This window comes from Acanthopagrus latus, chromosome 8, assembly GCF_904848185.1.
Source record: "Acanthopagrus latus isolate v.2019 chromosome 8, fAcaLat1.1, whole genome shotgun sequence".
Lineage (NCBI taxonomy): Eukaryota > Metazoa > Chordata > Actinopteri > Spariformes > Sparidae > Acanthopagrus > Acanthopagrus latus.
The window spans coordinates 29561764-29705942 of record NC_051046.1 but is presented as its reverse complement, the minus strand read 5'-3'; the positions used below and the strand labels follow the sequence as shown (position 1 = coordinate 29705942).

General features: G+C 41.1%; 1 protein-coding gene and 1 long non-coding RNA gene across 5 annotated transcripts; one reads left to right on the top strand and one right to left on the bottom strand.

Moving 5' to 3' along the window:
* Window positions 1-24892: 24892 nt before the first annotated feature.
* On the top strand, window positions 24893-126868 carry lrp5 (low density lipoprotein receptor-related protein 5). Of its 2 annotated transcripts, XM_037106972.1 has the most exons (29): window positions 24893-25153; window positions 51950-52150; window positions 52257-52473; window positions 56982-57050; window positions 57213-57341; window positions 63307-63503; window positions 63855-63986; window positions 76253-76341; window positions 76427-76645; window positions 77460-77548; window positions 78035-78206; window positions 98377-98593; window positions 98704-98857; window positions 100919-101054; window positions 101294-101538; window positions 102425-102609; window positions 106751-106899; window positions 107001-107178; window positions 109294-109490; window positions 111291-111496; window positions 111697-111887; window positions 115584-115793; window positions 115901-116026; window positions 117357-117593; window positions 119989-120099; window positions 120195-120434; window positions 120526-120668; window positions 120789-120886; window positions 123430-126868. In XM_037106972.1, the coding sequence occupies exons 1-29, from the start codon at window positions 25069-25071 to the stop codon at window positions 123752-123754; spliced, it is 4947 nt and encodes a 1648-aa protein (XP_036962867.1). In that variant the 5' UTR covers window positions 24893-25068; the 3' UTR covers window positions 123755-126868. The 2 variants fall into 2 exon arrangements, with proteins under 2 accessions (XP_036962867.1, XP_036962868.1); XM_037106973.1 differs by lacking the exons at window positions 24893-25153; window positions 51950-52150; window positions 52257-52473 and adding an exon at window positions 56797-56880.
* A 2596-nt stretch (window positions 126869-129464) lies between these two features.
* LOC119024558 lies at window positions 129465-136579 on the bottom strand. Of its 3 annotated transcripts, none has more exons than XR_005076500.1 (5): window positions 136002-136579; window positions 134994-135135; window positions 134686-134790; window positions 133853-134098; window positions 129465-131289 (listed from the first exon to the last, which is right to left on the bottom strand). It is a non-coding gene; the product is annotated as an uncharacterized LOC119024558 (long non-coding RNA). The 3 variants fall into 3 exon arrangements; XR_005076501.1 differs by lacking the exon at window positions 136002-136579 and adding an exon at window positions 135280-135785 and having other exon boundaries at window positions 134646-134790; XR_005076499.1 differs by lacking the exon at window positions 136002-136579 and adding an exon at window positions 135280-135785.
* Window positions 136580-144179: the final 7600 nt, after the last annotated feature.

Below are 144179 nucleotides of genomic sequence, written 5' to 3'. Positions count from 1 at the left end.
TTGTCAGTGCATATGCACCAAACGGCAGTTCAGAGTATGCAGCCTTCTTGGAGGTCCTGCCTGGTGCCCTGCAAGGGGCCCCAGTGGACTCCGTGGTCTTACTGTGGGACTTCAACCCGCATGTCGGTAATGACAGAGATACCTGAAGGAGCATGATTGGGAGGAACGGCCTCCCTGATCTGAACCCAAGTGGTGTTCTATTATTAGACCTCTGTGCTTCTGTGTCTGAGAAGCCTTCAACTCCCACCTCCGAAGGAGCTTCTTTAGCATCCCGGTGGTGGCTGGGGATATCGAGCCTGAATAGACAATGTTAAAAGCTTCTGTTGTTGGAGCTGCAGCTGTGTCCTGTGGCCATAGGGTCTTAGATGCCTCAAGGGGCGGCAAGCCTTGAACACCGTGGTGGACACCGGTGGTCAGGGAAGCCGTCTGACTGAAGAAGGAGTCCTCCTGAGGCAGTCTTGGGGTACCGATGGGCCCGAAGGGTAGCAGACGCAGCTGTGGCAGAGGCAAAGCAGCGGGTGTGGGAGGAGTTTGGTGAGGCCATGGAGAAGAACTTTCGGGCGGTGCCAAAGTGCTTTTGGAAAACCGTCCGCCACCTCAGGAGGGGGAAACGGGGAACCATCCAAGCTGTGTACAGCAAGGATGGGACCGTGTTGACTTCAACTGAGGAGGTAATAGGGCAGTGGAAGGAGAACTTTGGTGACCTCCTGAATCCACCTCAGCCATCCTCTGTAATGGAGACAGAGCTGGAGGATGATGGGGTATCATCACTGATTTCCCTGGATGAAGTCACTGTGGTAGTCAAACAACTCCACAGTGGCAAAGCCCCAGGGATCGATTAGATACCACCAGAAATGCTGAAGGCTCTGTGTGTTGAGGGGCTGTCTTGGTTGACCAGCCTCTTCAACATTGCGTGGGGGTCGGGGTCGGTGCTGAAGAAATGGCAAATGGGTGTGGTGGTCCCTGTCTTTAAGAAGGGGGACCAGAGGGTGTGTGCCAATTACAGAGGTATCACACTACTCAGCCTGCCTGGGAAAGTCTACTTCAAGGTGCTGGAAAGGATGGTCCGGCCGAATGTCGAACCTTGGATTGAAGAGGAACAATACGGATTCCATCCTGGCCGTGGAACAACGGACCAGCTCTTTACTCTGGCAGGGGTCTTGGAGAGGGCCTAAGAGTACAATCTCCCAGTCCACATGTGTTTTGTGGATCTGGTGAAATGGGTTAGGTCCGGGTCCCCCAGGATGTTCTGTGGGAGGTGCTGCAGGAGTATGGGGTGAGGGGGTCTCTTCTTAGGGCCATCCAATCCCTATATTCTCAAAGCGAGAGCAGTATTGTGGTGTGGAGGGGTTACAGGTCGGTGACCTGATGATGGCATCACTGCTTTTTGCAGATGATGTGGTCTTGATGGCATCATCGACCGTAGATCTACAGCACTCACTGGAACAGTTCACGGCTGAGTGTGAAGCGGCAGGGATGAGGATCAGCACCTCTAAATGTGAGGCCATGGTTCTCAGTAGTAAAGTGGTGGATTACCTACTCCAGGTGGGGAATGTGTTCTTGCCCCAAATGAAGGAGTTCAAGTACCTCTGGGTTTTGTTCACAAGTGAGGGGATGATGGGGCGTGAGATTGACCAGAGAGTTGGAGCAGCGGGTGTGGCGTTGCATGTGCTTCACCACATGGTTGTGACAAAAAAGGAGCTGAGCCGGAAGGTAAAGCTCTCGATCTACCCGTCAGTCCTCGTCCCTACCCTCACCTATGGTCATGAGCAATGGGTCATAAACAAAAGAATGAGATCGCGGGTACAAGCGGCCGAAATGGGATTTCTCCGCAGGGTGGCTAGGGTCTTCCTCAGAGATAGGGTAAGAAGCTCAGCCATCTGTGAGGGACTCGGAGTAGAGCCGCTGCTCCTCTGCGTGGAAAAGAGCCAGTTGAGGTGGTTTGGGCATCTAATGAGGATGCCACCAGGGCGCCTTCCTATGGAGGTGTTCCTGGCACGTCCTACCGGGAGGAGACCTAGGTGTAGACCCAGGACCAGGTGGAGGGATTATATCTCTTCTCTGACCTGGGAGCGCCTGGGAATTCCCCAGGCAGAGTTAGCCAATGTGGCTGGGGAAAGGGAAGTCTGGCGCTCACTACTGAAGCTGCTGCCCCCGTGACCCGATTTTGAATAAGCGGTTGAGAATGGATGGAGTGGGAGCCCATTGGACTGCAGTGCATTTCCTGAAAAATCAAGTTTGCCTCTGTGGCTGAAGTAACCACTTTAGCCAGGTGTTTGCATTTTTGTCCTGTCTTCTCAACATTTTAGTCTTAATACAACACAACAAATGTACTTATTGTAATTGGTGGTAGATTGTTACCAGCTCAGGTAACAAAGAAACAGCCGGAGAGACTTTGCATCAGATTCGTGTCTATTGTTTTAATTTGGTCCAACAAACATAACGATTTCAGAATAATCTCAACATCAAACAGAACAAAAAGACAAAGCAAAGTTTCCGCCACTTCTCTAAAAGGCCAGGTCCCTTTCATGTCCTCGGCTGGGAGACGCCCCGCGTGCGGGCACGTCCTCATTCAGGAACAGATGGGATCAGGCCTACAAGACACAAGAACAGAGACAAATAGATAGATCCATTCAATACTTACCCTTGAGCACATATGTTGACACTCTTCTTTTGATCATATACCTCTGGTGCTTTGTGAGGCCCTCTGGAAGTATACCATGGACTTTGTAGTCCATAATCTCTTTCCAGATTGTCTGATCCATGAATTTTTATTTTTTACTTTTATTTTTTACCACACTCGGTGATCTCCCTACTTCCAACACAGATGCCATATCTGCATAGCCTTATACATGTTTTTTCCCCAATTGGTTGCTAATGAGATGATTAGAACATGCTTGGACTGATGTATCCAGATTACTCTTTGCCATGAGGCATATTCTGGGGACCTGTAAAGCCATACTAATACCCATGTCATTTTGATGGGTTTCTCAGCAATCCCATATGGATGAAATATTTTGGTGTTCATATATCTGGTCATATATTGTATGTTTTAAGGAACTGATCATTTTTAAACTTGTTTTACACTTTTTTTCAGATTTTATATCCTCTTCCTTTGTTAAACGTTTGTAGTTTTTTATGAGTCATCTTGAGCTAAGTCTCCTCATGTATGGGCTTTCTTGGTAGTAATCTTCCATTTTGTGTATATATATTCTATATCCTATAGGTGGTATAGGGTGCTATTTAATTTAAATGCATCACTATTTTTATATTGAAGACAAAAAAGCTTGGATGATGGAAAAATAACTAGGGCTATTTTCATTGATTTTGGTATTGTCCAGCTGTTGCATCCTTTGGGCAGCACTTGGCTCGCTGATACTGTTGTCATTCCGACACATTTAAAGTGGCCTATAACATTATATTACAGACACCAACATAAATTGATTAAATTTGGGGGGAAAATGTTTCGAACAGCAGCTTATTTGTGTAACCATCACAGTACAGACACAATGAACAACACTGCGGTCACAAGTTGATCTGGCTACCTTTGCATCCAAAAGGTGGCTGTGTGTATGCTGTGAAGAGTGAAATAGGCTATACTGTCCTAGCACATTGTGGTTCCATTGGTCTAATGAGTTAATTGCTGCGTTGCATTTTTTTCCCCTCTCTGAGTATGAGTTCCAGTCCCTTACTTTGTACATTTCATAAAGGTTATGTTTATTTGTGTTATAAAACCATCACAGTACAGGCACAGTGAACAGACACTGCGGTCACAAATTGATGTGGCCTCCTTGTGCGTCCAAGAGATGGCTGTGTGTATGCTGTGAGGAGTGTAATAGTTTATACCACAAATACCCTTTGCGACTTAATTGGCGTGATCAGATGATTATCATGCTGCCATTTTTTCCTTCAATGAATGTGAATTCAAGTCCCGTAATTCCTTTTTCTTTTTCATGTTTAAAAAGGTTCCATTGTTCCTCTATGTGATGCATGTTTACCCAAACAGGAAGCAAAGATGGGTAGGAGTATTTAATAAAGATTTATTAGAGATAAACATTCACAGGAAGAGTAACTTTCCCTTTTCCTCAACATCTTCCATAACAACCAGCAACATATACCAGCAACAATCCAGCTACTCAGGGTCAGACACTTTCACTCAAACAGGAGCCCAAACACGTATCAGGTCAGGGCATGTGAGCAGAGTGTGCAAAATATGGTCGGAGCGCATAGCGGGTTTTAATCCAAAGGCCAGAGCAATGGTTCCATTTCGCTCCAGTTCCGTTCCAATACCGCTGGCAGTACAAGGCCATCCACTGGCTCAAACAGACAGAACACAGAAAGAGGACGAGGTGACAGCCCAAAACAATCTACTGTTCTTTACAAACTGAAAAGGTTTCAATCGACAGGCTCTCTCCAGCAACAAAGCCACTGCCCATCAGTTTAGGTCACATCGAGCAGTGTAATTTGGTGGAAAACATCAGGAATTGCTCCCTCTTTTAAATTTGAGCGAGCGTAGAGCTGAATGAAATTTTAGGTGACTGGAGAGCGGTCTTTGAGCAGAGCTGTCTGGTATAACTTTGAGCGATGGAGCAAAAGCAGCGAACACCCACGTAAGCAGGGAGCTGAAATTCTTGCCGTTTAGCTCTGCTCACATGCTCTGTATCAGGTATGTTCTGCACAGAGAAAAACCTGAACAAAGAGACATATCAGAGGACAGCTACGTCTTCTCTTCCCGTTTTCAACATCTGTTGTAGCTACGGCGACCACAGACGCATTTGGCTGATGGTCGCCAGTTAACACGTGCCCGTCGACTGTGTTAATCCAAAACACAGGTCATCGCTGCTGCGCCATCCCTACGGCAACACGAACAATACACTACTGTAAACACAGAAAAACACAATTGTGCGCAAGTGGGCTTATGGATCCTGCCGTCTGTTGGGGTCTGGCCACAGGATCTCATCAACATCACAAGCAATGTCTTCTCTTGCTAAGCATTGGGGAAAATATCCCCTTGTTTGCCGAATCCATCCCTGGATTGACCTTACCTCAGTGTCTCAGGCCTGTTCCATTGCCTGCAGAAGAGGCATACGGGCATGTGGTTGGTGGCCATATAAGCACCATCTCCAAGCGGAAAAAAATTCCTCTATAGGATTTAGAAATGGCGAGTAAGGGGGCAAGTACACAACTTTGGATTGATCATGGTTGGTGAACCAGTTCTAGACCAGAGCAGCCCGATGGATACTAACATTATCCCAGACAACAACAAACCTGGGCTGCTCTGGTCTATCCTGTACAACTGCATCATGAAGTGCATCTAGAAATGTGTTTATGTGTTGCACATTATAGGGACCCAGTTTGGCATGATGGTGCAGTTACCCTCGAAGACTTATGGCAGCACACAATGTGATATCTCCCCCGCGCTGCCCCGGGACGTGCACAATTGCCCTTTAGCCAATTATATTACGTGCCCGTCGACTGTTTTTGCTAAGGTTGAATCCAGCCTCGTCAATGTAAATACATTCATGAGGCTGGGCATCTCCATCCATGTCCAAGATTCTCTGTAACAAAAAATACATATTGTGGATGGCTTTACTCAAAGCACACAACTACACTACTACACAAACAGAACCGACCCACCCCACCACACAGGTAGTAGCTTTCTGAATGGATCTATGTGGCACTGATCCAGTGGTACATATTCAGCTGTTAGTGGACTGCACCCATTCTGTATTGTGAATGGAAAGGACTGTAATACTTACCTGTACATATTCATGTCGAAGTTCCTTGACCCTGACACTGTTCCTCTCAAATGGGACCCTGTACAATTGCTCCATGGTCATGTTGTGCTTTACCAAGATGCATCTGATAGTAGTAATGCTTTTTTGATTTATGTTGTTGAGTACTTGCCTATCTGCAAGTATTTGTTGCTGTAGCTGGTGGAGACGGATTGCATTGTTTGCTCTTACTAGGTTCACTATGGCAAGTTCCTGCTGTTGGGTGAACAGGCATTGGCGTCCACCCCCAGCAGGTCTTCTAGCCATTCTGTATAAAAATGAAACCACAAATTGTTATTGTTTGCTACTTTTTACAGTACTGTATATACTGTAATTTACTGTATTTACCATACACAGCACTGAAACATCTCAACACCTTATCACAGTATGTTTCGCAAAACTATTACTTTTGTTTGAAAAGGAGCATTAGCCACCCTGCAATACAGTACATGTGATATGGTAATGTGATATGGTACAGTACTGTTAATACTCTAGATACAATGGAGTGAGTGAGTAGAGTAGAGAGTTGAAGACATACCTGTTTTCCAGTCAGAATGTCCTCATTATGGATGAAACTGTGAAACGGCTTAGATTAGGGTGGACTCTCTGCCCAGCTTCCCTCATAGTCAGGCCATGGTTTATGACATGGTCCACCAAAGTTGCTCTTATGTCATCCGAAATAATGGTCCGTGCATGGCCTCTTCTCTCTCTCTGTCTCTGTCTTCCTCTTCCTCTGCCTCTAGCCCTCCCTGCCTCCATGCTTGCAAAGTTCTCAAAATGGCTGAACTGAGGCCTTTTTGTAGCTGGCTGATTGGTGTTCAGTTTTGTAAGTAAGTATTTTCAGGTGTTTGTCTAAGTTTTTCCAATTAACCAATGTGTGTTGTGTTTTGAATAGATGTGTTTTCCCAATGGTACCCTGAGATTTCATTTTTGAACTAAGTGTCATATATATGAAATAGTGTGCAGTGTGCAGGAGCAAGTGTGTTGCAGAAAGGAGCAAGTGTGTTACAGAATTGCAACTAAAGTGCAAAGCAGCGCTTTTGTTTAAGGTATGCTTACACTTTGTTTAAGGTATGGTAATTTTGATTGGCCCAAAGCTAATGTAAGCGTGAGTAATTGGATCAGTGTTTTTGTTTTATTGGTGCAGTGGTTCCCATGTGTACTTACGTACGTATTTTTATACTTACGTATCTTGAGTCAGTCACAGAAACAGCATAGTGCCTCTGGTCAATATTCAAAATAAATCACCCTGTGGAGAAATCCAATCATCACTATATCAACACTATGCCATACATATTTTCCCTTAAAATAACTGGAATGCAACCATTCTGGTAATAATCTTTGTAAAAGTTTGGTTTTAAAAGCAATAGGTTGGTAATACACCACATATCTTGTTTGTTTGTTTCAAAATGAAGTGCATAAAGTCGAAAACAAACCAAAGCAGTTGCCATTTGGCCAATGGTGCTGGTATGTACACTACACATGAATAACTCAGTGCATGCACACCCACATACACTCCAACACATGACCAGTACACCCACGCTGACAGTTAAACCACACACAAACATTCACACAGCAGGAGGGCTTTTCAGGTTAAGGGAAAACAAAAGTTTTAAGAGGAAAACATTGGAGCCATTAACTGTGAAAACTTTCTGGTTTCAAAGGTCTGTTTCAGGTTGCCTCCTCCAGGCCCAGCTTGTGAAATAGGTAACACTGAGTAATGATTAATGCACATCATTTGCAAAGAACTGGGGGGGATTTTCAGTTGATTGGATGATTTGGTCCCAGCAAGTATGAGTATCCAATCAACAATTCTTCACCAGAGCAGGTGCCAAAATCAGTTTGTCTTATCTCTTTAGTTTGAAAACATCTCTTCAAACAAGCACTACACTGCACCACTTAAATCCCTGTACCCTTTGCATCTCTGTACCCTAGTTTTGACAGATAGGACATTCTCTGGGAAGGGATGCTAAGGATGGTCAGCCTCCCTGTCTCCAGGTGGCAGACGCTTTTTGTAACTTTGCAAAAGCATCAGTCCAACATTCACACCTACATTATGTGGTTATTGGTCAGCTTTGAGGAGGTGAGGTATGCTATCTTTTTGAATTTTTACACAAATTCTCCTGTCATTCTTCACAGGAACAAGTGCGACACTATAAATAGCTACCAGCAGAAATTGAAAATGAGGAACATACCCAATAATGCTATAATCACCTTTTATTTGTGACATGGTTGGACAACATATCATATGAACTAGTTCTTTTGAAGTATGACCTAGCCTATTAAGGACTATGATGTTGGTTGCTTGGTCAGTCGATCCACCAATGGTCACGCTAAAGTGCCCTCTTCATTGGCAAAACACACTAAACTGCCCCCCTGGCTGGTTAAAACATGTTAACTGCCCTCTTGGGAGCCAAAACGCACACTACAGTGCCCTCTTGGGAGCCAAAAAGCACGCCAAAGTGCCCTTATTTTCGCCCCTGCCCTACAAAAAGTCTGCGCATGCCACTGGTCCAGGAACTGTGGATTTTTTTGTGTTTTTTTGTGCCTCAGTCGACGGGGACGTTTTTTTGTGCGCTCAATTTTTCACTCCCCCCTGACCCACTGGAATAGCACTGTGGTCTGGGAACCAGTTGCAGAGTGTGGGCATAAAGTTTTCCAATCAGTTTTATTTTTTTTTTTTTTAGTTTTTTAGTGAGACTACTGAATGTGGAGCTGAGGTAAGCAATCTCCAATGCAACACAGGACATAAATGTAGGAGATGCTGCTGGTCCTGCAGAAAACTGACGAAGGAAAAAAAACATGCAATGATAGAAATAATAAATGCTTTTAAAAGACTTTGAAGTTTTAGATTTGAACCCTGCCTTTGTTTTTCTGAATTCACAGTTTAGTAAACATCAATTCAAGACATTAATTACTTGTAAACACAAAACTGACAAAATTGGGACATTTTGGAATTGGGGCACACTGTCAGAACAACATTTAACCACATGCAGACTCATGGCTGTGGCCTGTATGACCTCTGTACAGAGAACAGTGCTTATTTGAGACCAGCTGACAGATGAGACATTGACCCAGTACTCAGGAAGAGTCTCATAGCCTTTAACTAGAAAACCGCAGACTTCATCCAAGTACTCATTAGTAGGTTCTCTCAAAAGTTGACTAGCCCAGATGGTTCAGGCTGATTGATTATTGGTTCTAAATTTAGATTAGAGAACAACATGTAACCCTGCCAGCACCCTGTGAGAGTGGCCCAGTACCAAATGTGCTTGTTTGTTTTTCTTATCCCCATTCTGTCTTAACCCTGATCCAACCAAGCTGTTGACAAAAACACAAGGGGACAACCACACAAGATTTAAGATTTTGATGTTCTGTTGGTGGACGTGAGTGGCTATGTTGTACCTCACATCCCACAAGGAGATAGAAGTGTTAGACAGAGTGAACAACATTCTGAGGATTGAGGTATTATCTTCTCTTGGAGCAGACAACAGGGTCATTAAAGCTAGGGTCTGAAATGTTGATCAGAAACACATTTTGTTATACTGGGTGAAATGGTCCTGCTATCCTGAGAGTAGTCAATACATGACGTATTCAGAAGAAGGAATGAAAATAATCAGACCTCTGTGGCAGCTGCAGGACTGAGAAAAAGCTGACCAATCTGTGCTATTCGGGCCGAATAGCATGGATTGGTCAGATGCCTTCATGTCTCGTTCTGCCTGCGCCCCCCTGTGTACCTCCCTCCTCTGTGTGTGCACACGTCACGTTTCACTGATGCCCGGAAATATTCAGCACACCGCTCTGCAGAAATACAGAGTTGCAGGAGAAGACATTCATTTGGTTACAATAGCAGAGAAAATGCAGCCAGCATTACTTGTAACAGCTCACCTCGCTAAAAAGGCAAGGAAAAGAAAGCCTGAGGCAGAAAAGGCTGCGATGAAAAAGGCTCTGGAAGAGCCCACATAGTCAACCTAGTCATAGTCAACATAGGTGCGGCGTTTGAGCGGTGGAGACAACTTAGGCATGTGAAGGGCCTGAAAAGTGATGCAGAGGTTGCTCTCTTTCTGTTGGACAGGTAATGATTTGTTTTGTTTCGGGGGGATTTGTTATTTCATGAAATATGTAAGGTTTGCCAACTTGGCTACATTTTTAGCTCGTATCAGCCCAATGCTAACGTTAGCTTCTTTGTGTGTTGTTTTTAGTCATGAGAATGGCTAATGAGTTGGCCCAGTTTCCACTATGGTCTGCTGTGTTGCGGCTCCGATCCGGTTTTGCTCCGCCTTTCAGCAAACCCCACTGGCTGCGGTTTGAGTCTGCCATGGCGCAGTACAGTAGACAGCTGACCTTATGAGGCTGAGGAGTTCCCGCGATAATTGCATAATCACTCGTGACCACAGTTATAGGTCTGTGTTATTAAAAACAACAACACAAAGTGTTCCTGGAAGGATCTCTCTTTTTGAGATTTGTGTTCTGGTGTCAACATGGAGTGTTTTATTTCATCAGGCATATTGACATAATACTTTTCAGCCTTTTTATATCAAATTACACTCTCGGACTGATTTCTTATGCTATACAAAGGGTCTGTTTAACAGGAAGTTCATTTTATATGCACATGACACCATACTATTAATTTTCCTTGAACCTTGAACACCTGACTCCCTTCGGGGTTGGCCCGCCATTTGACTACTGTGATGACTTTTTCTTTTTTTCTTACATTCACTTTACTGACTTTAGACTGCTTTATATGTAGAGAAAACCTGTCAGTGTGATTAAAACAAGTAATTCTTTCCATATATTAAAGACACTCTGTGGAATTTTTTGTTGTGGTGGAAGCCAGTCATTAGTTTATGTTGGCAGATTCCAGTTGTAAACTAACTTAAGCTACTGTTGTTCTCTTGTTGCTGAGCGGAAAGATGAGCACTGAAGAGAGTCCATAAAGTCACATGTTTTGGACTGTCTGACACAAGTCCTTCACATGGAGATTAACAGTCCAGCAGCATTAAACAACTTCAACAAACTGTCCACAGGATTGTACAGACAACTGAGCAAGATAGGGACAGTCTCATTTTCCTGTCATGTTATGAAAAAGTGACAAATATTCGTAAATTGCTACAAATGGTTACATAAAGCCCCTTTAATATATCTGATGAATTTGCTACGAAGTACTTGAAAGTTCTCCATTATGTTAGCACCCAGTGTCAGGTTAGGAATCCTGGCTGGTAAAAGGTTAAGTCTTATATGTGATGGGTTTCCCTGAATTGCTTGACTTTCAGCTCACTTTAGAGAAAACACAGGTGTTTATTTGTGTCCCTGAAAGTCTTGTTCATGAATTGAAAGACTGGATTGCTGAGTTAAGTCCAAATGTATGACTCACATTTATGAGCAGGCAATGATTCACATCTGTCTGTTGCTGTGTTTGTTTTGCCCGGACTATGACTTAACTCCATCATAAGCACCATTTTTCTTAAAACTGAGAGGGATATGAGGATATGATCTTTCATGCTTTCTGTGGTTGGCGCCAAAAGCAGCAACTATTGTTGCAACTATATTTTAACCTGCCTTAACAGAAAATCCTCTTTCCATTCTCACAGTGCTGCTCTGCAAATTATACAGCTGGACCTGACCATATGTTTAAGTTTTTTACGGATCAAATGACAGTGAAATGTGATGTAATGTGAAAGGTGTCGTTCATAGTGTCCTACAGAGAATGATCATCAGCTCTGCAGTTCACCTCAGTTTTTAGTCTTTTTCTGCTCATTGGCTTGCTCTCCGGCTTGCAAACTCAGCTCTGAATCTCATTTCCAGCAAAATCTCGTAGCTGAATAAAAACATTGTAAATTGCCTGTCCAGCACCACAGCACAGCACAGCTGCTGAACATAGTCAAAATATTTTTTTCAGGAGTTGGTGGCAACCAAAACAGTGTCAAAAAGAAGGTGAACACTGGACTATCATTTATCTGTTGAACAAAACTCAAAATAGGGCTTCTTGTAACTTCGATGTGTGAATATGCAAATATAGTGGCTTGTAAAAGTGGCTTGCAAAAGTTCAAGGGAGGTGAATACCCCCCTTGAACTTTTTTCACATTTCATCATGTTACAACCACAAATGTAAATGTATTTTAATGGGATTTTATGTGATAGACCAACACAAGGTGGTGCATAATTGTGAAGTGGAAGGAAAATTATAACATCAAAAAAAAAAACAGAAATGAAAAAAACAGAAAAGTGTGGTGTGCAAAAGTATTCACCCCCCTGAGTCAATACTTTGTAGAACCACCTTTTGCTGCAATGACAGCTGCAAGTCTTTCGTGGTAAGTCTTTACCAGTAATGCACATATAAAGACTGAAATATTTGCCCATTCTTCCTTGCAAAATAGCTCAAGCTTAGTCTGATTGGATGGAGAATGTCTGTGAACAGCAATTTTCAAGTCTTGCCAGAGATTCTCAATTAGATTTAGGTCTGGACTTTGACTGGGCCATTTTAACACATGAATATGCTTTAATCTAAATCATTTCATTGTAGCTCTGGCTGTATGTTTAAGGTTGTTGTGCTGCTGGATGGTGAAACTCCACCCCAGTCTCAAGTCTTTTGCAGACTCCAACAGGTTTTCTTCCAAGATTGCCTGTGATTGTGCTTCTGTCTGTGGCATGTCCTTCCAGAGCTCTGTCTGTTTCCAGTCTCCCTGTAGTATGTGTTCTTTGGGTTTGATTCATGCATTTTTGCATTTCTGATTTGAACTTTCGTTTTTGGTTGTACTTTGTCTTGCTGTTTTCTTTTGCTACTTTGTTTTATGGTCCCTGTACTGATTTTCCTTTCATGCTCCTTGGTTTTTTGTTGCATTCAGTTTTTGTTAAATAAAAGCTCACTTTTTGTTCCCCCTCAATCCTGCCTCCTGTCATGTGAGTATTGCATTTGGGTCCACCTGCTAGACCTGTGCTTTCCCCTTTCAACCCCCCATGACAGAATGAACGTACCAGAAATGGACCCAGCACACTACAGCCTACAGCTTTTGGACACTGGGGACAAATTGTGGGATGATTTGGATGACGAGGCCGATGTGGGGGAGAAGCTAAAGGCCAAAGCAGTTTTTGGCAGGGGACTGTTTTTTAGGCCTTGATTGAAGGCGATCCCACGTGCCACACATTTTATTGCAGAGGTGGCTAACCTCAGAAAGGCTTTGATTGCCAACCTCTATAGCTTGGACTCTCAGGTGGTGGCTAGCCACCAGCCTGTTAGTCTTCAGTCTGCCCCAGAGCCTGCCAATTCTAAAATGTCCCCTTTCTCTGGAACCCGCCTTGCGTACAACATGCCCCCACCAAGAAAGCGACAAGCCCGTCTGTGTTCTGGCTTCCTGAATTCAGGCTATGGAGCCCCAGCCCATGTCTCGGCCCCTGCCTCAGCCACAGCACAGCTACCAGCCCAAGTCCATGCCTCAGCCCCAGCTCCTTTGTTGGCGTCCCAGTCAACACCCACCAGTGGTCCTCAGTCGGAGGCCCGGCCAAGTCCAGTCCCTGCTCCTTGATCAGAGGCCCGGTGGAGTTCTGCCTCAGCCCCTCAGTCAGAGATCCGGCCGAGTCCAGTCCCTGCTCCTCAATCGGAGGCCCGGCCGAGTTCTGTCCCAGCCCCTTGGTTGGAGATCCGGCCAAGTCCGGTCCCTGCTCCTCGGTCAGAGGCCCAGCCAACAGCTGCCACTGATCCTTCTTCAATTCCTAGGCCGTCAGCTCTCTCTGAGCCTCCTTTGGCTCCCAGGCTGACGTTCCTCTGACAAGGTCCAGAGGGGTTGTCCAGTTGGCAGTTCGGCTTCCAGAGGATCTCAGCCTTCGTCTTCGCCAGCGGCCTCCTGAAGGTGTCAGCCTTCGTTTTCGCCACCAGCTTCCTGATGGCCCTCGTCTTCGCTGCCAGCCTCCTGAAGGACTCAGAGTTCGTCTTCACCCCTGACCTCCAGAGAGCCTTCGCCACTGGCCTCCAGATACCGTCAGCCAGTGCCTACGCCTTCCCTGCAGGTTTCCATTGGGTCCAAGCCCGCACTTCTTCTGCCTGCTTCTAGAGGATCCCTGCCTTCTCGCCAGCTTCCAGTGGGTCCCAGCCCATGCTGCATACACCGGCCTGCAGAGGGTCTCAGCCTTCGCCCCCGCCGTCAACCCCCTGAGGGTCTCGGCCCTCACCTCCGCCCCGAGCTTCATTTGGACCTCTCTCTCTGTGGTATGTGTTCTTTGGATTCGATTCTTGCATTTTTTCATTTATGATTTGAAATTTGCTTTTTGGTTGTACTTTGTCTTGCTGTTTTGTTGCTACTTTGTTTTCTGGTCCCTATACTGATTGTCCTGCCTCCTGTCCTGTGAGTACTGCATTTTGGTCCACCTCCTATCCCCGTGCTTTCCCCTTTAAATCCCCCATGACACGAGTCAGTGTGTATGTGAGGGTCAGTGGACAGTTTTGTCAGCACAGTCAACGTCACAACCATGCAAGACACAGTGTGTAGCTGCGATCAAAATGAAGACCAAGTCTCAAGATGGGTGTCGTCTCCTGTAATCGCAGCATGTGTGATCCCATTGCAAGATGGTCTCTGGTTTTAATTAGCAAAATATCTGATTAATGGTTAAAGAACGTGGGAACCTTAGCCCACACAATGAAAAACACTCAGTCTGCCAGGCTACAAATTATGCATGCCAGCCTGTATGTTCTTAGATTAACAAAAACACACACATACGGTCTACACAACAGACCATGGCAATGATGGCACCTACTATACTGCACTCTGAGTTGCGCTTACAGAGGAAAAGAAAAGTTGTAGTCTTTTATTCAACAGTTCTTAAAAAGATGACAATTGGACTGAAATCTACATACCCAAATATCAATGCCAAGTATTTCTGATTAAAACCTCCCGCATGAAACAGTGGCCTCACTTTGGCCTTAAACACTTGGGAGCCTCACCTGTTCCTTGTTATGCATGGAGAAAAAGAGAGGTATTTGTTACACACGGCTTTATTATTCCTAATCCCCAGTCTTTATAACGTGAAGAATGAAAGACCAATGCAGAGACCATTTTGATGTTTGTCGAGAGCAGTGCGTGGATCAAAGCTAGGCTGTGGGTTGCAGGTGACTAAGGAGATAAAATATGTTTCATTACAGCATTCCAGAGCCAGGCTGGGAGTATAGAAGCAGAATGAATAGAAGGGATATGGTATGGCCTGTTAAGGTAGATCAAAAAAGTAATCCAACTGAAACATAAATTTAATGATTAAATCAAATGGGAATGTAGCAGCAGCAGAGAATATCATAAAGAAATGACTAAAAATTATGAACTAAATAAGAAGAACATTATAATATTGATTCAAATGCAAACATAAAGATAGACATAAACAATAAACTTACAGACAGTTGTAATCAAAGGTTTACATACACTTGTAAAGAACATGTACTATGTGTATCGATTACACAATATGTGGTGAAAACTTAAATAAGAAAATTAATATTAACTTATGGAAAAATACGTATCCTATACCTATCCTTTAACTGTGATGACTATATGATTTTTCACACTGAAGTCAGTGAAACCTTGATCCTATTACTATCTAGGTCCAGCAGATTTTATTTGATATTTCATTAAACTTGAGTGAATTTTACTGGCTTTGGCCAAGGTATGTGCTCTACTGAACACTATTTTAATTACTGCTATGTTACACACAGTCTATCAGAAGACCTCTGTCAGATCCTTGATGCAAGATTGTAAAAGCAAGAGAATGATATGTGTGTAGAACGTTGACTGTGGCTTTTGATGCCCATCTCTTACGAAGGGTCTCTTAATGACCAGTATGAACAGGAGAAAAAATATCTGCAAGCATCTTCTTCAGTGTTCATTTGTAGATGAATATTCAGTATGGGAACCTGACTATTGTTAGTAAGGGAGACTTTAACAATTTATATTCATCTGTGATGGTGTAAATGTCATAAATGTCAGGAGGCATTTCTTCATGATGTGTACTTATACTTTTGATATGTGCACATGCCACTGATAATACTTCTAAATATTAGAGGTGGGACTTAATTCTAGGAGGACTTCATAGGAGTTTTTGCACTGTGGGTTTTCTACTTTTAAATAATCTGAAAACTTCTAATAATGAAAAGTGCTGCTACAACTACCACAGTTGCCAAACAGTGACCTGCAATACCATGTCTGTACTACATATTCTATGGTTTGGTATTGCTGTGCTGCATTTCTTACATGTAGATGGAGAGGCAGAGGAGGTGAACATGTGCTTTGAGTTTACAGAGCCTTTAGAGTGGAAGCCAGTTGGAGCAGAGAAAGAAGGCATCCAGAAAGGAGAGGAGTAATGCCAGGATTGGCTTGCATTTAGGTGTGTGTGAAGGCAGAGATCTAGGACGTTTCATCTCTGTTTCCATCCGTGTGCTGGCAGTGGTGTGTGTGTGTGTCCATCTTTTGTCTTCAAGACATAAAGTCCTTCCAATCATCTGACCACTGCAGAGTCCAGTGTAAAACATAGACCAAATCATTAATCCTCATTATTCAAGACGTTCTGCTGTGGAATTGTCAATTCATGGAAAACGTACTACTTGTTGCCATTGTTATGTACTGCCGGAAAGAACATTGCAACCCACATGTGCAGTCAAGCAATCAAGATGTTTTTATGGCCAATGTGAACAGATGACAAAACAATACATGAAGCTCAGGCTCTTTCTGTTACAAAATATAATTCAAAACTGTTTCCTTCACAAACGGGGCACACATGAACAGTTGGGATGTTGTAAATGAAATAGAATGCAACTAGAGACCATCTCGCAATGGGATCACATCATCTGCAACACCCATCAACATGTTAATGTTTTGACCCATACCCATTTTCAAACATCTGGCAAAGTACTAGCAACAGCTTTGTGATTGTATCTACTACAATATATGTCCAGGACCACGAATTCCCTGCCCCTACTTTGGGCACCCTTGCTGGGACCATACCCTTTAAACTCCACCTTCATTTTGAATTCAACTACATGCCTGTAAAGTTTTGTGACTGAATCTTACAGGGTTGTGATGCTATCAAGTTCATAAAATCTGTCTAAAATATCATTCCGTACAAAGAAACACTAAGTGGAAGGGAATGACATGCAAGGGTCAACATCTGAACTTCGCTGAACTATTCCTTAAATTGGAACTAAGGGTCCAAGCCAGAGGCCTGAAAGATGGTCTTTTCATATATTAATGAATTTGTGAATGCATTTTAAAGGGACATAGTGTTCACTTGTTTTTAATTGACATAATGATGAAAAGCTTTTAATGAAATGTTCACTTTTTCCAGAAAATATCCTCTCTTACAACAACCCTATTGCCAGGATAAATGTTGGTTATATTCTATTTTTTTGCAAACCACAGATATGTCAAAACTTTAATTTTCTTTATGTGCAAGTTTACGTTTCTTTAGGTTAAATTTCAAATGTTATGTTGTGACAATGTGCTAGTGCTAATTAGATTTAGGCACAAAAAACATTTGGTTAGGATTTGGGAAAAATCGTGTTTGGCTTAAAATACTTGTTTTAGTAACCACAAACATGGCTTCCCATCAAAAATATTTCTTTTTCTCTTCCCAAGAATGACTGGAAATTGTTCCAAGGTCTTCCTGAAAATATTAGCTGGTGTCACGCTTACAAATATGGCTGTGACAGACTTTGCAGCCATCTTGCTTAACTAATATTTTATTTTATTACTAGTAGTATTTAAAATCACAGTCTTTTCCTAACCTTAATAGTAAGTGTTGAACACCATCTAGTCTCACCAACTTCCTCACCTTTGTGCCTTCATCACTGGATAAACATTGATACTGAATGTAATACTGGGACAAGGATGTTTCTTGCAAAAACAACTACAGTATATTGAAAGTTACAGCAATCCCTAGAGGACAATGTGGCAACATAACAACAAGGCCACAGATTTGCAAAAGACACCATAGCATGTTAAACTCTTTTATCTGGTAATTTATAAACCCAAAAAGAAAAGTGACCACATAATTTGAGCTGGTTGTTATGTTGTTCCAGTTAATACTAAATGCATTCAAAACAATACAAAGTTCAAATACCTACAGGTGGTTCAAATAAAGACGAGCTTGAGAATCAAAGCTTTGATCTTTTCTCTGGAATCATCTGACAGACTGACACTGATACTGTTTGGCAGAGTGTGTTATAACATCTGAACTCTCTAAAATAAATATGTCCAAAAATTTGAAATATAACGCATCACTTGTATGAAGGGTGGCTGTTTCAACTGAGGAGCAACAGTTTTGGCAACAGTTATGGGAGCTTAAGTTGCAGTATGATGGTATGTTATGGGAATGTCTGTATGTCATTTGGAGACTGTCTCTCCTTCTTTTGATAGTTGTGGTCCAATAGTGTCACACATCATACATCTCAGTAAGGAGCATTTATTCTGCTTCAGTTCACTGATGAAAGCAGACTTTACACCTGGATGCTCCTTTATGGAGATGATCGCAAAGGCTGCCATACAAGAGGTGAAAATCCACCTGCTCATCAGGAGAAACTTGGGGTTCAGTATCTTGCTCAAGAATGCTTCGGTGTCTAGCTGGGGGAGCCAGGGAATCAAACCAACAACCTTATGATTATTAGGTGACCCACTCTCTGTCCTGAGCCACAACCGCCCATGTTGACAGTCAACACAAGTCATGTGAAAGTCTGGCAGTCATGTTCAACCAACAGTACAGCTCCTCATAGTAAAAGCATATAACCAGATACCCCTAGTAATACCTTTTCGTATAGTCGATAACCCCTGTAGTTTCAACTGGGAGATGTATGCTCTACATGCCATTTTCACCAACTGCTTATGTCCAACTCTGTCTCTCCTCTGCCACTTCATGCTTCTCCTGTCCCCATCCGCTGAGTCTTTGCATCACGGGAGTCATAGTCCTGTTCAGGGCAGCGGCAAATCACCTCCATTCTATATTCCCTGTCTTCAAACTGTCCTCCAATGGTCTCAGAGGCTGTGTTTAGTCCCACTCTGGTGTCCAGCTGTGCTCACTTGGAGATGACTAAGCCGTTTTTGACCTAAGCCCCATTTGCCATTGTCACACAGAGGTGAGGTCTTGTCTTGTTTTGTTTTTTTGTCTCGTGAACTTCCTGTTTTATTTCGAAAATCTAACCTCCCTATCATTTCAGGTTTCACTTGCCCTTCCTCATGTGTCCCTGGTCTGACGTCATCCCTGATTCCTTGTTTCCACCTGTTCCCGTCTCCCTCATGGGTTAAATAGTCTGTGTCTTCGTTTGTCTTGTGCCAGTGTGTCTCGTTCCTGCATGCACCCCAGCCCTTCATCACAGTCTTGTCTTGATAAGTATCAGAGTTCATGTTGATTTTTTTTTTTTTTTTTTTTTTGTTATCCTTGTGCCTCGAGAAGAGTGAATTTTGTTTGTAATTTTTTGATAGTAATTTTCAGTTCTCTTTTTCAGATTTAGCCTTTTGTTTTCTTCCAATTTGGAGCAATTTTGTTTTCTTGTGAAGCACAGAGTAGATAGCCTCTGTTTTCCTCCCTTTTGGAGTGTCCTTATTTCCCTAGTTTCTTAGATCAGTTTTATTTTTACCTAGTCTTAGTTTTCCTCCCTTTGTGGAGCGTTATTTGATTTCCTTGTTGTTTCTGTTTTCCTTGTTTGCCAATAGTGTAGTCAGGTTAGGTTTTTATAGCCTATTCATTTGTCCCTCTGTCTTGAATGCCCAACAGTTTCAGAATAAATGTCTGTTGAATTTTGATTTCAACCTGCATCTGAGTCCTCCTTTTAGTCCAGACCTGACAGTCATTAGCTGAGGTCGTAGTCCAGACAGACTGTAGTCGGGGGCCACATGAGTTACTTGCAAACAGCAGCTAAAGAAAGCTATAGCAAAGAGTATAGTGAGCCGAGTTATTTTTTTATTTGGGTGATATTTGTAACATATTAGAAGAATATTTACAAATTATTATTAGCTATCCATTTTGGAGTTGGTCTTAGTATGCCACATTCTAGTACGGATGTAAGCATACTACCACTTTAAAATTACACAACTGTGTTTTGTTCTTTGTTCTTTCTTTGTTCTTTCTTCTTTATTTTTTGACAATTCGAGCTGTGATCTAATGCAATTTCCGTTAACACGTAATTTTCTATAATGACTTTTCTTCATCTTTTTAAAGCTCTTCATACAGTTCTCTTTGCCAACACTTCAACAAATTGTAGTACGTTCTACATTAACATGGTACAGTGAAGTCTTGTGCCTTAATTTTCCAAAGTTTGACTGTATATCGCAATGCATCCTGGGTACAAAATAATTAGGGCTGTAGTGAACAGCTATTTTCTACACTGTTGAAGTTGTGTTCTGAGTGTAGATAATGTGAATTACGGTTATATACCTACGGTTATATACTAATCTGTCATTGGATTGCATGACACATGGCAGTGGGGAAAAGGTGCTTGAAGCAGAGGAGGAACATCTATCTCCTTCCACTACATAATAGGTAGGTTGAATATGGCTTACAAAAGTAAAAATGTGTTGACCTAAGTTGTTAGCTTTAACATTAATGCTAGCCATATGCAATTGCACTGTTGCAGCTGGGCTTAGAATCCTTAGACTTGAATATAATTTACAGAATCTAAGGTTCACTGTTGTAAGGTTAGGCATAAAGCAGACTGCAGACCATCTCAGTGTACCACCATCAACAAAGTCAGGCCATGAAGTCAGGTTTTTGGCCTATTTGAGTGATTAACTTGCTTTACATCATGGTCTGCGGGAATACTCGATTCTGATTGGAGGATGGCGACTGTAACACACAAACTGCAGAAAGTACACTTCCCCTCTAAATTTACTGATACCTGTTCGCTGTTCAACTCTCTACCTCAGGCTGTGGTCACAATTATGGTACACACAGTCGATCATTTGTTGGTGAAAATCTGGATATCGATTTGGGGACAATGGCATGACTGGTCAGCTAGCTAGTCTTGTTTTTAAACATACTGTCAAATTATATTTACTGTTTGTCAATCGTACGCAATGTTATTGACTTTGAATCTTGTTAGCATAGCGTTAGCTTTCTGGCTCATCGCTGAATGGACTAGAATATCTCCCATTGCCAAGTGGTATCTAAGATCCGTCCTATTTACTGGAGGAGTGAACAATGTTTCCGTTGCATAAGAACCTTACGTGAGAGTGATGATTGTTCCAGGTATTAGTCAAACCCTCAGGCGTTACCAGGGAAACTAAGTCATGGCTTGTCAAAAACTTTGTTTTGATTATAAAATGGATGAAAATATAAATTAATGGTCTTAATTTCTTTTCTTTGGCAAGTGACCATGGTATAAGTAGGATAATGCCCTTTGAGGTGTCCATAATCAGGAATTAATGGACTTTGCGGACGCAGCAACAACAACAACATTTCTGTTGCATAAGACAGGAGGGTAATGATTGTTCCAGGTATTAGTCAAACCCTCAGGCATTACCAGGGAAACTTAGATATGGCTTGTGAATAACTTTATATTTTGATTTTAAAACTCATGAAAATATAAATGAATGGTCTAAATTTCTTTACTTTGGCAAGTGAACATGGTATAAGTGGGATAATGCCCTTTGAGGTGTCCATAATCAGGAATTAATGGACTTCATCTCGTCCATGAATTTGTGATTATGGACACCTTGTTGGGCATTATCCCTTACATAGTTATTTATTTTAACTGTGTTTTTGAATAAGATATATTTGAATCTCTGCATGACAGTTTGCATAATTATTTAGAAAGCTTTAGCTAACTTAAGACAACTAATTGCTAAATGCATTAGCCGTGTGGCCTGGAGGACAGGGTGCTGTGCATTGTACAAAAGCCCATTATTAAGACCTGTTGGAACAAATGTATATATTGGAATGCACGTCATTTCAAAAACAAATGCCAACTGCTCTTTGGGTTTCTCTTCTGATAATACAAACTCGAGAGTCAGAGTTTAGTGACTTCCAACCCAACTAATTTTCCACATTTTAAACAGATAATGTTACAGAAACATATGAATCTTAACATATATATATCTTAACATATATATTTTGATGACTCAAAAAGAAAAACAAACTCACTTTGGCCGATACTTAACAGTAAAAGGCCCTCTGTGAAGCTGAATAAGCTAAAGTAGGTATAATTGTCTCAGGTATTGTATCCATCACATGCTTTCGGTTTTGCTTTACATCAGATTTTAAATAATATACACATGGAGACCATTAGGTTAGTTTAACATATGGCTTCTGTCTGTGTGGAAGGGTCATGTGGTAATTGCAGCATTTACTTTTAACCTATTACAACTTTAATCCGGTGTACCAGGAGCAAGCATTTTGCATGCTTAAATTCATTCAAAGGTAATTCTGTCATTCTCATTCATCTTCTAATGTGTTTTAACTTAAAGTCAAACTCCAGCCAGTGTTTCTTGCAGTAAATGTTCTCTCTCAAACAGAGAATGGGGGAGTGGTTAATAGTCATATGCAATACATTACCACTGCAACCAGACTGCAGTTTTAGCAAGGTCAAACATATTTTTTTCTTGTGTATTGAGGAGAAGTTTATTTATGGTCAAAATGTAACCTGCACTATATATTTACTTCACAGCTAACCTTTCCCTCTGATCTCCCCTGTTGCTCCCTCGCTCTCTCAACCACACAGACACACCAGTACCCACTGCTGTATACCTTAAAGGAGCTACACAAATGTTTTACCCCATAGAAAAGCTCAGAGGATTGATTTTGACCCTGATCTTCTACATTCATCATTGTTCCATTTTAGCAACAGTTTTTAACTTTGAGCACCCAATTATGTTAGTTATCAAACAATATTCAGCAAAGAGTGTGGTTTGTTAACATTGTCAAGAAAACGCCCCCCTGAAAACACTTCAGTTTAAGGAACTAGCAAAATGATTTGGCTTGACTTTTAACCATCATTAATCTTACAACACGAATTAGCCTTGGACAATCCTCAGTAAGTGGCTGACATCAGGGAATATATGACACAGTTTTAAATATCCAAGTTCCTCAAACTCTAACAGTGTTTATTTCATATATATATATATATATATATATATATATATATATATATATATATATATATATATATGAAATAAACACACATATATATATATATATATATATATATATAGTATAAATAATTCATATATATTATATTATTTTTTGAACAGGTGAATGTATTCTCATGTGATGATGATTCATGTATTATTATTAACCCTAACCCTAACACTCAACAATTATTTACAGAAAGTGCAAAAAACTAAACTTTGCAACAATGTATTGTATTTTGAAGTATTAACAGCTATTTATTGGTAATTATAGTTGCAAAGAATACAAGGTAATGTTGTAAACTAGATTACAATTTAAAAAATTGTTTTTTAAAAAAACTGCCTAACTAAATAACTAACTGGTCTATATAAAGTAGTTAAAGCTGAGCGATATAAAATATGGTGTTTTTTTGTATCTGTAATATTCAAGATGTTTATTTTTATTTTCTTTTATATCTTTTGTTTTCTTTTTTTAAATAACAGTCCAGAGAGGAAGCAAATTTGATAGACAGCATCAGCAACTTACACATATGCAAATAATAAACTTGGAAAATGTAAACCAACTTAAAATTGAAATGCTCATATTGTTACAGTGGGGGTGTATTTCTAGGACCCAAATGCAGAGACCGGAGACAGGAAGTAGTGAGCGAATGATTTATTGTACCAACAGTGATCTCAGGAGGATACAGTGGAGGAGAAGACGTGGTTAGCAGGTAACCAAGCAGGCAGGTAGGGGATGGGTTGGTCTGATTCAGGTGTGCTCTGCTGCTGCTGCTGCACACCTATAGATACACACACAGGGAAGGGGCAGGTGAGGGAGAATGGAGGGGGAAAAGGCAAAACACAGACATGACACATAAGCTATTAAAGATCAGGGATATTAATACATCACTTAAGTTTAATTTTAAATTTCAGTTGCAATTAAGTGGTTGTAAGCTTTTGGCAGTTAGATCAACCTACTTATTATGTAGCCTGTATTAAATAATCACATATTGTGTTACTAAAATGTATAAACATCATATTTAGATACATCACTAAGTGAAGAAGGCATGAGACAAATAATTGTTTCTCTTTCAGCAACTCTGGTTGTCAACTGATGCTTATATAGACATAACATAGATCTTATACACAAGTCATCATTGATTTCTTCAGGCTATGTCAGCTATAAAGGCATCTTCACCATGAGGACAGGATTTTAGAGATAGCCTACTGCATGTAGTCACTTCACCATGATGTCTGTGTTCACGGAACAGCTCCAACAGCTCCTTTAACAAAGTCTATTTTCTGGGCCTACATGTTAAAAACATATCCATACCAGTCAAAAGCTACTAATGTCTTCTCTGTGTAAATATACATGTCTGGTTTTATCATGCTGGAAATGTCCCTATAACTCTGGTGATGGATTACATAGAAAGATAATTTTAATTACAGTGCAAGCGTTCTAACTGTTGATTCTGTCTGGCAGGGGCTTTGTATAGCCAACTGTAGCCTTTAGTTCTGTAAAGTTCAGACTGGACTGATGTATTCGTTGTTTTAGTTTTAGTGCATTAATAAAAAGCAGCAAGTTAGTGGAAACAGGATTTTTAATTCTTTTTGTGAAGTGGCCTTATAATAGAGGCGCAATTATCAGTTTCTTCGCGAATTGTTTGCTAGTGATTTAAAATGTAAGCTAGTTTTCCTGTATATATTTCGGCTTTCTAAAGAATCTGATTCCATTGTGTCTCTCCATTTCTGAGACCGAATCAAAAAAACAAACCAACCAATAACTCAAGTATGTTAATTGGCGATTCACTTTCCCGCAGAGCGTGCAGATTATTTTTTAATAGGGGGTAGCCTTTTGAAAATTTGCCTCAGAATTACGATGTTAACGACAGAAAACAACAGCCGATCATTTCATCTACTACATTAGAACATTTACGCAAACGACTCATAAAAAATGCTGCCTCGTGTCGGATGTCGTCACTTCACGTCCGCCTACCCTTTCTTTCCGTGCGCGAGCTCGACAGTCCAAAGTATAAAGTAGCGCGAGCGCCTTATCTTTGGGGGGGAAGTATAGTCCAAAGAGAGGGACACACAGAGGCGCACACACACTCGTGCATACATTTTGGGCAGCTGAACGGAACACAGGCCCAGTTGTGTACATGTACACACGGAGAGGTGGACATATTTATAACTACATTAAGGAGTAAATACCCGAAAATGGAGTTGGACTTATGGAATTAAAGCGTAGAAGACTTGAAATGGGCCGTCTGCTGCTGCTTTTTCTGCTGCGGAGTTGCCTGCTGTCGGCGGTTGACGGTACGTTGACTTTTTGTTCACAACCTGGATTCTTAGGGAACACGGAGTTACAAGCGTCTGGAACGCAAAATGATAATAAGATGGTAGTTAATATTCTGTGGTCCAGTGGTGTCTGAGCACTTCACTCACCCACATTCAGGCAAACTAGAAGGCTAGCGGTGATTCCTTGTCTTAAAGTTTGGGTTTTCATGTCTCAAGGGCACAACAACACTACTGTTGGAATTAAAGTGCCGAAACTTTGCAATGGTACGTGCGACACACTGGAACGTAAAGCCAGTGTAACTAAGCACCTAAGCAGGTTTTGCTCAGCCGGTGTAGTTTAGGAGTTTGTGTCGGAACTGGAATGAAGTTTGATGGCAGCCTGGGCTATTCTCTCGGGCCTCGGCAGCTCCAGCCATTCCTGCTCGGTGTCGGGTGTCAAGCAGACTTTATGCTTTCTTGGTGAAAAAGAAGCCGGGATGTGTATGCGGGAAAGGCAACGCTGCTGGTCACGTTTAAGATTTTGCTCTCAGTCAGGATCAATGCCTTTGTAAGCCTTACTTTCTCCGCTGACTGATTTGCGGTCTTACTATTTCATGTGAAGCTGCCCAGTCAGAGGCGGAGCTTAGCTTTCTCCCATATGGATGTAAGGCATTAACTTACACCAGGTCTTATGGCCAGCCTGTTTTTGTCTCCTCGCATTCTGAAATTAAAACTTCATATTTTCAATAACCCATGTAGCTGTAACTCACTGCACACGACATCTACAACGAACTCTCTCAGTGGTCCATTAATGTCAAATTCAGCTCTGCTGTTGAGAAGCCTAACATTTTAATAAAAGACAATCTTTGCTTTGCCCTTTACAAGCTATTTCGTAATGTTACTTTTAGTATCAGTCAGACACTAGTTATCTAAGTGGTGCACACATCCTAGGAAAAGGATGGGGAACATTGAATTTATCCTCCACAGACCTGCCCTGTCCACTGTTGATATAATTCATCAAAAAGATTTTGCTGATTCTGCATCCTTATTATTTCTTTGCCAAATCTGTTAAGACATGACTGTATGTTGAGTCCTACGGGACTCGGCACTCAAATCATTAGTAACTAAATTGTTGTAATGTGTACTTGTGACAGTCATTCAAGTAATCTGATGACTGGAATGATTAAAAGTGCGAAAGGGGAAAAAAGCTATGGGGTTGAGTATCTATCTATCTATCTATCTATCTATCTATCTATCTATCTATCTATCTATCTATCTATCTATCTGTTTTACTTGGGTTTTCACTGGATTTTCATTGAGACAAAGCTGGTAGACAAAGTGTTCATAGGGATAAGAATATTATACCAAGATGGGACAAAAGTTGAATTTAAATTTAAATATCAAATGTAATCCGTGATCTAAATCTTGTCTTTTCTTAATTTTTAAATTCCCAGTAGACTAGAAACAGCTAAAACTATTTCTCCATTTGCATTATTAAAACAATATAGTGTATTTGTGTAATGTAATATATTATGTTAATAGCACATTGTCTAATAATATGGTATAGAATCGTGTAATACATAATATAGAATCGTGTAATACATAATAAGTACAATATATAACAACATACATTAAAGTACATGCATCAGCCAACAGTCGGCAGTCAATGGAGAGGGGATGGAGTATGAGAGTCCCTGTGAAAATTTTGTGCCTTTGTGTGAGAGTAATGGCAGTTGACAGTCTCAGTTGTTGTTGTATAGTCTATTAGCAGTGGGTACAGATTAGCACCTAGATGGGATGATCTAGTTGGTTACCATTAATCATCATGGAAAGGGTTAGACAGATGTGACTGGCTCTTTTTGGTCCTGAGAGAAGATTAATGATATCCTAAGTTTGGCACTAAGGTGACCACATGTACACACACTTCACACCTACTAGCCAAAATCACCATAGTAGTGTCAGCACACTGCCAGGCAAACATCACAGTTTTCTGTGTTTGTGTCACTGTGTTATAGACTCAAATCACTCAATAATCTGTGTTTTTCATTGTCTACAAAATTCCAGATGAATACAGGTTGATAGTGACAGTTGTGCTGTGTCATTGGCTGTATTGGCATTTATGAGTAATGATTAATGATCACATTCATTCAATCATAATTTTTTCTGACCATATTTCACCACTATCCTTCTGGTTTAAATGAGGCGTTGGTTCTAAACTCAATTTTAGTAGTTTCAGCAAACTCCCTAGATGTTTTCGTTGCTTGATACAGGCCAAGAATTTCACCCTTCTGAAATAGAGTGACATATCCACAGGATATTCCTGCATGGTTGTTTAAGAAATGAGAAGCTACTCAGTGCATCAGTTAGAGTAAAATAACTTGTTGCCAGCTGAAACATATTAATCACTGCAGCAATTATCCAATGGTAGGCTCTGACCTATTTTCTTAGTTAAACCAAGGAGACTTTTTTTTGGCCAGGCAGTTCCAAAGCTAAATTACTAATTAATCCAAGTGATGACTGTAAACTGTTCAGGAAGCGATCTCAAAATGGATCTGTAGGCTCAGGTGGTAGAGCGAGTTGGCAAATGTTTGGGGGGACCGTGGTTCAAATCCCGCCCTTGCCACATGTGTCATGGTCGTTGTGTCCTTGGGCAAGACACTTCACCCACCTTGCCCACCTTACCTTGTGAATGTGTCTGACTGCTGTATGTTTGATGTGGTGGTTGGAGGGGCCAAAGGCGCTGAATGGCAGCCACACTTCCGTCAGTCTGCCCCAGGGCAGCTGTGGCTACTATCGTAGTTTACCACCACCGGTATGGCTGTGTGTGAATGAATGGAACCTGGAACCCTGTCAGAGCACTTTCAGTGTCTTGAAAAGTGCCATACGAATCCAAACCATCATAACCTATAAGCTGTGTATTTACAGGATATAAAATCATTTCATGTTACACATGCCCTTCAGCATGCAAATTTCGATAATTAATGGGTGAAAAATCTGTTAAAACTCTTGTGGTTTATCCAATTTCATATACTTTGTTAGTTTGTTAATTAGGCCCCATAACGAAAAGCACAGAATAGTCTCTCTCATTTTCCTGTGAAGGGACATTACCCAGGAGCAGCCTCAAATCCAACCTGAATTATCAACAAATTCACCCAAGTTAACATTTTAAAACTTGTCACTTATATTTCAATATTTTAAAATTGTTTTGGATTCAAATCGCTGTCAGCTGAATCGTTATCGAATTGTGAGGCCAGTGAAGAGTCACACCTCTATTACACAAATCAACGTATTTACATTATCAATTATGTTGACACATTGCACCAGCCCTATTACAATAGTTATTTATTTAACATCTTTAACTTTCAAACTCTGAAACAAACTGAACAATTTTGAAACACTGCTTGAGTGCTATGATATTTATCCTAGTTCTCTTTTAGGCTCGGTCCAATTCTTTCTTTTCACACTGCTTTTCTTCATTAGTTTTTTAAATTACTTTTCTTTGACGTTAGCAATGGTTGGGCATTTTTCTGCTCTTTTGCCTTTCCGCCAGTGTTCGCAGTTTGTGATTGAGCATGAACCTATCTGACAAGGTGAGAGCAAGCACTGCGCAGGGGAGGGGTACTGCCTAGTACGCAGTCAGGGTGTTTACATGACTCACAAGAAAACAAAATTATTGCGTTAGTCTGACTATGATCAGATTTATAAGATGCATGTATACACCTTAGTCTGACTAAAATCGGACCGGATCGGATTTCTCCTAGTCGGATTAATACACCTAGATTATTCGATTGATAGTTGCGTTACTCCTGGATGTATATGCTCCATCTGATGGGATCGGATTTTTGCGTTCTGTGCAGGCTCGAGACTTTATTTACTGGGGCCGTGAGCTGGAAGTAGAAGTACGATGTAGCTTCTCCTCGCTCTTCATATGGCATCTTTCTCGAATGTGGAGGCAGCTGATGATGTAAAGAGGTCAGCTGCTGGTGGGTCTGTTACCGCTAATTGAAATAGGTACAGCGCCACCTAGCGTACCGGGCTATGACATGCTTCGGCCAGTAATTCGATTTTCTCACTGCCATGTATACTCAGATAATTGCAGTTGTCTGATTGAGCAACATATTGTTGAACTATAGCTGTAATCTGACTAAGCTGTGCATGTAAACGCACTGACTGTGTGAGGGAGGGGGGCTGCCAGCAGCATATGTACAAGCATGAATGACACTTCTCAGACACTTCCCTCGCTCTGAATGGTCGTGTTGATTTGGAAGTGGTGGATTCTTGCAAACCAAATTATGGCCACTGAGTGGAGCCATAGACAGTGGATTTTTACACAGCTGATCTGTATCTTAGTCTACTGTAATATTTATAATGACAATTTTAGCAAGTATAACAAAAAAATTGTTACAGACTACAATTTTAACTTCAACTCATATCATAGCATTGTGTCTTTAAAAGGAGAATGATATTAGTGTGTTCTCCCAGATGTTACATCAAAGTCGTGGCAGAGGCGATAAATACATGTCACTACTGCCGTTACTGAGTTATTTGACGTGGGAGTAAATCCAGATAATTTACATTTAGATTGCACACAAAAGCCAGATGTGCGGTAGTGGTAGCACTGTCACTTTTTCTTTTGGAAATTAGAATATTAATTTGAAAGTAAGAGGAAAATGACTGGTAATGTGGTAATGTTCAAAATCCAAAACTACTATCTATAAGCGCAACAGACCTTTTTAAGTAGTTTGCCTTGCGATCCAGCAGAGGGTGTGCTAAAACTTCACTATCTACTTGACCTACTGTGTTCCCATTGAGCATTGCCCTAGTGCTGGGCGATATGGCTGAAAAATGCATCACCATATAAGTGTTTCATCAGTCGATATAGATAATTATTTGAAATGAGAATGTGAGGGGGGTCAAGCACTTGAATAAGATTCTTGTATCCAGACTTATCAACTGTTCTGAGTGGTAAGAAAGTCCTTTGCTAAATGATGTTTTGTTGTATGGCACTGCTGCCGAGTACCTCTCCATGATGGTCTGTTGCCACTTGTGTGGTGTTCCATTTGTACCGGCAGATGTCGATGGCTGTGGCTGTTCGACGCTGCTGTACTCCCATGGATGAGAGTGGATTTGTCGTAGTGCCAGACTTGGAGATGTCGACCTTGCGTAGTTTGCAGACAACATCGGTCTGACTCTTGTCGGAGTTAAAATATCTGGTGATGTGACCTTTCCTCTTTTATCCAGAGTTTCCTCTTCCACAATCACATACATTTTCTCCTTTCACTCCACGCCACTCTTAGTAGCAGTTATGAGGCACGATGACGAAACATGAAAGTGCTACTGTGCATGTCACTCAGGTCGAGAGGCTAAAGCCCTTCCTCTGCCTACGTCCTCCAGAATGCCTCCAGGCTGGCCATGTTTTTTTTCTAACTGAGTTCAGTGAAATTATCGACGTTCTATTGAACGTATTTTCTATTGATATTGATCACTTGGCTATTGCAATAGATATTGTTTATCGCCCAGTCCTTCTCTTGACCTACCATTTAAATTCTAATGAGATTATGTGTTTTGCTACAAAAATGAATGTAAGACACTAGTGAGCAAAGTTCACTTGAGTGGACAAGCACAACACCAAAGCATCTGAGAAGTAGTTTGTGGAATTATTTTGGGTTCTGCACCATAGATTGCAAATAGCTAACAAACATAAGGCTGTCTGTCAATCTTGTACAAAGCAGCTGTCTCACTCTACAACGACAACAGATCTACAGACTCACCTGCAATCTTGTCACCCATGTGAAGCAGTGGAGGCCAAGGCACCAAACACCAGTGGAGCTGCCAGAGTATTGTCAAGTGTACAACCTTGTATGACGGCCTACTATTTGGCACACTCAGCTTCAGCAGGCCCCTTGCCAATGGCCAAGCAAACAAACACTGTTTATTAAACTCTGTTAAGCAGAGTAGATATCCAGTGTCAGTGATAGCTGAGACAGCACCACTGAACCAAGATAAGTAAGTTCGGTTCTAATCACACACCATGCACCTTTTATTAAGACACTGCGACAGAAATCACTGAATACAATATGCCAAATGTGTAAAGGGGCGTTCAGACCGCACGCGATGGACGTGAATGGAGCGGCAACTCTACATCAAAAATCAATGTAAATGGCGCGATGACGCACGATTCAGGCGCCGGCGGCGCGAATGGAGCATCTGGCGTGGCACGAATGAAGCGTCGAAGCGTCTGAAGCGTCTGAAGCGTCTGGGGTGTCTGAAGCGTCTGAGGCATCTGGGGCGTCTGGGGCGGCGCGCCTGGAGCGTCTGAAGCGACGCGAATAAAGTTGAAAATATCCAACTTTTCAGGCGGCATCGCGCTGCGACATCCAATCAGCGACAAGTTAAACCGACGACGTCACTTCTCTCATGTACGGTTGTTTACGGTCGCCCAGAGCAACATGGAGGAGAAGCTGATAGTAGCTGTCTGTGGGCACCCGGTGCTGTATGACACCACTGCGATGTTCTACAGGGACAAACTAAAAAAAAAGAGGAGCCGTGGGTGAAAGTCAACGTGGAAAGAGCCTCGTCTTTTTTTTTTTCAAGCCATGCGAATGACGCGAATGACGCGAATGACGCGAATGAAGCGAATAGTCCAAAATGATCAAGCGGCGCGATAGAAGCGTCTTAAGCGATTGTATTCGTGTCTGTCGCGTTCGGTCTGAACACCCCTTAATGCTGCCCTTTCACTTTAAGTCTTGTGTAATATCTCAATAGACATTAGCAATGCATTACACACAACTCTGTGTACCTTATCTTCTGTAAGGACCAATAATCTTAACATGACATCACCTGGCACAAAAAGATGGTTGACTGTGCCTTGATCTGGTCCTGCCAGAAGGCAACATAAAGTCACCTTAATGCCTTTATTTTGTAGGGCTGGTGATCATTTTAAAAGTGTCAAAACTAGAGCCTGAGCTTTGCTAATAATACCTTAACAATACTTTAATTGATATATGACTTTGAAAATGAAAGCTTGTCTTTCTCCAAGCCCATTCTTTTTTTGGCTGGAGGCACAATCAACACTTGACGAAACAGGGCGAGAGCTAAGGCTGACAGAGAACACAACAAGAACAACAACTCCTGATACTTTTCTCCTGATAGTTTGACATTTTGGGAATTGTGACTGAATTTGGAAATATCTGATCTGCTTCAGGTCAGGAGAAGTGATTTTGTGACCGTGCTGAGGAGGAATGGGAGGAAGAGATTGATATCTTTTCCTGTTTGTGTTGCTCTGGTGTGAAATGCAAGGAGGTTCTGTGGTCTCTGGATTACATACGCGTCTGATGATGGGTAGATGGGAAGAGAGGAAAAATGTAGGAAAGAGAGCAAAAAGACAGTGATGAGAAACATCGGTGAGAGACGAGAGAGAAAGGAGAAAAGAGGTCAAAGGGAAAAGTGGGGAGGACACAATGAAAGGAGAAGGGAGTAAGAAAAAGGAGCGAAGCAAAGTTTGGAGAAACAAAGGAAGTCTGTGGCGGTCTACCTTGATTTCTCTTGGGTCTCCTCTCACACACACAGGTGTGCACGCACACACGCATGCACACATGCACGCACTCAAGCACGCACACATGCACACACACAATCCATATAAATATGCACCCCGAACTCATCACACACATTTTTCTTGTCCCAGCTGGGGAGGTGTGAAGAAAATCTTTTCCTTCCTTGTAACCCCTCACACACCCACATCCACACACATACAGAGGGTTCTCCTAAGATGGGTTCTGATTAGAAGTAAAGGGGGGGGGCTGCTAGTTATCTCCAAGCAGAACAAACAAAACAGGAGGACTTAGAAGCAGTGTGTGCATGAGTGTGTGTGCGTAACCGTGCGTATGTGTGTGTGTGCATTGCCTATGTCTCATTTGCACATTCACACTTGTACGGATATATTCAGGAAACAGATAGGAAACAAAAACAACGTAACTTTCTCTGAAGATTATAAATGTCAGCTACTCCTTATATGTTCAGTATACAGGTCGGCAACAAACGGTTATCATGTCTTTATGTGTTTACTGCCAATGTATGTAACACTGTTACTGTGAGGATACATGACAGTTAAACATTGAATGTGTAATAACTAAATCCTGACATGTAACAGTGATTTTTGATAATTTACGTACCAATAATAACAATCATGACAAAAATTTTACAAAGTCTGCCGATAGATAAGAAGCTGCAACTGGCAGTAAGCGGCTCTCTTTTCTGTCAGCAGTGAAGTGATGAACTCCATGACAGAACATTATAAAATATGATAATGTATACAACAGCATTTAATGGTAAAATACAAGTAAAGTTGCTGTAGGCTTCTATCATAATTATGCACCATATATAAAGTTCATTATTATCATCATCATCATCATCATCAATCATTATTATTATTATTATTATTATTATTATTATTATTATTATTATTATTATTATTATCATCATCATCATCATCATTATTACTATACTACTACTATTCTTATGAATATTCTTGACTTTGAATGGGAGCAGCTGGAGGGTGTGGTTATTATAGACACAGATTCAATACTTAAGTGATATTTATCATCACAGTGACAGAGTTACATACCCCCTGCCTCTATTTTTTTTTTTTTTAAACACCACCACATCGATCCCTTGTACTATTGAAAAGCTTGCTACACCCCTGCTGTAGATCTACCCTGGCTCTGAGAGCTTTGGAATTGCTACAACGTTAACCTATTCGGAAAATCGTTTTAACCACATTTTGAGAATCATTCCAAGACCTATCAAATGCGAGTTGGTTCCTAAACAAGACACCACAGTGCGTGTTTAACTCAAATAATGTGGAAAAGTCGTATTAGGTTTATATTTCCGCAGGCAGCCACTCACCTCTGTTTATTTCTGGAAAATCCTTTAGGCTAAGGTGGAGCGGCTTAGATTCCACTATAGCCACAGAAGTGAACACTTTTTTTGTTGCTTTGTTTTGTTTATAAAAAGCAACGATCGAGCAGTGCAGACGTAATGTCGATATTATCTCCATGTGTAGATGTCATGTCCATATTTATGCCTATGTAACAACATAGCAATGGTTGCTTGCATAGCAGCTAGCAGCTTGTTACATATCAACTGCTGCCACTGGAAAAATAGAATAAAAAAAAAATAAAAAAATTCCCTACCTACCCATGACCTCAACTGACAACAAACAGGAACCAATTTTTGTTTTTTGTTTTTTTTTAGGCCCAAGTATGAAAGAATGTATCAGAACTGTGCGAAATAGGTCATTGGCCTTTTGTGATGTGGCAGCCTGTTTTTGAAACATGTCTTTTAATGTCTGCGTTACAGATGTAGTGGCAGTAGCACTCGACTGGCCATCAGACCCTCTCTGTAAATAAAATTAATAAAAAATGTCATTATTAATTATTACTGTCACTGTTACTTAATACTAAGGGTGCAACCAACAGATCACAAAACTCACAATTTAGATCATATCACTTTTGTTAGAAACATGTTGGATCATTTTTTAGATCAAAACAAAAAGGATTATTATTAAATGAATTATGAATACTATGAATTCTACTTTGGCTCTTATTTATATCTAGACACTTGTTATATTCACCATTTTGTATTATTCTTTATATATAGTGTATTCCACAAATAATTCACAAGTATTATATATTTCTGATATTACTATTGGCTGTCTGTCTCTCTTTCTGCCTGCTCGTCTGTTGTCAGTGGACTCGATCAGTCTGATTGGTCAAAAGGCTGCTGAGCCACAGGTCGATGCTGTTCCGGTGAATGGAGCTGAGATGAAAGTCAGTCATCTCGGTCAGTTTGTGTTCACTAACTCAGTCCACCCAGTATGTGTTTTTCTCAAATCCTCCTCACTGCAGCTCTGCATCAATATTTGGGGAATTACAAGGTCGACTTTAAAAAGTGAAATCTACAATTAATGAGCGGTTCAGATAACATGCCAAATCACAGATCAATTTTGTTCAGTTATACCACTATCTGGTCAGTTTGTATTGGTGACAACAGCAAATTAGACAGAGAAAACTCTGCATACACATACATGATGCACCCGAGCTTGAGGTTAACCAAGGTTACCTTGCATTCGCTGAACAGTTGAGGGTGATGGTTGCGCAAATGAGTAAGTAAATTGGAAGTATTACTGCCTATGGCAACAACTTTCTTCTTGCAGCTCCTGCAGTTAGAGCTGCCATCCTCAACCAGCTGTCCCAGAGCATTCTTATAGAAAATGCCCAGACTACAGATTTGTTTCTCTTTGAAGGCGGAAAATTGCCCTGAGGACCGCTACTGTCAAGTCCTCCCTCCGCCATGCCTTCTTCACTACATAACAAACTCACGTCGTACGCTGCACCTGCGTAGTGAGACTTGGATAAAGTATCTCATGAGTTTTCCACACCGTGGTTATCGACTGCAGCCGTTACCATGGCAATTAATTAATATATTATACATGGAATTTTACCATGGTTTACCGTGACACTGGTAACCGTTACATCCCTACATTTGGCACATGTAGAAGTGTAAAAATAGTGAAATTCACATTCCCCACTCCCAAATTGCTCCTGATGTGCAGTTGGCACATTGCATGGCAGCTTCTGCCATCAGTGAAGGCCCTGTGATGAGCAGGTGACTTGTCCAGGGTATACCCTGCCCTCTCCCAGAGACGGCTTGGATTGGCTCCAGGAAAAACCCCATGACCCCATAAAAGGGATTAAGTCGTTACAGACAATGGTTGGATGGATGGATATTCCCCACCAAACCTAACTAAACTACTGTTAATTAGACTAAAGTTTGCAACATTCTACTAAATCAACATACAACAAAAACTTCTTATGTTTTATTCACTCCTGACTAGGATGCATCTACTCCGTAGGGACCTCTAACTTTCCTCATCCAGGTGGAATTTCATGATCACCAGTCACATAATCAGATGTTCCTCTTGGACACTTGGATACACTTGCTCTAAATGATATCATGAATCATAATCACCCTCACTGAAAAGTGGACCCTGTCTGGCTCTCATTCCAGAAGAGGGATTTTAAAAACTCAGGAGGGCTGATTGTCTCAGTGACTTTCCCAAATTAAATTTGGTGATTTTATTTTCTACATAAGGCCACCTGACTCTCACTGTCTGTGACAGATGCTCGAAGTGTGAGAGACAAAACATGAAACATATCTGTGTCTAAGGTAATTGTCTTGAGTGACAAAGTATCACTGATTGGGCGACAAATCAGTGTTCTGGTACAAGAGTTGATTTTAAGATATGTATGATGTGTTTGATTTCATTTGTGCATTTTAAATGTCAGATTAATAGTAGTGAGCTGAACTGGGAGTGTCAGCCAGTTGTGTTTTTCAGACAAAATACACATGCTGGTTTTTCTGCCTGCTGGAGGAATGCTTTTTTGCTGTTACCGGGGCAGTATCGGTCACGTAGCATCCAAAGTTTTGAGAGTTGAGAGATTTGTAACATATAGCGTGTTTGGAGTGTATAGTTAGTTTGTTATATAGTTTTTGTGTTGTGTGTTTAGAGTATAGTGTAGTCGTTTTTTTGGGTTGTGAGTCAAAACAAGGAGGAGACTACTGAATGTGGAACAGGCAGGAATGAGTTGAGGATCCTGGAGCCGGAGGCATTGCCTGCATTTAAATGTAAATAGTTAAATATAACTTTGTAAATTTAAAAAACTTATGCACAAATTTGGCCATCCATCCATCCATCCATTTTTGTCTGCTTATCTGGGGCCGGGTCGTGGGGGCAGCTGCCTGAGCAGGGACACCCAGACTTCCCTCCCCCCGAACACTTCCTCCAGCTCTACCGGGAGGATCCCAAGGCGTTCCCTGGCCAGCTGGGCGACATAGTTGCTCCAGCGTGTGCTGGGTCTTCCTCGGGGTCTCCTCCCGGTGGGACATACCAGGAACACCTCCCGGGGGATCCTGAGCCACCTCAGCTGGCTCCTCTCGATGTAGAGGAGCAGCGACTCTACTCTGAGCTCCTCCCGGGTGACAGAGCTCCTCACTCTATCTCGAAGGGAGCGCCCTGCCACCCTGCGGAGGAAACTCATTTCAGCCACTTGTATCTTGGATCTTTTTCTTTCGGTCATGACCCAAAGTTCATGACCATAGGTGAGGGTAGGAACGTAGATTGACCGGTAAATCAAGAGCTTTGCCTTTCGATTCAGCTCTTTCTTCACCACAACAGACCGATACAATGACCGCATTACTGCGGCCGCTGCACCGATCCGCCTGTCAGTCTCACGCTCCATCCTTCCCTCACCCGTGAACAAGACCCCAAGATACTTAAACTCCTCCACTTGAGGCAGTAACTCTCCCCCAACCTGGAGGGAGCAAGCCAACTTTTTCCGGTCAAGAGCCATGGCCTCGGACTTGGAGGTGCTGATTCTCATCCCAGCCGCTTCGCACTCGGCTGCAAACTGCCCCAGGACATGCTGGAGGTCCTGGCTTGAAGGAGCCAACAAGACCACATCATCCGCAAAATGCAGAGATGAAATCCTGTGGCTCCCGAACCAGACCCACAACAGCCAGAGACTTGAGGTACTCATGGCGGATCTCATCCACCTCTTGTGCTTTGCCACTGAGGAACTTCCGGACTACCTCAGTGACTTCAGCTTGGGTGATGAATGAGTCAACCTCTGAGTCCCCAGCCTCTGCTTCCTCTATTGAAGGCATGCCAGTGGGATTGAGGAGATCCTCAAAGTATTCCTTTCACTGCCCGAAAATGTCCCCAGTCGAGGTCAACAGCTCCTCACCACTATTGTAAACAGTGTTGGTGGAGGACTGCTTCCCCCTCTTGATACGCCGGATGGTTTGCCAGAATTTCTTTGAGGCCGACCGATAGTCCTACTGGGGCGGGCCCACGTCGCTCCTTCAGGTTGTCCCCGGCTGGGTCCTGTGGGCAACGACCCGGTCACCAGGTGCTTGCCTGCGCGCCCCAACCCCAGACCTAGCTCCAGGGTGGGGCCCCGGTGACGCCAATCCGGGCGACGTAAACGTCCTTGGTGCTCTACCTGTCATTAGGGGCTTTTGAACCGATCTTAGTCTGACCCGTCACCTAGGACCTGTTTGCCTTGGGCGACCCTACCAGGGGCATTAAGCCCCAGACAACATAGCTCCTAGGATCATTCAGGTGCTCAAACCCCTCCACCACGATAAGTTGCCAGTTCAACGAGGAGCACAAATTTAGCAAACAACAATTTATATTTGCATTATAACTAATGCAGTTGGTTCATTTAACATATTTGTGGATTTCACAGTAAAAAATCTAACTTTTTCCTACTCTGATTTTATGTCATTTTGTGATTTTAGAGTCCATAGTGTTTATATAGTATGTCAAAATGAAAAAAATAACTGTACAGTCACACGTGTGAGGTTGTGCTGAAAATAATGACACCAAAGAAGGCAAGGCAAATAGTTTTTAAGGTGAAATATAATGTCAAAAGTAGTCAAAAACAGCCAATTATATCCCTGATGTCCCAACCTCATTTAGCCATCCATGAAGAAGCTACTTAACCTCCCACTTTTCTATAGGAATACATGATTCCTACGGGCAATGCACTAGTTCAACCCATAACAATTTCAGACCACAGTTCTGTCATTGTGAAAATGAATCTAGGGTCAGATAATCATCTTAAGTCCTGGAGGCTCAATGCCTCACTGCTAGCAGACACCCATATGAAATAGGAAATACAAACAGCTCTATCCAAATACTTGGCTTTCAGGTTCATTAATATAAAATGATTATGAAATGGGAAATAAAGTTACTAGACTGTTGACTCTATAACTTCAGAAAGCCCAATCTAACCTTGAGTCCCTCAAATTTAACACCTAAAAACTAAACTGACTGAGACCCATCCTAAGGAAATATCAGATGCTTTTACAAAATATTTTGAACAGTTAAAGATCCAGATCAAGAACATAAGAAAGAACAAATTGATGGGTTTTTGAGACTTTACAAAATGACAAATGATGAAGCATCTAAACTGGTTGAGCACATTTGAGAAGACACATTTAAGAAACTATTACTAAACTGAAAAACAATCAATCGGATCACCGGGAATAGATGGGTTTGCAGGGTGATAATACAAAGTTTTTGTGAATGATCTTTTCTCTATTTTATGTAGAGTTTATAATTATATATTACATTCAGTACAACCCCCAAAATCGAGGTGGGATGCTATCATCACTGTCATCACTAAGGAGGGAAAAGACCCTCTACAGTGTACTAGTTATCGGTCCTTAAGTCTTTTATCTAAAAAATATTAACTTTGATTCTAGAAAACCAGAACGCAAAATGAATATACTCAGACAGTGGCGAGGGACAACCAACCGGCTTCTCAGCCTAGACACCCAGAAAGCATTTGATGTAAGTGATTTGTCATTTCTTGAACAAAGAAAGACATGAAAGAAATGGGTTTTGAAGAAAATATTCACCAAGGTAAGATTTAAGCGTCACTTTTCTGAAGTTTGTGTGATTCAGGGCGACACCATGCTTTTTGAGCTTACATTGAACCTTTAGCAGAGCTTTACACCAAAACATACAGATCCAAGGAATAGCAGGTGAAGGAGGGTCAATTCATAGGACAATTCTGTTTGTGGATGATATTTTGCTTTTTTAATAAAACACCCAATTACTTCTGTTCCAGCACAAATGCAGTGTTGACATAAATGGGTCAAAGATGAATAAAGATTTTAAAAATGGAAAAAAATGAAAATGGCTAAAAATACCCACTTTCTATCTTTATTAGAGTGTTTTGTATATAACTCAGCAACAGGAATTTGTTTTAAGAATGCAATAAACATTTTTCAGTGAATTATTTGATTTCTCCCATGGAAAATGTCCTTCCTGGGTAACGTAAATGGTTTTCAGAATTAATAAAGATTTCTATCATTGTTTGCATTTAAAAGTTTTTAGCTAATTATAGTTAGAGTAAGTATAATTAGAATAATTACTTCTCAGAAAACAACATTTTTATCAGAATTAATGTAATATATTTGGGCATTTAGCGTTCCTGTTTGTCACACAATATTTAGTGCCAAAAAGAGAAAAAAGATGGAAAATGTCATTATGCGTAGCCGCTTATGTCTTTTCATGGGGTCGCAGGGTGTTGCTGCTGGAGCCAATCTCAGCCTTGTCTCAGGGAGAGGGCAGGGTACTCCCTGGACAAGTCGCCAGCTCATCGCATGACCCTCACTGATGAGCAATGTGGGGTTCAGTATCTCGCTCAAGGACACTTAGACATGCAGCTCAGCCTTGCCCGGAGCCGGGATTTGAACCAGCAACCTTCCAATCACTAGTCGACCTGCTCTACCTACTGAGCTACAAGCAGCAACAATGTAACCGCAATGTAACTGTAAGAAAACAGGTTCAGTTGTTTGTAACATAAAAACATCAAAACATTCAAAAGAGCTTTTTATTCAACAATGTCAGTGTTAAAGTGACCAAGTCATTTACAATATTAAAATATTAAAATGTTAAAAAACTAGGTGATTTTTCTGAATGTAACGATAAGTTATCACTTAAAATGCAATGGATTTGATTTCACAATAAACTCAACTAAAAGTTCTGGCTTGCTTTGTACATTGTTGCTGATCTGCATTTATTTTTTGTTGTTTTTGTTGCTATTTGTAAGAAGAAAAAAAAAGACTGGGCAGATAGATACTGATAAATACATACAAGATTTATATATCTTATCCATGTAACTGCAATAAGGTAACAAGTATTGGTTTGTACTGGTCTGTCAGAAACATCAATAAAAAATAAAATAAAATAAAAAAAAACTCAACTAAAAACAACAAATCTTTCAACGAATTCAGTAACTGAGTTAAACAAGTACATTTTAGTCTACTACAGTAACTAACTAACTAATGAATGTTCAAGTAACTTTAAACCAAACTTTTTTTTCCATAAACCTGTTAATGAATTACACTTTAAAGCAAAGAATTGAAACTACATTTTTCTCTTGGATATCTTTTCTTCTATCACAGCCTGAGGGAGCGGAGCAGGTGAGGTGAGCTACCAAAAACTTTGGAAGGTTTACCAGTCCTGGGGACATAATTTCGATGAGCGATTCATATCCGGCTCAGGTTCTGACAGGATGGCTTGCATGTCAAATGCATAATAGAAAATCACATCAGGGGTTGTTGGCCAGGCAAATGAATTTTCCCCCATTATCCATTAGGTTCTTGTTAAGGAAAACCAGCATCTCTACCCTGTTAGCAGACAGGCGGTTCCTCTTATCAGTGATGTTTGAGAATGCACTAAAGAGTCTCTCACTGTCCACACTTGTGGAAACTTGGTAGCAACAGCAGCCAGTGAGTGAAATCGTGTGGCATTTGCCCTCCAGTATTATAGTGGATTGTCTGACCTCGGAATAGTTTGCTCCGTGTGGTAAGTCTGCACCTGAACAATGGCTGATTAGAGTCTCACAGACCCTGTCTCCGTCTCCCTCTCTTCCAAGATCTTGTCAAAGACACTGCCCAGACTGCTGCTTGCTGTGTTTTGACATGGTGCCTTTTTCACATCTCCTCTGACACTTCACTGAGGGTCTTCTGAACCTCCATCTTCTCCACCTCTTGAAAGAAAGAGCATCCTTAGCAGGCTTCAGGTTGTCTGTTTTGGTGAAATGCCTGAAAATAGATAAATAATGTTAAGTTTCCAACCATTAACAGAGCTAAATATACATTAAAATAAAAATAAAAAGGATTTGGTTTGAATGCTGTGCTGACTTACATTTGATTCATTATAAAGTATTATCTTTGATTCATTATAAAGGGAAAATGTACATTATGTACATTCTAAATGTACATTACTTGACTTGCCTGTCTTTGTATTTGTGATCCATCAAAGTTGCAATTGAGTAGAGTGTGTCAGTCTCAACCTAGCTGAAGCGTCTATCCACTACCTCTAGAAGAGTGCTTTTCATTGTTTTGACTCACTGGTCATTGGTCTGCTATCGAGAAAGGACACATTTCAGGACTGTTATGGCAGGGACCACATCAGTTGTAATTGCAGTTTCTGCATTCACAACCCTCGTCAACTCTTCAAAGGGAGCTCAAACCTCCACTGTCTTCTCCAATAGTTCCCACTGGTTCGCTGTCAGTGTAGCTGGGAGGTTGTGGTCAGCAGCATAGACACTCAGAGGTTGCCTTGGCTCCAGTAGGCTCTGGATCATGCAGAGAGTGGTGTTCCATCTAACTTGCACATGCTGTAGGTGTTTGACAGGCATCTTCATTGCCCATTGACCCACTGCTTTTCTATTTCCCACGTGTTCAGCTTCTCCTTGATTGCCTGTTTCACATGGTCTGCTGTATGAGATCCACAAAACATGTGAGCATGTAGTACCGTACGTTTTAACTCAAAAGTGGAGTCAATCCTGCATGCAGTGAGGCAAAACAATGACATGGGGCAAAGGTCTCCAAATGTCTGTCGTAAAGCTTGAAGCAGTCACATCTCTTAAATCATCTCGTAGGTAGGTCACAAACTTTGCTGTAAATCTCAGGTAGGGCGGTATGCGAAAGGTAATGCTAAGATGGTATGTCATACCATTGATTCAAAAACTCATGAAGACGGTGAAAACCATGATCCTCACCCATGGAGATGGGCTGATTGTCCAGAGCGATGAATTCAAGTATCTTGGCCATGTCGCTGTCTCAAGGATATTTCTATTTCTTTTTCAAAACATCCCGAGTGTTTGCTACTTTGGGGCCTTTGCCTGTGTTGTTTGAGTGAACTCTGTGTGTTCCTTTTGGTGTTAGTTTTTTATGAGCCGTATCAAATTCCAGTGGCGCTGCTCTGCTGGCAACACAGAGTCAGGTGCTGCTGCCGTTTTTTTAGCGTTTATTGTTTTTACTCCTTTTACTGTGTTTTATTTTATTGATTGTGTGAGTGTGTCTGCGGGTACCATGGAGCACCATGGCGTATCTGCGTGTTTGTGAATCACAGCCCATATTCTCGCCTCCCTTAGTCAAACACACGCCTTTGTTAAACCCCCGCTATTAAAGGAAGCATGCAGCAGAGCGCCTCGCGTTAGCTGTCTCAAGTAACAGACAGTTAACAGGAAGCAGGTCAAATTTGTCTTCAAAATAAGAGCTTTACATTGCGCCCCATTGGAGTTTAGAACTGGGTTCCTAGTGGGGGGCTTTTAATTTGAAAGTAGCAACTGTTAGTAGCTTGCCACTACAACAACAAACTGAGAGACCTAGGAAAGCTAACATCTCCTGGATCTCAGTGGATTCCCAGTTGCTCGTTTTGACATTCGCGGATTAAGTCATTGTCAACTGCAATGTCTATTCTAGCCATCTTCACCATACCATAACACCAGAGCACTACTGTTTACCCTCACCACACCTCACAGTCACACCATGCCTGTTTAGAAGCTCAACACTGAAAAGGGTCCAAATCAAATACAACGGTATGGGGGTATATTAAAAATTCATATCATAACAAAATATACAGCGGTATTCGGTGTGAATCGGTATACCGCCCAGCACTACTCAGCGTATGTACCACTGAGGAGTGGTAATGCGGCCGAGCTGCAGCTCATACTGCAGACTCTGTCCACAATCAACTGCAACTTGGAGATCTTAATCACTATAAACTGGAACTGTCCCTTCCTGGATTTGAACAACATATCAAGTGTGGCACTCGAGACAATAGATTGCTGGACACATGTTATGGTAATGTTAGAAATGCATACAGTGCCAGACCAAAGCCCCCTCTGTCAAACCATAATACAGACCATCTGATACCCACCTATAAGACTGTTTTAAAGAGCAGTAAACCATTAACAAAGACAGTGACTGTATGGTCCAAAGACCACACCCGACGCTATTCTGCCCCTCTGAGGAAGACAAATTGCTACTCAAATTCTTTTATCCCTTCAGTTATGAGGTTGATGAATGCCAATTTTAATGAGTAGGGTTGTGCTTGTCGTTATTTATTTATTTACTTGCAATTGCACAGGTACATTACATCTCTGTTGGGAACCATGAGTTGAACTAATTCACTGAATTAGTGTCAGAGTTGTATGTCTAATGAATGATTGTTGTATGTGATGTGTTTTTTTCTTTTCTAACTTAACTGAACAGGGAGCTGTAAACTGAATTGCCCATATGGGATGAATACTTTTTTTCTGAACTTAACTGAACTGATGAAGCCACTGACACTATTACAGAGTTAAATTCTGTGTAGATTGTGTGGCTACCAAGACGGTTATTACAACCTATACCCTAACAATAAGCCATACATCACCAAAGAGTTAAAGGACTGTATCAACCGGAAAAAAATGACGTGTATGTATGGGGTTAAAATCAGTGCAAAGGGAGCTTAATCGGTCATTAAGGGATGTGAGAAGGAAACATAGATGTCATAGAACAGAATATTGTTTCTATGGACTCTAAAAAGACTCTGGGTCTCCATGAAAGCTGTTACCAACATGACATAACATAGAAAGTGCCTCATAACATGTGATGAGCTGAGTAAAGCAAACAAACTCAATGATTTATTTCTCAGGTTTGATACACAGGACTGTTCTTTGGAATGCAGTAATGTACTACAGTCAATTACAACTGCTGACCCCTGTTCAAGGTTAGTAGTTGATCCCCTTGAAATCCAGTCACCGTATTCATGTATGCAAAAAGAAATCTTCAGGCCCTGATGGCATATCTGCTTTTCTTCTTAAGACCTTTGCAGCAGAGCTAACCCCAGCATGGTGCCCTGTGTTTCAGAGGTCTGCAGATTCTCATCTGGTTTCTGCCCTCTGGAAAAAAATCTACCATTATTCCCATTCCAAAGAAACCCTGTCCCACAGAAAACAATGATTACAGACCGGTGGCTTTAACTTCTGTTGTCATGAAATGCTTTGAAAAATACTTGGTATGTTGAAATCTTAAATCTGAACTAGATCCACTCCAGTTTGCTCATAGGCAGGGGAGGAGTACAGATGATGCAATTAATAGCATCACCCACCTGACTCTTAGCCATCTGGAGGATCCCAAGGCTTATACATGCCTTTTGTACACTGATTTTAGTTCCACTTTCAATACATTACAGCCTCATCTGCTCTTACAGAAAATGACCCAGATGAATGTTGATCCTTTCATTATTAAGTCATTTTATTCTTTTTTAACAGATAGAACCCAGAATGTCTGGATTAATGACTCACTTTTAGAATCCAGAAGCATCAGTACAGGTGCACCTCAGGGCTGTGTTTAAGCTCACTGGTCCCGTTCACCCTTTACACAAACGACTGCACCAATAGTCTCCCGGGCTCCCTAACCCTTTTTTTTTTTTCAATTTTCTGACGACACTGCCACTCTCAGCCTGCTTCACCAGAACTCAGACCCGTCATTGTTCTCCACAGAGTTTAATAAATTTGTTCAGTGGTGTGAAGGGAACTACCTCATCATTAAGATAAAAAAAAAAAAACAAGGAGATGGATCATACGCCACTGTCCATACACAGGGAGGAGATCAAACAGGTCACATCTTACAAGTATCTGGGTATCCACCTAGATAACCTCTTCAGCTGGAGTGATCACGTAGACTGTGTGTGTTCTTGTTTAAATCAAAGGCTTTATTTTCTACACAGACTGAGGGTGTTTGGTGTCAGCCAGAAAGTCATGTTTTTATTTTATCAGGCAGTGATGGAGGTACAGACTGCTGTGAAGGTGAAGGGGAGGACTGACAAGCTCTCCCTTCAGTCCATCTATGAGCAGTCTGTACTCAGGCAGGCGCAGAGGGTATCAGACCTGTCCCAAATCCCTCAAACGGATTACGAGCTCTTGCCTCCTGGCAGAAGGTACAGAATCCCCAAATGCAAATTCAACCATTTTACATACTCTTTCGTACCCACCTCCATCAAAATTTTAGATGAATCTATACACTTATGCCTGGGAAGTGTGCAATAACTTTGTGTTCTGTTCGTTTTATTTTTTATTTGTTTTAATCTTTTATTGGATGTGTCATGAGTGTGTATGTAGACTACGCCAGTATGCCTTTAGCTGTTATATGTATTTTTGTGTGTATTTATTGTTTTTAATGGCAGCTACTACTATGCGCGCACACTTCGAGTCCATGACAAATTCCCCTAGGGGACAATAAAGTGTATTCTATTCTATTGTATTCTATTCAAAATGTATGGTATTAAATGCAGCTGTTTTGTTACCCCCTCGTGAAATGGAAGTATTGCAAATATTACATGTCGCCACTAGGCTGCTTTCGTTTTCTAAATTAAAGTATTTCCACACGGCAGACATTTTATCCAAAGGTGTGCCAGAGTAAGGTCGAGTGTGTGTCTGCTTCCTGCCACAAATTGTGCTGCGTTTAAGACAGCTGATGTAAAAATGATTGGGCTTCGGTCCACGTTCAAAATTGCTGATCCCGATTAATGAAAAAATGTCCATATCAGTCCCGATCCCGATCCTGGAGATCGGATTGGGACATTCTTAATAAAATGTAATTGGTCGGCTTTTCTAGACTCTCCAAATTTTATTGGACCGAACAGCCCAAATTCTGACTGTAAAACTAGTCAGTTCGCAGAGATTTCAAGCCTAATTACCGTTTTACAGATGCGTCATTCACAATGTTAGCTTGTGGGAAAAAGTCCCCAGTGCATCACATGGGGCCAGTTGTTCAAAACATTTAATCTGGATCAAAATGATCCGGATTTGGAAATCCCATTTTTTGCTATCCAGGATCAGGTAATCCATTTTACGTTTATGCCGGTTTTTCAAAGCAACATTGGATTGGATCACCTTGATCCAGATACACAGTTTTCATGATTATGATGCACCTGAGCCTGTTGAAGAACCAGACCAACCTCTGGCGTTCTGTCAGAATGAGGGACTGACTGGATGTGTAGTCAGGGATGCAATTGTTAGAAATTATTTTTGACAGGTTCATCTCTGATGATTGTTTCTTTGAAATTATTAATACAGTGGTGAATGACAGAAAAATTAAAAATATTATTTTTGTTTGTTATTAAAATCTGTTTGGGGGGATTGTTTCATGGGGACAAGATCATTTTTATTTTTACTTTACTATACTGAAAGGCTTAATTGGTAGCCTATGTCTACTTTATCAACTTTATCACTGTAACGGTTAAACAAGTCTAGTGCAAAATATAAGTAAAAGTATTTAAACTAAATGATAAAAATGTATTATTTGATCAATTTGAAAGTTTTACTACATTTTCTTCCCGAGATCCACCTTGAAATCCTACCCCCTGGTGGGATCAGGATAATCCTGTTTTTTTGGAAGTTATCCAAATCCTACTGAAATGTTTTGAACAACACAAACTGAAGGTTTGATCCACACCAAAACTAGGATTGGATTCCGTGATCTAATCCGATTTCAGAATCCTTCTTTCCCTTTTCAACAACCCATTTTCAAGATTTGATCCAATCCGATAACCAAAATCCGATCAGATTACCTTTGAACAACTGGCCCATGAAGATGCAATGGCTTGGCTTCAACAAAAACTGACTTCAAGGCATGCCACTCTTTGTGGGGGCTTGATCTCAATGGTGAGGCCAGCCGTATTCTTTGCAGAAGAAGTTATGATCAAGCCAACTGCATTAAATAGTCCTCCTCCTCGTCTTCGTTGGTTTTACTGGTGGACTAAAAATCACACTGCCATCCACTGTATCGCAGGTATAGAACATCATGTTATTCAATAGACCCATTCACACTGCTGTTTGGATGCGGGGATCCTGCCAGTCCTCCCCATCTATGTGAATGTCTCGGAGGTGGCAAGGGGTGAAATTTTGCTCTGGTGCTGATCCGCCTCTGGAGGTAGTATCAGAGGCATAGTATTAGCAAACCGAACCAGTGTGAATGGTTAAGATAGCTGCGCATATCGAGGGCATGTCAGTCTGACAGTCTGATAACTACACAGGTCCCTCATTAAACTACATAAAGAGAAATGTCCCAATGAGCAATGTAACATGACCAAACAACAGTAACTTAGTAACTGTAACTGTCTTTGGCAGCTTACATTGGAAGAAGTAACTATTTGATCCCTCACTGATTTTTAAGTTCGCCCACTGTCTATAATTTTAATGGTAGGTTCATTTTAACAGTGAGAGACAGAAAATCAAAAAGAAAATCCATAAAATCACATAAAAGATATAAATTATTTTGCAATTCATTGAGTGAAATAAGTATTTGATCCCCTGTCAAACAACTGATAAAATAACTGCAAATGTGAGGTGTGGCAGTCAGTAGCATCAGCGGTGTAAATGTGGATGTGTGAATAATGAGGTGTAAGGTGTTGTGATGCAAAACAAAACAGAAATCAAACAAAAGACAAAAGCCTGCAAGAGCTGGCGCAAATGAGTCCAGGTGAGAGAGAGAGAGAGAGCGCACGGCGCTGGTCGTTGGCCTTTTATCCTATGGGAGCGTTAAGCCCAAGTGCTCTGAATCTGGCTGGCTGCCGCAATCACACTCCTGTGGTTCCCTTGTGGACAAATGGAAAAACACAGTAATTCATAACCATACCTGCCTCAGACTGGTTATGTCAGGCAGGGGCTGTCACAGGCCTCATAAATATTTCTCTCAATGTGGTGAAATTGACCTGTCGCCTTAGCAGAGAATCACCCCCAAAGCATAATGCTTCCACCTCCAAGCTTGACGGTTGGGATGGTGTTTTGGGGTCATAGTCACAATTCCTCTTTCAAACACAGCGAGTCGAATTGATACCAGAGACCTGGATTTTGGTTTCATCTGACTACATCACCTTCTCCCAGTCATTCTCTGAATCATTCAAGTGTTCATTGGCAAACTTCAGAGGGGCCTGTACATGTGCCTTCTTAAGCAGGGGGACCTTACGGGCACTGCATGATTTTAATCCGTTATGGCACAGTGTGTTACCAATGGTTTTCTTGATGACTGTGGTCCCAGCTGCTTTAAGATCATTTACAAGGTCCTCCGGTCCTGTAGTTCTGGGCTGATCCCTCTTCTTTCTCATGATCATTGATACCCCACGAGGTGAGATCTTGCATGGAGCCCCAGACTGAAGGAGATTGACGGCCATTTTGTATTTCTTCCATTTTCGCATAATCGCACCATCAGTTGTCTCCTTCTCACCCAGCTTCTTGCCAATGGCCTTGTAGCCCATTCCAGCCTTGTGCAGGTCTACAATCTTGTCCCTGATTTCTTTAGATAGCTCTATAAGCTCTTTGGTCTTGCCCATGATGGAGAGGTTGGTGTCTGATTGATTGATTATGTGGACAGGTGTCTTTTTATACAGGTAATGAGTTGAGATTAGTACTTTATTAAAGCGAGAGGACTAATCTGTGGGAGCCAGCATTCTTTATGGTTGGTAGGGGATCAAATACTTATTTCACCCAATGAAATGCAAACCAATTTTTGTCTTTTTTTATAAGATTTTCTGGATTTTCTTTTTGATATTCTGTCTCTCACTGTCAAAATCAACCTACCATTAGACCGTTTCTTTGTCAATGGGTAAACTTATAAATCAGTGAGGAATCAAATAATTAATTCCTCCAATATGAGGAAAAAAATACTGCAGATATGTACGTGGAGAAGTGTCCGTACTCTTGTCCTGTCCTCCTGCCTGTCCTCCTGCCTGTCCTACAAACTCTTTGTCACATTTCTGCCCGAAAAACAGCAACTGAGACTCGAGTGACAGAGTCAGACAACATACAGTTTACTGATGATGATTATAAAATTAAGAGTGTAAAACATGACTTTGTCACTTTCCAGGATGTTTGGAAAGTGTGAGAATTGGCGAACCAATTCTCACACAGAGCGACGCATCTCTGCCAAGATGGTCGTGTGAGAATTGGCGAAAGGAGAATTGGTGTGAAAGGGGCTTCTGACGGGTGCGCTGTCTAGAGTGAGTGAGAATGGGACACACAGGTTCCTCGTTTAGTTCCACTCAGATCTGTTCTTAATCTCTGTCTGCAAGCTTTTATTCTTCCCTCTTACTTATTGAAACCACGATTCCTGCTCAGTATGTGTTCAAGTTTTATCTGTTAGGTGCTATTATATAGCTGGCAACATTTTATAAAAACAAACTACAATAACTAACCAAGCACTTCAACTTCCTGGTCCTGGTACTTAGTGAAAAGCAAGAAACAGCAAGTTGTGGTCATATAAGTATGCTAGTGTAGACTTTTAAAAGGACTGTAAGCATGTCCAATATTATAAAATGAAGGACTGAATAATTGTTATTTAGTGTCTTTCATGGACTGTGTGTTGTGTTGAGACAGCGGACACTGACAGAGACCATGTTTCTTAATACTATGGGATTACAGTAGGCACGGTTGTGCCAAACCACAGCGTAGCAGCTCTGCCACCCTGCCAGGCCAAAACCACAAGCTGTCACAGCACTGTGGCAGCTGCTGTGACAGTTACTGCTTCGAACAGTGGGAGGAAAAGGTCTCTGCGTTCCAGATTCCACAACATACACAGCCAGTTTGAGTTCTGGAATCTGGACCCTGATCACAAATATCTCTTTTGCTGCCCTTCTGATAAAGATTTCCTATATGTTGTCCAACTTGTTTTTGTCTTTTCATTTCAGTGTATGAAGCATTCAAGTACAGAGATGTCAGTGTAATACATGTTCATGCAAATAGAAGATGTGTCCCATGCTTGTCTTCTTTCTTTTTGATTGCCTCTGAGAATGGCTGCCACATGGCAACAATATCAGAGGTTTTATGATTTGACAACGCATGGTTTGGCTTTTTGCCAGTGAGTGGCAATCATGCTTTCAGTTACTTAAATTGTCACTGTAACAAATATCTTCTCTGTAAGTTAGCTGCAGTATTGGCAGGCTGTGGCTCAGGGGTAGAGCCAGCATATTGTTATCGAAAGGTTGCTGGTTCAGTTCCCTTGGTCTGCGTGTTGAGGTGTCCTTGGGCAAGATGCTGAACCCCAAACTGCTCCCGATGTGCTGGTCGGCACCTTGCATGGCAGCCACCGCCATCAGTATATGAATGTATGAATTACTGTAAGTTTTTGATATTGCCTAATCATGTTTGGTATTTTGTTGTATTTTGCTGTGAACTTGACTGTGGCATGGTTGGGGTGTAGAAGCAATGATTTGACAGGATATACTAGGCCTTTAAACTATCAGCTTAATGATCAGCATAACAAATATGTGACACTAAACTTCTCTTAGATAGGGTTGGAAGACTGAACAATAATATTTTCGAAGGTCAAAATCACCTTGATGAATCAACAAATTCATATTTCAGTCTGACTTCATACACATTTTTGATATGAACATGATCAAATTAAATGGTTTGCGAATGTGAAAACTTTCCAAAACTTGCTGAGGTGAATCACATCTTTCCTTTAAAAACAAGGAAAGATGTGATTCACCTTTTTGCCGTCACTAAAATAGTTGCAGTTAGTTCAACTGATTGTCATGTCAAATGTTACTGAAGCCAGACCAGTTAAAGTAAGTCATTTCTTTTAGCAGATGAGTTTAGTACAATTTGTTCAATTCATTTTACTGTCACAATCATTTCAACCCTGAACCAATTTATCAGTGCTAGAAATGCAGCACTCAGCTATAATCCATAATCAATTCATTGTCATATTGATGGGATGAGCAAGTAGTTGCCTGGCTGCAGATGGGTTTTCATGCGTCCAGTCAATGACACCATTCAAAAAGTGTGATGTGAGATACACAGTTAAAGTATTTTGGAAATGTATTGCCAGGTATTCTCATTGTGGTAAGAAACTGTACCACTTGGTTTGTAGGTATTAAATGTCATGTTACAAATCTAACTGAGAAAAATTTCTCTTTGTCAGGCACACCTCTCCTCCTCTTTGCTAACCGGCGTGATGTACGATTGGTGGATACAGAGGGCGTTCGGGGTGAGTCAGCCATCGTTGTGAGTGACCTGGAGGATGCAGCAGCGGTGGACTTCCTGTATGCTGAGGGCCTGATATTTTGGACAGATGTCAGTGAGGAGGCCATTAAACAGACGCAATGGAATCAGTCATCCAACTGTAAGATTCCATTCTGTTGCCTGTGTTTTTCTTCTGCGTAGTGAATGATTTATTCAGAAAGACCAGTGACTGTAAGTTTCACACTGTGTGTTTTCACTGGTTGCAGCTCTTAAAGAGGCACTTGGAACTGGTCAGACTGTGGTAGTATCAGGGCTGGACAGTCCTGATGGGCTGGCCTGTGACTGGTTGGGAAGAAAACTCTACTGGACAGACTCAGAGACCAATCGGATTGAAGTGGCCAACCTTGATGGCACCTCTAGGAAAGTCCTGTTTTGGATGGACTTAGACCAGCCCAGGGCTATCGCTCTCAACCCGGCACAATGGTAACAAAACACACACACACAGTGTTTCCCACACATAGACCTTACTTGGGCTGTCCACCCATTTTAGCATTTTATACCAATATACCATACTTTTTTATTTGTCTAAAGAACAATACTGTCTGGGTTTATCCACTAGTGAACAATCAACTGTCACTTTTCCTTTTCCATTTACTGTCAATCACACATGCTCTCCAGACAGAGAGAGAAGCTAATTGCTTCAACATCCCTCCATGGACTGATTGTGATTCGACCCCTCTTATTTAATGTAGGCCTACATATGCTGCTGTTTTGTACAAACTTGTAAGTATACTAGGTTGTTGCCATCTCATTTGATGCAAGCTGATTTTGATCTGCCACATAAGTAACAACAAGCTCTATACATGACCCACCTGCTGTTATGAGAAAAGAATCCGTGGTTGAAAAAAGTATTAAGGAGAAGTATGTTTTCCGTCAACTTTATAAAACCTTCTGCTGACAATGAAAGTGGATTAGGTTGCAAACCAAAAGGAGAGAGAAAGAGAGAGGAGAGAGAAACAGAGAGGCGAAGCAAGCCAGTGTATGTGTATTACAGTTTTTCTCGATTGTTTACACACATTTTCTGAAAGCATGCCTCATACTCTCAGAACTCTACACACAAATCAAAAATCACACACACAATTAGCAAAACCCCTCAATTCTCCTGCAAAATGAAACTTTACATTCAAAACAATGTTATTTCTTCTCAAAATGGTATCTTGTTTTCAAATGGCACACACACCATCAAATGAAAAGACATTTAGAAGAACCAGTTGAACACTGATGTGCTCAATGTAAAACACTATAATGAATGGACAACACTTCTTCTTTGATCATAATGACTTAGGCCTTTTTTTTGTTCAGTGTTACAGCTCATACATGACTGTGTTGTAAAATATTTGAGAATATTGTTTTTATACTCAGGACACACAAATACGTGGTAACAAATATATTTTATCCACCTTGTGTTGGTAATCTTTCAGTTCTGCAATACAAATAGTAAAATACTGTAAATACTGTGTAGGAATACAAAGTAGGAATACATTTCCCAAATACTTGAAACATACTGTATTTTTACGGTCAACAGAACAGTCCACAGGCAATACTGTACTACTGTACTCATTGAGTACTGTATTGATATGCAGTACTGCAATTTTCTAGTGAGAGTAGATTTCTTACCTATTCTCATTACTCTCACTCCTCTGGCTCTGACTCTGCCTCTGTTTCCAATGTTGGCATCCATTGCTCCAAAGCAGAAGAGCTCACCTGTTAGCCTTTTATGTTGGCCTTTTATGCTAAAGCTCTGATTGCTAATTGTAAAACTGTGTGACAGGTGTTTGACCATGTGAGGAGTCAGTGTGCATAGTAGGGCAATTGACTTTAGAATTTTGAATGACAGTGTCTTCCTTGTGAAAACAAGAGATTTTCTCCATGAAAGTTATGCCAAATGCAGAGAATTGTGTGTAGTGTTTTGAAAAAAGTGTGTTTTAGAACTGCAATTTAAGTGTAAAGCAGGAATTGTGCTTGTAGTTTAGCAGAACTGGTTCAGGGGGTTGGTGCATGAGTTACATATTGTGGTCAATGTGTCCCAAGTACCAGTTTTTGTGTGTAAACAATCGAGAAAAACTAATGTTGACAACGCAACTCTATGCAAGCCAGGCGAACTCTTAAAGAGATACAAAGAAAGGTAATTTATTTTTTTGAGTTTCATTCTAAGGTTGTCAGCTGTCAATGTCTGAGTAACAGAAATGCAATGGATAGAAGTATACAGGTACAGCATTGTTTTTATTTAATAATTCTGTGATTGTACTCTCCACTGAAGCTATGTATGCCCACAGTGGAACTGTAGAGCTGATAGTATATCTTTCAGTCAATGTAAATTTAGTTTATGAAAACACAATATAAAAACAGCATCTTCATGAGTGTCCATCAAGTTACTGTGGAATTTGACTGTTCCATACTATTGCATTATTACATTTGTGAAAAGTGCAATGAATCAAAAAGTGTCAGCATCTTTCAGAGCGTTGGTTTCATCACTGATACCGCAAAACAGAGATAGGTATTGTACATCCAAAACTGCATAAATAATACCCCAGCTGGCATGAGAAGAGCTTTACTGAGAGCACGCTCAGCTAAGTCTTTTAAATAAGTACTGAAATAAAAAAGTGTATTATATGTGATGTAGTGTAAATGATGCATGGTTAGCTCACTATTCTTGATCTGAAGGTGTTGTGTGCAATGATGACAATGTTGGTGGAAGAGAGAGCCTGTTATGCACAGTTTCCTCTCTCTGAGATTTGACCTAACATTGATCTCCCTTCCCTCTGACACACAGCCTGTTAGATCAGCAAAGCCTGAACTTCTCAGATGATATATATCATAATAGTTACCACACACCTGAAAACAAACATACAATAACTTTGTTGGCTTTTGTTTGAAATCAAATATTTTTCCTCTATACAATGCTCATACATAAGAACATATTTAGTTACTCTTTAACTTATGAACTTACTCAATCAACATTTTCTACTGGCATTCATCATTCTATGATCGTTCCATTGCGTGTAAGGAAATGCAATGAAACCCCTGTTTTTTATGGGAGAGCACACAGCCTCATAAGAAAAGCTGGGGTTTACTAATCAAGGTATGTGTTTCGATTAACGGGAGGACACTGGGGGAAATACCTTGACATGTACCATCACCCATCTTTAGGATCCGTGGTGCTGGCTTTGTGTGTGAATTATACACTGGTTCGTCTTTATGCCTCAGCTGCTTGGCTCTGTGTGAACAAACAACAGTGGAGAGTTGGTGAACCGTTGCTGCGATGATAATGTGGAGGCTCTAGGGATGTAACGGTATGAAAATTTCACACCGCGGTAATAGTGACCAAAATTATCATGGTTATCGGTATAGCGTGGTATTTTTAAAATGTCTTCAAAATGTTGAAAAAACACTGATACACTGATAAATTGAAATAATTTCACCAAGATTTATATTTGAATACATTTATTAAATAATGATATAGTCCAAATCCAAAACCTTAACAAAACACAGCAAAATCAACATTAAATAAGTATAAAAGAATGTATCAAAACTGTGCAAAATAGGTAATTGGCTTTTTGTGATGAGGCAGCCTGTTTTTGAAACATGTCCTTTCATGTCTGCGTTTCAGAGGTAGAATGAGATGTAGTGGCATTAGCACTCCATTGGCCAGCAGACCCTCTCTGTGAATAAAATGAATAGAAAATGTCATTATTAATTATTACTGTCATTGTTACTTAATATTAAGGGTGCAGCCAACAGATCACAAAACTCACAATTTAGATCATATCACTTTTGTTAGAAACAGGTTGGATAATTTTTTAGATCAAAACAAAAAGGATTATTGTTAATTGAATTATGAGTACGCTATTTTGGCTCTTATCTCTATCTAGACACTTGTTATATTCACGCTATATTCACCATTTTATATTATTCTTTATATATAGTCTATTCTTCAAAAAATCTACAAGTGTTATATATTTCTGATATTACTGGCTGGATATATATTGGCTGTCTGTGTCTCTGTCTGCCTGCTCATCTGTTGTCAGTGGACGCGATCAGTCTGATTCGTCAATTGGCTGCTGAGCCACAGGTAGACGCTGCTCGGACTGAGATGAAAGTCAGTCATCTCAATCAGTTTGCGTTCACTAACTCAGTCCACCCAGTATGTGTTTGTCTCAAATCCTCCTCACTGCATCAATACTTGGGGGATTAGTAGGTCGACTTTACAAGTGAAATCTACAATTAATAAGCGCTTCAGATAACGTGCCAAATCACAGATCAACTTCGTTCAGTTATACCACCATCTGGTCAGTTTACATTAGTGACACCAGCGAATTAGACATGCACATACATCATGCGCACAAGCTTAAGGTTAATTTACCTTGCATGAACAGTTGAGGGTGATGGTCGTAAAGTGAAAGTAAGTAAATTGGATCTGTTGCCGCCCCTCGCAACAACTTTCTTCCAGCAGCTCCTGCAGATAGGGCTGCCATCCTCGACCAGGTGTCCCTCAGCATTCTTATAATAACCAGAATACACCCAGACTTCAGATTTGATTCTCTTTGAAGGCGGAAACCTTCCTTGTGGGCCGCTACTGTCACGTACTCCGTCTTCTTCACTACACAACAAGCGCATGTTGCACGTTGTACGCTGCGCATGCGCCGCAAGTTTTCCACACCGTGGTTATCGACCGTGGCAGTTACCATGGTAATTAAAACTTAAAAGGTAACCTTCACTGTAGGGAATTTTACCGTGGTTTACCGTAACTGTTACATCCCAAGGTGACGCTGTGTGACAAGGGCTACCGACTCATTCGAATGGATCCACAACCTTATTCTCACTGAACAGGTGCTCTGTTTCAGTTATCAGTAAACTCATGCTCACCTCTAAATTGCAAAGTGTCCTTCTGTTTGAATTATTGACACATTCCTTCTCTGTTCTTCCTACAGCTACATGTACTGGACAGACTGGGGAGAGGAGCCTAGGATAGAACGTGCTGGTATGGACGGCAGCAACAGGTGCTATAACTATGTTACACTTAAGTAAACCCAACTTCTGCTTTTAGTAATAACAGTGTCCCCAGTTCATGTAGATGTACAGAAGAATTAACAATTTTACCAGAATAATGAAACAAAACCACCAGTTGCAGTGATCATTTGGTGTGCCTCTGTCTCTAACAGGAAAGTTATAGTGGACGTGGACATATACTGGCCCAATGGTCTTACCATTGACCTGGTGGAACAGAAGTTGTACTGGGCAGATGCCAAACTCAGCTTCATTCACAGAGCTAACCTTGATGGATCAACACGGTATGTAACTTATATGTGTGTATGGAGGCAATATAGTATCATTGTAAACAGTAGTAAGTGTGCAAACGTTTAAATACTATAACAAAAAGCTGCATATTAAATACCTGTAATCTCAAATGCTTTTATATGAGTAGAGTGGTGACTAATTTTAAAGATATATTTCAATCAGCCAACTCTCCTTGGAAAGTTGATTGCATTGATTGCAGCCTCGAAATATAGTTAATATCTGTCTGTTTGGCTCAGATCATCTCTCCCTTCTGCAAAAACTTGAGCAGGTAAAGGAGATGGTGGGAATATAAATATTTTTCCCCAGATGACTAGAATCTGAGTGCAAGTGGGTACTGAAATGGAACTGGCGAAAGCTAAGAAAGCAGCGAAATGATGGTAGCAGATATACTTTCAGAGATGAAAATGACTCTTAACCTGCTTATGTTGGCAGCACACTGTCAACTGCTTCAACTTATCTAACCATTGAACTACAATATCACCAGACTCAGACCTCAGCACCCATACTGTAAATACTATTGAACAAAACTCTATTTCAGGATCCCATATTAAAACTTTCAAGATCAGCATTTCTTTTTCCAACAGAGAAGCGGAGGAGAAAAGAAAAAAAATCTGTTCAGACAGAATGAAAGAAAAATAGAGCGCAAGGGCGAGAGTATGAGAGAGTTGTCCAACACAAACAGAGTTGTGGTATGGAGGCCCCAGTCAGAACACACATAGCTCCAAACACACTCCCAGTGCATCTCTCTCACAGCTTAATCTTTCCCTTTCTCCTTTAGTCTATCTATCAACCTTTTTTCACATCTTACAGTCTTTCTCTGTATCCATACAGCCATTGTCCAGCCTGTATTCATAAATTTCTTGGCACTTACTTACAGTGGTTTTACTTACAATGTTTCCAGACTGATGTCTACTAAACTTTTCAATTTCTGCATGGGTTTAATGTAACTAGCCAAAAAAATCAGAAATATTCAATCGACCTATCAGACCTTTAAAGATTTAAAATGTAGGGGATAAGGGGCCATCCATGACCTGGAACCCAGTTCACATCCAACCATTTTGCTATCTGTCCTCATTTCCTTCCATCTCTCTATAGTTTGATGGTCAAAAAGGCAATAAATGCCTTATCTTATCTAAAAGGTCGGAGACTATAGACCATTTTAGCCCATAACACCAGTTTGCAACACAGTGAGTCAGAATTAATCTTAAAGGCATCTGTTCTCTTGGAAATAATTGCTAGTGTATTGTAATCTGTTATCTGCAGCTATTTTTTATAGTTGTTTCAGTGAGTCAAAGTAGGGACATGTACATGAGCATGTACATGTACAGCTCATTTAGAAGAGGAAGCTTTAATCTGAATGTTCCTGACAGCTTGAGTAATGAAATAATTTGCCTGTTTGCTGATTAATTTTTCACACACAAACATACCCACACAGAGCAGGCCAAACAGAGCTATGAAATCTGGAGTTGGTTAAATTTGTTCTCTCTTTTTTCCTTCACCACTTCTGGCAGGCACCTCTGCTTTTACAACACAATCACACACACACACACACACACACACACACACACACACACACACACACACACACACACACACACACACACACACACACACACAGGACTAGAAATGATGATTGATGAAAGCCAGTTTCTTGTGTGTTGATATTCTAAATACAAGACTCCTTTGATCCTGTGCCTAAGTACATTTTCATGTAAGTGATTCTAAAATGTGTTGTAGAAAGGAACCACTCTTCCTAGATCAAATCTTACACTTCATGCACTCTTCACTAGCCTTCATGCTTTTTGTAATTGTTTTGACTGTTAAGACTGAAGCATAGAGTGAGACAATACTGTTGCCAAAGCTGCACAAGCTTCTAAATATCTTGTTTTAGTAATAAAGTGTACAGAAAATTTTAATCTGTGTTGAGGCACAACGATTGATCACATTGCTGTGGAATGTGCTGTAGGTATTCATGGTCCCGAGAGGAGGATTCCTAATGGTTCTCTGATCTGATCTGATCTCCATTAGGTCAAAATATAACTTGTACACATGAAATCCACAACCTAATGAACAGATTGTAATGAAATGTAATGAGCATATGCATGCTTCCCATAGACCAACTCGCTAACATTTTTAATTCTTTTGTTTACAACACTTGCCTAAGAGGACAAATTATTTTGATTTTAATTACCTTTAAAGGGATATTCCAGTGTAAGTTTAATTCATGTTCTAGCACACAGTGACACAGAGTAGGACCGCCCCTTGAGAGATAAAGTTTGCGGACCGCTAGCTAACGTAGTTTTAGCATCCTCAGAAACGACTGCACGACAACAACACATTGCAGTAAATGGGACCAAGTATAAGCTGCCATCAAAAAGCCTCAAATAATGCTCAGAACAGCACCAAACTTCAGCAACATTACAAATAGGGTCCCAGCACATATTTCGAGGCATCAAACATTTGATATTGTTGACGGATTTGTCGGAAAGGATAAACAAAACTCACCACCCGAGAAGCCTCCTTGGTTGTGGGGAAGCCCTGTGAGTCGATTACCGAGTGAAGTAGAGTCCTGCAGTAATGATCGCCATCGAGCTGCGGAACTCTACTGCACTCGGTAATTGACTGTTCTGAGCATTATGTGTGGCTTTTTTTTTTCTTTTCTTATAGCACTGAACTAGGCTCCTCGAGCTGGAAAAATGTCAATATGCAAACTGCTCCAAAAACGAAAGTGAAAGTTAAATATTTCCCAGCTGTGTATCGTTGGCATGGAGACAAGTCCCGGTATTCACGTGCTGACCCAACCAAAACACATGGTGAAAGAATAACAGTTTGGGGGCCACAAATAGGAGGCCGGCGGGCCAGATGCGGCCTGGGGGCTGCCTATTGAGGACCACTGGAGTGTGCTCCAGTTAACTTTTAATTTCTTTCTCTCCTTTACCTCTTAATTCGACAACCAAAGTGTTATACGGGGCATCCACCTTATCCCTTAACTACTTTTATTGTAAAATGGCATCAAAGAGTGGTAAATCCTTGAGGACGACTCGGCAACTACCATAACAATTTCGGCTATCTCCGCGCTACTTGAACAGCACCATGAGGCACTAGCAGCTGACTTCACAACCTTGTTTAGCCTACTGGAAACCAAATTTGAACAATTCCAGGCCACAGTGGAGGATCACGGCCAACGCCTGGTCTCTCTAGAGCTTGCTTTTGACGACCTGTTCCAACGAGCCAGGGAACTTGAAAACATCTGCTCCAGCCTCAGTGAAAACAACTCCAAGCTAATGTCTAAACTTGGAAGGTCGGAGCGGGTGGCAAAACCGAGTCTGGCAAAATTGGCCGAAGACAGGCTCACTACAGACTTCTTCTCTGCTATCCTGTGTGAGGTTTTTTGAGAGGGCACGCTCGGACTGGACTGTTATCAGGGCTGCTTACTCAGGCAGCAATCCTGTGAGTAGCCACTTGTCTCTGCCTTAACTATTTGCAAAAGAGACTTTTGACAGAGCTTACTTCCCTTTAATGTGACAGTTTATATATTTTCCCCCATTGTACTTTCTGGTGCCGCATGGGAACCACTACAATGAGTTACTTTTCCCCCACTTTATATTGTTGTGTTCCTAATAAAGTTAAATGTTAATATAGGACTGTTGAGCGCTTTTCAATTAACAATAATAATGGTGCTACAGATGTGTTCCACAGGACACGAAGATTGTTATTTTTTGGCATTATGGGTGTTGTGAAGAGCTTGCTGCTATGGTCCTTGGTAGCTGTCTTGTTGTGTGGGTGGGGGGGTGAGATTCTTCAATGCTGGTACTGTCTCAGGAGCCTATGTAAACCCTGGTCATATAAGGTTATTCTCTCATTTGCTTCATGCTTGCTATATCTTCCTACATTCTTAACTAAGGAGTATGGATAGTGTCTTAAGCTTTTTTAAGCTGAAATGTCAAGGGCCTAAATCACCCTATTAAAAAGACGGAAAGTGTTTTCACATATCAAACAATTCAAAACAGCGCTTGCCTTTTTACAAGAAACGCATATTCATGGTTCTGATAATACTCGCCTTGTGGCAAGGTGGGCAGGGCAGCACTTTCATTCTACCTTCCAGGCCAAAGCCTGAGGGGTTTCGATTCTCATCAACCAAAACATTCCCTTCAAACAACACAGTGTCGTGTTGGATACAAACGGATGTTATATCATTGTCTCGGGAAAATTAGCGTGATGCTTGCTAATGTATACGCCCCGAAGGCAGATGATATGTGGTTTTTCAAGCGCTTTTTCTCATCCCTGTGTGATCTGAGCTCATATTCTCTCATACTTGGTGGGGATTTTAACTGCTGGTTGGATCCTGTGTTGGACTAATCTTCTTCAAGCCCTTGCGTGCTGAGCAAATCTGCTTCAATTATTTAGTCCTTTCTATCTAATTATGGTGTCTCTGATATATGGCACTATCTTCATCCAAATGAGAGAGAATACTCCTCGTTCCCACATGTCCACCAAACTTTCTCCAGGATTGACTGTTTTCTTATTGATAATCAACTGATCCTGTCTGTCTGCTCGTGTGACTATAAGAGCACAGTGATCTCAGACCACTCCCCCGTTGCGCTATATGTGACCCTCCCGAGCCCTCCTTGAGTTGAAAGACATTGACATTTCAATTCAAGTGTAAAAGAGATGAGGCCTCACTAATCCATATGTTTTGGACATGCCCTAGCCTGGAAAAATACGGGAGTTACATTTTCCAAACCCTCTCCCAAATTCTTAACTTGGAATTGGAGCCCTGCCCTCTGGTTGCACTTTTTGGTACTACTGGAGAGATAGATGTGCTCCTGACTCCAGTCAAACGTTGCACGTTGTCCTTTGCCTCTCATATGGCCAGACATGCATTGGCCAAGCCTCCCACTGGAATTATACCAGAAGCTCCTGCAGTTGTTACCTTCCTGGCTTTTGCACCTGACAGAATTTTGCTAAAGTATTTTCTAAAAATGCATCTGGGCAGAGGGGATTTCCTCCCTCCTTAAACACAGTGCCTCTCCAATTCACTCTGTCTGTCTGCAGTGGGTAAAAAATTCATTACAGTTTCTGTTAATTTAATGTCATGGTGAAATACTTATGCTCCATTCTCATCAAGTTTTGGGATGAATGAGTCAGGTTTGAGATTCCAGTCCCCCTTTACCCCTGCATCTGAAATGTAACTAAATATCAAAGTTGTTTCTCTTCTAATCTCTTTTTCGACACCTTTGAAACTGTTATTAGCTGCTATTAATGCTGGGTCTTGTGTTAAATTCAAAGAACGACTTACTGGAGGCTCGTTGATTTAATGATTTAAACCAGCCCAAAGCACAAAGTAGCTGCTGATTCTGTAGAGCTCCACTTAGTTGTCTGGATGGATCCATAAATCTGCCTCAAGACTTTTTTAAGCTCTGTCCTGTTAACAGACTCAAGGTTGATGTTTATATTTTTTAGACTAAGCTAAGTCTGAAAGCAGTTCAAAGCCCATCTAGTTTGCCTGCAGTGTTAGCTTCACAGCTGCTCTTCTGTAATTTGTCAAGGTCAGGTGTCAGAGCTTTGTGCTGAGGTATACACACTTCTTTCCTTCCCTTCACTCTCTTCTGACAGCTATTCATAATTTAAATCAAATGTCATTTTGGGAAATATGTTCAAATTTACAGTGCAATATTTGTTATAATCAAAGACATATAACAATGGAACAAGTGTGTGTGTTTACACATTCAGTTGCTCAATCTCCTGAACAGTTCAGAATGGCTGGCTCCAAGAAATAGTGTAAATATTGTAAAATAGTGATGTTAGGTTGGTCAATGTTAGGTTGACAAAATATCACTAACAACAATATCATTAAGATATAATTAAATGCATGCTGTATTTATTGTCTCAAATTTCAGAAATAGAGTTATGCAAACCTTCCTCTGACCCTCAAGTAACTTTTATTTTGTCCTGCAGTGAAACAGTGGTGGAGGGAACCCTGACCCATCCTTTTGCACTAACATTGTCTGAGGAGACCTTATACTGGACTGACTGGCAGACCCGCTCCATCCATGCCTGTAACAAACACAACGGCGACAAAGCCAGGGAGATCCTTAGTGGTATTTACTCTCCTATGGACATCCAGGTCCTCGAGCCCTATCGACAGCCTTACAGTGAGTGAGGACTTTTTTTTACTTATGTGGATGGTATAGTACATATGAGAACAAAAGTAAAGCTGGTGACAAACTCGGCTGGAGTAAGTAGTGTGATTGAGATGATGGATAAATTATTATTAGTACATTTTTTAATCTTTGTAGTAGCATAAATTAGCGCATTTGAAAAGGTAAAGATGTGACACATTCTTCAACAATTATCTTTTATCATTTTCTACTTGGTAAAATGTCACCTTTTCTTTTTCAATAACAAAAACTAAAGGAGTTTGAGAAGCTAATCATATTTTCTCCTTTACCTGTCTGTTCTTCATTCTCTCTGTTTCTCTCATCTTCATGATGTTGTCACTGCAGTCCGGACGCCATGTAGTGACAATAATGGAGGCTGCAGTCACCTCTGCCTACTTTCTCCAGTCCAACCTGCCTACAGCTGCGCCTGCCCCACTGGAGTCCAGCTAAAACCAGATGGAAAGACATGCAAGCCAGGTATGGATTTTATTTACACTATTATGACCACAAACCAAAGAGCCACTGGTAATTGATTGCTTTTTAGAACCAATATAAATAATGCTTTAGTAAGTCACATACAGTAAGTTGGTTATTGCTTTAAAATGAGTTGCTAAAGGCTAACTACACCCTCATCTTGTGATAGAACCTTTCCCCTTAGCATATATAAAATTACAAAAGGAGAGTGACAAAAGCAACTTGTGGCTACACAGTGAGTGATGCGGTGGGTTAGGGGACACTGACTGACTATTACTCATTGGACAGCATGGACAGTGACATAAAGCTTGTAGCCAGCCACAAGGAATTACTTTTAGATCATCTGTTTCAGCACCAGGAAGGGCTGGGATGGTAGTGGTGCTTTAACAATCATGAGAAGCATTTTCATTCATAGTTCAGCTGTAGCTCAGGAGGTAGAGCTGGTCATCTAGTAACGGGAAGGTTGCTGGTTTGAATCCCCCTAGCTGTATGTCAAAGTGTCCTTGGGCAAGATACTAAACCCCACACTGCACAAAAAAGTGCGACTATGACAACCAACACTGCACTACAGAATAAATTCAGTTTCTTCAGTTTTTATCCACAAACTAAAAAAGTGCAATTCAAAAGATTCAAGTGTACAAAATTAACTGTTCTTCTGATTACCTTATCAGAAGGTAAATACTGAAAAACATTGTGCTTTGAAGAAAATTAAGCAGCACTAACTTCAACCTTTTTTGACATCATAGACCTGAGTTTGGAGGAGTTAATGGGATAACTGGGGGGGGGTCTGGTCCTGACAAGAGTCTCAAAGTCTGGAGTTATAGTCGATAAAGCAACTCTGAGGTCATGCTCATTGTCCCATCTGCTCCTGTGTTTTGTCTTCAGCTGAACCAGAGCTGAGAAGCCACATTCACAGAGATAGGTAGTGCTGAATGGTAGGAGAATTACTGCTTGAGTGGCAAGGGAAGGATACTCATCCACAACAGTGCTGCACCAGAAATGAGAGAGGCTTACTTCCGTGAATTTCTGCCTCAGCATGCGGTCATATGACAGCTCCACCAGCTCACTGTCTTCGTTGCCTGGCAACGTGATGCTTTCCATGTCGATTCCAAAGGGGTCACGAATCCAGTCATTATCCCTCTGTTTCTCTGGAAAATAGTCATTAAACCGCTCCAGAAGTTTATTCAGATGTGACGTGATCGTTTTGCTCATTAAATTTTTTCCTACCCTGTCCAGTTGCTGTCCCTCATTACGGGCATTGGGGAACAAGACACGTTGGTTTTTAGAAACATGGCATGCCCACACTGAGAACCTTTTTTTTAAAGCATCAATTTTGTCATATTGTTCAAAAATGGTGTGCCCCCTCCCCTGCATAGACACATTTAATATTTTTAATTTTTCAAACACGTCAGCGAGGTACACAATGTGTGCAAGCCACACACTGTTGCTAAACAGGTCTGCAAGAGGTGAATTGTTCTGGGCAAGATAGCCTGCAATTTCACATTGTAGTTCATAAAAACAGGACAGTACCTTTCCCCTCCAAAGCCAGCGTACCTCGGCGTGATACAACACCTGTACATGCTCACTACCAAGATCGTGGCACAGTTTTTGAAAACATTGGGTGTTCTTTGCACTCTGTTTAATGTAGTTTACCACTTCGACGACATCTTTTAATGTTTCATGAAGCACTGGCACCATATCCTTTGCTGCCAAGGCCTCCCGATGCAAAAAACAATGCTTACAAGTTGCATTCAGAGCTCTGTCAGTCATTCTCTTCATGACCCCCGAGTTTGTGCCTGTCATGGAGTCGACGCCATCAGTTGTGATACCGATGCACATGTCCCCACTTGCCTTAATGCGAGTCATCTGACATGTCTTCAATTCACCTACTAATAGTATCATTTGACAGAGGTATCGTTTTCAGTTTGTTTGCTGCGGATTGATCCAACACCTCTCTGACCATGTGCATGACTGCAGGTAAGATAAGGTCCTCTGCAATGGTGTGAGGCTTCTTTAGCTTAGCAATACGATGTACCACCTGGTAAGATGCACGGAGTACCTGGTCTTGCTTGGAGCATGAATTACTAAGACACTTTTGTGATGTCCTCAGGTCTAGAAGTTGTCTTTGAAAGTACTCAACAGGTTTATGTTTGAGAGAGGTATGTTTGGTTTCCAAATGCCGCTTCAGTTTTGAAGGCTTCATTCTTTCTTGTGCCAACACCTTGCTCCACAAAACACACTGAGGTTTTTGTCCTCTGTTGTCCTCAATGTAGGAGAATCCATATTTCATACATTCAGTGTCGTATTTACGTTTTGCCATGCTCAATTAGCATTTAAAAAACATACTTTATGAGTCTTCTTCTATGCTGTGAAATGGGATGTCAATTAGCATTACAGGGCATTATCGCCACCTACTGCATTTTTTTTGCCTGGGCCCTATCGCAACCCACCAGCTGAGAACCAGTGATTTAAGACACACCGTGCCCATAATGGCTTCCCCTGCACCGTCTATGAATAGACCCTGCTGTGCAGAGCACATTGATTATTCTGATTTGAACTGGTCCTGGGTGGCCTCGATATGGAGAAAGTATTCTCTACACTTAGAGAACCAAGGTTACCGTGTAACCCAATGTTCTCTTTCTTATCATAATATCTCTCCACTACATATAGAATATATGTTATGGGACTCTGTAAGACATACAGCAAGGAGACAGAGCGGGCGCTGCTCCTGTAACAACTCCCTCTGGGATTTTCGAATGAGACCGCCACCAAAAAACAGTGTGTGCAAATCACCCAAGAGCTATATACAAATATACACCCCACACAGGAAGGGGTCAGTGACACCGCCACGACGCAACCTTTGCAAAACCAGCCCTGCAAGACGCAAGGGCTGGGTGTGAGGAAGAGGCCACACATACCTCTGAGAGGTAGGTGCACTGCCATAAGGTCCAGGAAGTCGACACAACCCACGTGGGGTGCGCTCTTACCCCCACTGGCACCGGTTCGCCTGTTTCTCTATAGGCCTGTTGAATAACCTCCACGACCCAATGAGACAGCCTAGCCTTAGACACTGGTTCAGCCAGACACTGGGGCCTGAAACAGATGAACAGCTGATATGTTTTCCTGAATGAGGCTGTGTGCTGAATATAGATCTTCAGTGACCTGACTGGACATAGCGCTGACTCCTCCTGACACTCGCCTGCTGGATTTGGACGCAGGACGACTCCTGTGTTGTCTGGCAGAAACCGACAGCAACTGTCATGTACAGAGAGAGCCTGCGGTTCCCCCACTCTCTAGGCTGATGTTATTGCCAAGAGGAATGCTACTTTGAGTGATATCCAAGGCCCACATATTCCAGGGGCTCAAAGCGCTCCTTCTCCAAGGCAGATAGAACCCGACACAGGTCCCACGTTGGGCTGGCTGGCCTCCTGCTGCGTGGCACAAGCCTCTGCGCACCCTTCAGGGACTGTGATAAAAGGCTGCTGTCATCCACAGACAGCCTAGCCTCACCCACACGAGAGGCCTTGATGGCTGCCACCACACCCCTTAGGGTCAATGGTGACTTCCCAGCCTCCAGGAGCTCCTGTAGGTACCTAAGCACCTCTAGGGCTGAACATGTTACTGCGTCGATCTGGTTAGTGGCGCACCATGACTAGAACAGCTCCCAGCGATAGGAGTATGCCACCCTTGTCAATGGGGCTTGAGCACTCTGCAGGGTCTGAACCACCAATCTTGTAAGCCCCATGTCTATAGACCAGGTCCAGAGATTGAACCCCTGAGGGAGGGCATGAAACAGGGTCCCCTGTGCCTGTCTCAGCAGGTCCTGGCAAAGTGGAAGCTTCCATGGTGTCCCGTCCAGGACCCTGAGTAACATGACCTGAGTGTATGCCCATGTCCACAATTTGTGCACAATCCTGCACAGACATGGAGAGCACAAGCCTCACATGTGCAGAAGAACTAGTGGAACCACCTGCACAGCAGCAGCCGTGAGGCCCAAGAGGCAGAGACACAGACTCCAAGTGACTCTGTTCCCTAGACGAAAGTGTAAGCGCTGGCACAGAAGCCCCAAGACTGCATCTATACATCTAGTGAAGGTGCGGGGAGTCAGTGAGATGCCAAAGGGTAAGACACAGAATTTGAAGGTCTTGCCGCGGAAGGCAAACCTAAGAAATCTCCTGTGGCCCTCCCAAATTGATATTTGAAAATATGCGTCCTTGAGGTCGACTGTTGCAAACCAGTCGTCTACAAGGACAGCCTGTTTCACTCGTGGCTGCACACGGCCCTCCCCCAAACAAACACAAAAATCATGTGAGTCTTAGGGATTTTCCTCCCGCAGCCCAAGCACAGCTTTCCATAGCCATGACCTCACCATCACGTGACCAGGAAGTGCCCAGTGTTTTGCTAGCAATGGCTAAGTGCTAGCCCTTTCTATTTTCAATGACCTTGCCTTGCTGATATCTGAATGAATGATGGTAGAGAGACAGCAGACAGAAACCGTGTGTTGCTCTCTTGTTCAAACTTTTTTTTTTAAAAAACATGCTCAGTGTAATGCAAAAGCAGCCTAGGGGGGAGGACGCTGGCTGTGTCCATGACGCGTCGCTTCTATGGACCAGCTGTACCACACACAGTGCCCCCTCCTAATGGAAAAACTTTTATTGCACAAAGTAGAAGAAAAGGAATACAATGAGAGGGGACGCTGGCTGCACCTGCGACTATGTCACATCCTCAGACCAGCTATAACGCACTCGGTACCCTCAGCTCACTTTTCCTCTTCAAAAGAAAAGAGAGAGCGACAGCGACTTTGCAACCGTGAGAGGAGCCTAACGTTAGACCAGCACAAACAAAGTCACCGTTCAGACTCTTCCACTCTCGTCCACTCTTCCTTCTTCCTTCTTTTCCTTTCTCTTTTTTCTCTCTCATGTCGACTGATCTGCCGTAATGAAAATCTTGATGGGTCTGTTCCTAGACAGCGCAGGGGAAGCCACAATAGGCGTGGTTTGTCTTAGATAATTCATGTCAGCTGCCAGGATGTCAACAATCCTTTAACATATATTCTATATGTACTGAGAGATATCCTCAGAAGAAAGAGAACCCACTACAAACCAGAGGGTTAGTTATGGTTTACATGTGTTTATTGTCAGATACTAGATGACAAATATTCAACGGAACCAACAAACCAAATGGCTTTATGTTAAACACTGAATAAATAAAATGATACAATATTACAACAAATTGCTTGTTTTAAACTTGTCTTAAACATTTTATAGGTAGTGTACTGAACTGAACATTGATTAAAGGAGATAACAAAATGTTAAATGTTGAGGATGATTATGTTACTGTATTCTGTGAACATTGCACATTCTTGAGCTTGCAGGTAGTTGCTCAGTTCAGCTTCATTAGCCGGTTCGGTAAGACCTGATGTGGTTTGGAAGTGCGACCAGATCAGCGGTGGCCACGAAGTGCTTGACATCTCTCAGCTGATGCGCCACCTTTACCCTACACTCTGCGTACAGCTGAGGGACTGATGTTTGGTAGAGTGTAACGTCATTAGCTTCTTGAAGCCATCAACTGTGCTTATAGGCGTCACGTCTTTAGAGAAACAGTATGCTGGTTATGTGTTTGTATCGCTATGGTTTCTTCTCATAGGGGGTAATGGCTGAACAAGCAGTGACGATTGTTGGTTGTCGAAGTGAAGTTTGAAGTTTTGGATAAGCGGACGAAAATGGATGGATGGATGGATGCATTGTGGAAAATTTTATCATGAAGTCAAACTGACCTCTCTGCTAGTGTAGTGGGACATTACAGTTTTTTACAGTTGTTAACATACTAAAATGACATGCATAGCCCAAATATTTAAACTGACACACAGAGAGGAAACCCTCCTCTCAAGTCTCCAACACTTTAAATACATTTTCTGCTGCACACACACATGGCCGTTCAAAATGGCACTTTTTAAATCCACTGAACACAGTTCTCTGCGTAAGACGCAACAATCTGACATAAATTCACATGTTTGCCATTTCAAAACCCTGCCATTCAAAATGACACTACATGATCTAACTGGACACTATATGTGCCACCTGGCCAAACAACTGTTACCGTAATTGTTACCACTTCTATCAGGAAGTAAGCACTAAAAGACCGCAGGTGAGTTTTTTTGTTTCCCCAACAACAATGGAAGACGTTTCAAAGAGAGGAAGAGGAAGAGGGAGGGTGAGAATGAGAGGGGGAGGAAGAGTGAGAAGTAGGGGTAGAGCTGGTAGAGGACGTCATGGCCAAAGAAGACAACAACTTTCAAATGAAATCAGAGCAGCCTTAGCTGATCATTTCATCAACCATGGGCTGACACTGCTGACACTCTTTTTCGGTTTACTGTTTTGTGATCATATTTGTGTTCACTCTAATGTAAATATATCTGCTGTGTACATGTTGCACTGACTTGTTTAGTGAAAAAAAATAGATATTTCAATAGTATGTGTGTGTATCTGCAAATATTTCTGTGCATGTGAACAATCTGAAGTATTCTCTACAGTTTGAACTATGTTGGTACTATGGCAAAGCATACTAAAGATGAGAGTGCTTTTCATTATTCATTATGCCGTGTAGTTGGTTAGACAAAAATCTGTAATATGAATGAAGAGTCGCCATCAGGTGCAAGAGTTTGATTTTGATAATGATATATGTAGTTATGGTTGCAGTGCTTCATTTTGCAGGATATATGAGATATTTTGCAGTTTGGGTGTGTGTTTTTGTGAATTGTGTTAAGTATTTTGATAAAACCAGCCTAGTTTGCAAAATTGTGTTTTAGCAATTGGAAAAAACTGTAACTGACCAGCTGCCATGTTGATTCCCACGATGCTAAAACAATAGAACCTTATTCTGCAAAAACTCAGCACTGTGTTAGAGTGTGTCTGTGTCTGGTAGGCTGTGTTATGTGATTATATTAAATTTGAATGAGGCATGCCAACCAATCACTTAGCCACTGTTGACAATAAACACAACAATGCTCTATTGTGTCAGCCAGCAGTTTGTGTGTATGTGTGTGCGTGTGCATGTGTCTTTGTGTCCATGCTTCTAATTTGTTTTGCTTGGTTGGTTAAATTGAAGGCGTTTGTTATTGCACTGGCAGCAGCGTGTGTGTACGTGTGTGTGTGTGTGTGTGTGTGTGTGTGTGTGTGTGTGTGTGTGTGTGTGTGCGCGTGTGTGTGTGTTAGAAACTGTTTGTCAGGGATCTTAAAGTGTCTCAGAATGAAGTCAAGCGAAGACAAGAGTGGAATCACAGATGCTTTCCCTCCTTTCTTGTCATTCTTTCCCTCCATAAATTCCTCCTCGCCCCAGTCATTCAGGTTAAGATGGAACAACTCTCATGTCAAATCTGATTTGTGCCAAGACTGAGAGATGGCAGTTGTGAAAGTGTTGAATAAAAAAGGGATTACAATTTAGATTTTGTTTTACATTGTGCTTTTGATATCTAAGCTACATGACATGTTTTAGATATGGGAGATTTAGTTCTTGTTTTGTATAATGTTCCATTGTAGAGTACAGCATTGGATTACAAATAATGTACTGTCCTTTTAGGTTTTCTAGAAATGTAGATTTTTATTGAAAATGTCATGCTATACAGTCATTGCTGTATCGCAAGATTCAGGTGATTTGATGTGTGAAGTGTGAGACTAAAAGACAAGAAAGAAAGATAAAGCAGGTAGGGGAATAGAAAGAGTGAGACACTTTGAACTGCCTTAAATGTCAGTCAGAGGTATGAGAGACAAAGAAAAACAGTTAATTGTCTCCCATGAGGTGAGTTTGGATCCTTTTAAAATTGAACCAACAGGCAGCCAGCGGAGGATCCCTCAGGATAGCAGAGCCATTTGTTTACAGACTGGATGGAGCAAGGAGGAGAAAGAAAAGCGGTAACAGCAGAGCCTGGCTCAGGCTTGAATTTTTTTTAATGCAGATAGATGTTTTTGGAATAAATTGGAATAGGATTTCTTTCATTTATTTGACTTTGTTATTAGTATAGGTTGCTGCTGCTTGTTAAATGAATAAACAGCATGGTGTTTGTGTTGTTTGTCCATTAGGCAAGGGTGGAGAATAACAAAGTACAGTTGCTCAAGTACTGCACTTAAGTAAAACTTAATGTGTCTTGAGATATTTTGAGTATTTCCAATTTCTGCTAGTCCCCATTTGAATATAGACCCTGGTCTTGATGATTGGATGATGGGAATGGCTGAGATTTAGATGGATGTGAAGAGGAGCTTCTTCTGCTGAGCTCAGACCTGGGGTGCTGTAGGTGACTGGGGTAAAGGGTTGCAGGGATTCAATTTGAAATGACAACAGCAGCAGAGATAACACATCTAAAGTTTGTCAGCAATGATATGATTGTTGTAAGCAGATAAAATAATAATCTTATTGCTAATACTGAAGAGTAAATTCCCATAGTCAACTTATTATGACTGAAACAGTGGGCGGGGGTCAGAAACACAGTATATTGCCTGCACGAAGGGGTTTCATGATTCTCCAAATCCTCGATTTGATTTGGTTTTTGATTTTAAGGTCACGGTTTGATTTGATTCTCGATTTTTAAGTAATTAATTTTTTTAAAGCACAGGCTGCTATGCCATTTTTTAGACTAGACTTCTATGCAATATAATATCTGACCTTTGTTAGCAATGTACCAAACTACATTGTCAAATTTCAAACATTTATTAACAACATAATGTAACAATAACTTTTCAGGAATAGGCGATATGCGAGGTGTGTGTACGTAAGGGCAGGAACATACTAGCCCAACCGTTGGACATCTGAATCATTTGGAGAGACACGGACGAGGTCGGGAACAAACATGTTTGGTGTGTTCAGCTGCGTTGGAAGCTTTGGGAGCCGTTCGGACATTGTCTGCGCCGATTCAACCTACGAAGTCTGAGGAGGTGGGCTGTCCGCTGTCTGAGCCATTGGATTCTCTGACTGGCGGTGTGCTAGCGAATCAGCACAGTGTGTGGGAGGGGCGGAATACTGTGTGTGCACTGGTTTTCTACGCACAAATTTTGACTTCCGTCATTTCTTGTTTTCATGTTTTGGAGTACTAGCACCGGACTAGCTGTTATTATGTCTGTTCAGGACGAATTAATCTGTGCTGGTTTGGTAATGCCTCGCTGCATGTTTAGTATGCAGCTGTTTTTGTCTGAAACAGTTAAGTTTCGTTTTGATTCAAAGTAAAGAGTTGTGTGCATAAACCTCTAGTCCAGTGTCTTTAACGCTAGAGCCACCCGCTTATCGCATCTTGCACAAGCGCAGAATGTACATACTACTGTGGAGCTGGCAGCAGGTTGAAGCGGTGTGTTCAGTGCAACTTTTCTGCCAAACGGGTCAGACAAGAGGGAACAGAGTGGTCCGAGAATGGTCGGATAAGGCAGTTGGATGTCTGGGCGGTGTGTGGGGGCCTTAACACATGAAGGGGGTTCACCCTGAAGGTAAACATAAACTTCGGCCCTGGAGGAAATCATCACCCCTGATCTTACCGACCACGGTCCAGGAGCCGAACAGGAATGGTGTAACACCATGCAGACTCTGAAGGCACTTCTGAACAAGAAGAAGAGGGCTTTCAGGTCTGGAGACAGAGAGGAGCAGAGGAGAGTGCAGCACAAACTCAGAGAGATGCTGAGGACATGTAAGGATAGCTACAGGAGGAAGCTGGAGGCCAAACTCCAACAGAACAGTGTGAGAGATGTGTGGACGGGAATGAAGAACATCACAGGGATGAAGGGGAAAGACAGGCAGACATCAGGGAGCTTGGATAGAGCGAACCAGTTCAACAAGTTCTTTAACAGGTTTAGCTCATCTCCTGGCACCCCTCCGACACCCCCAGCCCCCCACACACCCACACGGTCCCAAATGGCTCGACCGTCCCCCCAGCACTCTCCTGTGCAGCATCTCCCCATTTGCCCCCTCCTCCCCCTCCTCCACTGAAGACATCTGCATCAACTCCAGCCCAACAGTGACTCCAGGCCAGGTAAAGAGGCAGCTAGAAAGACTACATCAGCAAAAGGCTGCAGGCCCTGACGGCATCACACCGAGGATCCTGAAGACCTGTGCCAGCCAGCTGTCTCCTGTACTGGGACATCTGTACAACCTGAGTCTGAGTCAGGAGAAGGTCCTGATGCTGTGGAAAAAGTCCTGCTTGGTTCCAGTCCCCAAGAAGTCAAGGCCATCCGACCCAGCAGACTACAGACCAGTCACTCTCACATCTCATGTGATGAAGGTCCTGGAGAGACTGGTCTCAGCCCAGCTGAGGCCACATGTGAGGAAGGAGGAGCCCATATGCATCTGGATGGTAGAGGAGGCACTGTGAGGATCACATTCCTTGATTTCTCAAGTGCTTTTAACACCATTCAACCTCTGCTACTGGGTGAGAAGCAGCAGGTGATGGGAGTGGATGACACAATGAGCTCCTGGATTACTGACTTCTTGACAGGCAGGCCACAGTTTGTCCGTCTGGGCAGTGTCCTGTCTGATGTGGTGGTCCGTGATACAGGAGCTCCGCAGGGAACTGTGCTTTCGCCCTTCCTCTTCACCTTATACACCACTGACTTTCAGCACAACTCTGAGTCATGTCACCTGCAGAAATTTTCTGACGACTCAGCTGTTGTCGGGTGTATAAGGGAAGGAGAGGAGGGTGAGTAAAGGACACTGGTAGACGGCTTTGTAGAGTGGTACGAACAGAATCGTCTGAGGCTGAATGTCGACAAGACCAGAGAAATGGTGATCAACTTTGGGAGGAAGAAGATGCCTTCACAGCCACTACAGATCAGAGGGGAGGTGGTCGTAGAGGTGGAGGACTACAAATACCTCGGAGTGGTGATTGACAACAGACTGGACTGGAAATCTAATACCGAGGCTGTGTACAGGAAGGGGATGAGCAGACTCTGTTTCCTGAGGAAGCTGAGTTCCTTCAAAGTGTGCAGTAAGATGTTGGAGATCTTTTACCAGTCTGTTGTTGCTAGCGTCATTTTCTTTGCTGCGGTGTGTTGAGGCAGCAGCATCAGAGCCAGCGACACTAACAGACTTATAACAGATAAAATTCTCAGGTTGGAGTCTTTTGAGACTGTGGTGGAGAGAATAAACTGTTATCTATTGTGGACAATGATCAGCACCCTCTCCATCACACAGCAGACAGACAGCGGAGCACCTTCTCTCACAGACTGCTCCAGCTCCGCTGTCGATAGATACAGGAAATCTTTCCTGCCACATGCCATCACACTGTACAGTAACAGCTAAAACTCTGGTCATAGCACAAAGTCTATACGCACTTCGGTTTTTACACACTCTGTTCACTGCACCTCGTGGTTTATCTTGCACCACAATTACTCTGCTTATTTAAACACTTATACATTTTGTAAATTTATGTACATCACTTTTTTTATATTTCGATTTGATATGTCTAGGTTGTTCCTCCTATTTCTACATTGCTACACTGAAATTTCCCAACTATCTATCTATCGTTTGACTGGTTGTAGCTAATAGCTACTGGCCTAGCTAGTAGCTAAGTTAAAGGAGGTTGACTCGCAGCACTTAAACACGTGTGTTTTTTTCTGCTTGGCAAGCCGACCGAACGTGACATGGAGGTGTGGCAGCATCGACGACTCCATTTTTTAATTCAAAGTTCGAGATTGTCACTTAATTTAGGTCGATTTCGATTTAAAATCGAAATCGTGACACCCTTACCTGCAATGTGTTGTCGGCTCTATCAGGGGTTAGAGGGCGATCAGATTTCATTTATTTGGTAGTTTTTCCTTGATCTTTGAGATTTATTTCATGAGTAAGTGGGCTGTGTAGTTATATGGAATAAACAAAAACATTTCTCTGCAGTACATTTATATTGTTTTATGACTATTTTATTTAAATGAATGATTAGTTTTTTGAAGTGGGGTCATATAAAGTACATATCTGTAGTCGGTCTGTTCCCTACCGTAATCACCGATCAGTGCGTAGCTGAACTATCTAAATTGTACTAAGGTTATTTCCATCACTGGTTGTTCAAACCATATTGGTTGACCCCTAGGCTGTTCAGATTATATGCATTTTGGATAATGTATATAAAAGAAAAAGGCACCTCTACAGTGGTGTTTATATGCAGTAAATCCATGAGACCAAAGTAGGACCAGCTGTCCCAGAGCCAAATCAGCTCTGTCACAAATCCTCCAGTGAGCACTTTTGACTGCAAATGCTATTAACAATATTAACAATAAGTGAAACTTGTCTGGTATGTTTAGGAGCTGAGCAGGTTCTGCTGTTGGCTCGACGAACTGACCTGAGGAGAATCTCACTTGACCTGCCAGATTTCACTGACATAGTGCTACAGGTAAACACATATGCGCACGCACGCATGCACACCCCCGCCCACACACACACATCATGTATTCATCATTGTTCCACTACTCATGCAGGTTGATGACATTCGCCATGCTATAGCTATAGATTATGACCCAGTTGAGGGTTACGTTTATTGGACGGATGATGAGGTTCGGGCCATCCGCCGATCCCACATTGATGGCAGCAATGCCATGATGTTGGTCACCACAGAGATCAACCACCCAGATGGCATTGCTGTGGACTGGGTGGCCAGAAACCTGTACTGGACTGACACTGGCACCGACCGAATTGAGGTACATCTGAGACTTAACATTCACTTTACATTTTATTGTGTAACAGGTTGTCTATGTGTAAATGCAGTTTGAATGCTTGTCTCATTGAAACATCACCTGCTTTATGGAATTTGGAAACCGTTGGTCGAATCCCTTACTGCGAATATTTGCAGTACTGACTGCTGCCTGTCCAATGGCATTCCTGTCCATTATTTGATATTGCCTGATTATTGTGAATGTAGCCCCATTTCAATGGATTCCGAAGAAGTATTAATGTATTAATGTACATGAGCAAACCAGACCATCAGTGAGAAGAGTTCTACATGCATATTATAGTCATTCTTACTGCCTGTCACCAGGTCAGTCTCAAACTTACCTGGGTTGAATAAGTCCAAAAGTGATGGACTGCTGAGGATAAGTTGAGAAAAGAAGCTGCTCTGTGATCATCAAATTACAGTTATTATTCTTACAAAGTCACATATACATGCATAACTTCATCGCCATTGACCTTGCAAACATTATTTAGTATTTATTTAAGAAAAGAAAAACTGCATTAAAAAATGCTTTGCCTTTTCCTACATTCTTTTCCAAAACAAATGCGTAAGCTGGGTTGATCAAGATCTCACGGCTTTTGTCCACAGGGGGCACCAGAGTCAGCAAAATGAAAATTCTTTGTAGATGCTTTGATAAGAAAAACATTTTGATGAACAGTTTGTATAGAAATTATCAGTGTAATACTTTAATCAATTGTATTGTAATATTGAATTGTGTAATGTAGTATTCTATATAATATAATATGAAGTTACAAAGGAATATATAACATTCCACCATACAGGTTACCAGGCTCAATGGAACCTCTCGGAAAATTTTGATATCGGAGAACCTGGATGAACCCAGAGCCATTGTCCTGGACCCTGTTAATGGGTAGGTTTTACTGTGTGTATGTGTGCGTGTGTGTGCAAATTGGAGTTAACTCACGAGCAGGGCCGCAGATGCCCTTACAACGATCTGGGGATTTTTCCGACAATTACAGGTGAATGCTTATATGGCTATCTTACAGGTTGAATTCAGAATTCTTAAAGCCTCAATACATTAATTTTTTTTTAAATATATTGACTAAAATACCAACAAATCCACTCACAAATTCTGAATACCCTTAGGCCAGCTTCAATGCCATTGTAGAACTTTTTTGGAGCATTTAAAGGTACATGTTGTTAAGTGAGAAATAAATACATAATTTACATATAAAAAATCCAATATTTCATGAAGTTGTGCAGGAAAAAAGGCAACATCAGAGAGGGAAAATGCCTGGCCTTACCAAGCAACAACAATTTTCAATGTGCGTAATGTATGATTTCTGTGTGACTGTAAACAATCCACATCTTCTTTGGTTGCCTCTGTCTCTCTAAGCTACATGTACTGGACTGACTGGGGTGAACATCCAAAAATCGAGAGGGCTAACCTTGATGGAATGGACCGGGTGGTTCTACTCAACAGCTCTCTTGGCTGGCCCAATGGATTGGCTCTAGATTATGCAGCAGGAAAACTATACTGGGGAGACGCTAAAACTGACAAGATAGAGGTATGTCTAATAGCATTCTATACAAGTTCAATATATGGCTACACTTGCTCCAACTGGGACACAACTGAAGCACAAGACAGAAAGGAAAGGGAGATATCAGAAAAAGATAAAGTGGAATGAGGAGAAATTATATGTATGTGCATGCATGTGTGTTTTAATCTTGATGTAAGGAGAATTATGTAGTAAGTTATGTAATTATGTAAGTGTTAAAGAAACCAGAATATGTTTTATATTTTATATTCTCCAAAGTAGTCACCTTTTGCTTTGTTGACAGCGCTGCATACTTCAATCAGCTTCATGAGGTAGTCAGCTGGAATGGTTTTCTACAGTCTTGAAGGAGCTCCCAGAGGTGCTGAGCACTTGTTGGCTGTCTAGCCTTCACTCTGTGGTCCAACTCATCCCAAACCATCTCAATTAGGTTTAGGTCAGGTAATTGTGGGGCCAGGTCATCTGACGCAGCACTCCGTCACTCTTCTTCTTGGTCAAATAGATAATACATAACCTAGAGGTGTATTTGGGGTCATTGTCCTGTTGAAAAACAAAGGTGGTCCCACTAAGCGCACACCAGATGGGATGCCACGATGTTGCAGAATGCTGTGGTAGCCATGTGGGTTAAGTGTGACTTGAATAAATCACCAACAGTAGCCCCATTCACACGGCCCTCCGAATGCAGAGATCCTGCACCAATTCTCCGCATTCTACTCTTTGTGAAAGTTTCAGATGCATTAGGGGTGAACTACACCTGATTGAATAGATAAGCCAGACCAGCTCTGCAAAGTCGGCTTATCCATTCAAACAGGTATGGGATGGCATGTTGCTGCAGAATGCTGTGGTGGCGATGCTGGTTAAGTGTACCTTGAATAAATCACCAACAGTAGCCCCATTCACATGGCCCTCCTAATGCAGAGATACTGCGCCAATTCCCTGCATTCTCAGACGCATGAAGGGTGAACCATACCTGTTTGAATGGATTAGCCGATGGCGCATAGCAGGTCTGGCTTATCCATTCACCAATCTGATGGTGTTTACAGTGTGATAACTAAACAGGTGGCAATACAGTTGTTGTTACAATGCATTGTATATTATGGATAAAAAAAACAAATGAATACATCTGATGTTGAGATGTGTCTGCTACTTGAACTTAAGCAATTATGTGGGCTCTAATATGAGGTGCAGTTAATTTGCAGTTTCTAAGGCTGGTAACTCTAATGAACTTAGACTCTGCAGTAGGGATGCAACGGTATGAAAATTTCACACCACGGTAATAATGACCAAAATTATTGTGGTTAATGGTATACAGCGGTATTTTTAAAATGTCTTCAAAATGTTGAAAAAAACACTGATACACTGATACATTTAAATAATTTCACCAAGATTTACATTTAAATTGATTTATTGTATATCAAAATAGTCAAAAACACAAAATCAACATTGAATAAGTACAAAAGAATGTATCAAAACTGTGCAAAATAGGTAAGTGGCTTTTTGTGATATGGCAGCCTGTTTTTGAAACGTGTCCTTTAATGTCTGCCTTACAGAGGTAGAATGAGACATAGTGGCAGCAGCACTCGATTGGCCAGCAGACCCTCTCTGTGAAAAAAAATGAATAGACAATGTCATTATTAATTATTACTGTTATTGTTACTAAATACTAAGGGTGCAACCAACAGATCACAAAACTCACAATTAAGATCATATCACTTTTGTTAAAAAAAGGTTGGATACTTTTTTAGATCAAAACAAAAATTATTATTGTTAAATGAATTAAGAATACCCTATTTTGGCTCTTATATCTATCTAGACACTTGTTATATTCATCATTTTATATTATTCTTTATATAGTCTATGCTACAAATAATCCACAAGTGTTTTTACATATATAGTGTTATATATTTCTGATATAACTGGCTGGATATTGGCTGTCTGTCTCTTTGTCTGCCTGCTTGTCAATGGACATGGTCGATCTGATTGGTCAAATGGCTGCTGAGCTACGGTCAGTTTGCGTTCACTAACTCAGTCCACCCAGTATGTGTTTGTTTCAAATCCTCCTCACTGCAGCTCTGCATCAAGATTTGAGGAATTATTAGTTAAACTTTAAAAAGTGAAATCTTCAATTAATATGTACTTCAGATAACGTGCCAAATCATGGATCAACTTCGTTCAGTTATACCACCATCTGGTCAGTTTACAGTAGTGACACCAGCAAATTAGACATGCACATACATCATGCACACAAGCTTAAGGTTAATTTACTGTGCATTTGCTGAACAGTTGAGGGTGATGGTCATAAAGTGAAAGTAAGTAATTTGGATGTGTTGCCGCTTCTCGCAACAACAAGTTCATGTTGCACGTTGCACGCTGCGCATGCGCCGCAAGTTTTCCACACCATGGTTATTGACCGCAGCAGTTACCATGGTAATTAAAACTTAAAAGGTAACCTCCACCATCTGGAATTTTACCGTGGTTTACCATGACACTGGTAACTGTTACATCTCTACTCTGCAGCAGAGGTAACTCTTGGTCTTCCTCTGCTAGGGTGGTACTCATTAGAGCCTATTTTATCAAAGGGTTTGATGGATTTTGCGACTGCACTTCAGGATACATTCGAAGTTCAATGAATCAAGGTTGAAATTTTCTGTATTTATTCACCTTCATGTCTTAAAGTAATGATGGACTGTCGTTTCTCTTTACCTATCTGAGTGGTTCTTGCTATTATATGTATTGGAACAGCACGAAAGACAAAAGAAAATCATAGCATACACATTAGAGGGCATCAGACTAGGCTAGCCTGAAAGTGTTTTTTTAGTTGCACCTTGAAGGAAGCAACACAAGTCCGAATGTAATAAAAGCATGTATATGGGTCTCAACAATGGCATGGGAAAGTGAAGGGCTGAGTGTGGAGATGTTCTTAAGGCTGAAAAAAGGCTGTAATGTGTTTGATGTATGCATGAAAGCAGAGGCTGGAGTCTAAAATAACACCCAGATTTTTGACCTCAGCAACAGGTAATATGATGAAACTAGGGATGGACTGTGTAGAGTGAGAGATTTTGTGAAGGGTATTTTGTTGTGGTAACCAGAGTAACCAGCAGCTAAAAACAGGTCATTGATAATCTTAGTAATGGCAGTCTCTGTGGTGGAGTAATTGAGTACTTTTATCCCAGATGTCAGCGCTCACACCATGTTGTTACAAGAGTACAAGTACTCTACATAGTGGACATTGTCGGGAGGAATCCTCCATTCAGGCTGTTGAGGCAGGACAGTAACTGATGGAATATGTCTGACCACATTGCTGTCATCCATGAAAAAAACAGCAGTGTAAGATTGATGGTGATTGTGATCATCAGTGCTGCAGCTGTTTAAGTGCATGTGTTTTGGGATCTGTATGTTTATTATTTTTCCTGACTGTTGCAACATGAATGTGGGTGCACAAATAACAGAGATGATATTCTTTCTCAATTGATTATGTGTTGATTCTGCTTCAAGATGTTAATTTATTTGCAGTGTCTTGCTCTTCTGTATTTGTAGAGTAATGTTACCATCTCTGTAATTTGGTGGTTGTCGGGCCATAATCGGAAAAGTTTACCAATGTGAACATATTTTGATTGAAGGAGAGAAAAGAAGACAGGAGACTAGAACAAATGCGTGAATGCCTGAGATTTCTGGCTGAATGCTTACCAAATGAAAATAGGTGGCTGCTCTTCGCCATCCCCCACCCCACCCTCTGTCAGGGTGAAAGGACCCAGCTCAAAAGGCTTTTTTTCACATTTCAGCCTTTTTTTTTATCCTGGTGAAAGGAAATTGCTGCTGAGTGTGAAGACATTTTCATTGTACGTCATCTTCATGTGTATGTGTGTTTGAATGTGGTCTCATTTTGTTAGTGTCTTTTATTACACACATGCATTAGGCTAAGACTGACAACCACTGTAAGAATTTAAGCAATTACAATATAGAAGAGTAGATAAGCAGTTGAGTTGAAGGAGGATTCTTATTTTTTGTATCTGTAGCCCCTACTTCTAGCCCCCCTTGATTGGACTATTGCCATCTTTAATCTTGGACTTCATTTTGATCTCAAGTACATATCCATAACATTTTCTGACTATATCTTGCACGGTTGTAACGCTGTCATGCTGACAGAAGTCTGCCCTCAGACAGACAGACAGGCAGGCAGATGGGCAGGCAGACAGACAGACAGACAGACAGATAGATAGATAGATAGATAGATAGACAGATAGAGATACATACCTAAGTATGCCAAACCGCTTCTGTGTTGGTTCCTATTGCAAAATATGTTTCCAGGAACACATTTTTGCAAAGATGACAGACACACAGACTCATAAACTCATAACATAATTAGCAAATGTTCATTTTATGAAGGTAAAAGATTATGTTTAATGTGCATAAATGAAAACCTAGAGATTCACAACAATGTGTGTTAATGTAATGTGATGTGTAGTGTCCACTGGCCAGGATAGTCTGCATCAAATACGCACAAAACTGAACTCAACATCATTTAATAGGATTTTCCTACAGTTAATGGTGTGACTAAAGATTTTTTAACTATTGATGCATCTATTTATCAATCAGTACATTAATTATTTACTTTGATATACATACAGATATTTGTTTACTGTAATATCAGTACATATATTAGACATATTATAGTATTATACATGTATGGATTGCACCAATACTTCAGACAATGTTGTGTGTTTGTGTGTGTGTGTTTGTCCAAACCTGCCAAACAGCTGAAACTGAACAGCGCCAGCATTTTACCTTTTAAGAAAGAAAGAGAGAGAGAAGAGAGAGAATGAAAAATGACTGAGGACTTGATCTAAGAGCACTGAGAAATGCTCTCTCTCTGTCTCTCTCTCTCTCTCTTTCTCTCTCCTTCTCTCTTTGTGTTTTCAAGTCTTTTTAAAGAAATCTGAACCCTCCTCTGCAACCTCCCACTCCTCCCCCTTGCCTGTGAAAAAACCTCTGAAGTTACAGCGTAGTCACCCTCCTTTTGAAATGGAATGTGTGTGTGTGTGTGTGTGTGTGTGCGCGTGCGTGTGTGTGAAAGAGAGAGAGAGAGTGTAAGCTGCTTTGACTGATGTGTTTCTTTGCTCTGCACACACACAAAACGGCTGCTTTGTTGTGATTATGCAGATTGACTATACATAGCACCATTCAATCACACCGCAGAGCCATATGGTAACAGCTTGTGACTGTCTGTTTTTGTATTGTGTATATGGTGGAATTTCCCCTGCTTAAGGCCATGCACCTTGTTTCAATAGTAAATCTCCCTGGCCCGTGTCTGTTCAGCAAAACGTGCAAAGTCTCTTCAACACCAAGTGAAATAGTAGAGTGTGCAACAAGAGGTTCAGGTAAATTATGGAGAACATTTACAGTTTCAGTTTCCATGCTGTTTTTTTGGTTCCTTATTTTTTATGGTTCCACCTGAGCTGAACCGATACTAAAAGATGGAGGTAAAATACTCAAGACCACTGATCAGATCAGAGCAAATCACAGCAACTTTAAGAGTCCTAAGTCAGTGATATAGACTCATCTAGGCCATGCTGTGTCTTGCATAGCCTGCATGTCCTCTTTATCTCTCTATAAAAGCAAGGAATCTCTGTCTGTCTGTGTGTGTGTGTTGGTCTGTGTGAGTGTGCCTCAAATATCTCTGCAGATCAGAATCAGACTGACCTGAGATTTTCAACATGGCTGCTCCTTGTTTTAAGGGTGTGCAACGTCGGATTTGTTTGGACTACAACGATACAAAGATTATTTCATAAATGCTTTACCAATTCCACCAGCATTGTCAACCGCAGTTACCATGGCCACGTGTGCACCAGAGCCAATCACTGCACACCATAGCCACGTGCGCACCAGAGCCAATCATGGCAGAGCCCACTTCCACAACATACCTTAAGAAACAAGCGAATTTATAACTGCAGCAGTGTGAGCTGCCGGCGGTTTGGCCCCGTTCAGTGCATCTAAACGGACTGTTGTGGATTAATGAGACTAAATGAGTCCGGACCGAGTCCGTTCGGGACTGAGGAGATCCGGATACGTGCGGACAGCAAACTGGAATCGGAATTTGTGGATGTTGGTGTGTAGCTAGCTGCTAGTCCATCCCCACCCCCACCTCCTGACTGCTGGCACGTCCAAAACTGGACTTGCGATAACTAATGTCCGCCACGCTTATTCGCAAACATTGCCATCACGTTTGCTTTGTGTCTGGTGCAGGAAGAAATGGTAAAAACGGCCTTTTGTCATGAAAGTGTCCGCAACCGGGAAGTGTTTTTAAGCAAGAAGACGCGTTCCTATTGGTGGAAAAGGGCACCAATCCAACCAATCACAAAATTATATGGCAAGTTGTGGGAGGGTTGGCAGCGGAAGATTGACAGCAGCAGTGACGGTGACAGAGACAGGGAGTTTTGAGAGTTAAGAGATTTGTGAATTAAAGCGTGTTTTGAGTGTATAGTTAGTGTGTTATGTATTGTTCGGTGTAGTGTGTTTAGTGTGTAGTTTAGTCGTTTTTTTGTTTTGTGAGTCAAAACAATGAGGAGACTGCTGAATGTTGAGCAGGCAGGGAAGAGCTGAGAGAGGCAAACTAAAACTCTATTTGTCCACCAAAATTATGATAATGATATTAACAGAGGCTTACTTGTCTCTCCCTCGGTTGTCCTGCATTGGAATACCTGCTATACCAACAGGTATGGCAGGTATTCTAGCTAGGATACATGCCTTGTGTGTAGAATTGAATGTCAACTGAATTAAACTTTTATCGCTTTGTTGTTATGATTGCTCTGCAGCATATTTCTGTATTTGCTGGTGTTGGCATTTGAAGACATCGTCTTTAGCTTATCTTTAAATGGGCTGTCATGAGAAACATTTGGAAAATATAGCCATCAAAATCAGAATACCAGTAAACAGGTGGTTGGTATTTAACATTACACTATCAAGACTATGTAGCTAGAATGTGTTAGCTATGTAAATATTGGCATATGAGTGCATCAGGACATTTGGTGTGCAGAACATCCCTTTAACATATGAATAGGAGACAGGCATGAGGGAAAAACTCTCACTTTATCTTCAAATGTAACATAGATGTTGACATAACAATCCAGACTTTATTTCTATCAACACCAGTGAAGATGAGAAGTTTTGCTCAAATCTGCATTGCCTTTGATAGCTGCCTGGCAAATGATGCATAGTTAGATGAATCAATTAGATAAAAGATTGAATTTAAGTTTTGTGTGGATATAGGCCTGTGAGCGGCTATGCAGTGCACTGATGCTTTATTCCCTGTGAAGGCCGTGAAAGACGATTTGAGATGGCTTTGTGAAATGGGGGAGCCTCTCTTTAAAACACTGGCAGAAGTTATAATAGAGCAGGCGGCCAAGGACAGGCAAAAACACATATAAATTCCAGCTTCCTGGCAGGCAGTAATCAAACTGTTTTCTGTCACACGTTTATCCAACAAACTACAGATACTTGATTATTATGTGTAACTGAGATTAGTCCTGCTATTACTACAACTAAGTGTGATTCACCACTTTGTTATATACTATGGATTATATATATAATATATATAATAGCAAGAATGACACTCAGTAGAGCGCAAAACTACACCAAGAACCAACAGTCCCCTTTGATTCAATCAAGCTTAATCTAGCATCAGACTCCATAGCCCTGTATCACACTACATTTTAAACACCCATGGCTGTTTATCTATAATTTAAGATTACTAAAACTAGGATCTGCATTAAACTGTTCTCAATCATATACACAAGCACCCTTAGTACGCCTGATTTTTTTCATCGATCCATGCATTATTCCCTGAGAAATTAATATAAATGTTGAAAAATGCCCACAACATCCCATTATCTGTAACCGCACCATAAGTTAATGGTGGCTGTTCTGTGCTGAGACTCATCCTTCATCCAAGTTTAGTGGAGATCTTTTCAGAAGATTTTGTGTTGTCCTGCTGACAAACCAACATACATGGGTGAAAGATAACTTCTTAAGTGGAGGTAATAATAATTTACTCGTATTAAAAACTATTTACAAAGCACTTTGACGGACAAAGCCTTGAACGAGTTCTGAGAAGTCAACATTGACTGTCTGAAGTTTTAATCTAAATTCCCAAAAGAATTTATGTGCACACTATATCTTAATGAGTTCAATGTTTTTGAAATTTGACAGCTGACATTCTCTAGAGTCATCAAGTCACTCAAGTCTTCTTGGGTTTCAATGATATTTTGCACAGAGTTTTTTTGTAACATGCATTGACATAGGATTGTTATTGTGGCGTTTTTCTGTGGAAGGTAGCAAGGCTGGATTATATATATAATGGACTGGGCAAGTGCCCAGGGGTTGCAATGATTGACAACCAGTGCGAGGCACCTCATGAGACAAGCTTTAACTATGTTTTATGTAAATGTTTGTATTATTCACTGGAAATTGTTGAAAGACCATACATTACTCATTTATTAATATTATTTTTTTTAAAAGTAACAACAATAACTAGAACTGCAAGCAGTTATGAATGGGGGCCAACAGGTCCAGCTGAAGAGTGCATGTGCCAAGTTTCACGCAGACTGGACAAAATCCCAAGGGGGAGTTCGAAGAAGTAGGTTTTCCATTTTTTGCGATTTAACGAAAAATCTATCTTGGCAGAAGTGGGCGTGGCCATTGCAAAGTGATTCAGCTCCATTCAGGGAATCTGGGGATACAAGGTTTTTGAATGTGTGACATAGGGTGTGGGAGTTACAGGCAAAAAGGTGTTGGCCTAGGTTATAGCGCCCCCTGCCGGTGGATATATGTAGTTTTTTGTGTCTGAGATATTTGCAGGAGCCTGGACCAACCCTCCAAATTGCACCGCCCTCCCTTGCACGGTTTAGCCTGCAGCACCACTTTTAACCGCAGAAAAATGAAAATAAAAATCCTTACAATTACAATTGGGGTTCCTAGGAAACGCGTATGCTTGCATATGCGTTCCCTCGGCCCCTCGGGCTTGGCCCCCTATAAATCCTTACAATTACAATAGGGCTCCTAGCACCGCTGGTCCAAGAAACGTGTATGCTTGCCTACGCGTTCCCTCAAGCTTGGCCCCCTAATAAATCACGACAACAGCTCTCCTGCAGCTGGTGCACTCCTTGAACAAAATGTGGGCATTAACCCCAGCCAGGTCGAGGATGTTATAGAAGACCACCACTGGCCATCTTTCTGCCTTTGACGGAGTACGCCCTCACCATCTGGTCTGGGACATCCATGCCATACTTGATGTTGTTGTAGTACCACACAGACTCTGGTTTTGCCTTCGCCCCACTAATGGTGCCCACACCTGTGTGCATGGTGCACGGGGTACAGATATTCTTCCTCAGCTTTCCCTGCTACACAGTCAGAGTCGCATCACTTCAGCACCTTAGTGTTCAACAGCTCCGCTTACTGTTTCACGGCGGGGGAACTCACGTTTTTGTTTGCCCATGGTGCCAACCAGGCTATATAATACAACAATATAATAATTCACTCACAAGTAAATTCACAAAGAAGCACAGCTGGAGACCGCTAATAAAGTTAGAGACAAGAGTGACAATGAAACCCCGCAAAATGATGTGGGGTCAATATGACCGCTTATGGCCGAAATAGGTAAAACATAACATATTTTATATATGTATATATATATATATATATATATATATATATATATATATATATATATATATATATATATATATATATATATATATATATATATAAAACCCTTTTTTAAATTAAAATACAGACACTTTCAGGAGAAGTCATGTAACAGCAGTACTGCATGTTTTCATTCAACAAAGTTATTGCACATATAAATTTGAAAACGGTCAAAATGACTGTCTTGGCCATTCTAGTGCTGGGTACTCTTTTTGTGGTTCTTGGTGCTTTAGCAATATTGTTGTTGTTGTTGATTAATTCTGAAAAAAACAGCCCAAAATTTTATGCAAGACCATGTCTAGGAACGGGGTGCTGCAGCTTCCAACTCATTTGGATGTAACTTTTAAAAGACATTGACTCAGGTAGTGATGCGCAGCAAAGCAGGCAGCGGTGAGAGAGATGATCCTCATTAACAAGATGCATTTTGCTTACGCAAAGAAATAAATCAGTTTAAACTAGATATTTATATGCCACAAAACAATCGAGTGAGAGGGAGAGAGAGCGAGAGAGAGAATCTGAACAGGAAGACACAAAAAATCATGGCAACCAAAAGACAACAGAACACATGGTCACTGTTCGACAGGTGAGATCGAGACAGAGATGCACGAAAGAGCTTGGCAGCAAAAGATATGAGCTCCTGAAAAACTCTCTTTTTTGTGTGTGTGTGTGTGTGTGTGTGTGTGTGTTTTCACTTTAAAATGTCTGATTTACAATGCAAATTTACAGCATCAAGTGGTTGGAAGGCACACTCAACCACTTAAGTGAAGAAAATTGTCCAAATGCGCACATTTTTTTAGTAGCATCACGTGAGATGATTTACAATGCATGCAATTGTTCTGTGGGTTTTCAGAGGCCACTACGTCAGTACCGTATAGGACGGAAAAGCAGCACCAGATAATATATAAATGCTCCATTAAAATGTTATAATTCTCAATAATTTATTGGGTATAAGTCCAGGTCCAGGTGGGACAGCTTCTCGGAGATAGGAAGGAAGTCAGTCACAAGACTAAATGTAATGTGAAAAGAACTAAAGCATTACCTCACCCCTCAACATTTGTGCCTGAGTCCTGTCAGATTTTCCTCAGCAATGGTGCTTGCTTAGTTGTGTGTTCACCACGCAGCAAAGCCAGTTTGACTTTTTTTTGTGTTACTTACATGAGTATTCATTCCCCGCAAACAGTCAGATGACTTAAATGTACATTAGCTGTAAGCTAGCAAGGAACGACAGGCACAAAAGCTATGGATTTTCTGCGTGTTTAAAATCTCTTACTTTTTTCCCCCTCTGTGTTACATTCATAAACTCAGGTACATTTTTCCTTCATTTACCCTCAACATTTGACAACATAAACACCCTCCAGTGGGGGATCACAGATTGCTGCTGTGGTTAGGATGATAAATGGGAATGAAGATACAGTAAATCCACTATTCATCAGTGCAGAACCTGATGCGACTCCTGGTGTTTATTCTTCCTGTAGTTCTGGCTCTGCACCCGGCTCTCTCCCCCAGCCGAGAAACAGCTCTGCCCCCTTGCTCTGCCCAACTCTCCCCACTCAACACAAACATCTTTTGAGTTGTTTTGATGGAGAGACCCCAGGTGGCAGGAATTACACAGTATGTTTAAATTCATAAACAAAACAAAAACATTCTCTTTTTATTTGTGAAAAAATCTACATGACATGTGTTTGATACACTACAGCACAGATCATAGAAGATGTTACAACAAATCTTCAGATGAACTATTAATTACAGGACCTGTATATTTCACTATGCAATTTACAGATAGTTTCCCACACCTGAATATGACAAACCTATCCTACATGGATTAATACATGATCAGACACCATACTCTATATTATCCCATGCCATACACTGTACTACCCTATATCAATTGCCACATTCATCAACCTGCAGATTCGGAGTTTGGGAGGTTTTTCTTGTCATGACATGACCAATTCTGCCTCTGACACTGCTTTGACATGTTTCCATATATCTTGACTGAGCTCACAGTGTGACTAGATCTCAGGTTAGACAAGTAATAGAAACACTTGTTGCTCAGAGTTTCTACAATGTCCTGCCAGCTCTCCCTCCTCTGTGTTTCTTCCATCCTCTTTCACTTGTTCTGTCTCTGCTGTGTATGCTCCTCATTTCCTGCTACCACAGAGTGACAGTAGATTCATTTCTCGTTTCGTCTGGGAACTCAGCTGTTCCCCCACATCTGTGTGTTGTGGCTGATCTAATGTATCCCATTAGAATGATAATTCTGAGGTCTGATGTGCTGTGTTGGAGTGAGCAAGCAATGGCAGCTACGGGGCCAAAGCTGTATGGGTCTGTTTTCAGTGTATATGAGATACACAATAGATGGTCATGTCAACTTCTTTTCTATACAAGCTACACTGAACAAAAGTATAAACACAACACTTTTGTTTTTGCTTGCATTTTTCATGAGGTAAAGACTTCTTCTGTGCACACAAAACAATTATATATTATTACATTTTGAGCAATCTAATAATATTTAATATCATTATGCTGATAAAACAGCATCCTTAGTATAAAGGTGTTCCTTGGACTGGTCACATCTAAAGGTCACTCTAAAATGTGCTGTTTTATCACACTATTCAACATCACAGATGATGCAAGTTTTGCAGTATGTCCGACCATCCTCACATCCCTCAACCACTTGTAGGCCCACCATCCCAGGACCTCCACACTAGGCCTCTTCACTTGCATGAACACATAGAGACCAGTCACCTGGAGAGTTGATGCAATTAGTTGATTGCAGTTAGTTTGCAAATCCAAAGAATTCAGAAATCAGAAAATATCTCAGGAAAGAGGCCACTCTGACTCTGGCCTAGTTCCGCTCCAAATTTAAAGTCCTACTTGTACATTGCTTTTCACTGTCATCTTTCTTCTTGAAAAATGAAAATGTTCCAGATGGTGAAAACTGACACTTATTTCAGTGTCAACAAGGCATATTTCTTACTAAATATGGCTACAGTTAGCAGCAATTTGGTACTCTCCAAGAAATTGCGACATTTACTCACTGTGTTGATTTTGTTTATCTTGAGCATTGAATTTTTGTTGATTCACTTTACACTGGTCTGCTTGTTGCTTCCAGATATTGCATGCTTGTTATTGTTGAGCAGTTCCATTGATTACAATAAAGAGGAATAGGTCATGACTACGGTGTTACCACACCCACGATTCCAAATGTCAGTGTTTCCATCACCTTTGTGTAGCACAGCACCTTGCTGCCTTCACAGGAAATGGACTGAATTATTCAGCCTAAAATTTCAGCAACATAGCATTTATTGTGTCAACTCAGGAAAATTGGGGTTCTTATTCTTGGAACTCCCCTTGGAGGAAATTAAAAGTTTCTTCTTCTTGGAAGCTTTCATTTCTCCTGAGGGTGGGGGGCCTACGCTGTGTTATCACTGTGGACACAATTTTGCAAGAGGGATATTTTGCTGTCAGTCTTCTAACTGAGTACCTAATCAGGCAACAATGACAAGTTCTGTTTGAAGGAGTTTTCACATGCTTCCACTTCTTCTTACCTTTGAACAGTGCTGGAAATTTTTTTTTAAAGAAAAAGACCTTAGAAATTATAGATATTAGCATTTAAAAGTGACTGGTTGGAAGAAAGATACATTTACACCCACAGCCAAAAGCATCTTAAAGTCAAAATGTCACTCTGATGACAAAATGATACCCACTTGCATCATATGAATACACTTTCGGATCAGCAGCAACACACTAGTCTACTTTATATGAAACACTGCAGTCTTTCGTTTTCACTGTTTTTATTCAGTTCCACAGAAGGCATGTTTTCACAACAACCAAAAAATTAGATACTCAATTCAAAATTATTACATTACAGTAGTGTATTTTACAGTACAGTAAATTCAGCTAAAGCAAAATAAAACAAAAATAAAACGAACAATACACTACTGTAAACACAGAAAAACACAATTGTGCGCAAGTGGGCTTATGGATCCTGCCGTCTGTTGGGGTCTGGCCACAGGATCTCATCAACATCACAAGCAATGTCTTCTCTTGCTAAGCATCAGGGAAAATATCCCCTTGTGTGCTGAATCCATCCCTGGATTGACCTTACCTCACTGTCTCCGCAGGCCTCTTCCATTGCCTGCAGAAGAGGCATACGGGCATGGGGTTGGTGGTCATATACGCATCATCTCCAAGCGGAAAAAAATTCCTCTATAGGGTTTAGAAATGGCGAGTAAGGGGGCAAGTACACAACTTCGAATTGATCCTGGTTGGTGAACCAGTTCTGGACCAGAGCAACCCGATGGAAACTAACATTATTCCAGACAACAACAAACCTGGGCTGCTCTGGTCTATCGTGTACAACTGCATCATGAAGTGCATCTAGAAATGTGATTATGTGTTGCGCATCATAGGGACCCAGTTTGGCATGATGGTGCAGAACCTGTCGAAGACTTATGGCAGCACACAATGTGATATCTCCCCCGCGCTGCCCCGGGACGTGCACAATTGCCCTTTGGCCAATCATATTACGTGCCCGTTGACTGTTTTTGCTAAGGTTGAATCCAGCCTCGTCAATGTAAATACATTCATGAGGCTGGGTATCTCCATCCATGTCCAAGATTCTCTGTAACAAAAAATACATATTGTGGATGGCTTTACTCAAAGCACACAACTACACTACTACACAAACAGAACCGACCCACCCCACCACACAGGTAGTAGCTTTCTGAATGGATCTATGTGGCACTGATCCAGTGGTACATATTCAGCTGTTAGTGGACTGCACCCATTCTGTATTGTGAATGTAAATGACTGTAACACTTACCTGTACATATTCATGTCGAAGTTCCTTGACCCTGACACTGTTCCTCTCAAATGGGACCCTGTACAATTGCTTCATGGTCACGTTGTGCTTTACCAAGATGCGTCTGATAGTGGTAATGCTTACTCGATTTATGTTGTTGAATACATGCCTATCTGCAAGTATTTGTTGCTGTAGCTGGTGGAGACGGATTGCATTGTTTGCTCTTACTAGGTTCACTACGGCAAGTTCCTGCTGTTGGGTGAACAGGCTTTGAACTAAGTGTCTTATATATGAAATAGTGTGCAGTGTGCAGGGGCAAGTGTGTTACAGAATTGCAACTAAAGTGCAAAGCAACGCATTTGTTTAAGGTATGCTTACACTTTGTTTAAGGTATGGTAACAACAACTTAAAGCTATGTTACTTTGGATTAAGCATGTGTCTGTAGTGCTAAAGCAATGGGTAAAAACTGTAATGCATTACCAGTTGCTAAATATGTTTGATTTTGATCTTATTAATTTTTGGTAAAATACTAATTAGGGTAGGAATGTATAAAGTTGGACCAACCTCCTTGAACTCCACTCACCCTTTATGTCCTGCTGTGTTCCTCAAAATTGTTAAACATTTTGATATGAATGATTGTCACAACTGTGACAGTTGCTGTCAAAGGTCACTATTGGAGAAAACACTGTGAGCATTTAAGCCAGGCCGACCATTCACCTGTTGGCCATGCGGAATTTTGGGTGTGTTTGATTTAAGTCATGTAGCATGCTTGCTGGTTGGGGCATTAAATCGGTGATTAAGGTAGATACAGCCATTTATTTTGTATCTAAGCCAATGTACATTAATGCCTACCTTAATCTCGTCACATTTTGATTACACAACTATTCAAGAATTCAGAAGTCTTCCAAATGTAAAAATGACATAGCGTATCCGCAGTTGGTTGAAAGTTTTAGGGTCAGTGGTGAAACACTGTGCGACCCTCCTGTTTTCCCCATGATTCCATTCATCCTGTGTGTTTCATTATGTTTTTTAAATCTGTGAGCGTATGTGAACTGTTCTGAGATGGTCCGACTTCTCCCTGCGTGTCGGATGAGACCTTTGTTACTTTTCTGCTTGCTCTCTTTCTGTCTTTTTGTCTTTTTTCTCCACATGTCCATCAAGAAATTAGATGTTCTCACACCCAAAATGAGACAAGACGAGGGGAAAAAATCCCTCAGTGCATAATTCTTCCTGAAAAAGCCAGTGGAGAGAAAGAACAAGCAAGAGAGGAGGAGAGAGCAGAGAAAGAGCGTCTTTCTGCCATCTTTTCACTGGGATGGCCATGTCTAATTGTGTCACAGTGATAAATGAATGGGTTTTTTGTGGAGGGGTCAGGAACCTCCCTTGGATCAGAGGCCCATCAAAGTGAATGGTTTATTTTTTCTGTTTGAGAACTCCCCCCTTTCTGAATGGTTATTTAAATGAGTATTCCCTAGACAGATATCTGGATACATTTTGGCTCATCACAGCAACAGCACCAATTCTTCTTATTTGGCATATTTTGCTGTAGGTTTTATCTTCTGCTCATTGCAGCACAAATATGTGAGTTGCAGAGCCAAAAGTTGATAACAAAGGGAAATCAAATTGTGTGGAAAGAAAGAAAGAGAAGTTGTTTAATGAAGTAATTTGAAATCCATTGTCCCTGGCCAAACTCAATCCCCTTTACATTCACTTATTTCTCGGAGTGCTCTTGAATGTATTTGATGTTGTATGGATTATTTTCTCTGTGTGTGTGTGTGTTTGTGTGTTTCACTTTTAAGATAAAATTTCTCATTTTTGGCAGCGTTTCTTTACCATCCAGCCTGGCCTGATGTTGAGCTCAATATACTTCCATCTAGCTTGGTATTCAACAAAGTAAACAACGTATTGCATTCGGGCAGTATAATAATATAATAAAATTGTACCTTTGGTCTTGCTCCTGTCTAGATAATCAGGGTTATCTGCTTATCCCTCCCTGCAGTGTAAATAAAGAGATATACCAACCTCGACAGTAAATCAGTCTTCACTATCACAATTCTAAGTGTAGTACTAGTGATAACCATCTTGTTATATCTTTCTGTATCCCACTGTTAATTACTTTATTGTCTGTTACATACATTGTGTTCAGATGCTGAGTAATTAACACTCCCTGGTATTTTATGGATTTTGCTTTCCATTTGAGTTTGTACAATTACCTGCCTATAAGAGCTACTTGTAATGTTTAATTTATATTCTCACATCAGGCCATAATGCTCCAAACTGGGATTTAACTCTACTGTTACGATGTATTTGCCAATTTAACTTCTTAACACTCTTTTTTGTTAAGAAGTATCTTTGGTGTTCTAAAGTTAGGTTAGGTTGGATCACACTATAACACAAACATATTAACTCTCCTGTGTTCTGAGCTAAATTGATGTGATTGAATCAGTGGCACAAGCAAGCACTTTCAGTAGACGTAACATTATGTTAAATCAAGCATTACACCTCTGTTTAGTGAATCAGGAGCTATTAGTGTGTGGATTGCAGAAAGTTGACAAAATGTCTCAAAATGACATCAGAACTAAAGAATGCATGTATCGCTCAATCCCCAAATGCAGATTCAACACTTAACACACAGAATTGCAAATGGATGAATGACATTTCGTGAAAAATGCACCCACAAAAGTAAATTTTTACAAATTACAAACGATATTTACATAGTCGTATTTTTACAAATCATAGCACATTCATTTAAATGCCTTCACATTGACTTAGAAGTCAAGGGTAAATAATGTTGTGTTTGTGGGTAACACATTTAATTTGTAAGTCATTAAAAATATTTGTGTACCATCGTTCATGCATTTAGAGATAGTTTTGAGACATTTCTCACTCCATATCAGCGGTGCTGTGTGTCAGTTCCCTAGAGGAGTTTTGCAATAAACTGTGATACCGAGTTACCCTCAGGTCCCTTGCCACTTAAAAGATGCGTATATTGTTTCTCCTTGAATGGGACTCTAAGTCCGTTTTTGCTGCAGGGCTCTTTACTGTTCCAAGCAGGTGCATAGAGCTTAGATTGCCTCCAGCGCCTACTTCTCCACCTGCTCCATGTGGAACTCCACACTTCCTTCACAAGGTTATTCAATTTCCTGCTGATTTCTTGTCTTAGGTGATTAATTTCTCATCTCAGGCAATCATCACTCCCCATAAGATCAACTTTTAATTTCTTTCATGTGCTAAGAATGTCTCCAGAGTTTATAAACATTCTCTATGCTTTAACATGGCCGTAACAGCCTTTTAGCTCCTTAATGATGACTCACTCAAACTGATGGATCCCACCAGCTGAAGGCTTGTCTTACACGGCACTGCACTGCAACTGTTTTCAAGCATTCATCCTTTATTTATTTTGTTTGTTGTACACATATAGTGTCAGAAAATTGTCCAACAGAATTCTTCCCATTTCTGAAATCTCTGGCATGGCATTGTGTGACCGACATTCACACAAACATCCACCCTCATGGGGGCTGCAGATGACTGTAGTGTGTCTAAAATAAAAGCATGTGTCTATTTCAGTCGACAGCAGTCCAGTAATAGCACAGGCGGTGAGGAGGAGGATTGGACACAAGTTCTAATTGCAGCCTTGTAAATTGCAGCTCTCACTTTCCACTCATAGAAACACACTCACACAACCACACGCACAGCATGGATTTGTTGGCAGTGGTGCTTGTATCAGTTTTCAGCAGCCTAGTAATAAATGCCTTGGAACATATGCACACACACACACACACACACACACACACACACACACACACACACACACACACACACAATAGAGACAGATTATGGCAAAGTGTGTTGTGCATTTATATATGTTTGTTCATGTTGCGTGTTTTACAGTTCTGCATCTGTTACTGATAATGTTGGAGGCAATGTAAAGATCCAGTGTGTAGGCTAAGTTACATCTGTTGGTGAGGTTGCAGGTGGCAAACAACAAAATATCCCCTACCATATCCCACCCTGCGTAGGCCACGTAAGACTTAAAAGCCCTCTGCACATCCAGTATTTGGTTCGTCCCTTCTGGGCTACTGTAGAAAATATGGGAGTGCAACATGGCAGAATCTGTGGCAGATGACTTGCTATACTCAATATAAAAAGCTCCTACCCAGGTTATGAAAATACAACAGGTTTCACGTGATTACAATGTAATGAAAACAGACTTGTGAAAATTACATTTTATTTCTACCAATAGACTTTCCAAAATCCCTCACACTTGGTGGTCAGATGTCACTGTGACCTCAGAAAACTGAACTGGTGATACTAATATTGGGTGTCCACCTTGAAGCTTTGCTGATTGTATAGCTCTTCTGTGCTGCTGGGTTGAACATGTGTGTGAAGTATCAGTGTCTTACAATTCCTCTTTTAGCTTCCTTGCAGCTAATCCATACTTGAGGCATTGTAGTCCATTAGTTTTTCTGACACTGATCTTCGGGTGATTGTCATGCTCTCTATCAGTGCTTTGTGTTCCTCTGTATAAATAGTTTGAAGTGAAGTCAGCATGTTTTTCACTGGAGATTATGTACAGGAAGTATAGTGAGAATCTCCATTTCTACACAAAACATTTTTCATACCTTGTATGAAAGTCCCTCTATGGTCTTGACTATATACAGTATATTATTTCACAAGTACATGGAGGCATACAACTCTGAGGTGATAATTCTAGCTATGGAACTTAAAAAGATAGCTGTACTGTATGTAAAAGAAATTCCAGAGACTTGAAGCAATGTTTTTCTATCTTTCTTTGTGTTTTACAAACACGACTTTTCAGCTATAAAGCTTTAAAAACAACTACCGTATACATTTTTTTTCCCATATACAGTGTTTTTTTGTCAATGTGCTGGAGTTGTTTTTTTGTCTTTTGTTTCAGAGTTTTGAGCTCTCTTACCAAAGAGAAGGGCTCACTGTTAGTGCTCACTTGACCTTCCTGACTTTCATGGAAACATTAAAAGAAACTAAATTTGCATACAGGTCTTAGCTCCAAACTTTCATTCACATTTCACTGTCATGAAACATACTTCAGCCACCTCCGTCATTTATGCTTCCTGTGATATTAGTTGAACTTTGAATGCTGCTCATTAAGGAAGGCACAGAAATAGTTGTGAAAATAATTGGTGTAATTCCCCTTTGAAATGTGTTAAAAACTGTTTCCATTATTTAGCCCTACCCTGCTGCTGACAGTCAGTGGACATATTTGGACACATAACTTCCTGTGGACATCCCCGTTTTCTGCCTTATGTCTCATCAGTCACTATTTCCCTCTATCCTGTTTCCTCCAGCTCCTCTCATTCCTTTCCATCCCTTTCACAACCTCGCTGATATATTTGCTCTTATTTTATTCTCCCCTGGGAGGTCAAAGGTCAGGGTCAGCAACAGAATAGCAGAATGCATAAACACACCACATTCTTTTGAACATTAGATAGAGATGTATTTTACCTTTGCTGCCTAATTTAGTTTTCCTCTTACAGCAAGGGAAATCTAACTATTAAGAATGATATTCTACCATAGCTGGCTGTTTTTCTTTGACCACGAAGAATGTCAGGCCATAAGAATGAGTTATTATCATGTACACTAGCTGAGTTAGGCCTCTAAAGGTTTCCCTGTCTCTTCTCTCCGTTCCTATCTCAGGTTATTAATGTGGATGGCAGTAACAGACAGACTCTGCTGGAGGACAAGCTGCCTCATATCTTTGGTTTTACTTTGCTGGGTGATTACATCTACTGGACTGACTGGCAGAGACGCAGCATTGAGAGGGTTCATAAAGCCACGGCTGTACGAGAAATCATCATCGATCAGCTGCCGGATTTAATGGGGCTGAAGGCCACTAAAATGACAGAGACTCACGGTAAGGAGGAAAAGTGATTTTTTAAAAGCTCAGAAGTAGAACAGCCTGTGTGAAAATAAGAAGGAAATGTGAAATGCGGTATGAAGTAAATGACAAAACTCTGTGTCTAGGTACAAATGGCTGTGCGCAGAATAATGGCAGATGCAGCCATCTGTGTTTTTGGAGTCGGCAGGCTGTCAGCTGTGCCTGTCCCATAGGGATGGAGCTTCTTTCAGACCTGCAGACCTGTGTTGTGCCAGAAGCCTTCCTGCTCTTCACCAACAGGTGTGTCTACCTGTCAACCTGCCTTTGACCTAAAAGACATGCTCACTATTCCACTCTTCCTGTGACTTACTACTGCAGTACATTTAAGATAAATGTTTATATATTTTTAATCAATAAAACTGTATACACAGACCATGTAACAGCTTGAATTTTACATGTGCTAGAATGTGACCCAAATTGTGATTTACACTTTAAGTCTATTTTCTTACTGCTTCTGTTGACAGCTGTCAGTTAATTTGTTTGTCACGTAACAACAGAACATCTTCTTTTTCATCAGTTTTCATTTTCTGCAATCATTCAGATTTCAAGCTTTTTGTTTGAGAATATACTATAGTCTAATATAAGTAGATTTTTTTAACAGTAGTTATCACAACCTTGGCAAATAATACTACATTTAGGGAAGCTAATTTCATAGTGATTATACAGGGTTGCATAACAAAATGGAAGTTCATAAACTCCTTCATGCTATATAAATTGTCGCACATGTGTACAGTTATTAAGTTGTATCTTTTTTTTTTTTAACAGAAGTATGCCTTTTGAATATATGTCGGGGTAATTGTATACAGCATCATATTGACGGTGATGACAGCTTGTCAGCAACACTGTCTATCCACTTTATGTTTATAACAGTGATGCTTGGTGCAGAAATTCAAATAGTCCACCTCTGCTTGTCTGCTTTGAAGGGGCATGGAGGTATACCAGAGAATGAACTGTGAACACCTGAGGGGAGCCTTGAATTCGATAAAAAGTTTTCTAAAATCTCTACAACTCATTTTCAGTTTCCGTCTAGCAGATGTGTTCAGGAAGATCAGTAAGCACGTTGCATTCTCTGTCAGAAAGACAATGAATTTGCCTTCAAAATAAGAGCTTTAAATTGCACCCCACTGGAGTTTAGAACTGGTTCTTAGCGGGGGGCTTTTAATTTGAAAGTAGCGACTGTTTGTAGCTACAACAACAATCCGATGAGGAAGACAGCTACAGAGACCAAGGAGACGCTAGCATCTCCTGGATCTCAGCAGCTGTCCAGTTGCCCATCTTGACATCCGCGGATGAAGTGATGGACTGACTGCTGTGATCAGCTGTTTCCTGGTTTTAAAACTCCCCGGCTGTGGGTCACACAACAGTGCATGTCATCGACACCTCCGCCCATCTCACGCAGTGGCCTGCACATTGACGTCTCGGATTTAGATAATGTTAGCAATGGAGGTGGAAAAAAGCATACCCTCAAATTGGCGGCCCTCTGTCTAAATCCGCAGACCTAGCTGCAAAAAGGATAGCCAAATTGGCGGCTTGCTGCCCAGAGCAAAAACTGCTATTAACTTTGCAAACAAGGGCAGCCATGCACTGCAGGCACACTGTTGAACAGAAGTGCACAGGAAGAAGGTGCAGGTCATAGCATCAGCACACTGTAGCCAGCACCTTTCTTCCAAGCAGAGAGACAGCAACTTCTTCAAAACCCATACTCATCTTGTCAGAACACACTCCTTAAGGGCTTGCTTTTTTCATTCAGCGGCAGATTGCGCATTAAAGTTGTGCTGTTGCGCTTTTCATGAGAGAAGTTGTCACTCTCATTTCTTATATAGCATAATGTGACCATGTATAGATAGATACTGTATTATACATTCATACTGTCTTGTAATCCTGCTTGATTTTTCTCTCAAAATGCATCAGATTGATGCTTTTAAATATGAAATATTCAAAATTTTCTTACGGGGGAGCATGACCACGGATCCCCCCAGAGGGGTTATGTCATTGTCACCTTTTTCACCCCTCACCTGTTTTCACGCCTAAATATTGAATGCACCATGTGTTGTTTTTTTATTTAATTCTGTCACTGACTTCCTCTTGACCTATTTTTTTCCGTAAAACACCTTTAGCTTGGACTTTGGTTTGGAGTTAAAGTAATAAAGTAATGTTGATTACTGCCCTGCAACTGTGTGACTGAGGAGAATTAAATGGATGTGAAATATGAATGAATGAGTGTTATTGTGGTCCTAATTTGCATAATTTGAATTTTGCAAAATGAAGCTGCTAAGTTTAAAAATGTTGTCTTTTTCTTAGGGACAACATCAGGAGCATTTCTTTGGGTACCAACAGCAATGACGTGGCCATTCCTCTGACTGGAGTCAAAGAGGCCTCTGCTCTGGACTTCGATGTCTCTGAAAGGAGAATATACTGGACAGACATACAGGCCAAGGTGGGCTAACACTATTTAAAAATAAACTATGGAATGTAATTCAGTCAAAATAGTTGTTGTGGGCTTTTTGTTTTAGCTGTATATTTATTTCTTATTTGGGATTCTGGCAATTTCATGACTGTGACGAAACTATTGAACTGCTACTATAAAATAAACAATTAACACTTCCCTTAATTTAAATGGGAATTGAATCTCTGCTTTCCTCTCACTGTCTTTTTTTTTATTTGTCTTTGTCTCAGACAATCAGCAGAGCATATATGAATGGCAGCTCTGTAGAACATGTCATAGAGTTTGGACTGGACTACCCAGAAGGTATGGCAGTTGACTGGATGGGTCGTAACATCTACTGGGCTGATACAGGCACTAACCGCATCGAGGTGGCCCGGCTGGATGGCCAGTACCGGCAGGTTCTAGTCTGTAAGGACCTTGACAACCCACGTTCACTGGACAACCCACGATCGCTGGCGTTGGACCCTGCCAATGGGTAAGAATGGGACCTAACACCATTTTAAAAAGGCCACAGCCTCATTGATTGACTTCCCTCATAACTTTTTTTACATACTGTGTGTACGTTACACGTCCAGCATGGAGTGTGTGAAAGAGACGGTTTGGCATAACAAATCTGTGACTGCAAACAACTCAACAGTTAATAAGTACAGTGTGTGGAGCAGCCCCATAGTAGTGATTCACTATGAGACACCTGTTTTATGCTGGAGGTTCTATGTCTCTCGAGGGTATGAGCCGATGCCAATGACTTCATGTAGCATGTCTCCTAACTCTGTCTGAGGTAGTTAGAGCTTAGTAATGTCATTGTGTTGGTATGTAGGTACAACAGCCAGTATCCTGCCCCTTTCCATCTGAGAGCAGGATGATTCTATTAAACCTGTTTGTTAACAAGGCTGACATAATTACTGTTCATCCACAGCCAAACCACCGAGACACTCTGATCTGCCTCTGTGTGAGTCTGTGTGTGTTTACACAAGTTCTTGATTAGGTACATAATGCCAGTGTGTCAAATTCCCTAACACATATCATTTACCTGGTTATGTCATTATGATGTCCTAGCCCAGGGCTGTCAACACACTTGCCTGAAGGCATCTTATGTCATTTTAGGATCACATACTATGCTTACATAGGTGCTCCAAAAAGACAATAAAAACAGAGTAGTCCTCCTTTGTAAAACTTGATGAAGTCAAAGTTGAAAAGTAGAAACAGGTCCCCCCTTCTGGATAGATGATTCAGTTGAACAACTATTCTATCAGAAAATAACAGATCACTAAAACCACTGTAACTCTGTAATATCTCTGTTACATACAGAGATGAAATATTTGCACGTGTGTCACAGTCTGAAAAAGTGTGTTTTCCTGCAGCTACATGTATTGGACAGAGTGGGGTGGTCGACCTCGCATAGCCAGAGCATACATGGATGGCAGCACCATCACCACCCTGGTGGATAAAGTGGGCCGGGCAAACGGACTAACCATTGACTATGTAGACCAGCGACTCTTCTGGACTGATCTGGACACGTGCATGATCGAAAGCACCAACATGCAAGGTAGTGACACAAACACACCAGCACTCAACCAGGCAGTTACCATGCATTAGCAACACAGGGACAACACACTTCTTTGTAGAAATCACTGAAATTATACATTTAAAACTCTATTCTTTTGTAGGAGATACGCAACTAAATGAATGTAATTAATCAATGGCAATTAATAACACACTCGTAAATGGGGCACCACCTCCGTTGTTTTATCTATTTGAATGATCCGGAGGGAATTAATCAAATCCAACTGGACAAGTTTAACTTGGAACAGTTCTATTCAATTTCATATCCATATATTCAATTTCATAATCTGAAGCAGTGATTTCTTATACAGTTTTCATCAGTTCTCCTCATTAAAATTGACCCTGCACGAACAACGACAGATGATTAAATCTTTTTATTAACTAGATAGACTAGGTAGACTAAATAAATGAAATGGCAATTTAAACGGATAACAAAAAATTACAGAAAATAAGACGAATGTGTAAATTATGGGTTGGGTGGACACCTTTAAATATTACAAGAGTAATTTTAATACTAACAAGACCCTAACGGAATTTCTCTTGATCTCAGATGATAGATATCAGAACACCAACTTGTGTTTCACGTGTGTGAATCCAGCTGTATGGAGATCTTCAGCCTACTTTGTCTGGGGAGTTGGGAAGTCCATGGCTTTGGTCTCCTCTCTGGTCTACACTGTGGGCTCGCAATGTTGGTCGGTCGGTCACTGGGGGCAGAGCCGGTCTTGGCTTGGCACAAATTTCTTTCTTTCGTTCGAAACCAGCATTCACGCCTTAGACGACCTTATAAGTCTAAACTTGTGTATTGTTTTAAAGTTTCGAGATCATGTTTCACCTTTCTCAGAATTTCACCATGGCTTAACAGGTGGACTTTCTCTACATGAAAGAATATGACATGATTACAATCACTTATCATTCAAAAGGAATTAGAATTTGATCAAAACATAAAAACACCCTTGAATATACAGTAGAACTGATCACTTGTGTGTATCTGGTAGTGTATCACTACATACACTACCAGTCAAATGTTTGGACACACCTTCTCATTTTATGTGTTTTCTTTATTTTCATGGTTAATTGTAGATTCTCACTGAAGACGTCGCAACTATGAATAGAACACATATGGAATTATGTAGTAAACAAAAAAGTGTGAAATAACCTAAAACATGTTACATCATGTATATTTTAGATTTTTCAAAATAGCCACACTTTGCTTTGATTACTGCTTTGCACACTCTTAGCATTCTCTTGATGAGCTTCATGAGGTAGTGACTTGAAATGGTTTTCCAACAGTCTTCAGAGTTCCCAGAGATGCTGAGCACTTGCTGGCCCTTTTGCCTTCACTCTGCGGTCCATCTCATCCCAAACCATCTTGATTGGGTTTAGGACAGGTGACTGTGGAGACTAGGTCATCTGGTACAGCACTCCATCACCCTCCTTCTTGGTCAAATAGCCCTTACACAGCCTGGTGTTTGGGGTCATTGTCCTGTTGAATAATAAATGATGGTCAAACTAAACGCAAACCGGATGGGATGGCATGTTGCTGCAAGATGCTGTGGTGGCCATGCTGGTTCAGCGTGCCTTCAGTTTTGAATAAATCCCCAACCGTGTCACCAACAAAGCAGCCCCACACCATCACACCTCCTCCTCCATGCTTCACGGTGGGAACCATGCATGTAGAGACCATCCGTTCACCTTTTCCGCATCGCACAAAGACATGGCGGGTGGAACCATAGATCTCAATTTTGGACTCATCAGACCAAAGCACAGATTTCAACTGGTCTAATGTCCTTTCCTTGTGTTTCTTGGCCCAGACAAATCTCTTCTACTTGAAGCATTTCCTTAGTAGTGCTTTTTTAGCAGCTATTTGACCATAAAGACCTGATTGGCACAGTCTCCCCTGAACAGTTGATGCAGAGATGTGTCTGCTACTAGACCTCTGCGTGGCAATCATCTGGGCTTGAATCTGAGGTGCTGTTAACTTGTGATTTCTGAAGCTGGTGACTCAGGTGAACTTCTCCTTACCAGCAGAGGTTACTTTTGGTCTTCCTTTCCTGGGGCGGTCCTCGTGTGAGCCAGTTTCGTCGTAGCGCTTGATGGTTTTTGCAACTGCGCTTGGGGACACATTCAAAGTTTTTTAAATTTTCCAGACTGACTGACCTTCAGTTCTAATGGACTGTCGTTTCTCTTTACTTAGCTGATTGGTTCTTGCCATAACATGAATTCTAACAGTTGTCAAATAGGGCTGTCAGCTGTGTACCAACCAGACTTCTGCACAACAAAACTGATGGTCCCAACCCCATTAAGAAGGCAAGAAATTCCACAAATGAACCCTGACAAGGCACACCTGTGAAGTGAAAACCATTTCAGGTGACTATATCATTTAGCTCATTGAGAGAAGGCCAAGAGTTTGCAGCGCTGTCAACAAAGCAAAGGGTGGCTACTTTGAGGAATCTAAAATATGAAACATAGTTATTTCACACTTTTTTGTTTACTACATAATTCCATATGTGTTCATTCATAGTTTTGATGCCTTCAGTGAGAATCTACAATGTAATTAGTCATGAAAATACAGAAAAACCATTAAATGTGTCCAAAAATTTTGACTGGTAGTGTATTTCTTCTAGCTCTGGATTAAAAACATGTCAGAGACATTTACTGCAAACAAACACTTCTGAAAGTCTGTTCCAATCATACCAAGTCTCTCACCGTCAGGAGGTGCTGTGGTTCTACCCAACATCAAACACCTTAAACACAGAAATTTTCTCTTATCTCAGCTTTGTCATAGAGAAACGTGGTAAACATCAGTTTTATGAACTTCCTTTACAGTTTCCTCACTAGTTAAAAGTAAGAAGATGAGATTCTGGTTTATTCGCTTTTTAAAATTTGTTGGAAATGTAGAGAGTGCAGACACCATTATAGATTGGAATGTCACAGACACAGAACAGGGTCATAAACCATACAGAGACAGGAGCACTAGATAAAGAAAGAAGAGGCCCAAAGCACTTTTACTCTTGGAGGGTGTATCCGTTGATTCGATCAAAAGAGACACTGAACATCAGCTGTTGTTACATCATTTGCAAATGCAAATACATTCAGTTATAACACATCTTTGTCACAAAAAAGTTCTCTGTTCCTTTTGATGTCTAGAGAGTAGATTCCTTCGTGCTTGCCCTCAATTGACCTGAGAAAAAGGAGTGCATCTCCTTGTGGGGAGGGGGACGAATGATATAACACTGCTACAACAGCAACTTCAACCCATTAACGAATGGACAAGTGTGGTTTTATATGATGGCCCATGTTAGTTGGTCATCCAAACCAGATAACTGAACTAATGACTCAAGGATATGGGATGAGTAATTGTTTTTTTTGTTCTTTATTTCACCGTGTATTTACATTTGTATACAGCACATCAGCCTGGCTATTGATTAGTTTGCTGGATTCAGGGTGATCGTATATTTGTAACTTAGTTAAACAAGCAAATCTGGACATAAGTGGACCTTGTGTTTAGACCAGATAATGTTTAATTGCAATTGTGATACAAAGTTAGAATCCCTTCATCAAATTAGTGATACAGTTTGCAATATTGATATTATCAATCCCCTTGAATGTCTTGTTATTCAATTACTGCTAATTGTTTACTTTGTGCAATATTGTCCAGAAAATATCTACCCAAATGTTTAACAATAGGAAGTCTCACTTTATCTTCAGGGACACTGACAAAAAGCAGCTATCTTAAGAGTACCAAAACTAGTCACCTCTCAAGACTGTCTCTTTGAGTCCCCTCGATCAAGAGGTGCAAGTTATAGCCTTAGTTTCTTTATTTGTTTGTTGGTCTTTGGAGGACTTATCTATTAAACTAAATGTATTGATTTCGGAGACTTTATGGTGTTTCCTTTTGTCAAATTGTCATTTGACTAACTCTTCTAACTCCAAAGAGGTAATCTGTCTCTGCACTACATATGCTACCACGAATATTCGAACTGTACCAGGTATTTATATATTCCACATTTGATACACTGCTTTGAATACAAATCTGTAATGCTGGTGGAAGCTCTGCTTGATGCTTGGATGATGTCATTGTTGTAGGTGATACAGGTGTATTGATGTTGTTATATCGTCTGCAGGTCTGCAGAGGGAGATCATAGTAGACGACCTTCCTCATCCTTTCGGTCTGACTCAGTACCGGGATTTTATCTACTGGACAGATTTTAACCTGCGTAGCATTGAACGGGCAGACAAACGCAGTGGACTAAACCGCACTGTGGTGCTGCAGGTACGGAACCAGTTTTTTATTTTAAAGAGTTGTTAAGTTATTACTGTCAATATGTTCAGTATTCACTAAACTCTACCACTGATACATCACTGTGTCCTCAGGGCCAGCTGGAGCTGATGTTGGACATCTTGGTGTTCCATTCCTCCCGCCAGGAGGGGACCAACGATTGCTTACATAACAATGGCAACTGTGCCCACCTTTGCCTCGCCACACCTGCTGGTGCCCAGTGTCGCTGTGCCTCCCACTACACTTTGAACAGTGATGGACAAAACTGTAGCTGTAAGTAAGGGGCTGCTGGGACTTGGAGAGAAACACCAGTATAAGTCTTTTGACCATTTAAAGCACACTACAGCATTTGTCACACTCACATGCACATTCTACATTGATGGTAGAGGCTGACATGCCATGCTGATCTGCTCATCAGGTGTAATACAGTGCCTCCTGGCCACAGAGCCCCACAATATTTTTTTAACCATTCACATTTCCACTGACACTCTAGTCCTTTTTACACAGCGTCGCCGCATTATCTCCGGAGTGGTGGTTAGCCAATTCTCCACCAATGGTGATTCACACAGATCAAAGCATCTCCGCCTTAAAGACAAACTGCTGTGTAATTCACACAGAATGCAGGTGCTGTGGCCCCTAAAGAGACGAGACGGTACACATAATGATGATGACATTGGTGTGTTTTTAAGGTGTTTCCTAGGTGTCCCCCCTGTCAATCTAAACCCACAGATAGTTTATAATGATATGGATGCTGTTATAATGTGTAGTGATTGAAATCCAGACCCACTAAACATCGTAGAAAGTGACAAAGTTATGTTTTTTGCGCTAAATTACATAATTAAATAATCGCCGATGCTGTCTGACTCACTCGAGGGGATGGAAGCTGTTTTCTTGGGGAAAGTTCACTGAAGCTTTGGTCCGAAGGGCTGACCATTGCGGTCATTAATTTTCATCACAAACACTCCGTGAGTTGAAGTTTTTTGCCGGTGACAGGCACTGTTTTTCAGGCAGAAATGTGATGAATAGTTGGTAGGACAGGTTGGAGGACAGATGCTTCTCCACTTATATCTGTGGTATTTTTCTCATATAAGTTGCCAAAGACAGTTACACTTACTACGTTACTGTTGTTTGGTCATGTTACGTTGCTTTCTGGGACATGTGTCTTTATTAAGTTCAGTCAGTTATCAGTCTGTACGACTGACACACCCCTGCTCTGCGCCGCTGGCTTATCCATTCACACTGGTTCAATTTGCCAATAATACGGCCCTGATACTACCTCCAGAGGCGGATCAGCGCCAGAGAGAAACTTCACCCCTCGTCACATCTGAAAGGCGGAGAATTGGCACAGGATCCCCGCATGGAAACGGCAGTGTGAATGAGGCTACTGATAGGAGGGCCATCAGTATCTTGCCCAAGGACAAGATGACATGCAGCTGAAGCTGGGAATTGTACCTCCTTCCTAAATCAGAAACCAGGGTGACATCTAACTAAAATATTATGAAATATGAACAAGGTCAAATGTACAAAATATGATCAATACACAGAGGAAATCGTGAATACGCAATTGTCTCTTAAAGAAACTTGCTTAAAATAAAGGCCACTATTTCAGAAACATGGTATAGCTGCTTCAGTGAAGCCTCCTCCTGTGGTTGAAAACTGTGAAAGCACATTGATACAGGTAGCTTTAGTACCATTATTTTAAACTTAAGTGGAAATGTATTGATTTGGAAATGTCTCATGTCTCCTTTCAATAAACACTGGGAAGTGAGCTGGTTTGGAAATGGGTAAAATAGTTAAACTTCTTTGAAATATTTTTGTCATTTTATTTACAGTTTCAAGAGCTGAAAACAGTTGAAAGTTGAGTTGCAAAACATCAACAGGGAGATAGATGGAAATTTGTTTGTGAGCTTGAGTGACTGTGCGTTTGCACAGTGATAGACTCAGAACCACATTTAGGGGGTTTTATTTGGGACTCAAAAACTAATGGAACAGAGAAGAACTAGTCTCACTTGTCTTTATGTGAACATCTGCACACACATACTGCCATATTGAAATCCAGTATTCTTTTTTTATTTCCAAAGAGTGGAGGCTCTCCACACCTCCTCAGCTTTTGAGACAATCATTTATTGCTGTTTCAGCTCTTCCTAACACATGGTGTTTGTGTGTGTGTGTGTGTGCGTGTGTGTACGTGTGTGTGTGTGTAATTGTGTGTGTGCGCGCATGTGTGTGTTTTTAGGTGTGATGTTCTGGGTTTTGGCCCTGTGTGTTTATCTCAACATTTCACAACAAGAATTGAGCAAACCCTCTGGCAAAAGGAAGGCTAACACTGTGTACATTCATTCCATTCCTTCATCCATTATCTCCTCCTCTTTGCCTCTCTATTTGCAGCCCCCTCTAGTTTTCTGCTCTTCAGTCAGAAGGCTAGTATCAGCAGGATGGTTTTGGGAGAGCAGAGTCCTGACATCATTCTGCCCATTCACGTTCTGAGGAATGTCCGGGCTGTCAACTACGACCCACTGGACCGGCTAGTCTACTGGCTGGATGGACGACAGAACATACGCAGGGCCAGAGACGATGGAGCCATGGTAAAACTTGTGCTGACATTACTATGATGCTTATATGTATATTAAAGGCTGGTAGTGGACGCTGACTTGTAATGTCTTCACCGTGTTTCTCCTTGAACTCAGTTTTCACTATTGTGGAAACTTGAAATCAAGCAAAATTTAAACTTATCCTCACTTCAGTGTTCATGGGACACAGCCCACAAATTTCTGTCCCTTAGAGGACTAATGGGCAATAGGTTGATCCTGTTTCTCCTCTCCAAACAAAGTGTTTTTTAGAGATTTACCTCAGACCAAAGCTGATGTTGTCATCATGTGGACCACCTAGAAATGATTTAAAATGGATGAACAAATCCCTTTCTCAATGAAAAACACAGCACTGCACACAGAGAGGACACACTTGGAAAAACAAGACAAATTATTAATCTGCCCTGATTATTCAGCACAAATCTTCAAATTTAGATAAAAGGGAAAAAAAGAAGGGGACAGCCATGGAAACTTGTAATGATGTATTTGTTGTAAGATACTTGAATGGAGGTAAGATGAAGGAAACCCCAAATTAGGACACAACTTTAGTTCAACACTTTGAAGGGTCTGTCTTATGCTTGTTGTTATTTTCACACCCAGAGCCCATGTTGTAGAAATAGCAAATGCACTTGCGCCTGTGCACTCCTGGGCGTATTATTCTTAAAGTGAGATGTAGTCAGGCCACAACATACTTTAGGTGGATGGTAGATTGCTGTCTTGAGGCAGCAGAAAGCAACAGTGCTATAGACCAACAAAAAGCTGGTCTGAAGTCAAAAGCTCAGTTTGTAACTGTAATTTCAATGACGCATTAGATGTGTCTACACAGGTGGGTTCACACCATTCATACACTCTAATTTTATGATTTGAGAGGCTGCTTTCAGTTATTTTAAACATTTCCATGAACACAGTAATGAACTGTAACAAATACTGTGGCATCAGCTGTTCTTCGCGCACACATGTGCATGTTAATGGAGAGATAACCATTTTGTTTCTGCTGCTGGAGGATTGATGCAGGTAATGTCATTAATATTTTCCTCATTAAGGATGTATTTCACCCTCTCATCCCATCAGTTTTTGATCAGGATTATACTTTTTATGACCTGTCCCACCTGATCCATGGACTGATATCAGCACACACAGAGGGACAAGTAGCACGGCTCCTCCTCCTCAGTTGAATTTAAGTGTATTTCTTCACATGCAGTCAAACAGTGTTGTTGATGGGACAGATGATTGTGAAACAGTGGGGCAGAAGGTCCAGCAGGCAAGGATCAGGATCCCTTAGTGAGTCATAGTCTTTTGTCATAGTCATAGTCTTTCACATGAACAGAAAAGAAAAGGTAAATCTGTATTCTGTGTATTTAAGCAACCATGGTTCTGTGTATATTTAGCATCCCAGTGTTGTCTACAGTAAGCCGAGGGTGCTAAAATACAATGTCAAAGAAACCCTGGAGTGCTTTGTGTCCACAGTGTAGAGGTTAAGCGAACTGCAGTGTTGACTTGAAGTTAACTATATTCAGACATCCTTGAGAGGTGGTGTCAGAGTTCTTTTGGAGTGTTCACGCTTGCACGAAAATGCTGACTAATTGCTCTAAGTTTGTTTGGAGGGCTGAAAGGGACCAAGTGTGTAACACCCTGTTATCAACCACGATTAGCCTAACTCCATGCAGCTTCATACTAAGATGATCACTGTAACTAGATGCAGATTGATGCATCTACTGTCGTAGTGAGACAAAAAGCAGTTTGCTAGCTGTACATAACTTTGAATAAAACTGATGGCCTTGCTATGTTTGCCTCCAGCCTTCCATGATAGTCAGCAGCAGTGTCCAGCCAGTGGACAACCAGCTTCATGACCTGAGCCTGGACCCCTACAGTCGCCACATTTACTGGACCTGTGAGACTACCAACACCATCAACGTCCAGAGGATGGATGGACACACTGTAGGCGTGGTCTTGAAGGATGACACTGACAAGCCACGGGCCATTGTGGTCAATGCTGAGAAAGGGTGAGATCCTTTTTTTTAAATTAATGATTTGATGTTGCATAATAAATGCTTGGTTGCATAGAGATACTGTATGTTGTACTTTGTGTATGGAAGGAAGAGAATGATAGCCGATAACTGATTAGAACTGTATAACTGTGATCTTACTATGGTAGCCCAATGACACAGTGAGCAATCACAATGTGTTTTTTTCCGCTCTGTAGGTACATGTATTTCACCACAGTGCAGGAGCGCTCAGCCAAGATCGAAGGAGCCAGTCTGGATGGGACAGAACGAGAGTCTCTGTTCACTACCGGTCTCATCAGGCCAGTAGCCCTGGCTCTGGACAACAAACTGGGAAAACTGTTCTGGATCGACGCTGACCTCAAACGCATTGAGAGCAGTGATCTGACAGGTGAGTTACCATGAAAAAAAGATATCTCTCTATAAAAGCAAGGAATCTCTGTCTGTCTGTGCTCAGTGGGTAGAGTAGGTGGGCTAGTGATCAGAAGATTGGTGGTTCAAATCCAGGCTCCGCTGAGCTGAGCCACATTCGAGTAAGGACCCCAGATTGCTTCTGAGGGCCCTGCTATGAGCTGGCGACTTGTCCAGGATGTACCCTGCCTTCGCCCGGAGACAGCTGGGATTGGTTCCAGCAACAAACCCTGCGACCCCTTGAAAAAGGGATAAAGCGGTTACAGACCATATCATGACTTTAAACTAGTTACACAACAATACACAATATTTATATCGATATCTTAAGAAGTGCTAGTGCTAGTCAGAATAGTCAGAGGGACTGTTATTAAATTATCTTGGTCACCACCTCTCATATTTTCTTGGTTGTGCACTGAGATGCTGTTAAGCATAAACAGAATTCACACTCTAACAACACTGAAACTGATGCACATGTATTGGATTCAATTTGAGAAACTGGGGAGTCCCTCTACCTCATTATTTATTAATGGTGAATTCCACTGTTTTTAGACCGGGGCCCTATTGTTGCATGTTTGGTATGTACCAAAACAGTACCAAAGGTTAAACAGATCACCAAAGCTGGCAGCCAGGACACACCTGCAGTGGCTACGACATAGTCATTGGGAGCAAATCTGAGGGTCATAGTTACTTCCACTAATACAACTTGTTTTTGCGACTGACAGGCTGAGGTTGTTATTCTTATTATGTAAGTTTTTGACAGCATTACAGAAACAGTTCCTACAGAGAGAGACATTTAGGTTATTGTAAGATTGATCATCTTATGAGGATCATCAAGCAGAAACCTGAAAAGGTACTCAAGGAGAGGTCTTGCTCTGAAATACTAGTCTTAAAGCAAGCTGAATGTACATTTTCACTCCTTTTCTGCCCGTTAGACACCTTTTGTTTATTTTATCCACATCAGATACATTGAAAACATGACCACAGACATTTATTGAAGTCATTCCACACAGATGATATTATTTGTTGCATTGAGACAGTTACTGTAGCACTGCTTTGCCTTTCTTGGTGAGGTCGTTTGAATCAAACAGCTATTTTTTATACTCACACGCAGATCAGCTACAGCTTCTAAGTGTGATAAGTGATGGATGCCTGTTGCTTTTTTTAACTGCAATGGGTTAAAAATAATATTTCAGACACAGTTCATGTTAACACAAAGCTTCTTGCTGTCTTGCTTGCCCTGCTTTGATTTACGTTGGCTCATCAAACAACAGCCATAACAAAACAAGCCAAATGAATTACTGCTCCAACAAATAATCAAATTTTGCCCCACACTGCAGATAAATGAAGTCATACAGGACCAGTGTGTGTGAATGACGGGGAACTATTGGCAGAAATGTAATATAATATTCATAATTGTGTTTCATATAGTGTATAATCAGCTGAAAGAGCCACTGTGGGGTTTTTTTTTTTACCTTAGAATGAGTCTTTTATATGTAGAGAGGGAGTCCTTTACATAGATCTGTTAAGGGAAATCTGGAGGCTGTCAGAGGCAGAGGCCCGTTTTTATATGACAGCTGCTCATCTCGCAAGTACAGAGAAGCCACAGAAAAGGCCACCACAAAATCCAAAGTATTAGAGTACAGGTCGTTCTGCAGTGGTTTTGGTGCTCAAAACAGTGTGACCAGCATTTTAAAGCCACTTCTTGCTAAGCTTCAAAGCTTGTGCTTTTGGGGCCCAGTGCATCATGTGATGATGTAATTACCTGGTTTGGCCACTATATCACATTGGCTTCAAAGGCTGGTGAGATTACTGGGGTCTTGGTCCTTTTCCATGGAGTCCATCATGCACTGTACATTCTTCCAGTATCCCAGAATAGACAAACCAAACATTGAAACAAGAGAGAGCCTTTTTGCCTTTTTGGCGGTAACTGTTGAAGAGGGTGGGGCAAGGTGTTCTGAGCCGGTTGCAATCTACCTCACCACTAGATGCCACTAAATCCAACATGCTGGACCTATAAGGTGTACTTTACACCAGTGAGCTTCAAGTCCTGTGGTTGAAAATCAGTCCACACATTTGGCAGTGTCAGCAGTGGTATTATAGGACCTAGAACAATTTGAGAATGTTATAGTTCAGCTGCTAATGATGTGTCATCAGAGCAGCACTGTGACAGGAATAAGTAGTGAATGTTTGACATGAATCTAAATGCTAAAAAAATATCTTTTTAAATCTATACATACCATGAAATGACAGGTAGTCAGGAAAATGTGACAGTCACCTAGATATTAGACAAGAGAAACCTCTTTGTATCACTGGTACAGTACATGCCACAGAAGAAGTTATCTGTTTATGTTTGGGTTTAAAATTAGGCCTTTTAATAATAATTTTAATAAACATTTTATGTATACAGCGCTTTTATAGCTCTCAAAGATGCTTTACATAAAATCAAATACAGAGGAAAAATACTTAGTGCTCAGTGAAAAGAGGAAGAAAGAGAAATAAATGTACATAGAAGGACAGACAAACAATGTGCAAATAACTGTGTGTGTTTGTGATTACGAAAACTGATGGTGGGCACAGAGAAAGACAGCTAATGTTGCAGATTAAAAGCAGATTTAAAAAGGTGGGTAATGATTTGAAAGTGGATGGATTAGAACAGTCACGGATGTGTTTCGGGAGGGTGTTCCAGAGGGAGAGGGCAACTATGGAGAAGGCTCTGTAGCCCCAGGTGCGGTGCTTGGTCCTGAGCGGGTGTGAGAGGAGGTTTGCATCGGATGAGCGGAGGGTGCGGGAGGGAGTGTGGTGGTGGAGCAAGTCTGTGAGGTAGGAAGGGGTCTGGTTATGGAGGGCTTTGTGGGTGAGGAGGAGGAGCTTGAAGTTAATTTGATGTGGGACTGGGAGCCAGTGTAAGTTTTGCAGAACAGGGGTGATGTGTTTGTGGGAACGGGTGTGGGTGAGTGCATGGATGAGAGTTTGGGGGACAGAGAAGGGGTGTAATGGACGAAGGCGAAAGATTTTCTTGAGGTGAAAGAAAGCAGTTTGGGTGAGGCAGCTGATGTGATGTTCAAAAGAGAGGTTATTGTCGAAGATGATACCAAGGTTATGGATGAACGGGAAGGGTGACAGGGTGGTGTTATAAATGCTGAGGGAGAAGTTCTGGGTAGATGTGGCGAGGGATTTTTGGCCAGTGAGTATGGGGGGGGGGGGGGGGGGGGGGTCCATCATAATACACGACACTAAGCACAAGCAGAGTTTTTGAGTTTCAGAGTTTCTTTAACATGTTTGTGTGTTTGTTACCTTGTTTTTGTTTTGTTACCTAGCATTCGTCTTGCTTGTTACTGCTGTCTCTGTTAACATTAGTCTCTGTGTGAAGGCATTTTGACATACGAGATTAGATTGTAAATTATGGGAGACAAGAAATGCAGTTCTTGAATGAATCAAATTATGGTTGTCAAGTAGTGAAGAGATTTGTGAAATTTGCAAACCTCCTTATGTCTGATCTTTTTCAGATTTAAATGTATCATCTAAAGATTTATGTAAAAAAAAAAAAAAATGCCAGTCGAGTTAACTAGTTTTTGGTAAAGGTGTCATTTTCTTGAGTCTGTGGCATTTGATGGATGGATGGATGGATGGATGGATGGATGGATGGATGTTTATGACACTACTAAATCTCCCCCAGGAGCCAATCGCATTGTCCTCCAGGATTCCAACATTCTTCAGCCAATGGGGCTGACAGTTCTTGGAGATTATCTGTACTGGATTGACCGGCAGCAACAGATGATAGAAAGGGTAGACAAACTGACCGGAGATGGACGCACGCGTATACAGGGACGGATATCATACCTGACCTCCATCCATGCTGTGGAAGAGATGGAACCACAGGAGTTTGGTATGGACTTCTATTACTGACATTTACATATGTAGCTTATTGCAGCAGGAGATAGCTGTTTGTGTGTGCCTTTTTTAGTACTGTCTAAGACTGTTTCCTTTCTCTAGCATCCCACCCTTGTTCCCGTGACAATGGGGGCTGTTCACACATCTGCATTGCTAAGGGTGACGGCACACCCCGATGCTCCTGCCCCATGCACCTGGTGTTACTGCAGGACCTGCTGCACTGTGGAGGTGAACAACAAACTAAATCAAGAGGATTCTGGTGCAGTCAGACAGAAAGTTATTTGTATGTGGTGTGGTGAGACACATCAGATATGAACTGACCCCTGCTTTGCTTCAACTAGTATTGTTAAGATCAGAATCAGAATCAGAATTCCTTCATTGTCCCACAAACGAAGACATTTCTTTGCCACAGCAGCCAATGGACAGTTATTTTACAAAAAACAATAATAATAGTAAAAAATAAACAATATGATAAGAGGTAAGAAATAGAATAGTCTTGTGTATACATACACAACATAATATCGTACAATATGAACATGTAATTATAAACAGTGTGGCAGAGTATTGTCATTTACAAATAATAAATATGGGTATTAAAAAACTGTCCAGATAGTGCAAACCAAAAATGAGAAGTGAGTTGTTTATAGAGTTGTATTGCAGATTGAGGTCTACTGGGAGCAGTGCTGATTGTACAGTCTGACAGCAGCAGGAAGGAAGGACCTGTGATACCTCTCCTTCACACACTTGGTGTATCAGTCTATCACTGAAGGAGCTGTCCAGTGACAGTGACCTGCAGGGTCTTCACCAGCAGAGATGACAGCTTATCCATCATCCTGCTCTCTCCTACCACCTGCACTGAGTCAAGCTGGCCTTCTTGATAAGTTTATCAAGTCTCCTCCTGTCTGCTGCTGAGATGCTGCTGCTCCAGCAGACTACTCCATAGAAAATGGCCGATGCCACCAAAGAGTCATAGAAAGAGGTCAGGAGGTCCCCCTACACTCCAAAAGGCCTGAGCCTCCTCAGCAAACGGAGTCTGCTATTACCTTTCTTGTATGTAAAGATATTGGAATTCATAACTGAAATACCTTAAAAAATATCAATATGCAATTCCATTGTGCGTTACCTCAGGGAAAAACGTAAACAACACTGAATGCATAACATTTTATTATCTTGTACCTTCTGTTCTGATGGGTCAGCGCAATAGCATTTAAGTTAATTTATCATTGGGCATGTGTCAAGTATTTTGATAATGCTAAAATTACTATTGAAACTGTTCAAATATTCATAAGCGATATATTTATATATTCTTGTTTTATAACTACATGTTGAAATAATACATGCGGCAGAGAAGAAATATGCTGTCTTTGCTAACACCGCAGGAGGAAACTTTGCCAGGTGGATTTCAGTCTGCTCACGACGGCTATGATCTCTGTTCATATGTTTAATTAGCGATGAATGTTAAATTTTTCTCTGCTTGTCCCTCCTTGTCGGTTTCTTCTCTTCCTCTTCTCCTCCACACTGTGAACATACTGTATGTTGCATTTTCCTCCTATCTCAGAGCCTCCCACGTGCTCCACAGAGCAGTTCACCTGCTCCACAGGGGAGATAGACTGTATTCCTATGGCCTGGCGCTGTGATGGCTTCCCTGAGTGTGATGACAGCAGTGATGAGGAGAACTGCCCTGTCTGCTCAGCCTTCCAGTTCCAGTGTGATAAAGGAGGCTGCATTGATGCCCAAAGGCGCTGCAATGGTGAACCCGACTGTGCTGATCACTCTGATGAGCAGGACTGTGAAAGTAGGTTTAAACTAACTCATGTACTATAGCCTTGAACACACTGAAACAGTAAATATTAATTCATCTTATATGAAGCATCTAGCAGCTACATTATCCACTTAGTAAGTTGTGGGTCTAATAGATAGAAATGAGGTTTAAAATGCAGTCAAGTGTTCCTTGAAACACTGATTATCTCGACACTTATCTTGAGACAATAGATTATCTCGACCAAACTTTCACCGCTGATGTGTCTAATATTACATATTACATACATAGTCTATTTTCTGTACATAGTTTTATCTGTGATGCACCACCACACTTTTACCATTCTTACCACAGAATTAAATTAGATGATATGAATGTATAAGACATATGAAATCAATTGGGCGAATCGAGAAAAATGCTTCACTGGCCAAAAGGTCAGAATCCAGAAATTATTCTAGTTTTGTTGACATGCACCATATCAGTTCAACCATTTACTCAATATATTTCATGATTAAATAATATATGCTACCATAGCGAGCGTAGGATATCCTCCGAACATGAAATCTGTGACTCTCATGCTAAGACAATACCACTATGGATATTAAAATATTTGGAATATTCGGGCAATAATACCCTGGATTCTTGAGGTTTTGTGCAGTGCTTCCTCTGTCAGATGTCAGAAAAGCCTTCCACAATACATTCAAAGTTTAAGGTGATTTATTTGTCATTATACAACACAGGGTTGTGTGACAAAATTAAAGTTTGTACACTTAAGTCTGCACAAATAGAACAGATTTACAGTTATTTATATAGATGTACACATGAACACGTAGAGCATATTTTGAATTTTTGACAGGGTGAATGTAAACAGCAGCAACTAGAGGCGGATGATAGTATGGACAGCATCCTCACATTAAAATTTTGTCATCCGGTAAACACTGTCCATCGACTTTGACTCTGTGTGAGCACCAAACATCAATGATATTAACACAGAGTCCACCTCTCCTCATCCCACTGTAGTCCTGCCTAGAGTGCAACAGCTTGATCTGAGATGTTATAGAGACGGGTCTCTATAAAGATTTGGTCTAACAACCTTAAATCCAAGATGGATTAGCACAACTCTTTTTTGGATTTTCCCTTCCCCCTTTTTGGGGCCTTGGGCTAGTCAGGCTGGATGGTTCAAAGAAGCTACAAGCAGTGATTGTCTCAAAGTGTGGTGCTTTTAAACTAAAATCTTTGCTGTCTTCTCCAATGCTGATGATTACATTTCTGTCATAGCAGTTAAAAAAGTGAAATGTAGCAAAATATGAAGGCACTACCGTTTGCTGCATCTACATCCTCATAATTTATTTATTTATTTATTTTATTAATTTATAAGCATAATAAACATGTGGTTCCCTTGTTGGCTTAATTTTTATACATTTTTGGAAACTATTATTTTAATAATTTACTTCATACTCTGTGGCACAGTGTGTCACACTATTACTGTACAGCAAAAAGGATCCTGGGTTCTAATCCCCTTTGGGTGGGGCCTTTCTGTTTGGACTTTGCATGTTCTCCTCATGTATGCATGGGTTTCCTCTAGGTTCTACAGTTTCTGCCACCAACTCTCCCATTAATTCTCCCGTCAGTGCCTTTTACTGGAGTTGGTCCTTAGGGGCCATACAGAGAGACAGTTTCACTACTATTATTGTATGTGATGAATACATTGATTGTTTAAAATGGTGGACAGAGCCATTGCATCGTCCCCCACAGATTTTCTAAAGAGCCAGAATGAAGCTCAAAGTGGGTGGTACTGCCCGTTGTCATCTTAGCAGTGCCAGAGCCTAATTAGTTGAACAAGCCCACCTGTCTGCAAGACACCGAGCAACAACTGACACACTCATCAGATACTCCATTCTTTCTTTTATCCTGTGGTGTCTTCTCCTTTCCCCATTTCTTCATTAGATAAGTAGCTAAAGTAGCCTTAGGTACATTTCCCCTCCATTGAGCAGTCCATTTAGAGCATTACTGTACAATCCAGTGTATTTCGTCACCTCCGTGACTCATTATGTTAAGTGAGGCTGAACTGTTGATGCTAACAGAGTCACTCATTAATCCAAAACATGGCTGCCTCTCCCTCCACTCCGTATGTCCCCTTCAGTCCAATCAACCAACACCACAAACTTGGCCAAGCAATCAAGTTCAGTGACTGAAATTAGCTGAGGTGCTGCTGTAAAGCTGAGCATTTTAACATGGGCTCTTATGCAGATTGACTCTCCTTCAGAGCTGCAGTTTTTGGTACTTCCGCATTGACTTCAATTCTCAAACAGAGTTGACAAATATGTGCAAAGCAATTTTTAATCAAAAAAGGATCTTTCTCTAACATGTTGCGATCAAAACCCTTATCATAATTTCAAAACTGACAGGGATGTTTCTTGCTCTCCTCCAGCCATCTGTCCCCCTAACCAGTTCCGCTGTGGTGACAACCAGTGTATCACCAAGAAACAACAGTGTGACAGTTACTCTGACTGTCCAGATGGATCAGATGAGCTTGCCTGCGGTAAAAACATTGAAATACTCTTGTACACATGTATGGTCTCTAGTTAATTACTTGTTTTACTTGTCACTGACTGTTCTTTTCCTTTTCCTTTTTAGAGTATGTGTCTCCTCCCTCCAGTGGCATCCCTAATACTGGGCCTAACACCATCGGCCCAGTCATTGCCATCATCCTGCTTGTCTTTGTGATTGGGGGAGCTTATTTTGTCTGCCAGCGTGTGGTGTGTCGACGCTACAAGGGTCCCAGTGGGACTTTTCCTCATGAGTATATCAGTGGTACGCCCCATGTGCCTCTCAATTTTATCGCCCCCAGCAGCTCACAGCATGGTACCTTCCAAGGTGAGACCAAACATAGAGTAGCATTGGTGTATCCTTAAATGAACTTGCTGATGTGTAACAGGAATTATAAAATGTGAATTTCTGTTAACAGGTATTTCCTGTGGAAAGTCCATGATGAGCTCAGTCAGCCTGATGGGCAGCAGCAGCAGTGGGGCTCCTCTCTATGACAGGAACCATGTGACTGGAGCCTCATCTAGCAGCTCATCATCTACCAAGGGAGCCTTCTACCCTCAGGTCAACACACACACACACACATACACACACACATACACACACACACACACACACACACACACACACAGTCCTGCTGTATCCTCTCCACAGTCAGATAACACAGATCTTTTTTGTTTGTAGATCCTGAACCCTCCTCCATCCCCGGCTACTGATCGCTCTCTCTACAACACAGAAGTCTTCTACTCATCCAACAGTCCATCCACCACCAGATCATACAGGTAATACACAATCACATAGTCTGGAAACACAGACAGATGCACCATGTTGATTTCACAACCAAGTCTTTGGCAAAAATGCAGCTGGCTTGGATCCATTGTTAGTGTACCATTGGGCTTTGTCGCTTTTATTACTCCATCAGGTGGCAGTCCAGCTGGGGTGCCACTGAGCATGCACGCTCGAGACTTCCATCTACCGAGTCGGCTAACTTACGGTTTAGCGTTGAGCTAACTTGAATTGGGAATGTAATTGGGCGGCTCTTCTAGACCCTCAGAATTGCCCAAATTCTGATAGTAAAATGAGTAATTTGGGGGGGTTGTGAGTCTTTTATTGCCGTTTTACAGATGCATCTTTCATAATGTTAGCCTGTGTGAAAAATTCCCCAGTGCATCATGTGACAATGTAATTACTTGAATTGGCCACAACAAAAACTGCAACTCTTTGTGGGGGCTTGATCTCAACGATGAGGCCAGCCGTCGGGCTAAAAACCAAACCACCATCCACTGTATTGGTGTATATAACATCATACTATTCACTGACAGGTGTGCTGTCTAGAGTGAGAATGGGACGAGTAGCTTCAAAAATAAAAAATCAATATGCGACTGCCAATGCTGACAATGTGGTGGACTACAACATATAAATTAATGTATGGAAAACACTGAGAATACATGAAGCTGTGTGATGTTGTGGATTAAGATTATTTTAACAATTAAAAGAGGGTAGGTTTGTGGACACTAATGTATGTGACTTATTATTTAGACAACGCATTGGGTAAATTTCATGATCATTACTATTACTATTACTAATTATTATTTAGTTGGTATTGTTTAGGGAAAGCAAAATGAGGAAAAAGGATGTTAAGCAGTTATATTCTGCTGTCATGAAAACTAGTAATTTGCCTGGAATCTAGATGTGATGTAAACAAGCATGTGCAGAAATAGTATAAATGGACTGTAAAAGGTGACATGAGAAACAAGTTTGAGATCTCTCTCAGATTCAGTATGGAATAGCTTCTATTAAACACCGCTATATTTGAAGTATTAGATTCACTAAAATAAGTAGGGGTGTCATGATTCTTCAAATCCTCAATTCGATTTAATTTTTGATTCTAAGGTCACGATTCGATTCAATTCTGGATTTTTACATTTATTTTTTTTAAAGCACAGGTTGCTATGCAATTTTTGGAATAGACTTTTATGCATTGTTAGCAATGCACCACGCTACATTGTCAAATTTAAAACATTTATTAACAACATAATGTAACAATAACTTATATCTTCAGTCAGTTGGAAACTTAAACAAAATAACCTGCCATCTAGTTTCTGCAGAGCTTGTAAACTGGCTTTTTTGTCGACAGTGTGAACATTGTCAATATACCTCACAGGAAATCCAAAATACTTCCACACCTGCGACTTCAGTGAAAGAGGAGGGGGTTCAAGTTCTGTCTATGGGCCTCCTGTTGCCATTATTGTAAGAGTGGCGTAGGGAGCGTGCGTACCTGTGGACTGTGAATGAATGGGAGAGAAAAGGGAACTGAAATGAGTAGCAGTAGTAACGATGGCAATAAGTGTACAATATAGTCTGCAGTTTGGCTTCGGCTCCTCCTGATACAGAAAAGCTCCCTGTTATTATTTCCTGACCAGCTTAAAACGTGAAAGTGATTCATCCCTAAGGTAAACATGAACTTCGGCCCTGGAGGAAATCATCTCCCCTGTTCTTACCGACCGCGGTCCAGGCGCCGAACAGGAATGGTGTAACTGGTTGACTGGTTGTACCTAATAGCTACTGGCTTAGCTAGTAGCTAAGTTAGAGGAGGTTGACTCGCAACACTTAAACACGTGTGGGTTTTTTCCACTACCACGCAAGCCGACCGGAGATGACATGGAGGTGTGACAGCATTGACAACTCCATTTTTTAATTCGATGCTCGAGACTTAATTGTGACTTAATTTCGGTCGATTTCGATTTAAAATTGCAAATGTGACACCCTTATTGCTTTGTGGTAAAAATGCAGCCAAAACAACAGGACTAAGCTAATGATAAAAAATAAGATTTAAGTACAAGTATACAAAAATACACATCACTGAACAACAATAGAATATACAGTAATATATAGTAGTATGTAAAGTAATACCCGGGTTTTTCTTTTTAGTGTGTGGTTTACAGAGGACTTACTGATAGATAGATAGATAGATAGATAGATAGATAGATAGATAGATAGATAGATAGATAGATAGATAGATAGATAGATAGATACTTTATTGATCCCGGAGGAAATTCAAGCATCCAGTAGCAATAACAAACATTGAACATACATTTAACATACATGCAATATCAAAGAAACGGTAGAAATAAAAATGTGGAATAAAAATGTTATAAAAATGTTTTGTACAACTGTAACTATTTACACAAAGTGTACTGCTGTTGAGGAGGATCTCTTTTTGATTCCACAGCTTGTCATTAGTGATGACAGGACAGAGATCAAAACTAAATGTATTGAAATACCTGAACCCTGATCTGAACTAACTCCGTCTCCTCCACGTCAGACCATACCATCCAGTCCGAGGTGCTGCACCACCCACTACACCCTGCAGCACTGATGTCTGCGACAGTGACTACACCCCTCACCATCCGCCGTCTGGCCTGGCATCATCGACGGGCCGTTGGAAGGCCGCAGGCCATGGCAGCCATGGCAAACACAACAAGTACTACATGGACCTTAACTCAGACTCGGACCCCTATCCTCCACCCCCTACCCCCCGCTCCCAGTACCTGTCAGCTGAGGAGAGCTGCCCTCCGTCCCCTTCAACTGAGCGCTCCTACTTCCACCTGTGCCCCCCTCCTCCTTCGCCCTGCACCGACTCCTCGTGACCCTCCAACAGCCCAGGAGCCCTGTGAGGAAGGAATGGATGAAGTCCACTTGCAACACGAACTGGTCATGTCTGGCCGACGTTAACAGGGAAAGAACTCATGTGCCAACTTCCAGCCCTGACCAGTTCACACATGCTGCTTTATATCAGCTGGTCAGCCTCATGTGCATTACTTAATGTCCCTACATCCCACAATGAACATTTTATCATTCCAGTCATCCTGGAGCTCTCAGGATGAGCATCACCTGATCAGTTATATGTCTTCCACATATCCTACTCTAACATTTACTCCCTTGTGCCGGGTTGAAGTTTAGAGGCATTGCCTGCCTTGTTGCTGGGCATGGAAAGGAGACAAATACAGCCACCAGCTCCCTCTTGAATTGTCATTCCAACAAATGAAGACAACTTCCTTTACTGGGCCACTTCTTAATCACAAAATTTTGAGAATTCCATTTTTCCAAGTATAAGCCTATTATCCCCCTCGCATGCTGCACCTGCCCTGTCTTAAATCCTTCAGCATGTGCTCGCTGAGAGAGTTACCAGTTGACATTGGTGTTGTGTGAAAACCAATATCCAGTGCCACAAATCATTCATTAGGATTAAAGCCAAGATATGGACAAGACCATTCGTCTTCTCCTTCCTCACAGCATTCAGACTAGTGGCAGGACTGTACATAGTGTTAAAATAATATGAACAAAAATAAATCAGAGAAGAAATTATTTTACTATTTTATTCACGTTGGCTGATCCACCGCTCCACAGAAAGCAAAGCTGAGTGGATGCATGAAAGAGTGAATATATGGACGGATGAATGATTACACAGCTATGTTCATGAGAATATGTGAATGTTTCGCTTGATGTTAGAAATTAGATAATTTACGGATGATGACTGAATGAATTTGTAGAATTATGAATGAATGAATGAGTGGATGGATGGATACAATAGGGCCAAGATCAAAGTGTGAAATCTGTTGTACATTGTTTTGAGATTGTTTCCCTTACATTTCACGTTGAGAATTCTTTGTAGCTGAACAAAGGGCCTCCAGAGTGGCCGAGCTTTCCCCAGTCAACACAGAGACAAAGACAAATCTGCCCTGTGTCCTTTCTTTATCCCATGAAATCCCTGTCACATCAACATACCAAATGAATACCAATATGTAAAATTTGTGTACATATAGTATATGTAATGAAGTCAATGAGTTGAGAGAAGTGAATTCTTTTCATTGTGAATCTGAACCTCTTCCATCACATGTACCCTCATCATCCCGTTTACCAAAAGTATGTTTGCTGCTATTGTGTACATATACTATAACATTTACTATGACACTACACAGAAAGCCCCAAATTACTACTTTCATACTGACAGTAGATCATGAAGCTATTATACAGTTAATAACAAATTATTCTTATAGCGACTTTTGTTATTCGTATTTCTGTTTGTGTGTAGATCATTATGTATGTTTTTATGTTGGCCGCCATTTGGTTTAAAGGAGTGTTTTTGTGGAGTAAAGTGAAATCAATGTGACGGGTTGAAGAGTTCCTGCTAATACAGTTTATTCAGAGCTGCTCCAGAAATCAACTGAAGTTCATAGTATGCTTGAGATGAATCTTGCCAGATCTATCTCCAAGAACTGTCTTTTGTGTGGTTTTAAAGTGTTGTCTCCAACAACAACCCTGATTCCAAAATAGTTGTGGAATTGTAAAAGTAGAAATAAACCACAATATAATTATTTGCTCATCCCTGACATGATATATAGCAAATGAAAACAGAACAATGACATTATATTTTACCTCATCAACTTAATTAATTTCAAACCAGTTGGGATAGGAGCTCTGTTGCCAACTGGTCTGAAAGTTGTGGCATGCTCCAGAAACACCTGTTTGGGACATTCCATGGTAAACAGGTTCATTGTTGACAGGTGATAGTATCATGGTTGGGTATGAAAGGGCCATCCTCAAAAGGATCTCAACTTTTTGAACTCAGGATTATAATTCCACACCTACACAGCAATCACTCTGTAGGGTGAGCTTGAAATTATGTTTTAGCCACTGTTTGCCAGGCTGTCAAACGCTTGGTTCAAAGCATCTTAAGGTGTATAGTTGCTCATAATTTCCATGGTGAACCTCACCTTTGTTCTTCAGATACAGGTCTCTCCTAACCTACTAGCTGAGGGGCACCAAGATTTTAATGAGAGGATGACCTTTGCTTTTATCAAACAACACCATGTTTTAGTTTGAAATGATCCCCCTTCAGATATTTAGAATATCAGAACAATTAGAATGTTTGTTCAGTCCAAACCTTTTGGATCATAGAGTGCAGTAAACGTTACAGCCTTCAGATTGTTTTTTAATATCTGTAACGGTGCAGCATATTTTCCTTGGTATTTTTACCACCTCAGAGGTCTGTTTTGATAAAACCCCACTTATTCTCTACTGTTGATACTATTGTACTTTGAGTTTCTGGGCTTCAAAAAAACATTATAAATATTATGATCACATGACATAGCAACAAAAGGTGAAAGACATTTTATACACTTGCAAAAAAAAGAAAATCTTATTATTTACCTGTAAAATAAACATTGTCCTCAAACACAGAGAATGTTCTGGTTAAAGAGATAACAGGTCAAATATATCTTGTTGACTGTGCATTCCAGTCCTCAAGAATAAATGAGTGTGTCTCTTTTAGAACAATCAGTGATGGCAATTGTGCCTAGAAGAGGTTCATCAGCACTGGAGAACATCACAGTCTCCTAATAGGGAAGTATACCAGCACTTTTGAAGTTGGGAACTTTTGTAACTTGCAGTGAGCTTGTTGCTGTTTCCTGATTAATCAATTTCCTGTCACATGATACTGCAGCAGATCTCTGGTTACTGGTTGGAATTGGATTTCCCGATAACACCTGAAGCAGCGTCTATATGTGTCAGTGGGAACTCTGAGCAACACAAGTCATTTTGATGAGGGGCTGTAAGCCCTGCCTCAAACCACTGTTTCCATGCAGCTCCTTTAAAACCCTGTATTTGTTGTCTCAGCTAAAAATGCTTTGTGTTATTTACACTTGCAACTTTTTTTTTATATCAAAAGCATTTTTATATAATAAAGGTTCTATTTTAAGGAACTGTGTTGTGTCTGTGTTAGCTGAGTAGAAGGGTCTGTGAATTCTGAGGTTTTCTTGTTTCCTGGTCAAAGCAGTATATTAGTTTACTGAGCTCTAGTAGAAGTGGTTATAAAATGAGTAGTAATCAGAGTAAAGTGAGATCTAGTGTAAGTAACTTGTATTTTTACCACCAATCCATACGAAGTAGAGTTTTAATAAAAATAGGCCTGTTCACTGTAGATATTTGACTAGTCTTTTCAAGAAAATAAAGGTGGAACTTATAACATTAATGATGGTAAGCAATGGCTGTATACCAGCATGCACAATACCGGAAATTGCATGCCTAAAACTTAATGGAGCTCATCTGTCCTTTTCCTGCTAAATGTAGGAGGAGAGAAGTCATTGTGGTTTTGTCTAATGACAATATCTCCAAGTTTGAAAGCAAGCCGTCATAAGGAGTAAAGTAAATGAAGTGAAGAGAAAGAAGTGACTATTTATTCTTTGATGTCTGTGTTATATTTCCTGACAGTAATGTCTAGGTCTAGGACATTTGGAAGAACCTTTGCAGTTCTCAGCTGCTCCAGCAGTTGTGGCAAACTGTAACTGAATGTGACATACACAGACTTTTACTTCATGAGTAAACACTGTGCATAGATTTACTGGGCATGCAGTGGACCAATATGTTCACCAAAAATGGATCAACAATATTATAATAGTTATTATAAATTATTTTTCAATGTAATCTTAGTTATGATATAAACCAGTCAATAATATTACATTTTGACCCTCTATGAGTGACCTGTCATTGGTATTTTGTTTCACATCCATATAATCTGAAGTACCTAGAAAAAACAAATGTATTTTTAATTTTTCACCCACGCAACTGGTCATTAGATCATTACCCAACTCCCCAGATGTTGATTAACACAAGTTAATCACCCAATATCAGTCTCTCTGAAAAAGTACAGAGTAAGTTGCACATAAAATAAATGCAGACACATTATGAGCCTTTTGGCTTTCCACATCCATAAACACTCTTGACACAACCCCAACCAATTTCCTATAGGTGCTAACAGCATATGCTAAAACAAGACAGTTTCATTCCACATGCCATTAGATGAACAGTTAACATCAGAAAAAGTCAGACACTATATGTTTTCTGTTGTAGTTTAGATACTCTTTTTTTAAATAAACATTTGGTTTACATATCAACAAATATTTGTTATATGTAGGGTTAGGGTTAGGGGTTAGGGTTGACGTGTATACATGCATACATTGTACATATCAATGAACTTGATCTGTAGGCTGTAAGGCAGCGTGCCATTCACCATTTGGTGACATAATCACAATTTGGTATCCTAAAGCCAATACTAATTACTCCTGTATTCTTGTTTAGAATTTACAGATTTTCACAATTACAGAATTTATATAAATATAAGCCCTTTTAATATACTCACACTTACTAGCCAGCTAGATGTTTTTGCTTCTGGTTTTAGCTGTTTTTCCATTTCGAGGTTGATGGAGAGCAACAACAAGTTACCATCGCCTGTCTTGTATGAGTACATATGGCTTAATCGATTGAAATCATTGTAAATGTGAAAACAAACGAATTGAAACACTGCAAGAAACTGCAGCGCACGTCCGGGATGCTGACCCTGGACCTCTCGCACCCAAAGCGAGAGTGATACACCTGGATCAAGGAGCCGGTTAGAACACAGCAGCGAGTTTTACCTGTCACTACGAAATCTTCACACAGCACAACTTGATATTACTCCTGAAGGAGTGGTGCCATCTACTGGCGAATAAAGGTAACTACACTATTTTGAGTTTCTCATAATTGCTGTCCTGTTCAAATGTTTAGTAGGAGGGGGCTTCTTCATCTATTTACCGATACCATCACTTAAGTTAACTGCAGAATCGTCTACACTGTGCTCATTATAGGCTGATCCTACAACTGCAAAATATCAGGCATACACAAACAATACTTTAAATTGGAAAGGTATCTTCAGAAGCAAGTACTCCTGTTTGTCTTTTGTGGAGTAAATGTGCCAAAAGTGATTATACCTTTACCACTCTCTGAATATAAAGTCTGTATTCAATTCATTGTTGTTCCTGGTTAAATTTGGCCATAATATGTGAGGGGCCTTCACTGAACCTTATACAGGAGAAAATGGCCATTGGCTGGATCTGAAGCTTCCATGGCATAGCCCTGCACTTTGTAGTGTATACAAATAATTTGCCTCTCCTTGGAAGTAGGCTAATAATTGCCACTATGTAAGCGAGTAAAACTCAGTGTCATGTGTGTTCCCTTGGTGCATGAAGTCTTATTCTCACAGAATCACTACAATCGATGTATAATTACCATACCATACAATTTTATTATTAATTATTACCTCATACAGTGTGATGCAGTTGACTCCTTGTGGATTCTGTGAGAGCAAGCTCAGCCACAGAGCCAGAGAGGGAGACAAAACCAGCCAATGTTTGTGGGGCTCTTAACAGAGCTGCCATTGTTCTGGGTCAGGGTGGCCACACTCTATTTTAGCATGGATGACCACAGATGCTAGTTTGATTAGGAAGAAGGAAAAGAAGCAATGATGGAATGATGCCTGGCAGGTGTTATTATTATTTTTTTTATTATTAGGGACAAAAAGTACACAGCACAGTACAGAAATACAAGTGTTACCCTATTGTTTTTTTTCTTTTTTCTTTTAACATATCAGGAACAATGAACATTGTCTTAAATAAAAATAAAAGTAAACAAAATGTTAAATATTCTATAGTTTAAGGATGAAGACTTTACAGTTGCCAATAGACAGAGGGGGTCAAGCGCCTCCATAATTTTCTTTATTACAACTGGGGCTGCCATGCCCGAATAATATCAAGCTTGCTTTAACACTTTTTTACATCAAGGAGAGCCATCTGTTGATGTATGGCGTTGTGCCCCTCTCTCTCTCTTTTCAGCCTTATTTCAACTGATATAGAACTTCCAGCAGAGGTTAAAAACAACCCAATCCTGGTTAGCACACTCATTGGCCGCAGAGATTTTTCATAAGGCTTCAACCTTTAATTAAGAATAAAGCTTTCCCTCCAGGCGTAGGAATGGGTATTTTTTGGTGACTGGTATTCAAAAGAACTAAGATTTGTTTCTGACTTATTCAAACATGGTAATTTCATGTCATTTGAAAACATTCAGAATAAGTACAAAATACCACAACACATTTTTTTGTTTTTCTCCAAGCGAGACATTTTGTAAAATCATGCATTACGGTCCCAAATGATCAACCAATTTTAAGTCCTGTTGAGAGCTTCCTTCTTAATTTTACTTTAACTGCCTGCAATGTTAAGAAATTCATTTTTTCTTTTCTGTGGAAAATTAGTCTCTGTTAATGCTGATAGAGCCAGGGAGCTATGGGAAAGGGACTTAGGGGTTGAGTTAAAGGCAAAGGTGTGGTCAGATGCTTTTGTATGTAATAGACTCTGAGAGAGTGAATATAGAATATAGACAGAGTGCAGCACACTCCTCAATTTCTACATCAAATTAACCCTCAGATTCCCCCATTTGTGTGAAGCGTAAAAAAAAAGTAGGGACCTACTACCACTGTATTTGGCAATGTTCATTAATTTCCAGATATTGGAAAAATATAGCTAAGGAGCTTAGCTCAATTTTTCACAAAACAGTTCCATTAGATCCAGTATTGTTTATTCTGAGTATACCTACAGAATGGCTCTCTTTGTCCATTGGACAGCAGACTTTATTGTGTAAAACTTTGCTTCCAGCAAGGCGATGTATTCTGTCCCAGTGGATCCAGGAGAGGCCTCCCTCTGTGCTATTTTAAAAGGTAACAGCAGCGTTTATTATAAAATATGGCAGCCACTCCTTGATCATCTTTCCAGTGATCTATTGCAGAAAGGGCGTCCACACCTTGTCTTCACAAATAATTTATACTGTTAAATTTCTTCTTTTAACATGACCCTAAGGCAAAAAACAATGTGTATGATCCAAATGTGTGATGATATAATCCATGTATATTATTACTCCTTTGTAATTTGGCAAGATATGTGCTGTGTTTGTTTTGTTCTGTTAATGCAAAATGCAAAATTCATTAAAATATTAAAAATAAATAAATAAAAAGAAGATCAGGTGGGCTCTCTCGACCAGCAGTTCCTTCAGAGCACAAAGGTCTCCATCAGCAGTTTAGACACATATTCGGGATGGACACCAAGATTGAGTCCTCCTCCAGGACACTGATGACACGATATTCTGGCGGTGCGACCTTGACTCCAATCCTCACACTTATCTTCCAATTTGACCATTTCTTGAGTGAGGTACTCCACTTTGTTTTGGAGGGTTAAAATATCATCTGGAGGATGGATCCATTTTGAAAGCAAACAGCTCAGTCTTAATGAAAGAAAGGTTCTCACCCAGGTCTGCCTTGGGCCTGTTGACAAATCCAGCACATTTCATTTGACTTTTATTGCATATACACTCAGATGCATATATGCACCCATATCCCAATATCCTTAGTAGTGTAGATTTGCTAGTTAAAGACATTATGAGCATGATAATAAACCAAGTAAATAGTACAGAGTAAACATAATAAATTTGATGCAATTAGTATCAAGAAGGTCTCAGTTATACACTGGTGAAAAGACTCCAGGAGTACAAGATTTCAGGTTGCAGACATCCCCCACTGCCCCTTGACATTCAACCACCTCCCCCACCTGACATGCAGCCCCCCTGCTCAAATCTTTCCCTCTCCACTATCCAAGTGAGAAACAAACTGAGGAAGATAAAGGCAAAGAAGGTTATGGGTAGAGATGGGATCAGCTCCAGGCTCCTCAAGTCCTGTGCAGACCAGCTGTGCAGGATTGTGGAATACATCTTCAACATAAGACCAAAGCCACTGCTGTGGAAAACCACCTGCGTACCAAGGATCCCTCACCTAAATGACTTTAACAGCAACAGACCATTTGCTCTAACTTCACACCTGATGAAAACCTTGGCGCAGTTGGTCCTTGTCCATCTCCGCCCTCTTATGGGTCCTGTTTGTCTATCAACCTGGCATCGGAGTGGACGACTATGAGGATCATGGTCTTTGATTTCTCCAGTGCTTTCAACACCATATAACCTGCACTTCTGGGGGTGGACCAACGCCTCATGTCCTGGATCCTCAACTACCCTACCAACCTGCCACAGTTTGTGAGCACTCGGGACTGTGTGTCGGACACACCCTGTACACTGCAGATATCTCCCACCAATCATCCCACCGCCATTTACAAAAGTTTTCTGATGACTCTGCTGTCATCAGCCTCATCAGGGACCAGGACGACAGAGCCTACAGTAAAACTACTTAAGGGGATGTTGTAAACTGCTGAAAGTAGAACCATCGCCCGCTCAATGCGGGGAAGTCCAAAGAGCTGGTGGTGGATTTCCGCAGACACAGACAACCCTGCACGGAGGTGAACATCCTGGGAACGGACATTGAAATGCTGACATCTTACAAGTACCTGGGAGTAAACCTGAACAATAAACTGGACTGGACTGATCACACTGCAGCAACATACATGAAAGGTCAGAGCAGACTCCATCAGCTGAGGAGGATCGGGTCCTTCGGAGTGCAGGGGGCACTATTGACAACTCTCTATGACTCTGTGTTGGAATCAGCCATTTTCTATGGAGAAGTCTGCTGGAGCAGAAGCATCTCAGCAGCAGGAAGGAAGAGACTTGACTTATCAAGGCCAGCTCCACCCTGGGATGCCCTCTTGACTCAGTGCAGGTGGTGGAAGAGAGCAGGTTGATGGATAAGCTGTCACTGCTGCTGGTGAGGGAGTCCCGCCCCCTGCAGGACACTATCACAGCACTGGGCAACTACTTCCGTGGTAGACTGATGCACACCAAGTGTGTCCCACAAAATTAACAACCTAGAGAACAGAAGCCTCCACATCAACTTACAGTTTGCTGGTTTCCCAGAGGGATGTGAGGATCAGGACCATCCCACAGCACCTGCATTATCACCTGGATTATCCCGATGGGGTTGAGATTGACAATGTTCATCAGCAGGCATCGACCAGATGGCGATCTTCCACCACAAGCCATCTTGCCAGTACAAGTAAGGCAGGGAGATGGACATGGAATGGCCACCACATAATAGTCTCTCTGCACTATTCCAGACCACTGAGACTCACTCCAAATTCAACCAGTGCAAGCAGTTGCTGCATGAATGGCGGAACAAGCTTTCACTCATGTATCCTGCTGTCCTGGTGATTAAAACATTCAACGACCAGAAGAAAAGGAACAGTTTCATCTACTCTCTCCCCACAACTAGCGGCTCTACATCAACAATCCAACCAATGCGGGTAAGGTCTCATTCTCTGAATGTAGCTGCCATCATAATATGTTAATTTCTCAGAATTGGCTTGTTTTTCTGTTTCTTCTCTGTTTAAATTAGGGAAATGTTATAAATGATCCTAATCTCACTCAAATACTATAAATGGCCCTTACTGCAACACAGCTGCTCTTGAAGGTTGTAGCCGTCATTAAAACACAGACGTGAGTGAATGTAGCACTGCTTAAGGGCTTGGCAAAAATATTTGAAGAAGGGGACAAGGCTCTATGCATGCTGGAGGCTCTTAGTTCCATTCCAGCTCTAAGACTTCAGGGAGATGTACTGTTAACAGACCCTGGGGAGATAAACAGTGCATTCAGTGATTTTTACATCAAGCTCTATTCATCTGAGTCCCACACTGACAAGCAGTGATTGACACATTTCTGAATACCCTCGGCCTTCCCACCCAGTCAGGGGATCAGGTGGCTCTTGATCAGCCAATAACTGAAGTAGCTGAAGTCATTCGTAATCTCCCGTCCGGTAAATGCCCCAGGTCCTGACGGCTTCACAGCCGAGTTTTATAAAGGCCTATGTAGATAAGCTTTCCCCATTACTTCTTGATATGTAAAGTGAGGCTGCAGACATAATAACAACAATAGATTCAATTTATTTTTACCCAGGGACACTTGACAAAGTGGAACAAACAAGAACGTCTGTCAGTCAACACGGAGGGAACAGCCGCACTGTGTCAACATCACTTTTAGAACCGCAGGGAATAGCACCTTCCGTCAAAGCAAACTTGCATCTGTAGGCCCCGTGCAGACAGTGGGGGTGATGCAGGAGACCCAGAGATCCAATCCCAGCGAGGGAGCCTGGGGTGAAGTGACAGCTTAGGCCCAACTTGTAAAGACAACTTGGAATTCTTCTTTCAACAGAAAAAAAAAAAAAGCACTGATCAAGTCATGGATCAAGAATCAAGAATGATACTCATGCCAGCGTCCTCTCGCATCCAGGTAGACATGGGTAGCTACCTCCCTCTTTGTCTGATGCTGTCATTTCCTTGATAATAAAAAAGACAAGGACCCCCTTGACTGCAAAACCTACAGGCCTAGCAGCCTTATTGGATATATGAGAGTAAAATTCAATCCTCTCAGGCTGACTCAGTAAGTGATTACTACACAGATACATGCAGACCAAGTGGGCGTCATACGCTGTCCTAGCTCGGCTGATAACTTAGGATGTCTAATTAATATAATGTGTGTTAGGGTGGGGGTGTATTTCTATGACCTAATCGCAGACACACAGGAGGCAGGACTGGGGGAACAAAAAGTGAAAATTAAAAATACACAGCTGAAATACAAAAACCAGGTGTACTAGACAAACCAAAAATGAGTCACAAGGACCAAAAACAAAGTCACAATTAAAAAGTTTAGACAGAGTGCAACAGAAAAGCAAAGGTCAAATCATACCAGAAATAAGAAACCAAAATAGTTCCAACGGGATACCAACCGGAGGCACAAGGAAACACTGGAGGAAACACTGAAGCAGAATGCTGGGTGACAACATGGCGAAAGGCAGACCAAGATGGAGTAAGAGGGAACATCACAGAACGATCTGACAAAGAGAGAACAAAGACTAAATACACAGCCACACTAACGAGGGGATCAGGAACAGGTGGAGTGAGGAGGGAAAAGGACAGGTGAGGTAATGAATGGAAAAACACTGAGAGGGAAAAACACACTGGAGAAACTGAAAAGCAAGTGACACATAAGGAGAATATTATCAATATAAAAGAAAGACAAGAACAAGACACTGACTCGTAATGATGTGGGCCTCAGGTAGTAAACAGTCCCCTGCAGCTGCTCTCTCCTCTGTCTCCTCTGAACTCTCTGAGACATCACCTTGTCATAGGTGTCTCCAAGTGTACAGATGCCTTTCTCAGCTACTGAACTGTATTGACTGTAAAAGTGCATTGGAATCCACAATTAATGCAAATTCACTACTATAAAATATAAATATACTATATACTATGGAAACTAAATTTGAAGTATACAGTGTAAGCAAGGTCAAAACCAAGGTCAGAGTAAAAATGATGGTAGCAACCTTTTGCAGAAGAAGAGGAAAACTCTCCAGTGAATGTTGTCCAGCTGGCAGACAGGTGCTGAGGGGTGAACAGAGGCAGGGAAGAGGTGGAGACCAGCACTACAACTTCTACAATCTCTTTTTGTTTTTTCTTTCGCCTTTCGCCTCTCTGTGTGCCTGCCGCTCTGTAATTACACCAGCTGCCTGCGACCTGTGGGTGTTTTTTCTCTCTCTCTATTTCTACCTCCGCTCTCACCTTTGTTTTAGATCCCTCTCTTCTACTGAAATTCTTTTAATGTTCCCTCTCCTTCCTCTCCTCCCTCACTGCTGTTCCTTCCCCTGCACCTGCCACACCTATGGGCCTACACTGACTGCAGCTTGACTTAAATGGGTTATCCTCAATGTGTGCAATCATTCAACTCACTGTGTGTCAGTATTAGCTAGAGGTGTTGGAAAGTTAATACAATTCTGTGTTGGAGCAAACTGCCCAGTACAGAGACAATAGCAAGAAGCTTGGGAGGCTATTTAGACTTGCTTGTGCTGGCTGGTTAGCCATTATCTCACTAATTAAGAAACTATGTGAGTGGTCAATACATCACTACACTTCTAGAACCAAATATTTGTCCAGGACATGTGGATTAATTCTGGTAATGAAATTTGTAGAGATTTAATTAAAAGCAGATTTAAGAAACTTCCTTTTTTCTATTTGTTTTTTCTATGTATAGTCAGAAAGAAAATCCTACCTTTTAGACAATACCTCAGACAGAGTCATGAGCCCCTTTTGTCCAGCTTGTTCAGCGGGAATTGATGCGGCGTCATCTGCATAGCCATTCTGTAGAAAACATACAAATATGAAATGGGTCTTCAGTGTTGTTCCGCCTTTGTGCAAAATCAACGTCTTTGTGAATAGTGTGAGATGGCAGGACGGGACCCATGATCTTGTGTCACATCTCTATCACTCTTGGATCACCTGAATGGTATCAAAAATAACACTCTGGAGCATCATAAAGCAATGCTGGTGTATTGATGGGTCCTCTTCAAGATTTATAATTAAGTGAATTTCCATTAGTGTAGGATCTCAGTTCAATAAGGGCTACTGGCTGAGGCTGTGTTATAAGGTCTCAGGGAGGAGGGCTTGACTTGTATTCAGTCGAAGCAGGGAGGATAAAGGGAGATGTTTCCCATGTGAATTGGGACATATGGAGACAAGTATCTGAAACTCATCATTATGGCTTTGAAAGGTTGATGGGACAGAGGATTCCTGGACACTCTCACTCTCATGTCTTGCTTCTCAAGGACAGCAGGTAAAGCAGACAGCTGTGTACGGACAACAAGTTTCCAAACAAAAGGTGTCAATCTGCAGGATAGGAAAGGGCAAATACAACTTCAGTTAAAATTAGAATGGCAGCCAGGTGTACAATACTCTATGGACCAAAAATGTTTGTTTTGTTTTTGTTTCTGATTTTTGTGTTACTCCTAAGGATCAAAAGCCAAGAGCCCCTGTTAATACTGTCTGAGGCATATTAAAGTTTGTGTTACCTTTTGTTACTGCTTCAGATGTTCAAGAGTATTCAGTTCAGAAGCATTCAGCTTTATCTTGACATATATTTCTAAAAGGGAGAGGTACTGACTGAAGTTAATACAATTTCCGGTATAATACACGTGAGCAAACAGGGAATTTTTTGTGTCACAGCAGCCAAGAGGGGGAAGGTTCTGACATACCTTAAACATAACAAAGCGGATATTGCTTTCATTAAAGAGACTCACTTTAGGGGAGAAGAGGCAGCCAAACTGAAGTGGGGATGTGTGGGCCATATCTTTCATAGCTCCTACTGAAGCAAGAGGAGTTTGCATTCTTATAAACAAAAAGCTGAGTTTTGTTCTGGTCAAGGAATTGAAACATGATGAAGGACAAATGGTTTGTATAGAGGCAGTTAAATATATAGAGGCAGGATAAATTATCCCAGGATATATTCAAATTTCAATTTTGGCTACAGGAAATGTATAATAAAAAGGCTGAATATGTATTTTTTAGGCTCAGAACAACTTTTTATGAAGAGGGCGAGTAAACAAGCAAGTTACTTAGCAGGAAACTTAAACAACAGAGCTCCCTCAATGTTATACCAGGGAAATAACTTGGTGTCATCTAGCAAAGAAATAAATGAGGTCCTATAATAATTTTATAGGAAATTATACACATTGCAGGTCAGCCAAAATCAAAGAGAAATGTGTCATTTGTTTCTCTAATATTACTCTACCTAAATTTTCTGCTGAACATGTGAAATTACTGGATAGTCCAATAACAGAGATGGAGATCAAGGTGGCAGCATCACTCATGAATATAAGGAAAGTGTCAACGGATTCCCTGCAGAATACTATAAACATTATATAGACATACTATTACTATTACTACTACTATAGACAACTATTTGAAGTGTATAACTGATGTTGGGTTCTGTCCCCCCATCGTTTGATGAGGTTCTAATATCAGTGATTCCTAAAAAAAGACAAGGATACTACAGAACCCTCTAATTATAGACCTATAAGCTTATTAAATGTGGACTGAAAAGGGTTAGGGCCCTACGTCTAGAGAGAGCCCTGCTTAAAGGTCCCATATTATACTGATTGTCATCAATTTAACACAGCTGTCAGAGGTCCAACAGCTCTGTATTCGATATGCATTACCCCAAACCCATCCATGGTCCCATATCTATACAGCTGTCTAAAAGTCACTCTACAGAACTCTATTCAGAGCCGTCTGTTTCTGTGCCTGCATCTTTAAATGCTAATGAGCTTCATCTGTCAACGCCTACTTGGAGAGCCCTGCCTGCTACATCGCTCTCAGGGAGAGGATGCCCCTTGCGTTAGCAGTAGCATGCGCTAATGTTTACGGTGGATGTATGTATATGTATCGCTATGGCTCGCAGAGATTTTTATGTTCAACCAAACCAGTTTGACTGAGAATCGGGCAAGCTCCATCGTAATGTTCTTAACATTAAACTCGCTTCAAACTCCATTGCATAGCGGACCGAAGCAGAGCTAACTAGCCGATTTCCAGCTGACTTCACCATACTTGTAGGCAACTGTAAATACTATTAAACTGCAGCAACACTTCTCGGTGGCTCGGGTGCAGTTGCAGGGTTCGGTATGGTTGGGACTGATCCTGAGGGTCAGTGTCGAGGCAAAGCCAGCTCTGTACTGACCCTTGTTACTGAAGCAGTCCGATGTGAAGTGATTAGCACACACACACACAAGCTAACACGAACCGTAGCCGACACGTTGTCATTAAATTATGAAACGCAACCACTGTCTCTTCTGTTGCTCTGTAGCTGGGACAGAATATAGACACTGATGTTGATTTTTACAACCAATGACATACTGTCATACTGCTGGACACACCGAACTTCACCTCAGAGATGAACGCCCCCCTCTCGGATATCTCCTATCACCGTGCAGAGGAGGCCGGCCTATGATAATGACTTTGTTACATAATGAAAGGAGCAGATTCTGAACAGCCTGTAGGAGCGCCGTGTTACCAGTGGGTGGGCTGCAGTGACCATGCAGGAATCACTTGTTTTCCTCATTCTGGGAGTTGGCAGGCTCAGGGAGGACCAGCTTATATATGTAGAGACCAGAGAAAATGTGTTTTTTATGATATGGGACTGTTTCACCCGCAAATGTAATAACTGCCCACAAACGTAATAAACCACAAACGTAATACAAATCTGCAGCTTTGAATGTAATAATCCCGCAAATGTAATAAATTTCCCACAAACGTAACAAAATTTGCCTACTGCAAACGTAATACTGAATTTCCTGCAAATGTAATAACTATTACATTTGCAGGAAATTATTACATATGTGGGAAAGTGAAAATCTGTAAATGTAATAACTTCCCACAAATGTAATATGAGACAAAATAATGATCTTTGTGGTTGTTGTTGTTTATTTGTTTACTTATAAACCTGCCAATAGTGACTGAATGTTGACAAGCAACCCGCAGGTCAGGTGGGGCAGGTCAGAAAGTGACAGAGCAGTGTTCTAAGTTATTAATAACACACACACACACACACACACACACACACACACACACACACACACACACAGGTCATGCTCATAATTTTAAGGGCTATGGCTACAAGCCTATGCTGGTGGCTTATGAGAGCCAATGTTTGAACCATTTAATGTCTGCATATCAAAGGCCGGGGCTGCACAGTGGCCCAGTGGTTAGCACTGCTGCCTCACAGCTAGAAGATCCGCGGTTTGCGTCCCGGTTAGGACGCCTGGGATCTTTCTGTGTGGAGTTTGCATGTTCTCCCTGTGCAGCGTAGGTTTTCACCGGGTACTCCGGCTTCCTCCCACAGTCCAAAAACATACTGAGGTTAATTGATTATTCTAAATTGTCCGTAGGTGTGAATGAGAGTGTGCCTGGTTGTTTGTCTCTATGTGTAGCCCTGTGATAGACTGGCGACCTGTCCAGGGTGTCCCCTGCCTTCGCCCTAAGTCAGCTGGGATAGGCTCCAGCCCCCCCGCGACCCTGCAGAGGATTAAGCAGCGTACATATAATGTACAGATAATGGATGGATGGATGGATATCAAAAGCCAAAAACTTGAATAGATAGTCCATTCTTTGAAGTACGCCTAATGAAAACATTTGTCAAGATTTAAGACTGGTCCATGTTCTTTTTGATAGTAACATGGACCAAGACTGTCTGAACACTGACAATTAAAGACTTGCAAATAAATAATGACTGTAACTTAAATTAATCTACCATTGTGAATGCAGGAAAGTGAGCAGGCTCTAGGGGTGATTGCACTGTTCTTTTAAGGAGAAGTACTTTTGGTCAAGCAACTTTTTCCTATCGAGCGGCAAATTCTTGGAACTCCACACCAAGTGCCTGATCTACCCACTATTGCTTCATTTTCCAAGCATCTTAAACTTTGGAAAATCAAACCTGTTGCCACTAATTGTGATCATTTTTAACTTGTCCACTGCTGCTGATTTGTTGTGTGTTATTATCTATTGTATATTATAATGTTTAATTTTTACATGTCCACATAGTTGGGTACTCACAAATTATAACTGTTAATGAATTATTGTAGTATGTAATAAGTCTGCAATTCTATCATCTTTTATTCTTAGGCAGTAGAGCAATGTGCAATTCAACAAGCACTTTATATTTCTGTTCTAGTTCTCTCTGTATTATAAAATTACCATTGTTGGTATTTAATTATTGTAAAATGTATTGAGAATTGTGCAATTAAAATAGCACTTTATATCTAGTGTGCAATTGGGCAAGTTGCAATATAATACGCATTAAACACGTAACTTTGCATGAAAAAAAATGCAACATCGACACGTTTGACAATCTAGCGGACTCAATTTTTAAGGTAGCGCAAAACCAGCGGTATTATATGAATCTTGAGATTTCAACGAATCCATTGACACCAAATACATCATGCTTGCTGACCGGGTAAGGAGTGAAAAGTTGTTGCTGTTTTACCGCGAAGTGACTATAGACCTTTATTTAAGCTGGCATGTGGTGCAGCTAATTATGTTGGAGTATCATGCTACATAAGAGGAAAAAAATACAAGAGGGACACTTTTGACAATATAGCGGACTGAGCTTTAAAACTACTGCGAAACCATCATATATCTTGAGATTTCAATGAATTCATCGATACAAAATACATCATGCTGACTTACCGGGAAAGGGGTGAAAAGTTCTGCCAAAGTTGTAGCCTGTCAGTGCGTCTTCTTTGTTCTGATTGGCAGAGTGGTGGTGCATACCCATTCATTCATTTATTTGCAGCAACAAATCATCAACAATTACATCACACTTAATTGAAAGGCCGTTTATTTAAAATAATGTAACATAATGTAACATTGGGAATTTTTCTGTTACTTACGGTAGCCTACATGGCAATTCTCACTTTCCTGCATTCACAATGGTAGATTAATTTAAGTTACAGTCATTATTTATTTGCAAGACTTTAATTGTCAGTGTTCAGACAGTCTTGGTCCATGTTACTATCAAAAAGAACATGGACCAGTCTTAAATCTTGACAAATGTTTTCATTAGGCGTACTTCAAAGAATGGACTATCTATTCAAGTTTTTGGCTTTTGATATCCATCCATCCATCCATTATCTGTACATTATATGTACGCTTAATCCTCTGCAGGGTCGCGGGGGGGCTGGAGCCTATCCCAGCTGACTTAGGGCGAAGGCAGGGGACACCCTGGACAGGTCGCCAGTCTATCACAGGGCTACACATAGAGACAAACAACCAGGCACACTCTCATTCACACCTACGGACAATTTAGAATAATCAATTAACCTCAGTATGTTTTTGGACTGTGGGAGGAAGCCGGAGTACCCGGTGAAAACCTACGCTGCACAGGGAGAACATGCAAACTCCACACAGAAAGATCCCAGGCGTCCTAACCGGGACGCAAACCGCGGATCTTCTAGCTTAAATGGTTCAAACATTGGCTCTCATAAGCCACCAGCATAGGCTTGTAGCCATAGCCCTTAAAATTATGAGCATGACCTGTGTGTGTGTGTGTGTGTGTGTGTGTGTGTGTGTGTGTGTGTGTGTGTGTGTGTTATTAATAACTTAGAACACTGCTCTGTCACTTTCTGACCTGCCCCACCTGACCTGCGGGTTGCTTGTCAACATTCAGTCACTATTGGCAGGTTTATAAGTAAACAAATAAACAACAACAACCACAAAGATCATTATTTTGTCTCATATTACATTTGTGGGAAGTTATTACATTTACAGATTTTCACTTTCCCACATATGTAATAATTTCCTGCAAATGTAATAGTTATTACATTTGCAGGAAATTCAGTATTACGTTTGCAGTAGGCAAATTTTGTTACGTTTGTGGGAAATTTATTACATTTGCGGGATTATTACATTCAAAGCTGCAGATTTGTATTACGTTTGTGGTTTATTACGTTTGTGGGCAGTTATTACGTTTGCGGGTGTAACATGGGACCTTTAATATAACACACACAGATCAGGTTGGATTTATGAAAAAACGGTCTTCTGCAGATCACATGAGAAGATTATAACCTGATTTGGCTGAACCATTCAAACTACAACCTGATTTTGGCTATCTTGTTGGATGCTGAGAAGACCTTCAACCGGGTTGAATGGGAGTTCCTATTTAACACATCAACACGATTTGGATTTGGATCAACTTTCATTATTTGGATAAAAATACAAAAACCAAGGGCAGCATTAATGACCAACCGGATGATCTCATCTCTTTCTCATCTTTTTGACCTCACCAGAGGTACCAGACAGGGTTGTTCACTCTTACCTTTATTGCCACTGGCCATTGCTCTCACCAGATGCAAGCGTCAGGGGAGTGGAGAGAGGGGGGAAAGAGCACAAATTGTTATTAAATGTGGACGATATTTTAATGCTGATAAGAGATCCTTTGAAATCTTTACCACATTCAGTGATGACAATCCAGTCCAATCCAATCAGATTATAAAATTAATTGGAGAAAATCAGAGGCCGTGCCTATCTCTGGTACATGTCATTCAAGTTTTTGAACTTTGAGCCTGCACTACAAATAGTAAAAAGTAATCTACATAAGGTGGGAAAATTGAAACCTAAATACGGGGCAAGATAAGTGATATTAAAATGGTTGTTGCACCACAATATGTAGCTATGATTTTGCCAGTTGCCATACCACCTCCAATTTTTAAGAATTTTTATGTGAAGGGAAGAAACCGAGAATCAGAATGAGCAAAGTGTGTTCCCGAAAAGACAGAGGAGGTTTGGGTCTACCAAACCTGAGGCTGTATCATATTTCATTTGTAATTGTCAAATAAGCCAAGCATTGGATTAAGGACAGTAATTTGGATTGGGTTACCATTGAAAGTGAGATGTGTTCTCCATTTGCCCCCATAGAAAGATTATCCCAGTCTCAACATGGACCCATGAACCCTATCCTGTCTCATCCAACAACTGTTATTGGGACACTGATATACTGGAAAAAAAAATAGAACTGCAGTGGTATAAGTCAGATAGATGACCTGTATAAGAATTGTGTGTTCATACACTTTTGGCTAAGAGATACGCCGTCACAGGGAAAGGACTCTTTTTGAAGTATCTCAAAATCAGGAGCTGTTTTGCTCAAGGGACTCAGTATAAGGACAGAAATCATCACCATTACAGACTTTTTCATATTGCCAGCAGAACGCCTTAAGCCCTCCATCGTTTACAGATTGACTAATGAACTACTCAGTAATAGCTGTGACATGGAGAGGGACATGGCAAAAGGATCTAGAATGTATGTTGAATGAGGAGGAGTGGTAAACCTTTTGTCAGATACTGGTAAATTTGTCAGGGAGTCCAGAAGTAAATTTACTCAATACAAAATAATCCACAGGTCTTATTGGACACCAACTAGACTGCATACAACGGGACTATCAAACAGTAACTTGTGTTTGAAATGTCAGGAAGAAAGAGGATCTTTAAGGAACATTAAGAGACCAACATGGGGGGCTTTTTGGAGTCATATCTCTCACATGGCTGTAGTTCTGTTAAATAAATAAAGAAGGTAACAAATAGGGAGAGATTATCAGAACTACAGTTATGAGTCCGGGTTCTGCATATTCTTCAGGTTATTGTTATTATTATTATGATTATTATTGTTATTATGATTATTATTATTATTATTATTATTATTATTATTATTATTATTATTATTATTATTATCATTATTATTATTCTTGTGGTCGTTGAGTAGTTTTTTAAAAATCCTGCTGACAAACCAACCAACCAACAAACAAATGGACACGGGTGAAATATGACCTCCTGGGCAGGGGTGATTACATTTTGAAATGGTGAATACATCACTCCGCCATCTTCTTGAAAACAGTAGATGCTTAACAAC

Coding starts and splice junctions, on each gene's coding strand:
- lrp5 (XM_037106972.1), top strand. CDS start 25,069: ATGGAATTAAAGCGTAGAAGACTTGAAATGGGCCGTCTGCTGCTGCTT. Junction 78,207..98,376: donor CTAAAACTGACAAGATAGAG/GTATGTCTAATA, acceptor TTCCTATCTCAG/GTTATTAATGTGGATGGCAG. Junction 115,794..115,900: donor GATGGAACCACAGGAGTTTG/GTATGGACTTCT, acceptor TCCTTTCTCTAG/CATCCCACCCTTGTTCCCGT.